The sequence below is a fragment of the Amia ocellicauda genome, chromosome 18 (assembly GCF_036373705.1).
Source record: "Amia ocellicauda isolate fAmiCal2 chromosome 18, fAmiCal2.hap1, whole genome shotgun sequence".
NCBI classification, from domain to species: domain Eukaryota; kingdom Metazoa; phylum Chordata; class Actinopteri; order Amiiformes; family Amiidae; genus Amia; species Amia ocellicauda.
This window is the reverse complement of record NC_089867.1, coordinates 15,388,310-15,510,205: the sequence shown is the minus strand read 5'-3', so window position 1 is coordinate 15,510,205 and position 121,896 is coordinate 15,388,310. Positions and strand designations below refer to the sequence as shown.

The window sequence follows — 121,896 nt, the reverse complement described above, 5'->3', positions numbered from 1 at the left end:
CTCTCCCCTCCTGCTGCCCCCCCACCGTCCACTACCCCCTCCACCCCCACCTCTCGCTTCAGCGGCTTAGCGGTACTTGCCGTTGAACACAGCGTTCAGAGATTTTCACACTTTGACCCCATGTGCAGATGGAGAGAGGGAATGAAAGCGAGATATATTGTCTTCCTCTGAGGTTAACCCATGTGACAAAGGGCTAGTGGTCCTTCTATGTGTTCAGTGCTTGTCTGTCTCTGTATCTCTCTTGCATTCAAATTCTGCCTTAGTCAGCACACAGCTCGGCCCTGTGAACTCTTGTCCTGTGATCCGATAGATTTGGTCGACCTGAGCTGCAGAGCTGAGCGTTTGGATGCATCTAGTGTTGAATTTGTCCAGCTCAGTAATTTAGTGAACACAGAAGGCATAAAAAGCAAGATCTGTGTGCCACTAAAGGACTGAAGCTGTACAATCCTTGGCAGAATGGACTGCATCATTCTCTCCTACTTGGACTATTATCATACAAAATGGTATCAGACACAATGCACGTATACTGAGTGTCTTATTTCATGGACATATAATTGTTTGAGTTGACAGAGTGGATGATAATTGGCACTTACCTTGACTAAAATACCCAGCTACTGCTTGTGTTAGCCATGGTGCGGTCTTATAGGAGGAGTTTACAATAACAACTCCTGTTACTGTGACCAATTAATTCATTTACTTCAGTGTTTCAAAATACCTTGTTGATTAAAGATAATAATGCTGCATGGATGAAAATCTCAAACAAATTGGTTTTGGAATGCCTTAAGCCAAACAGCAGTAAGACATTGCAAAGCAGACTTTTATTTTTGTGTTGAAACTTTTCTTTTTCTGTTTATTTGTTTTATAACATGGATCTTTTACATGCCTATGTATTAATATTGTTTCTGTTGAATTGTTTAACACTGCATGATTGAAAAGTGAATGTATTTTTCAGTAACGCACTGGAAAAATATTCCAATTTCTTGTGACTGAAGTTTCTGATTGTGGATTGTATGCATGTTGTAAAAAGCTTTAGTGACTCAGTCTGGTAACAGGAGAAAGGATCTTAATGGTAGCCTATGTTGTGTACCAAGTCCCCGGTAGTGAAATGTGAAATAATAATGACTGCAATTTGGTGAGTAACATAAGTTACTTGAATAAGGCACTCTGACTAATCTGGACTAAAATGGACAACTCTGATATTGGTAAAGATGCGCCAAGCACTGGAACACTTGACCTTTAATCAGATCCTGATTTAATGGATCTTCATGCAAGCAAACAGACATGTAAAGAGCTCTCTACACAGGGCCTGGCCAGAGAGGGGCCCAGTTGGGGTCAGACTCCCTAAAAAGGCAAAACAACTAATCAGCCTGAAACTTTGGGAAAGTGCTGCCTTTGTTTTTCTTGTATTTACAGTAGATATGAATCTCATGATGCTGTACTGTTGTGCGGTGTGTAGGGTGCACTATGAGTCTTTCTCCTCTATAAATCACACCCCAGCCGCTCTGATTGCAGTGCACGGTGCCTGGGACGAGTGGTCACCATGGAGCCTCTGCTCGTCGACGTGCGGCCGCGGACAACGGGAGCGAATGCGGACCTGCAAACCCCCCCAGTTCGGCGGCAACCCCTGCGACGGCCCCGAGAAACAGACCAAGTTCTGCAACATCGCCCTGTGTCCAGGTACGCCCTCCACACCCACACTCTGGCTCTGTCCTCTATCACTTCAACGATGACTTTTTTAGAGTGTATTTGTTTTTGCTCATTTTCATGAAACAAACAAATAAAGTCTGAGTACAGTCTTTTTACCTAGGCTGTATTTTACCCTTGAGCAATAAAACTGTCTAAATGATGCAAGATGCCTGTCTGCTCCCCCTATATGTAGGACATCTCTTCATTCGTGTTTCTCCCTCACTCACTCTCTGTATGTTTCTCCATCTGCTGTTGATTCTGTCCTTTATCTGTAGCTTTTCTTGTTAAATCAAAGTCTTTAACGGCCTGATTACAGGAGTGATTTCGTGGCAATGCAAGAAATGAATAAAAGACTGTTAATTGAAGCATTAGAAGTTAAGGTGACTACCCATGCCTTCAAGTTCTACACCCCCCCCCCATTTGTCAGTGGACCAAAAAACATGCATACAGATTCTCTCCCCTCTCATATGATTTCAAGCACTTTTTAATGAGGAATTAAATTGCATGTACTCAAGGGCCTTCCAATTAGTCTGGCAGTGTTTTTGTTTTCTTTCCACTTTGGCAACGCATACAAGCACCTTACTGTTCCCTCATGATTAAACTGGCTAAGATCTTCACAGCGCCTTAGCAATTTCAAAAGAAAAAAGTAAAGAAAGAAAAATGGGAAAGAGAAAGAAATATGATGTAAAAGGTTGATTCTAGCATCAGGTGGCCGGTCTGCAGGGACAGTCAGTAGCCCTAAAATGAGAAAGGGAAAATGTTGATGAAAGCAGTCTCAGACTGGGAATAGGAGGATGAACACAATTAAAGCATTCAAGCTAACCCTATGGGACCAATGGTGGCTGCAGTTAGATCATTAGGGTGGAAACAAATTAAATAAGGGAATTTGGCCCATCATACAGCTATTTCCAAACTAGAAGCAGCTTGCTTCTATAAAGTAGCTGGGAAGTTTGCTCCAGCCCTCGGCGACTTTCTGTGTGTTGAAGTGTCTCTGTGTGTTGAAGTGGCTTTTGTCCAAGTTGCATTGCTTCTCTAACCTGTTCCTCTGTCCTTCTGCAGTGGATGGAAACTGGAACGAGTGGTCCAGCTGGAGTTCTTGTTCATCATCTTGCTCCAATGGCACCATGCAACGTACACGTGAATGCAACGGCCCATCATATGGTGGCTCTGAGTGCAGGGGAGACTGGCTGGAGACACGCCACTGCTTCCTCAGGGAGTGCCCAGGTAGGTCCTGCTGCCTCCCCCATTGGTTGGACATCTAGCCAGAACTTGGTGTCTGTATGCCTGTCCAGTTGTCTTGTGTTTTGCTTCATTACATTTGGCAATGTCTCCTGTTTGAGTTAAGAATCAGCAAAGGAGATTTTAATATATATCAGATTTTCATAGAAAGATTGACACTAATTATGTATGATACTTTGATTTTATGAAAATAGTGTTCTTTGAACCTACCAGGTTCACCATTCTGTACAGGGAAAGCTAAAGAGAGGGCAAGCTCCTAGTGTGTCAGTGTGCCAGTGTGTCAGTCTCAGACCCCTGCTGTTTGTTGATACCCTGCAGTGGATGGAAAATGGCAACCATGGAGCCAGTGGGGCAGCTGTTCAAAGACATGCAGTGGAGGCAGCCAGCAAAGACAGAGGATCTGCTATGGGCCATTCTTTGGGGGTGATCAGTGCCCAGGAGACCAGGAGGAGGTGCGCCGCTGCAATGAGAAGAGATGCCCAGGTCAGTAAGAGCAAGGAGACAACTCCCAAATACTGCCAGCTGCAGTCAGTAACAGCCTCTTGATGTACTGCCTGAGCCTTCACAGAAAATGACAGACAGCTATTGAAGTGAAAAGTGAAGACTGTATTTCAGATCTGAGGATTGAGGAGTTCTGTCTGTCAGGGTTGTTGGGATAAAGGGAAGTGCCTGTTGTGGGGTGTGTGGGTGGTGTGGGGCATCATTCTGCCCAGGGATGGTTGATGTGCGGTGCATGGTGTGTATGAGGCAGCCCTTGGACATTAATTTCTTCCTGGGAGAGAGCTGTGATGGACTGTCTATGTGGATCTGATACCATGTGAATTACAAATACAAGGCTCCAGTATGGCCATGTTTTTGCAGTGTGTTGCATTATTCTTCTTGGATTTGACTACACTAACTGTCCTATCCTGTCCTATGCTGTCGTACGCTGCCACAGAGCCCCATGAGATCTGTGAAGAGGAGAACTATGACAAAGTGGTTTGGAAGAAGACCCCTGCAGGCGAGACAGCCGCAGTCCGCTGCCCGGCCACTGCCACAGGTAAGAGTTCGCAGACACTCAGAATGGTGCCCATATTGCCGCTATCCATTACAACTCCCAGTCTCCTCATGGTAGCATACACTCATCACAACAAGTCCAATCATGGCCCGTGCCCGAACCTCCCTTTGACCCCTTTCCCAACCATGCTGTTCAACAAACTATGTGAAGTGGTTTATAACCTTTACAATGATATATACCAGCTATAATACGTATGGTTTGTTGACAAGCACGCTCAAACCATGAAATAAATTGTCCCTGTCCTTCATCAGTGAAGCTGACCTCTTTGCTCTATAATGTGTTGAATGCACTGGTAATAATGTGGGCCCCTGTGCTGCTCCAGGGCTGATCCTGCGCCGCTGCACGCTGGACGAGGAAGGTATTGCCTACTGGGAGTCTCCCACCTACATGAAGTGTGTCTCCAATGATTATCGGCACATCCAGATGATGGTGAGCTGTGCTTTTGTGTTTGCCAGGGTTCAGGAGAGAAAGGGGTTTCTTACAAACATAGTATAGTCATAAAACCACTACAGGGGAAAAAAGGAGGGTCTCACTCCGTGCTCCCATGCTGCAGTAGGAACACAAATAACAATACACAGAGTATTTACACACCTTATCTATTGTTCAAAGGCAGTTTCACCCTTGCTTTACATTGCTTTCTAGTGCCTATCACATTTTACCCACTTAAGTTTCACTTGCAAACCACCTAAGGACTGTTTATGTCATATATTATATTTGCTTATCATCTGGAGCGCAGTAAATATTCAAACATGCAAACTGAAACCCATTGCTTGATTTAATCACAATAGCTAATTACACTGTTTTGCAAAATAAATAATAATTTTAATGTTTTCATTGGCCATTCAAAATATATTATAGTATATTAGTATATATATATATTTAATCGATGATGTTTAATAATAACAATGTTGATAATAATACCTCCCTCACACACAGACACGAGACCATCTTGCAAAAGCGCAGCGGGGAATGGTGGGAGACGGGGTATCGGAGGTCATCACCAAGCTGATGAAGACGTCTCAGGATGGGACAAGCTACAGTGGGGATGTCCTGGCAATCCTGGACGTGCTGAAGAACATGACAGAGATCTTCAGGAGAGCCTACTATAGCCCCAACACCGTGGACATGCAGGTCAGTGTCTTGTCTTTTTGTCTCTGCGGGTCCATCTCTCTGTGCCTTCCTGCCTATGTCTACATCTCTCTCTTTCACTCTTCATCTCTGTTACACCCTGCAAACACATCTATGCACTTCAATAGTTTATCTGTCAGCATTCCCTGTCCACCTGCAGCTGAAGCTGAGGTTTTGATTATCACCCAGTGATCCAAAATTAATTACTTTTCATAACTGGTAACTTGTATCATGTTAGGATGAACAGCAAAGTGAGCAGAACATGGAATAACTTAAAACTGTCCTGTATTAGTTTACTGGTCATTAACCAGAACTCTTTTTAATGGTGGACTTCTGGAAACTCATTACCCAGCTACAGATGAAATACTTCAAAAAGTATTACGGCTGACAACAGCAGTAACACAGGCATCAATTTACAAAGCACTGTAATTAGACTTTCATCTAAAAACAAAATCTCTGTTCTGAACTGCATGATCAACCTCGCTTTATTGATTTGCAGAACTTTGTCCAGACTGTGAGCAACTTGCTGTCGGAGGAGAACAGGGAGAGGTGGGAGGAGGCCCAGCTGGTGAGTGCTTTACTGTGTCTTCCTGTGCATCCAAGTGTCTGTCTGCATGTGCGTCAGAATAATTTGCGCTGGTAAAAATGGCATTTCGACTTGCTAGTGAGAACTGGGCGGCTGTGAAGCAGAAGGAGATTTGTAAACGTTCAGGGTTCCCTATCTTGGCACTGACAATCATTTAGTGACGGACAAATCATGATTCCTGGTTCAAAACCATCGAGAGACCACACCGCCCCAGATATCAGGATTCTTAAGGGTGCAGAAGTGTGATGAGAGTCATTAGTAGTGTGTTGCTGCCCCCAACATTTTCTAAAGACCTTTCCTTACTTGGTCTTCTTCTTCCACCCTAATCCTGAAACAGACCACTACGTGCTATGTGGCCACATGGCAGTGGGCTGCTTACAAACATGCAGAAGCTTGGTCAGAGGTGTGAGTGCAAAGCAGAAAGGCAACGGCAGCATTGGAGTGTGAAGGTTCACGCAGACCGCCTTTGTAGTCTCACATTGCAACGCAGTGCAGCTTCCAGGAACCAAACAAACAGCCCCCATCTCAGCACCCTAATGACTCAGCCGCCTCATTAGAGTGATGGACACAAAGGGAAAATGATAAAACAACGCCCAAGTTACTGGGTTATGAAGCTGGTCCAGAACTCAAAGCACTCGCGGGACCCTTCTAGAAGTTTACTTTCAGAGCCAAATCATTCCTCCTTATTACAACATCCTAGGAATTAAACCGAAAAGGTATCATACACTCTCAACCAGTTTGTGGCTCCTTGCCTCTGGGCCACCAGCAGGTCCTAGGCTGGGAAGAGCTTTACTTCTGAGGTTTCATGGTTGTCTGTTTTTTTCCAGATGGGCCCCAATGTCAAGGAGCTGTTCCGCTTGGTAGAAGATTTTATTGATGTCATTGGCTTCCGCATGAAGGACTTTCGAGATTCGTACCAGGTCACGGAGAATCTTGGTAAGTGTCAGCCTCTGCGCCCGTGACTGATCCAGCACACTACACATCAAGGCACCACCATGTCAAGGACTGTCCTCCAGAGAGTGCCTACTAACTGTCATCTGGTCTCTAGTGGTCCTGCCGCCGATCACAGCTTATAAGAATACAACATGGCAGTGCTTGTATTGTAAAGAATACAACAATCCAAATGCACGTGCTGGCAGATTATCCATTTCTTGACCTCACATGCCAGATGCATTATGTTCTTTAGCAGCACAGCACATTCAGATGGTCTGAACCTGCCAGAGCTCATTACGGGACCGCTTCCTCTTGTTTGTCCTAATTAATTTCTACAGTGAAATTAGTTCCTGGAGGCCAAAGCATTAACAAGATGATAGTGGAGGATGTTTGTGTTTGGCTGGGAGTGTGAGCAGTGTTCGATAGGGTATAGATCGTCTCCAGCACGTCGTGTCTTAGGGTTTGTGTGAGATAAGCAGGTTGAGGAAGGGGAGGCAGATGCCACCTAGTCGCACAATTGCGTGATTTCCAGGTGTGCTGTGTAGCTGTGTGTTATTTTCTTCTTGTGATTAGTGCAGCTCATTTAGAGATTTATACGTCTGTTTTGAAATCAGAGCTCAGACATCATCTTTGTGTCTCACTTAAGGCCCTGTTCTGACAGTGTTCATGTGTGTGCAGAAGGAGTCTCTGTGATTGGCTGTTTCTGACCAGACTTTCCTAGTCCCGGTCTTCTCAGGACAGCTGGGATCAGGCCAGGGTTGCTCAACACAGACCATGCCACACACACCAGGAAACTGGGTTCCACATGGCTTGTTAGGAAAGAAACCTCCTCCAGCACAGATGCCCCAAATACCAACTTTTTTTTGGGGGGGTGAGGGGGGAGAAGAGTGAAAGAGCAGTTAGGATATTTTTCTGTGAGATGCTTGCTGCACTTTACTTAATGTGTGTTTTACTCTAGGTCTGTATAGTTATATTATACTGTTCAAAATGCTGTGAGTTTACACTTACCCTGAATAAGGTGATAGCGAGGAAAGCATGATTGATTGATTCAGTGATTTTTTTTTATTGCAGACAGCAAGATTACAGTTGTAATGGCATTAGACATGAAGTGGTTGTTTTTATGTGGGGGATGTTTAATTCTCTGAGAGTAAGGAACATTCAATATATAATAGTATTATAGAACAGAGTAAGAGAGACAAAACCTTTAAGGCAAGACTTACATGGAAACAAATAGGCTATTAATTTATTATTTCTAGAAACAGTGCCATTCTTTCTTGAACCATATTGGATTTGTATTTGTTTTACATGTTTGGTTCTTCTAACTGCACCATTTCATTAACAATGTTTAATACACAATTGTTCCACTGTTCTGCTGCTTGGTGAGGATTTAATTTAAATGTGTCATTGTCTAAATCCTGGCTGCAGCAATACTGTGATGGGGAATTTGATTTTAATGCAATTCACATTGAGGATTCAGAGTTCTTGTTCATCCACACGGGTACTACAGGGAAATGTCATTTCTGAGGTTTATCATGGGAAACATTTCACCTTAATCGGTTCCTGAAGCAAAATCATTTTCTCTGTGACAAATTGCATTGTCTTCTTTTCTTATTCCTAACAAAATATGTTTTTCAACTCTGGCCACTGTTAAAGAAGTGAAGTCATTGTAGTGTAGGGGATGTTTTAGTAGTTGGCATTCATTGAATTTTACTATTACTGCTACATTTTCATATCACTTGAATGGCCCAATTTTCCTTGTGGGCAAACTAAGGGCAATTTGCCCTGTAATGAAGTTATGAATATGGAGTGGGCAGTTTGCCTGCAGTCTAGCCAAAGGAAAACACGAACCAAAGTGTTTATTTCATCTTTACTCCACATTTCTGTCCAGGATTAAATAGCAGGATCATCTAGACTATCACATAAAATATTCTTTCTGTACAAACAAAGTCAAATATCGACAGCTGAAAGTAGTTTAGTGGCTGTAGCTAGAAGACAATGCATATGATAATTATCACTGGTTAGATCCCTACTGAGTCAGTGTTAATTTTTCACTTTTGTTTTACCTAACATTTAGTTTCAGTAGAATGCTGTACATCTGGGTGTTTCATATCGTAATGAAAGATGCAGACCTGTTGAGGGTAAAGCCTAGACCGAACAATGAAAGGCTATTTCGTCTACTATCTGTAGACAACATCTAGTCAACAGCATGATGCACAAAAGCCCTTATCGCTCCCACAGCTCTTTCACTGTGAAAGCTATAAAGGGCAAATTTGTTAAGCGCAGGGGCTGGAGAATGAAAAGCAGACTTTAAAATGCACACAATAAACAGCACTGTAACCTATTTAGAAATATCTGAAGACAGAAACTAGCTTGTGAATTGGCACCTGTACCATATCAATAGATTAGTTCGATTTGATAATTTCCTACCACTGAGAACATGTGCTCAGTGGAGATGTTGCTGTGTGCTATAGCTTGCATGACGCAGAGAGTAGTGCAACGCTCTCGACTCCGCGGTGTTCTGTCTTCCCCCGAGCACGTGGAGTGAGGGGGAGGCGGACAGGGAGAGTGCTGTGGCGTTTCAGCTAAGGTGGTAAACAGTCGATGCTCCATCTCACCCATGAAGATTACCTTTAGGGTGAAACCACTTTCTGAATGATAACAGTGAAACCCACACAGCAGTCCCCTCCTCTTCAGATCACTGCCCACTCCGTGCCCGCTGCAGGCTGGGGGTGCACTGGAAAAACAGGCGGCTGGGGAGAAGCAGAACCTTCACTACACCGGAGACACTTTCACAGCAGAGAGAAATCAATTATATAAGCTGCATGTCCAATTCTGTTTGAACACTTGTACTCCTTCAACTTGGTCTTGCACTTCAGCTCTGTTGGTTTGAGTTCTCCCGTTTTAGAGAAGTTGCCGGAAGAGGGGTAGGTCTGACTAGAGTGCCTTACCAGCACTGAACAGCTCAGACATCAGAGGCTCATTAAATAAAACAGAACGAGAAAAAGAACCTACCGGGGCAGATGCCAGGCAGGTTGGATGGCCCTGCTGTCGGTGGGACATTGCTATTCTGCGGGTGGCACGCTGAGGGACCTTGGCATCATTGTGCGGCTCTCAATGAATACTGGGGCTGGTTGTTTGAGGTTGCCATGGTGAAAGAGTATATGCAGCCCCATTCACTTCCCCATCCCCCCCCCTCTGTTCCCTCTCAGTGCTCAGCATCCACAAGAGGCCGGTCAGAGGAGCCACAGACATCAACTTTCCCATGAAGGGCTGGCGGGGAATGGTGGAGTGGGCGCGCAGTGCCGAGGACAAGGTCACCATCTCCAGGAATGCTCTGTCCATGGGCAAGCCAGGTAAGAGGAGACATCAGACACCAAGGATGTAGAATAAATCAATGCATCTGTAGTGCTTCTAAGGGCACAAATAGCGAAACAAAGAGACATAACAAGTGAATAAACAATGTCCTCCCCCGCAATCATTAAAAACTCGATTGTAGATTTGTAATCCCCTGAATTCCTTAAACACAATTAAATCTGAGAGAGAGAACAAGAGGGAGGGAGAGAGGGCAATGGAGAAAGTTAGTGTGCTGGGAGAGTCGTGCGTTTGAAAGTCACTGTAAGTCACCTCTGCCGTTATCAGTCAAACTCCCCTCCAGTCCTCAGCCCGCTTCCTCTGACGCCCCACTGCGTCACACACGCCTCTAGTCTGTGGCAAACACGCCTGGCCTGTTTCTGCGCCCGATGCTCCCTCCTTCTCTCCGGCTGGCTGTGAGTTTCTCAGTCAGACCTCTCACCAGTAATGAAAGCCTCCGTTCAGAGCAGTGTGAAGGACTGTGGGAGAGGCTGGCTTCATCAACACCTGGCAGACGGCTGGCCCTTGTTAGGAGGATTTTGGACATCACTGCTCCCAGAATAAACCTTGCACTCTCAGGGGAAATTATTTCCAAGCTTTTCCAACCCAAAAACAACATCAACTAAACTCTAAAAGGTTATTTTGTTCTCCCAGACTCTAAGGGCAAAAAATAAAATAGTATTAATCTTCTTTTTGTGGGACTGATAAACTATATATTATATCACTAACCCCATTCTCACTTCCACTCTTTGTGCCAGGCTATCTCTTCCACCTTTCCCCACCCAGCCTTTGTATTTATCTGTTGTCTGGATGCATGTACACCATGAAGGAGCATATTCTACAGAGACGCGCTTTCTTTCCAGAGCCTAGACCCATATGGAAAATTATTCTTCATGGTGTATTTCAGATTACGATACAATAAAATAACGCCCTTCCACTGAAGCGAAATCCATTGTGAATTTACCGTATAGACAAAAAAGCAGACATTGGGGCAAGATGCAATCTATCTATATATACATACATACATACATACATATATAAATAGATGTTTGTGTGTGTTTCAATACTCCTTGGAGATACGATAAAACCATGTTCTGCAGAGAAGCTGTGTTGGATGCTATTGTGTGGGTTGGAGAGATGCCCTACACGAGGTGGAGAGAAACTGTAAATAATAAGAATATGAATAATAATATGAATACTAATGAATAGTTTCATCACACTGCATTATTCTGCAGACTGGATGATATGTATGCTGGACTCTATCTGGTTTTCTCATACCATCCATACAGCAACACTCCCCCCCTCTCCTCTTTTCCTCCCCTGCCGTAGCCCGATTCCTGGGAGAGCTTAGCTGTATGCCTGAGGGCACGGCTGCGGTCTACTCCTTTCACACACATCATGTTTTAGATCTCTGTTTTGAATGCTACACATAATCGCAGTCAAGCTCATGTATCTATTTTAATCTAGTTTCATATTTATTCTGCTCTCCTGGAAGAGTGCAAGCAGCTCTACCTGTATTCACCGCCCGAGCTCCAGACTCCGTGTTATCATCAGTAGCTCCATATCCTCTCTGATCCCCTGGGTTCAGACCCCCTGGCTGCGGCTGGAGATTCTGTGAAATGTTGATATTGTGGATCTCATGGGTAACTGGAGTCAGAAGTGCATTTCACTGGCCTGTCAGCAAAGAGTAATAAACTCATAGATCATTTCTAAAGGAATTCTAAAGCTGGGCGACCAACAACTTTATTGCATTTTGGCTCAACAACGTGTGGGGCAGATCACCCACAGCAGCACATTATTGTGATGATGATGATGATGATTGTATTCATTATTATTAATGTGGTCACTCTTTGCAGATGTGGATGACTCCTCCATGTTTGTGACGGGGATTGTGCTGTACAGAAACCTGGGCAATATCCTCTCTCTCCAGCGGTAAGACAATCCTGACTCACTCATCCTCTACACTAGCTCCAGAGCAGAGAGGTTAAGTTAAAATGACACATTTCAGCTTCTACAAAGCTGCCATATCTTCTAGGAACAGCTCGTCAAGTGAATGAGTATGCTTGTTGCTTGCAGGCTATATTTAGCTGTTTTTCCAAAGGACCGTTTCGTTTTTTGCTTTTCAAATCCCCACTAACCAAAAGAAGTTGGTGAAGCAATCAAGGGGTTTGTTCTACATCATTGTAGGATCATTGCACTTGAATGTGTTATGTAGCACATTGTTTCAGTTCTCGTCTCTGCGCTGCTATGAGCTGTAGCTCACTGAGGCGCTACTCCAATGACTCACAAACCCAGTTAGAATAATGATTTTTTTACTTTCATTTTTTAGAGGAAATACAAAAAAGCACGGGTTTCATTTGTCCATGTGTGTGTTTTAGTCATTATTTTAAGGGTGAGATACACCTCTAACCCTCACAGAACTGTATGTAAATGTTATACCTGAAAATAAATCATATTCATCTTTGTGTTTGTTGTTTCCATTCTGTTCCTGGAAATGAGTCTTTGACAATGAGCTTTCTGGGGTCCTAGGGCACGACACTGCAATTTAACTTGACTGAAAACATGCAAAAATGTAATAGAGATATCTTAGCTCAGACAGACGTCCTGTGTGCGTGTGTCCACAGCCACGGGTGCTGTTTGTGTGACCTCTTCTTTATTACTCTTTATTTTCAGGAATAACACTGTGCTCAACTCCAAGGTGATTTCGGTCACAATCAAGCCCACCCCGAACTCTCTCTCTGCCCCGGTGGAAATTGAATTCTCCCACCTCTACAACGTGAGTACCCCCCACACTCCTGTCACCCCCACAGGAGAGACACAGTGATAATGCGAAGACCTTCAATATATATATACCATATTCAATGGTAGAAATCCGAAATACTCACAACAATGAGTCTGTTTTTGTCTGCTGGATTGTGGATCTGTAATAATTCATAAACGTCTTGGTGCCTCTGAGCTTTTGAGGCAGAGATTCACATGTGAAGTTCCTGAGTCCTTGCACGTGATTTAATAATCTCAGTGACACAGGTAGCTGGTGTTTCTCTGTCTGTGAATCTCATTCTGACCCTGTTCTCTCTCTTCACAGGGCACCATCAATCAAACCTGCATCTCCTGGGATGAGAGTGACAGGTAAGCAGGCATTTTCCCTCAGTTTACCCCAGCTTGATCTTCGCAGGTTACGGTGAAAGCTTATCAGCGTTTCTGTTTACATCCAACTCTGCAGACAGGTGCTCCAGGAGGAAATGGGTTAAGCTTGGGGAGGGGATCCTTATTGTTCTTGTCAGAGATTGTAGCGGTTGTGTATCTTGTTCTGGATGAGGTCTTGTTTTAAAATATGACCGAGGCATTTGCAGTGCATCTCTTGACGAGAGCCTTGTTGCGCCCACCTGTATGGTGAGGTGTGCTGGGCAGTGAGACCTGCTGCTGGCTGCGGTGGGATGCTGAAAGTCTGTGGCTGTGGGTGCTGGCAGGCTTACAAGCTGGGACTGGCAGAGCAGTGAGCAGTGAGTGGGTCATCCAGGGAGATAGACAGGCAGGTTGCTGCTGATGTCGATATGCCCTAGATTGCCTTCAAATTGCAAGTCTTGGGCTGGAAAGGCTTGTGTGTATGGTGTGGCATATGGAAGTCAGATTGCTGCATGCTGTGTCACTTATGCACCACTTCAGACTCACAGTGGTCCTGTCTGTGGAAACTGAGAGTGTCACACGCATCCCTTAGAGGGGCTTCAACAGCAAACCCAGTGTGACAGGGAAGAAAAGGAGAGCGGGACTGATTTGACCAAACTAAATCCAGATGCATGTTGCATTGGCTCCGTTTTTTTTACAGTACAAGCATAATTATTTATTATGGATATCAGAGGATTTTAAAGGACTTTCATAAAATGTTAATTCTTATATGTCTCTCTCTTGTCGGAAAAAAATGAAAAGACAGATCGCTTATAGGGTTATTGCGTTCTCTCAACACAGTGCAGATGGGACATTTGCATTTAGATAGATACGTACACTTTTGTTGTAGGGATGGAATGTGAAATGCACTCTGTTCCATCTCTTGGATTAAAAATTGTGATGGGGAAAAAAAGAAAAATAGGGAAAAAAGGCAATCTAATTTAGCTGTACACTTTGAAAAACGCGTTCAAAGTGAAATTAAAATTTATTTTGGACAGCGTGTATGATTAATGAGTTAATATCGTGCGGATAAATTGGAAACTAAGGACCTCGCTTTATCGGGTCTTGCCACCATGTTTTTCGTCAAGGGTGCCGTTCTAGACTGTAGTAGCCTTCTAGGGAGTCTGGCACTGTGGGGGTTATTCCTGTGGGGGACAGTGGGGAGTTTTGAGACAATCCCACGCTTCTAAAGAAGGTTATGGTGACTTCTAAAGATGGTACGGTTGACCTCTTAATTTCTCTGCTCTTATGCAAGTTTGCCCTGGTAGTAGTTTCCCTGTGGGTTCAAAATACCTACATTTCTACACAGGTCCATGCCTAACAAATTCTCTGCAGCTCCTCTTGTTCAGTCTTGACCTCATAACACACATTTAGGACAAACTGAAGCAGGGAGACAATGCTTTTCAAACATATCTAACAATTGTAGGTTTTATATTATATTAATACTATGATGGTCATTGTTATTAATCTATATTACTTTAGAATATTATTATTATTATTATTATTATTATTATTATTATTATTATTATTATTTTATTCTCTGATGGAAATGTAGGGAACAAAATACATGCACACCCACACTGAAAGTAAATTGTTACATTCACTCTGGTTAACGTAGTGATGCATGAATATCTGTGTTTCTTAGAAGTCCAATTTCCTGGGCCGTTGCTAAAACCACCGGGGCCCTGGGGTAAAGTCAGGCATGTACTCTTATCCCTGCCAAATGATTATTTCGAGGGTTTACTTGTTTGCCCCACAGTCCGTGAGGCAGTGGCGAATTAGGGCGAACTGTGAGTGAACTGTGTGTAACCAGAGGAGTGCGTGCGTTCTGCCTCAGCCAGAGAGACCGAGCCCAGGCACACAACCCGAGTCACTCGTACAGCTGCAGCTCACATGCAGCTGCAGAGCGAGAGATATTATGCATATAGTTCATTTTAAATTGATATTTCTCTTGATTTAGGTTTTAAAATCCACAATAACCTAAACTGTAGCTACTGGGATGCATCCAATATAGTTTAGAATACAGTGTACCAGCAACAAGTGAAGACCAATCTCTCTGCTTAATGAAAGTTTGAAAACTATGTCTTTATAACACCAGATAAAGAGAGAGAGACAGGCTAGTGTGTCCCTTAGGTCAGGGCTCAGTTCGATGTTTCCATGCTGAGCTCTGCTCTGTGGAAAGGAAGGTCTGAGTGGGGGTTCAGGAAGGGCACCTGTCCACAGGGCTCCCGATCACAGCTGGTGGAAATCTATCGCAGGAGTTCCTCTTAAGTAGTGCACAATTGATTTGTTATTGCCACTGTTCAACTACAATGTATTACCTTTCCCTGTCTCTAGAGTGCTGCCCTTACTGCATTTGGGAGAAAATATCAATCTGTTGAAAGGAATACATTTAAAGCAGAACAAAGCTCACCCCCTGCCTCCTGGCAAATTGATTCGTCTGGGTCTATCCCGCTATAATATCACATAATGACTCCGCCGATGAATGCTTTAGGGTTCCTGAAACGTCCAGCAAACTAAAGATATTGGAATTTCAATAACATGTAAAGTTCATATCCACTTAGGAAGCTGTTTTTTGACACATAAAAGTGAATGTTCTTTCTGACTAGTTTCATTTTATTCTAACACTACATACTGCAGGAATGCGTCGATGGGGATCAGGCCTGACAGTCACTGAGCCCGTGTGCCATTCAGCTCAAACACACTGTGCTCTTGACAGTGGACAGTGAGGACAGAATTGGGGGGCTCCCCAGCTGTGTTGCTGAAGCTCTGAACTTCTGCACCGACCGAACAAGCTCGAGGGGTTGATTTCAGGTCTCCTCCCTTTGTAAACTTCAGTGTGTTCCTGTGTTCTTCCAGGCTGTGTTTAACAGACTGAGATGTGTACAGAGATCATAAACACTGAGGTCTACCTGCACACATGTGGAGAGGAGAGAAATGTGCACCAAAATATAAATAATTGCAGCTTTAAGCAGTGAAGGGTGGTTACTGTTGTTAATGTTGCACTGATCACCAGGCAGCTTCAGTCTGTGCTAATGGCTCTCCACACTGTAGCTCTGTGCAGCAAATACACAGACAACATGATTAAGAGACAGCTGCCCCACGTTGATGATGATGATGATGATGATGATGAAACCACTAGTACCAATAATAATAATATTAGTATTATTCCGTGTCAGCAGTAATTCTTCTCTGTGTTACCTGGGCGAATGTTCCAGCTATAACAGACATCTAGACAGCAGACACCCACCCTTATACAAGTCTCCTGCCAGGGTCTTTGTCCAGGTGTTTCCTTTCCCTCTCTGCATCTGCAGTTGGGACACGGAGAATTAATCTGCTGCCTGCTGGCGAAAAAGGATTTCAGTTTCAAGGTCAAATCTGTCTTTTTCTGATAAAAACAACACCAACCAAAAGAGACCAATATTAATAGGTCCCTGTGTCAAGATATGCAGCCTATGATGATAATACCACCGAGCTCAGGTCAGCTGGGTGTGTGACTGAGTATATATTACAAGCTATCTGTCTGCATGATCCGTGATGTGTGAGGTTGGGGGGCGCGCAGCGTGGGGCCCCTGTGCCTGTGTGCATGCCTGACAGCGAGTGCTGCATTAGTGTGGGACTGCCAGCGCATAATTGGATGCCTGCCTGTGTGTGTTTCACCACGCTTGAAACAGACGCAGAATGAGTTCTTGTGCAAATGAGGAGGCAAGACAGAAAGGTGATGCTGAGACAATAGGGAGAGTCTGAAATGAGGGACAGAGCGCCTTAGACGAGGAATCGGGTAGCAGATCACACAGCACAGAACCATCACAACATCAGAGCGGCTGTTATTGGGCGATGTTAAAAATACACTCTGATTCACTGGTGGCACAACTTCTCCCTTTTAATTCTAACAGCTTCTAGAACGCAGGTCCATTTTTTGTTGCTAAGCAACCGGAGGTTAACTCCATCCTTATTTAAAATCCTTAAGGTTTTGCTCTGTGCAACAGTCTCACAGTATAGGCATTACCTTAGGCCAATTGAACAGGATTTCAGTTAAGACCTTTCAATGCAACCAGATCAAGCAGTCAGCACAAGCTATTTGGCTTTGGGTTCCTGCAGAATTTGGAATTTGTGCTTCCAGAATTCTGCACAGACTCTCAAAAAGAACTGCATCTCTGAAGATCACAAATGTAGAATGCATATTATGATTGATTACATCTTTAGAAATCCAGACTTGGCTTGCTGGATGGGTCTGCGTTATGTTGCTCTGGGTCAGTGTTCAGGTGTTCGTCTGTGTGAGTGTTAGCTGAGGCAGGTGTGATGGCTGTAGGGCTGCTCTTAACATTTAATTGTATTATACAAAATGGCCTTGTTACTGAGGCCAGGCTAAATCGAAGTAAATCAAAAATAAATAGTACACATTATATAATACAAGGCTTGTCACATTGCACTAGATATAGAAGAGAAACCGTTGAGTGCAAACGTTGTGCTCAGTTCAAACATCGTACTTGTATGCTTCTACAGTAACCATGCTCATTATAACTCCAAAGGGAATTATTTGGAAGGAATATTGATGTGTCTTAGCCTTCATTAACATGTAAACTGTTTGTTTATTCCATCCCCACTCACAGACTCCTACACTTCATACCTTCCAATAAGATCTGAATGTCACGGCCTTCGTAATGCTCAGCTGGTGTGAATTCTTCATAACTGAAACATAGCACGATGACGTCGGTAGTGCTGTGGAATTTGTCGGACTTTAGAAATGAGTCATGTTATGAGAAATATATCATAATAATAATATTGCTACTTCTAATAATAATACAAGAATCGGAAAGTCAATGTATGAACTGGCCAAGTAGTCAAGAATGACCGCTCATTAAAACCTGTGTCCCTACGGGCATTTTGGTGCTCCACACTGTTCTGCAAATTATAATGAATATGAGAAATCTGGTGCGAATGATAACAATGCCAATTTAAATCAAGCAAACAGGTGGAGTGATTGGATGCCTCTCAATACAATGATGTTAATGATGTTCATGGTTTCCTGTTTAATTGGATTCTTCTCCTGCCGCACACATTAACTCTACATCACCGAGGAGAGACAAATTCCCATCTTCCATATCTGCCCCAGGGGGTGGCTGCCTCTAGCTGGCTAGTGCATCCCCCACTGCCCCCAGCAGCCCCTCAGTACTGCCCACCCTGAGTGCCAGAATACTGCCCTTCGGAGGAAAGCTGGTCCTCACACTGCAGCGTTTCTGAGGCGGCAAGCCAAACTCTGTGCGGTGTGGTGTGGCGCTGAGCAGACTGGAGTCATGCATTTCCCATGTGAGCACTTCAGCTCAGCACTTAGCTCGGAGAACGTGGAAAAACAAGTGGAGTGAAGGGGGAGAGAGGGCGAGAAAAAAAAAAAAAAACACACTCGCTTAGCTAAATTGCCCGTTTAAATCCTGCCCAGCTGAGATCCCATATCAGTGCCTGGATTCAGGTCTGATTGCCCAGGGGTAGCTCTTTCTGTCACTTTGCCTTCATTGCCTTTTCTCCAGCCAGGCTGCAAACTTGCTTCCAGAGTCCCTTGCTTCAGCCACTCAGTCGGGCAGGGAGCTCCACAGCAGATCCCCTGGACAGAGCAAAGGCTATCCCATATGGGCCTCACCTGCGCAGACTGCCCCGTGTCAGTGTAGATGGGCCAGAGAGATAACCTGCCACTGCAGATCAACTGAACTCACTACAAACAGGGGTGACAGCCGGACATTGTGTGTGTGTTTGTAGGAGCACATTGTTATTGAAGTGGGATCCTTAATCAAGGTTTTTCACACTAATGTCAGCCACCATTGATCAGACACCCAAAGGCTGCTATAGAGTAAAGGCATTGTACCACAAGCATGTCAATAGGGTTAATGGATGAGCAATAAAGCCATTCTTTTGTATAAATCTCTGAATCACATTTTATTAAATATGACTCTCACAATTGGAATCCTAACAATCAGAAAATCGTCTTTAGAAAATCCCTGTATTTCAGAAGCCCCTGCCAATCTGCATGCTTTAGCTGATGCTGCATGTGTAGGAGTCATTGTCTGTTTGTTTCTCTATCCGATAAGCATTTACCTTGAGCTGAGGTTTTGTATTTTCTACATTCGAATTGTCAAGTGTGGATACTGTGCGGTCTTGCTCACACTGCTGGGCACTTATGTGGGGGGCTGCAGACTGCGCATGTTATTGTAGTGGATCTCACCAACTCAGAGGGTATGGTCTAACTACAACTGCCATGCTTGATTGTGGTGTTTTGCCCCAGGGCACTGAGCTCAGCTCCTCGGTCCTGTCTGTATCCAGTGCTTCCCCTTTGTACATTTGTCACGTAGCATAGTTTTGAGTCTACCGCTCTCTGCATCTGTAATAGAGTTACTGTAAGAGCCGTTGAGTCCATAGTTTGCGATAGCGGTTGTAGCAGAGGTTGCGTGTGGTGCAGTTGCCCAGATGTGTAGGGACTTGCCGGCCAGTGTTTCCGACCCCCCACCCCCTGCTCTGTGAACTCAGTGAACAAGCACACTGAGACCATAAACATGCTTAGGGTCAAGCCACACCGCTCAGTAACCTGTTGCTACTTTTAACCTTCATGTTTTCAATTTATGTGTTGTTTTTCTGTGGGAATCTGGATAAATAGCTTAGGACGGCACTTTTTATTGTATAAATTCCTTTACTTGACATCCCCAAGTTGGCCGAGTTTGCTGGGGAGGCTAGCAGGGAGAGGACGACCTTGGTTTCTGTGTGTCACACAAAAAGGTTCAGTTATGTGGCTTGCTCAGCTGCAGATATGTGGGGATGTGTATCTGTGATTTGTGCATTTGTAATAAAGGACCTAGTTCATGTATCTATCTATATATATATATATATATATATATATATATATATATATATAGAGAGAGAGAGAGAGAGAGAGAGAGAGAGAGAGAGAGAGAGAGAAATGAATTCAGTTGACTTATAAATATTTAAAAACGAATGCAATAATAATAAAAATAATCATCATCATCATCATAATAATATGATTAACGTGACATCCCCCTTTGCACAGATGTTTTAAGTTCTACTGGAAAGTAGGACAGTTGCACCGATGTTCCCCTGTATTGCAATAACCTGTCCATGTAGAGACCTGTGGTGTGTGCAGCTCGTCCTCTCCCCCCTGTATCCAGCCTGCCTTTTGCAGCTGTGGTTGGGTGATGCAGTGGAGAGGAGAGGATTAGGAGGGAGCTGGCTGATTTCAGGGATTTCACGCGTTTTCTCTGCTGCTCTCTCTCTCCTCTCTGGCCGTGTAGCTCCTCGCTGCTGGGGTCCTGGTCCGGTAGAGGCTGTCGGGCTGTCCCGGTCGATTCGTTCAGGACCAAATGTGTCTGTGACCGGCTGTCTACCTTCGCCATCTTAGCAAAGCTGAACCCCGACTTGGTAAGTGGCACCGTTTGTAATTCATTTGTGTGTGTTTGTATTTCGTATTTGCGAAACCAAAAAAAGACAAAACCCCCGAAAGGTTGGTTTTTATGTCATATAAAGCGAAATGGAGCATCTGTGCCATTGCGCATCAACAGATCATTCTTGCTCTCCCCCCCCCTCTCTCTCTCTCTCTCTCTCTCTCTCCCTCTCTCTCCCTGTCTCTCTCTTCTCCATCCTCTCTGCGCTTTTCAGAAATGTCTTAATTTCATGGCTGGGGATGCGCTGTCTTCCTAATGGGTAAATAACACTGCACTACAATCTTTCATAGCCGATATCATGCGGGGTGTTATTTGTTTTCCTTTCTTTTCTTTGTGCTTTTTCCCTATGAATGATGTGTGTAACCACCAAGGGGAGAGACGAGGCAAAAAAAGGTTAATGTGCTCTATTTCAAAACAAAGCAAGCTTGATTATCGCGCCGCTGTTGATGAATCTGATTTGATTTGCATATATTATCCGAAGAATGGCATGAACACACGTTATTGCAGCAGAATACGGTTGGCATCGGTGGTCATGATAATAATCACAGAAATGGACTGCTGTACACACTGCCATTACTGTATGCAACGGCATTTATGGACTTCATTTAAGAGAGAGAGAGAGAGAGAGAGAGAGAGAGAGAGAGAGAGAGAGAGAGATATTGATATTGAAACACAATTGGCTTTATTAAGATATGTGTAGGATTTCTTAATTAATAAATAAATGCATACACATACATGCATAACACAGGTTGCCACTACACTACAGTAATTTCAATGTGTCCAACACAGGGAGTCACACCACTATATAGGTTTTAAATGATGGGAGAGGTAATAGCCCTACATTTCCCCAAATTCCTGTGGAAAAAGGGCAGTGTCTTTGTGCAGTTTTCACTGAGGAAGATTGGTTATTATTAGAATGGAAACTGCCTCTAAAGCATTTTGTTCACCAGTTGCCCTGGTAACAACATCCGCACTGGAGGCTCTTAAAGCTATAGAAGAGGCTGTAACAGGGCCTTTTGTGTGGGTTGGCCCAGATAGTGGGAAAAAAAGGAGAAAAATAACCTCACACCCCTCCTGACGGACTGCCGAGGGACCAGGAGCCTTTTAAACTGTCTGGGTCCTGCATTTGTCTTATGGCTGTGTTTGCTGCATCAAAACTAATGTTTTACACACACACACACACACACACACACACACACACACACACACACACACACACCGAAATTGCACAAGACAGAGAGAGAGGAGACAAATCTGCATGCAATGGGCAGATATCACAATATTATCCATTTTAGACAATTTAATTAATAAATTAATATGTTAATATTTCAATTTGTGTCCTTCAGAGTGTAGTATTGTATATTTGGGGCTGTGAGACTTTGCTTTGTACATATATGCACATTCTGGTGAAAATAATATGTCTGTAGTTTTTAATGGTATACAGCAAGGAATCCTCTATAATTATTCTCCCGATTAATCTGATACGCAGTTATCGGTGACGGATTAGGTTCTGTTTGGTGCTGAATTTGAATTCAGCTTGAGGATGCGGTGAGCATTGTGTGGTGGTGGTATTGCAGCCGCTCTTGCCATTTTGTCTTCTTGTTTAAGAAGCTCTGATCAATTGCTATTCCACTGAACGCACTGTCTCTTAGAATCCATTAAAACCAGAATCCCTGGCCTGCCCACTCGGGGGACGGGACGGCTGTGTTTTGCAGTTTTCTGTCAGTTGTGGGGTTATTGTTTGGTGATTGGCTTGTTTCCCCACCTGAATGTCAGATAAGAGGGGCAGATGAGATGTCTGGGCACAGTGATCATTTCTATAGCATGATGCCAATATCTCAGAGTTTTCTGTCCACCGGCCCTGTCTGCAGCTTGTCTCGTACTGCCTGTGAATAACAAAGTGGCTAACCAATGAGAGACAGACATCTGGTTGCCAAGCAGAAGATGTTCCCCTTCTCTCCCTCTCTCTCTCTCTCCCTCTCTCTCTCTCCCTCTTTCTCTTTCTCTCGCTCTCGCTTTTTCTCTCTCTGTGTGAACAGTACACCATATATATACTCCTTCAATACTCCTAGATCTCTGCAGAAAACAGTAAAAATGGACACTGCAGCCATTTTCTGTCTGTTATCAAGACCCCCCCACCCAACACACACACATACACCCGAGCTGCCATCTTAAATGTTAATGATCTAGCGTTCTACAAAATCACATCTCACTGGAGAGACCGACAGAAATCCACACGTGTCAGTGTGCTCTAATCAAGGTTCAGATGGCAAGGAAAGCCTCTCTTGGCATCTTCCTTTTCTGTAAAAAATATGCATTTATTTTTTGGGTCGATGCTGCGTTCTGTGCCACCTTCTGATGCAATTGGAAGGATTTAGATGCAGGGCTATGGTGCCGATTTCCTAGACTACTTCTGGCTGTGCTGCATAGCAGTCTGGCCAGCTGGGCCTGTGACTGGGAAAGGCGTCTCGAATACAGGGAGGTTTGGGCTAGCAGAATACAGGAACATCGAGGCAGGATCCAAGATGGTGTGTTACCTCAGATAGTGGTTGAAAATTACAATAAAGTTAATCTGGGAACAGCGATTCAAGCTGTATCTTCTGTTAGCACCCAATGAAGACCACACATGTATAAATAAATGAATAAAATAAACAGAATGAAATCAAATTTGTTTTAGTGCATCAGAAGAATTTTTACTTTCTCAGATTTTCCGATTCTAAAGGAACTGATTTACAGCAAAGGTGGCTTAATACATACACAGTCAGTTCAACATAGGGATTGAGTTAACATGAGTTCAATGCTGATATCTCCAAAGTGCTGAATTTATTAGTATATTTTCCTCTTCTGAGTAAACTAGACACTTATTTTAAACTGCTAAGTTTGGTTGGCAGAAACGTGCGTTCCCCGTCTTCATTTTCCATTTGACAGAAATCACAGCTGCTCTCGCACTAGCAAATACAGTTTAATATGCTGACCCTGTGCTTAGACTGACACCCAGCCCAGAGGTTATAACACTCTGTAAGCCAAGATTAAAACAACAGCCTGTTTGCAAAACCTCACAGTAGCAGGGTGCATCATTAACTGGGAACACTTCAGGAGTAAATTAATGCTCCAGGCCGCAGTTACTGTGCTGCCCAGTTTTGCAGTTGCGTTTTTTTATGTATCCTGCAGATCTGCTTTCTAATACATCAAGTCTCGCTGTGTGTCCCAAGTCACAACTACACTAAAACTACACTTTGTGGAAGGAATTAATCAAACTTCCCTATACCTCCACAGAGCCAATCATTTCCCTCCGATTAATCTAATGCGATCAGCGCTGTCGACTTAATATAATCCCCCATGTTGTATGGATGGTGTCCACTTACAGCAGTGTGGATAAAACCCTAACTCTTAATGAGCTTTGAACCACGCAGATGTGCAGAATTTGTGTATAGGGCGCAATGCAAATGCATACACTCCAAATACGAGTTTGCTTCACTATCGCTGACCCGCCTGGGTTGAATACGTTCTTAAAATCTGGAAAGACACTATGAGCACCTCAAGCTGTATCACCATATAACACAGAGCTGGTAACCTCAGGATTAACTGCTCATATTCCCCTTTTCAGATGCAGTAAAACTTAGTCAATTTCCACTGTGTTCCATCCCAGTGCACTTTTAATCACAGTCTTCTTTCTTTTCATGGGACTGCTGCTGCAGCGCAGGTTAATCAAATGAATTTAATTAACTTGGCCCAGGATAGGAATCAAACCTGGAGACAAGACAGGCTATAAACTGAACCAATTATCTCCCGAGCGAGGCCGGGACAGGGAGCCTTTCAGTCGCAGGCCCGGGGCGAGCTCCCTGTAAAGCTGCATATACAGAGCTGGCTCCGCAGGAATGCCGAGCTCTGTGCGGCCGTCAACACGCCACAGCCCGTGTCTGTGTGGCTGAGCCAGCAGGTGTGATACAGGCATGATGTCGCCCGTTGAGTGAGAAAGACATTACCTGCATGAGCCCAGAGTTAATAAACCCGCACGCTTTGTCGAGAGCCGTGTGCCAGGACGTGTAAACGCAGTGAGTTCTCCCGGAGGCGTGTCGTCCTTTTCACTAGAGCTCTGCGTCAGATTTTAAGCAGTAGGCTTCTGTCATTTATTTCAAAGTCGGATAAAGAGTTGAAGGATGGGGAAATGAAAGGAAAAAGTGGCGAATGATCCTTTTGGAGAGTTGCGTATGGCGTTGGTTGCTTGACGTTTCTGGACATCATTGCTGCTGGAATGTCTCACATGGCTGAGCTGAAGCGCCGGTGTACTAACCCGAGTTGATTGCTGTCTGGGTGCAGGGCATGAGCGGCTGATTATTGCCCACCCGTCTACCTCAGCAGGGGGGCCCCACAACTCTGAGCATCTCACACACACTTGACTGCCTCACTGAGAAACACACATCTGTCAGACCTGCACACCAACACACTGCTCACCACCAACACCTGTTTTTTGGGGGTGGGGAAATGTATTTCTTGATTTTCTGATCATTTCAGCACCTTTTCCCAGGTCACCTTGATCTCACCTTGATTCCCAGACAGCCTGTTGTCTGTTTTCTGCCAGGCTGTGTCTGGATTAGTACCGGGGCGGAAAGCCTGGCTGGGATTTAGAGACTGAAGGGGTTTTCACGTGTTCTGTCTGCTCACCTGTCCCGTGTCTGCTTCCTTCCTCAGAACATGGACAAAGTACTGCTGCCATCAGTGACTCTGATTGTGGGCTGCGGGGTGTCGTCCCTCACTCTCCTCCTCCTCATCATCATCTATGTGTCTGTGTGGAGGTAAGGACACTCGCCCAGTCTTGTTTTTTTTCTATTTGTTAAAAAAAAAATCTCATTATTACTTTGACTAGTATGTTACTGCATATCCCAGAAACCTCTCGCTCTGCAACAGCTGCCAGTGCTGCACGAATAAATGAGATCTGATTTGGGAAAAAATGATGTAAGTACTGTAAAATATGTTTAGTTGGAAAGCTGGAGCCAAATGTACCACAGTGTGTGAGAATGAAGGCTAAACAGCCCCCGATCATGCCTGCAAGCCCAGACGAGTCCCTGCCCAATCTGCTGGAGAACAGCGACGGGGGATTAGTGTACCCTCAGGCTGCCAGGCTGCCACAGTGAGGTCTGTGCCACCTTACGGTCCTGGTGTGTTTCAGTGAGGTTGTGCCAGGGCTTGTGAAGCCTACCCCCCTCTGGGTGTGTGCTGAGATTGTGAGACTCTTTAATTGAAACACAATATTTATTCTCCTACTAGTGTCTCCGACTTTTTGCTTGTTTTCCTTACGCCTCTGCTCCATTTTAATTGTGAGCATGGGACAATACAAACAGACTGAAGCAGTATCTGCGGCGCGGAGTGCTTTGTATTCTAAAAAAGACAGCTTGTCATTTAGAAATCAAACACTAATCTGGAAGATTTAAATTGCCATTTATTTGACAAACAGCCCGGAGCCCAGCCTGCCCGCCAGCTTGTAAACAGAATTCGCCGCTGTGTTTGCCCACCTTAATTGAGGGATAATGGAGAATAACCCAGCCCCAGTGCCCAGGGTGCTGTGTGCCAGGAGTCTGGCTCTGCTGTCCGTCTGTTGCTGGTCTGTCCAGCTGGCAGGTCTGAGCAGAGGCACAGAGAGTCATGTGACCTCTCTCCAGGGCGGGCACACACCGGGCCCTGGCTGAGTGTCACCCACTGCACTGGAGGCAGCGTGAGGGGCACAAGGATTTGTAGTTTTATTTAAAAAATAAACTTGTTCATGACAGGTAGAAGCAATCAATATATTCATAAACCTGTATGAAAGAAAACTGGATGAATTTCTATTGGAATGTGAGACCTCCTCCCATTCCTTATGATCTCCATCCTGTTTGATTTCGCTGGGCCTCTAGGATGCGTCCAAATTAAGATTAGAAGTGGATAATTAATTAAGATCACACCAAAGCCTGGAAGGGATTATGCAGCTACGCATCAGCGGTCTGATCCGATACTTCCAAGCCGTTCTCAAAGAGCAGCCCGGCTTAAAAGATTACACGTTCACTGGCAAACATTCCTGTAAAAATACAAAAATAAATAAATAAGAAATAAAAAGGGACAGTTCTGTCATTATCACCCATGACACAATGTGGGAAAAATAAAAACTCCCGGCTGCAGGTCTGGTAAAGGTATTCTCATTGTGGTTTAAACCTGCGATTGTTTTGGACAGAACGATGCTCCCACTGCACCCTCTGCTCACCACCGCCTCTCTCTCCACTGGTGTGTTTCAGGTACATCCGATCGGAGCGCTCGGTCATCCTCATCAACTTCTGCCTGTCCATTATATCATCCAATGCCCTGATCCTGATCGGACAAACCCAGACCCGAAACAAGGTATGCCGAGCCCGTCCAGACCTCCCTGGTGCTGTGTAGGAACCTGTGCAGTACAGCGGTGGTGTATATTGTGTGTATCCAACGCTCTCTCTCCCTGTGTCTCTCAGAATGATCAGCTCAGTCGCGTGCCATGTGTGTTAACCTCTCTGCCCTCCCCCCCAGGTGGCATGCACACTGGTGGCTGCGTTCCTGCACTTCTTCTTCCTGTCGTCCTTCTGCTGGGTGCTGACCGAGGCATGGCAATCTTACATGGCCGTCACTGGCCGTCTGAGGAACCGGATCATCCGCAAGCGCTTCCTCTGTCTGGGCTGGGGTGAGTGTGTGTCTATCTCTCTCTCTGCTGTCTGTCTGTCTCTCTTCGTTTCCATGCTACACCTTCCCCCGGCGTCACTAGTCTGCTGACGAGAGCCGGGGTGAGACATCCAGCCACATGCCTCCCTTGTGTTCTGTCCTCCTTTCGGTCCTTTAAAAAGACATTCTGCAGTCCTTAACACAGCCCTCGCTCTCCCTCACTCCTCCCGTTGACCTTCCATTGCTTTCATCTCTTCTGTCCCTCACGTCTCCTCTCAGTCCTCTCTGACCATTCCTGCCCTGTTTTCCAGGTCTGCCCGCTCTGGTTGTTGCCGTCTCAGTGGGGTTCACCAAAGCCAAGGGTTACGGCACTGTCAACTAGTGAGTATGCACAAGTATAATAGAGAGTACAGCTTTTAAAGTTGTCTAGTATGAGTGCTGGCATTATGCTTTCATATCAGACATTTGAATTAAACCACACTTTACAGGAAATATATTTCATACACGTGGGAAAAGCTGATCAGTGATTATTTAAAGCAGCAGTGTGACTCTTCCATAGGGTCATGTCTTATTGAGGCATTACTTCGCTGGAGGTCTTTAAGTGAACAAGTGCAATAATCAATTCTAGACTGATGCTTCCTTGGACTGAACAATGAGCCAAACCTGGTCCATTAGCCAGGCTGCTCTCTGTGATCTCCCACTCACAACCTTACTCTTAAAACACCCTTACAGAACTATTAACATGTGCCAAAGCAACCTGTTTAGTAAGGAGGTCCAAATTAAGTCTGAGTGTTACAAGGAAGCTGAAGGATGAATTTGACATTACTGCCAGCATGCATAAATATGTGTAAGTTGTACCCAGCAGTTCGAACATGATTTATTTTTAACACTGCAGTGGAATTGATGTTTTACTGTTATTATGTGTGTGTGGAAGGTTTTTCCGCTTTCATTCATCTCTGTCTGTCTGTCTTTCCATCTGTGTCAGTGCTAGTCTGTCGTTTTTGAATGTGCCGTGTCTGCATCAGGTGTTGTGGTCTGTGTGTCCCTGTGTTTGCAGGAGTGTAGCCTCTTACCCTCTCCATTTGTCCGTCTGTCTGTTCTTCTGTCCCACAGTTGCTGGCTGTCTCTGGAGGGAGGTCTCCTCTATGCCTTCGTGGGACCGGCTGCTGCTGTTGTTCTGGTATTTCATTACAATTCAGCCCTGCTATCTTTTTCACCTGCACAACAACACCGTCTCTTATTTGGACACATTCGGGACAGATACATAGGCAGTTGCAACAGCTGGCAGATGTTAGCTTTTTCATATGTTTCAAAGCAAGCATCAGGTTAATGCACACGCAAGAACATTCCCTGCTTACAGATTACTACGTATGTTAAAATAATCATTTCTGTAGTGAATCAATACATACGTTAATTAATATATTCCTTCTATGCAGTTTAGGGAATGATATAACAGTTATATATGTGTTATTCTCCCTGATGCAGATACACTGATACTGTTCTTTTTGTGTCTGTTGTTTTTTAATGCCATTAATGGCGAATGCAGGTGTTTCACTGTGTCTGTTTCTGTCTTTTAACAGGTCAACATGGTTATTGGGATTCTGGTTTTTAACAAACTTGTATCCAAAGATGGGATTACGGATAAGAAACTCAAGGAGCGAGCAGGGTACGCCTTATACCAATACATACCATTCATTGGTGGACCCATAACCAGCCTGTCTACAGGGGGAGCCAGCTCCAGAGAGACCACCAGGATTAGACCTTAGAGTCGGGGGGGGGGGTCATGAGACCATGCTGAGGCAGAGCTGAGCGTGAGGGAGAGACTGAGACAAGGTTATAGCAGATATATACTGGGAGACAGTGAGGCAAGTTCAGAGAGAGCAATAGTTGGGTAACTGCAAAAAGCAGAGCTGTCTAGGGCTGGAGGGGAGTAGTTCGAGTGGGAGATGCGGGTGGGGCAGTGGAAGGGGTTTGTGTGGTGAAAAACCAGCCCTCAGGGCAAAACAAGTGGCATCTTCGAGTTAGTGGCGAAGATGAGGGACTGGCAGGTGGGCAGTGTAGGTACAGACAGGAGAGGATGGATGGGGATGGTTATATAGACAGGACAGATGCTACAACACAGGGATGGGGATTAAACTGGCACTGCAGGCTGTCAGAAGGCAAAGTGTCTAGAGCTCCTCATTTATTTATGGAGACATAGGATTCATTGCTGTTTTCATTATTATTATTGTATACACAACTTTAGAATATAATAATTATTTATGTCTGTTTAGTTGAAATAATCCAGTGTGGTGGCACTGAGTTCTATAGGAGGTGCCCTCAGGGAAGCTGTGTGGGGATTAATGTTACAGGAAGTAAGGGCAGGCCCCGAGGACGAGGGAAGACAGCTGGTTATTGATCCCGAACAGCCATGTCTGTGCTCACCCCATTGCATCTCTACTACATGGTTTTGTATTGCTATCATATGTGCTTCTCTACATTGCTGCAGCTTTCCTTTTGTAGATGTAGCTATTGCCTATTTATATTTATATATATATATTGATATATCCATTTCTATTATTATTTTAGTTTATGTTTATTTTATTGAAAGGGATTGTGGAAAGCCATGCCGGGAGACGGACAGTTATGTAAAGTCCAGAGCGTGACCTGGCTTACACCGGTGCATCCGATCAGTAGTGTCACCTCAGGAGATGCACTTGAGAGACATTAAATGTTCCTAACCATGTTCCACAGTGGAACTCTTATTAGGAATTTTAGTGCATTCCTAAGAGTATGTCAATTATATAAAGAATATGTCAGTAGTCATGTATTTCATGAGCCCCATCTTGATGTAATTGGGCTGCTAGGCAGTGTGACTCCCGGTCTCAGCCTGTAGCAGGGAGTCCCTGTGTGCCAGTCAGCCGTGGCAAGTTGAGGGCAGGGCCGTCATGGCATTGGAGGACTCTCCTGCAAACTGCAGAGACAGAGCACATCTCTTCGACCGCAGCAATTCCTGAGCCCGGACGGCACCGTCTCCCATCATGGGTTCCGTATCCCTTTGCAACCAGACTGGTCTCCACATTGGCATTTTTACTGCATCCAACTGCTCTTTAACCTAAAATATGTGATGCCTCTATGATTACCTTTCTGATCAATTCTATCTGTTGTCTGAAACATTGTGTTTGGATTCTGCAGCATCCCCTTACCACGTTCAGGACACTCACTCAGAACCGAACCCCTCAATTGGACCGATTCCCTGATTAAATCACTTTGCCCACAAAGTTACATTGACTTGGCCCTTCTGTCATCCCAGCCCCCTAAACAACAATAATAATCATAATAATAATACGTAAAATACAGTTTGGAGCAGGCTTGCATAGAGGGACAGTATAAAATATTGTTTTTAATCCAAAATATGCCAAGAACTGTCAATGTGAAGGGAGGACATTCATGGCTTGTAAATATACACTCCTCTAAAGTCTAAAGAGAGGAAAGAATAAAATAACTATATTTAAACACAACAGGAGCTAACTTACCTAAAAATATTCAGTTGATTCAAATGAATTCAGGCGTCCCCAAACCCCTTGAATTGTGGGACAGTGTTTTGTAAAGAAAACAGTAGCTGTGAATTACTTAGATATGCGTTTGAAATAACCGGCACTCTCAATACTGTCCATGCGCTTTTCAAAACCCACACGACTGACATCCACAGAGAGAAGCAATTCCAGTCTCTCGTCGTGGTCAGCTGCGCTGTGCCAGTTTCTGTGGCATGTCCTCAGTCGGGACCCCTGCCTAGTGCGTCCATGAAATCCAAGCGTCCTGCTGTCTGTGGTGCTTTCACATGCTTCTCCTTACCCCTGTGGGCCTGTGTGTGTGTTTTAATTGTGTGTGTGTGTTTGTACATATCACTGTAAATACTACAGAAGCACAGATGGAGTCAGCTTGGGAGCAAATAGACCTAGTTCATCGGGGACAGGAGGGGAGAGAAGCCAGGGCAGACAGGCAGTAGTCTGGTGAAACACTCCAGTTTCAGTCAGACAGACAGATCCACAGACCAAAGCTGTGCCATGCAGACGGTGCTGTAGGTCTGTAACACTGCAGATAACTGAAGATGGGATTTGCGTGGCAGAAGGTGACAGACTTGTCATCAGCATTGCCCTACATCACTGCGGTGCCACTGCAGTGATTTTGTGTTTGGTTCCAACAGTCTGCGTTCGATTTCCTGTGCAGAGTGACATTAAGTGCATCTGCAAGGGGAATAAAATGGTACATTCGTCAGTAGAGCAGCTGTACAGCTTGTCCCCTCTCCCTCGCTATGCCAGGGCCGAGGTCTAATGCAGCTCTTTGTTCTCCATTCTGGGTAATAGACTCAATAGACACAAAGTATTTAATTAAACTACTTAAACTGGGCTATTTCTAGACTGGTCCTTCTGGACAATCTAGACTTCAGTATTTAAAATTCAAGAAGCCCTTTTCTCCCCACTTGTTTATTTCCTCTGTACTCATATTCAGAGCTCTGTTAAGCACCAATACACCATTTCTGATTCAAAAATAAATCGCAGAATCCTGCCAACAGAGAAACTACCTCAAAATTGTATGTATACATTATATATACACATTAAAGTTTTAAAGGAATATGTTACTATTGACACTGTGAGGATAATATAGTCACTATTATTTAGAGCGATGTACAAGTAAAACATTATTGGCTTTGTAACATTTGCTGAAGTGAGACGAATTTGAAGTCAATTTATTGATTTGCTTTTGCTTTTAAAATTGAAAGGCCAGGTCATGTGTGTTGGAGTAAAAGTTGACAATGGACATATCTTATTTATTACCCAGAGCAGAGATGACATGGATAAATGTCTCTGCAAATTTGATTCTAGAGGTGTAGAAATACATATAGGCCTTCATTCATAGATATAGGCCTTCGACATTTGTTGCACTTCGTTGGATGATGGTATCTGTATAACAATCTCACACATACATTCAACTGGAGACCAGCTGCAGTGGTTTTGAAAGAGCTGGGGTTAGCAGCAAATGGTGACAAAGTCTATTTGGGTACTAAGCTGAATGGAAATCCTTCACATATTTCATAACTGCTGTATCTCTCTCTAGAAGCACACATGTACAATTTCAGAAACCACTTAGTGCAGAAAGAGATTGAGAATGGACGCAATTCTTCAACAGTTAATTGATTACTTTTTTTTTCTTCAAACTGTTGCTGCCTCCAGCAGTTGGTTTATTGGCCCAGTTGCCCCTCCATTGAAAAGAAAAGTGTGTAGCCTACATACATAAAAACAATGTTCTCTGTGACAATTTCCTAGCTGCAGGACTGTTCTGACTGGACTATTTGTTAATGGCGGTGGGAATGCAGTGGGGATCTCTCAGTGCTAGTCCGAGTGTAATAGGCTGTTAGTATTGCAGTAGTACAGCCCGGGGGCCACGGCACTGAGAAACCACAAGGACACGAGGCAGCTGTTCAGCAAAGACATTAAAAAAACAGAATTATGAAATCAAGCCTGGAAATAATGATCCCGGGTGCTTAAACTCTTAATTGAGAGAAGAAAATTAAGCAGTACTTACAATTTAAAGGGGCACTGCAATTAATGCTCCAAGACAGAAGAGGACTTCTGAAAGGGTGCTTCATTAAAGATAAAACAGTGGGTTCTCCTCACTGTAGATACAAACAAGCAAGATTTCCACTTTGCATTGTATATTTGACATTTTAATATATATTAGATAAGGGCCCAGCAGCATTACAATATCTATTTTTAAGATTATTAGATAATGAATCAGCCTTTTGCAGCATTGGTAAGCAACCCAGGAACTGTTTTCTGTCAGGTTTTGTAGGTCTCCTTGCATCCTTAGTTGCTGAATGATTTTAATTGGTTCAGATTTGCCAATCGCGGCTTTGGCAAACTAGATAAGAGCTTGTGCAGAATACCAGCCAGAGCCTAGTCCTTCAGGACCAGGTTGATCAACAGCAGAAAGAGGAGTACTCTTTCCAGACAGATGACCTGCCCAGACACTTGACATTATCTAGAAACAGACTAAATTAATCTTAACAGTTGTCATGGATTGTGTTCACTGCTGTGCTTGTTGTAGTGCTACTGTAGGAGTCACTTTTTACAGTGACTTTACAACTTACAATTTGCACAACCAAAGTAATAATTTGCCTTTCCGTGCTGTTGAATAGACATACAATGTGCATAATGTGATTATACACCGTGATACAAAGTATTGCCAAATGTAACAGCTGTGTATCATATTTTACACATTAATGCATTATGTATGTGTGTAATAACATGTAATTACATATGTAATAGCATAGTAGGTACAATTTAAATGCATTATGGAGAGTCATACTACTGCGTTCCATCACTGTGTAGAATAGGTTGGTTACATGACTTTGCTGCCATTCTGTTGGCAGAAGTTGGACATTTGTTCTTCATGCCAACGCTTTAGTAAATATATTACCCATTTCAATTACAGAAGCTGACTGACGCACCGCAGCATTCAGCAGTCCTTGAGTAAACACTCTTAGCTTTCAATGTAATGCCTCTGATACAGATTAGGTGTTGATTAAGTAATAAGGACATTATCAGGGACATTTGTATGTTTAAAAATAGACCGAGACAACATAATTTACTATTTTAATTTAGTGTGGCCTCTTGTACGTGACGTTAATACCAGACCACAGACAATGTTAGGAGACACCCTGCTTGGGCAGTGCAGCAATGTCAACACCCCTTGGGATGACTGGCACATTCAGTCTGAATCGTATCACTGACATGGTGTGAGCACCACCATCTGAGAAATAACCACTATGAGAAAAGGATCAAAGATGATTTTTTGAATCTGGAATGGCAGGACAGTCCAGGACAGCCTTATCCAAGAATGGATCCAGTTCCCACAACAACCAGCACTCCTCAGGGGCAAGTCCTCGGGAAGGGAATCGTGTTTGTGGCTTGGTCACTTCCCGTTATTTTGTGAATGTCTTATAGATGAGTTTATCTACTTTATGTATGCTACCAATGACACCTATACAGCAAATCGTACAGTACACTTTTAGTAGATAATAAGTAGATAATATTTACAGGAAAGTAAACACAAACTTTTAAATTATATCATTAAGACAACAATAAAACATACAAAGTCCTAAAGAATTGTCAAGACATTTTGGCGAATCACATTATGAATCAAACAATGCTTGGAAAACATCTGAATTACACAAAATATTTCTCATTATATCTGCAGTGTAGGTGTTTACATTACAGATTAATTACTCCAAGATTGTTCCTCTTTTTAGATCTCTAACACATTTATTAAATGCATTGAATTAATGTACTTTGAGAAAAAACGTTATAATTGAAATTATTTTGGTGTTAAATGTTCAGAGAAGACGCTGAGGAAACGAACAGAGACATTGAACAGTATCACGAGTGTTGGGTCTTCATTGTATTTAATGAGGCAGGCTAGAAAAACTAATGGAGGTAACTAATTTAGTACAATAGGGTTTATTGGAACGAGTGCAGACCTCTTTGTTATGCTTGGAACATATTAGAGTATTTTATCAAAAAGACCTCAACTACAAAAGAGTCATTTAAACAATGTACCAAAATAGTGAAAACAATGAGCTTATAATTAAAAATTGAAAAATAAAAATAAATCAATAAAATCAGCTAACTTTATTTTAATTTTTTGTTTTGTTTTTCATTTTTAACGCAGCTGACATTTTAAATTCTCCCTCTGAATTGACCCCTGCTAATTGAACTTGAGTATTCAAACAAACAAAATCAAACAGAAATATATATAGCAAACAAAATCCAGGATAAATACAATTATCTGTCCAGCGATCCCTTCTGTAGATAACTCAGCTCCCCAGGGCAGTTCTGCAGCCTGACCCGGTTTCAGTCCGACCGGTCTCTGACCAGAGCAATAGCTTGTCCACCAGTTCCTGTGCTGGCAGCCCACCCTCCCGTGGTTCTCCACATGGGCGTGCGATTAAATATGAGCTCAGATCGATACACCACTGCTCCCCAAAGCAATGCAATGCCTGCCTCCTGCTAGTCCACCTTACCTCCAACCCCCCGCCTCCCTCGCACTGCCACACCCTGCCCCCACTCCGCCAGCTCCCCTCCGTGTCCCGCCCCCCACCCTGAATGAGGACCCTCTGTAGGAAAGGGGATACTGCAGCCGCTGTGTTTCGTGGCTGGCTCTGTGTGTTTCAGTGTGTTGATTTGAATTGCAGTCAGATGACAGTGCCTCTGTACAGTATGACGCTCAAATGTGCCAAGTGCGGAGTTATCTCGTCGGCTGACGTTTCCACCACAGCCACCAGTAATGCCATGTTAGTCCCGCTAATTATTTCAAAACTGTTTTTCTGATTATTTTAACTTTTTTTTTTTTTTTTTTTTTGAATAACTTTCTTTGTCTTTTTTTCTTCTTCACTTTTTTGGTAATTTTTTAATAATATTATTATTACTTTTCCCCTTTCATTTTTAATCTCTGTTTGATTTGATTTGATTCCCCCCCCCCCCCACACACTCCCGTTGTGCTTCTCTGCAAGGCTTTAAGTACCAGTAGGAAGTATCAACATTGCAAAAGTGGATACTGTTCAAGCTGTCCCTGTATGACACTACAGCTAAATGGCTGTGAAATAAATAAATAATGAAGGGGCTTCATCATCTGCTGAAGACCTTTTTGAATGTTATAGCCCTTTCTGTGGCAGCCTACCTGCAGGGCTGGTCATACAGGGCCTACAGGGTTGAACATATCCTTTTGGTTTGTTTTGGATTGAGGATGTTTGTACAGGAAAGCTGATTGAGTTTGCATGCTTCTTGCATTCCTGTGTGAGTCCCCTGGTAGGGAGCAGTGCTGCGCTGGGGTCCACGGGGGGTCCAGGACTGTGCAGAGGGGTCATAGCATATCATAGCAAAGCAGAGAGGGCAGTCTTTCCCTCAGCTGTGCCATTATGGGCAGGGCACTGGTCTTGTCTGTAGGCAAGGAGTGAAACAAATCACTGTGGGGACACATCCATGTTTGAGAGCTAGTGTCAATGCAAATGTATACCCTGTAGAGGCCGGTCCATGGTGTTAAGATGAGGCACAGGTGGCAGTGCATAGCTGTAGAGGAGAAGGGTCCCTTGGGCTCTCATGGCTATTCAAGGACAGACTAGAAGAGTGACAGATGGGCATTCAGTCTCTGGATGCCATACACATCCTGTATACTGTTATCGTTTCCATGAGAATTCAGAAGAGGACATTCTGAAATTACAGATTTCAGTTATTCAACTAGCCAAATGTCACCTGATCAAAAAACACCTACCTCTTCCCTTCCGCTGCAAAGTACAATTAACGTACACTTAAAAATCAATACCTCAGTATTATAAAGCACATTTCAATCCTCACTCCTCTCAGAAACCAAGACTAGAAGGAGATTTTTGTTTTACTCCAACTCTTGTGGGTCTAAACTTAGCTCTGAGGGTCAAGAGCTCACCGCTGATAGAGCTGTGTATGAACTATACATAGAGATTTCTCCATCATGTTCCTTTTTGTTGTTGTTTTCCAGTATTCGTCTTATGCCCCCACTTTAAATTGCGTATCCAAATGGAAAACCTATACCTGTTCCTATATGTGTTAGAGTGGATTCATACAGTGCCCAAAATAGCGGATTTATATTTTCTCTGGCCTCAGTGTTGTATCAACATTGTATCAAACTGGCTATTGTATTGGCCAAACAAGTTCTACATACTCACCGTAGGTTTTAGACGGGCAGCGCTGATGGTACGCTCTGAGGTGCCCCTTTACTGTGGTACATGCAGAGGTACTTCATCTGCAGAGCAGTGTGTGCCAAGGCCACCCATGCCTTTCTGGACAGTGCGGTCGGGAGCAGGCTGTACCCACTGAGGGACACAGCTTGAACATGTGCACTCCTGATAATCAGATTTGCCTTTGGCTCCTGCTTTCTCACTGTCCCTGCCTGTCCTGGGCTGGAGAAGACTCTCAGACCTACTGTGTAACACACACAATCTGGCCGCGGGTACATTGTGGTTGTCTAAACTCCGCTGTGCAAGAGCCTCTGCTTCTCCTCAAATCAATGGGACCAGTTTCCCATTGGTGCTCTGACCTGGGAATGCTGGCGAGCTCCTTTGCTGCAGCTTCCACATTTCTGCTGCCATTATAAAAACCCAGAAGAACAATGGCCAGACACATTCTGTTTTATTAGATCCATAAATTCTTTGATTTAGTAACGGAAACGACGCGTGGTCTCTGATAGTGAATAGAGGACCTTTAAGAGGAAATATTTAACTATCATTCACCTGTCACCGCCACGGTTTACTACTCGGGGCCAAAGACAGTGTGAAATTAAACGCTGGAGACTGCAGCGGATAACGAGGGCCAGCCATGCGGGAGCGGTAATTGTTGAAATGTCTCCGGTATTAGGAAGCTAATGCCCTATATAAGAGTTCAGTCTGGATGTGGATGAGAATGGATATCTGTTCTCTTCAAACACTGTCGCCACCCTCGTCCTCAGGTCTCTCTCTGCTCATATTGTGCAGCGATGAGAGGAGACTATGTGGCCAAGAGGAGACCCAGTAAATTACTTTTATAGTCTAATTTTCCAGGTTTTTATGGTCTAATGATTCATAAAAACTGATATCAAGATAATTAAACAATGCAGTTACCAGTGCAGGAGCCGTTAACTCCCTGCCGGTGATGTCACAATTGCACTGCACTGCAGCCGCCACAAAAAATATATCAAAATAAATCAATTAGAGGGGTTTTAATTCACTTTGAGTCAGATTTGTTTTCTGTTTATTAAAAAGTGAAATTCACATTGTGTGCATCAATAAAAAGAAAAGGCTCTTCTATCAAAGCCCACTAAATAGCATATGCACGATTTATTCCAGTCATAAAGCTGTCCATCAGTCCTTAGAAGATTTGCAGGCCACAGTGCACGGGAAGGGGAGGCCATTCATTAGTGATCAGAGAGCAGTTGTCCAGCGTGGATAGGTAGGCGATAGAAAAAATGCTGTACATCTCCAGTTTATACACAAACATAGTTTCGATTCTAGACTGATAGACGAGTTTGGGAGTTTACAGAACAACCAGTAATTAACAAATCTGTATATTTGGAAAATAAATAAATAGCTCGGAATCCAGCACTGATTAAATGTTTTCATTTGGTGAACATCATTTTCTTCAAAGTAGTTTCCCCACATGATAGTGCCCACTTGATGTAAATACAAACACATGGTGGTGACCAAATCCCAGCCCACATGCACTGAACATTTTTTGGAAAGATTATATGCTTATACTCAACAATTTTATGCTTAGTAATGCAGTGTTTGGCATGCATTTTAGTAATAATGCCTTCCCCGAACAATTTGTTTATTAATTTATTCTTCATAATTGCTGGAATGGAAAGTAACCTAAAATACCCCCCTGCCCCTCCCTTGTTAATATATAATTAATGGAATAATTCAGATTAATGACATTACTGATTGGGCTATTGCCAACACTCTGCTGGTAAATTATTATAATAAATCCGACAAGGTCTGTGATCGTTGCCCGTCCCGTTTACAAGTGTAGCTGTTTTTCGTATCCAGTGATATTAAGCTCAGATTGATTATGCTCTCTGCTGTTAAAAGGACAGCTTCCTATCTGATTCCTGTCAGCAGCAAAATTATGTGTATTCGTCTATACAGCTCATAAAGAAGTCATCTGTCCTTTTTTTAACATCAAAATGGCGTGACACGCCTAAAGTTCAGACGAAGGCAGAGGTCTTTGCTGTTACACTGTGAGGTCCAAGCCAGTGGAAAAACACTAAATTCAATTGAAACCAGTTACTCTCGTTTTATTGTCATGTTGGCTTCGGTTGGTGAAACAGCACAGGCCATTATGTGCATTTGATTTTTTTTTGGGGGGGGGGGGTTTGTTTTAATAATTTTACCTCTCGTGTTATTGGTTCAGATCGGTCTCAAATTAGATCAGGTTTAGTGCTGTCCGGTCATCTCCCAGTGGGCACCAGTCAACATTACAAAACTACAATCCAATTTGTTCAAATCTAATACAGGGTCAAAGGGCACTGAGAGAGCAGAGTCTTTCGAGTCGGAGTTGCACTTAGCAGCCACATTGAAGATCCGTCCAATTTCAAAGTGCCGCACATGATACACTCAAAACAGTGCAAAAGAACAATCAAAAAATAATACTTACATTTACAAACAACTGATTGTGCTCTTGTTGTGTAAAGCACAGATCAGTTTAACCTTCACAACCCTCTCTTTAACGCAGTGCTTTTTGATAGCTGTGCGGTTTGAGTGGAGGCTATTAAACGCTTGTTAAAATAATACCTCATAGTTCACCATCGTAAAAAATCTGTCCTTTCGGGATTAGTAAACCGTGCCTCGCCGTTTGCAGTAATTTATTGTCGCTGTAAATGTAATAGATTTCATTTTGTCCAACCACCCTCTGTGCCTGGTCTCCCTTGTAAAACAGATTTTAATCTCAACCTGACTGACTGGATAATTAGCTTCTAAATAAACCATATTTCCTTCAGCATTTATAATGCAGAATCTGCAATTAATTTTTAAATTTGAGGAATTGTCAGCTTTGGGGTAGTTGAGTAAATATTCAGGCAGGAGGCTTGCAATTCATCGCAGTTCATGCTTATAGGACTTTGATCGGATTCAAGCTGAAGTCAGGTATCCCCAGCAGAATGACATCACAGATTGCACAATTTTCATAAACCCAAAGTTGACTGGAAAAAAAAGGAAAACCTGCAAAAATATATCTTCTTGTTTTGTTTTTGTTTTCTACTATAGAGGAAATCACGAGTGGGGTTACAAATTCTTAAGATTCATTCTGTATTGTTTAATGGGTACTAAATTAAGTGTGTCTGAGAGCTAGGAGAGAACTGAATAGAAAACTCAACAATAGGGGGAGGATTTAGTTTGAATTTAAAATGTCAGTATGGAAGTAGGTTGGCATTAAATGAGAAGTGAACTAGGAAGGATGAATTAAATTAAAGAAGAGCTTGTGTTCTTAAAGCAGTTTCAAAGTATACTAAGGAAGAGGTTTTGATCAGAAATACAAGAGTGCAAAGTGATTAGGATCTGGTGGAGCATAATCGCGGGCTGAGGACTAACAGAATAGAGAGGTCAGCCAGAAAGAAAAGTCTGTTGTCGGGCTTTTGCACACGATCAGTGCTGAGCATCCCCACTGTCCCGAGAGAGAGAGAGAGAGAGAGAGAGAGAGAGAGAGAGAGAGAGGCTGCATCTGAGGGCTGTCCTGTAGAATTATCCTGTCTCACAGAAGAAACCCCCAACAATCATTGCTCTGTCTTCACCTTTCTGTTGGCTTTTTGTTTTCTCACACCTCTGCTGCATCTCTGAGCTCTTCTTTTGATGTCGCTGTTGTTATTATTTGTTTTTGTTTGATTTTGTTTCTGTGTGTTTAAAAGTTGAAGCAAAAAGGGCAATCCTACACAATGTGGCATTAGTAGTAGTCTTAGTTGGCTTTTGGCCTGTTTATTGTTATAATAAGCACCTTCTTATAAATAGTACCATATCAATTTAGCTTCAGATTAGCCGTATAAGTGTCAATTTCTTAATTAACTTCTGAGACTTAATGTGTTATGTATATATCAAAATTACATTGATTAAATTAATATCCACGTATTTTATTCCCATATCAGTGTAATATTGAACAATGTATTCAATTATTGATTAATTTGGACTGTGACTGAATTTTCCTTAAGAGGAGAGAGAAACATTATTTGCCTTCTAACTTGTCCTGTTTCTCACAGAGGCAATTGTTTTTTTAGTGCCCCGCCCTCCCCCTGCTGTAATTGCAGATGTATGCCAGCTTGCATTACAAAGCTGGAAGACTGCCACACTAAAGTGCTCCCCCCGAGCCCCTGCGCATGTGTCCTGGGTAGAGAGGAGTGTAGCCTTGCCCTGCTTGAGTTGTTGCCCTGGCGCTGTGTTGCCCAGCCTGACCGAGCTGCACTTCCCTGTCTGTCCTGCAGGGCATCGCTGTGGAGCTCCTGTGTGGTTCTGCCCCTGCTGGCTCTGACCTGGATGTCAGCAGTCCTTGCCATCACCGACCGCCGCTCCGCCCTCTTCCAGATCCTCTTCGCCGTGTTCGACTCCCTGGAGGGCTTTGTCATCGTAATGGTGCACTGCATTCTGCGGAGAGAGGTACGCTCCCTGAACAGAGATCTACTGCACAGATACAGAGAGAGAGATACGGTATGTGTTCTGTGGCTGTACGGCGTGTAATGCCATCATTTGTGGTATAGGTGCAGGATGCTGTGAAATGCCGAGCGGTGGACCGTCAGGAGGAGGGCAACGGAGACTCCGGGGGATCTTTCCAGAATGGACATGCTCAGCTCATGGTAGGACAGGACTTCAGCTGGATTAGAGGATAAGCAGGGAGTGGGGTGGCAGCAGAGCCACAATCCTGGGTGGGTGACAACTATTATAGGGTCGATGTCTGCTGGTTTTACTGGAAGGAGTGAAAGTGAAGTATCATAAATTGAAATAAATGTATAGGATGGCTATTTAGGCAACAGTACTAAGAAATCTTCATTGTTTTATCTTCACAGACGGATTTTGAAAAAGACGTAGACATGGCTTGCAGATCAGGTGAGTTTCTCATCATTTCCATATGGCCTCTGTTTTATCGTTTTTTATCCCATACACGTCTCAGCCCTTTGCATTTCTGCACTTTGACCTCGTTCTACAGTTACCCCAGACAAAGCACACGTCTCAGACATTTCATCCTTCAGAATCAGCTTCCATTGAAAGTATCTATCTACTTTTTCACTGGTACAAAGATTGGAAGCCAAAACTCTATATAGGGTATAAATAGATTATGTTACAATGTGCTCTATTAATATTACAAGGACTGAAGGGTGAGAGTTACCCAGGAACTATGATATATGCTCTACATATGACATTGAGAGATTACTGGGACACAGGTTTATTTCATTAAATTGCTCACATCCTCTAATAAGTGATTTGGTATCTTTCAAAATTAGATATTAGATTAGTATCTTAGTCTTGATAACAGAAACATATTGAAAACAAACACAGCCATGTCTGTTGGCCACTGTGAAAATGTGTCTATGGTTTTAACAAGAACAAAGTAGAACAGCACATTATCCCAGAAAAAATGTATTTTTCCCTGACTCATTGATAACCCCCCACCCTCCCCCAAAGTACCTTCTTGAAAACTATTCAGTTCATCATTGATTTAAATTCAGTGATAGTATCTGAAGCAGTGGAAAGACAAACAGATCTATAATTGGGCTCACAGAACTAAACTTCTACTGTGGTCAGTTACCTAAGTGGCTCTTCCCACTGTTTCAAGAAGTTAACAGACCCTTTGAGAATCTCAGCCAGAAGTCCACTGCTGAGAGCTACAATGCTGTTGTCCTGCAGTGTTGTGGCCCTCAGCGGTCAGTATGGCTGAGTGGTCCTGACCCCTGACCCCTGACCCCTTACTGGGTGTCTCACTCTTACCAGTTCTAAACAAGGACATCCTCTCATGCCGGTCGAACTCCATCCTAGGCACCCTCAAGCGCTCGTCACTGCAGGGAGACGAGAAGATGGCGCCCCAACAGCTCACCCTGCAGAAGGGCTCCAACTTCAACACGCTGCCAGCCAGCATGACCAAACTTCACCTGCAGAACGTGGCGGACTATGCCAGCCACACCCTGACGCTGAAGAGGGACAAGAGTGGTGGTGGGGAGCTGCCCAGCAGTAAATCCATCTACATCTGTGATGGAGAGCTGTTCAAGCAGCTGGACGCTGATCTGACCCGCACACAGAGCGAAAGCAGCGCCCCCGATGGCAGCAGCTACGTGTTGCTGCCCAACAACACCTCCACCCTGCGTGCCAAGCCCAAGGACGACCAGGCCAAGTACAACATCAGCATCGAGCAGCTGCCCCAGACCCGACTCATCCACCTCACCACCCCAGCAGGAGAGCCAGTTCCTGGATTCAGTCTGAAGACCCTGCCTGCGGACCGGGTCAGCGTGTCCTGCTCCGAGAGGGACTCCCCTGTCCAGAACCTGCAAAACGTCTCTAGTGAATCACAGATGACCAACAGCCTGTGCGATGCCGGGGATTCAGGGAACTCAGGCATGATGTCCAAGAGCGAGACTGTCTCTACACTGTCCATGAGCTCTCTAGAGGTAAGGCCTCATCCTCATCTCCATCCTCACTAGTGTTACTTCTTTGAAAACTAACTGAATGTTGGTGACATGTTTGAGATGTGTTTTCTCTCCACCAATAAGGTGTTAAGAACGACTCTGGAGAGCTCTGGAGAGGAAATCTCTTGTATGTGGGCTTTTGTCACATGTAGTGCAGCAGCTACTTTTCAACAGATGCCACAGTGATGCTGTAGCACCCCCCGCAAAATGCATTTCTTACAGTATTGACATGAAGAGGCGGTGAGGCCTATATGGATACTTCAAACGCAAACAAAATGATCTAGTGGGTGGTGGGAGCTATTACAAAGTTCTGCCTCTCTTATGTGAGAACTTTCTGTGAGCATGTTGCACAAGATCTTGTTAAGAGAAGCAGCACAGGCAGCTCGATGACTCATGACAAGACAACATCCTCGTTCCCATTAAGAAAACTGACGCAGATGTGAAAACATTACAGTAAAAGCATTGGATGAGAGAACACTGTGTGCAGCATAGAATTACATTTACTTAACATGTACAAGTAAATATTAAGTTTGATTGCAAACAATTAGTGAAGTCTAGTCTTATATCAGTGCATAGGAGAGACAGCCACAGGAATGGGTTCTGTAGGATTTTCTTTGTGTTCCTGTAGCAGAAAATTCAAGTTGTAATAAGCCCTGTCTCCCAGGTAATATTAATATTGGCGTTCACTTGTGGATGCCAGCATCATTACCCATTAAAAGCCTATAGAAAGAGTGACAGCATTGGTTAAAGAGTAGAGTTGGAATCTGTCAGCATGCCACAGTTACTTCCAGTTTATTACCAAACATTTATTACATATTCATACCCATAGCCACTCCATAACATGTGCTTAAGGTTCAGACACTGGTTAAAAAGCAAATTAAAAACACATCACTTGAAACCTAAAAATACCCTGCCTCCTCACACACCCCTTTCCCCATTTCAGGTTTCAGTGGGCTTCTGTTGTGCATTGTGTTCTGAGACAGGTTCACACAGCACACACAAGGTAGATATATTAATTCAAGCAGATGGCAGTGGGGATTATGGAAGAGGGGCAGGTTTTCAGACCATAAGAGCGTGTTTAATTACTCCCAATTACAGGCATTAAAATTAGGCTCGAGACGCGTTTCCTTGTGCTCGCAATGATTTGCACGTCAGAGTGATTCACGTAAGTCAAAGCCCTAGTGGAGGATGACACCAGACTCGTGATAATTAAGAACATCCATCTGATTTATTATTTATTGTTCATTATTCGCTGCATTTCTGAACCGCCACTCCCGTTTCGAGAGTGGCCCATTTGTATGAGCGCAGGACAGAGATTATAGCTACAAGATTCAATCTGAAAACAAATGAAGGCTGTCTAGCTCTCCCTTTGCCTTTGTTTTCATGGTGACCAGAGTGCCTGGAACCATTTTCCAGGAAGACTTTGTGTAGTCAAGGCCAGCTGATTTGGTTTAATGTTCTATAATTTAGTATCTCCACTTTGGGATTTAAAATCCTTATGTTTATTCATTATATATCTCCTGACATTCCTGGAAGAAATAAAAGAGATAGCCGAGTGCATTTCCATTCAAGTGAAATCTCCTCAAGCATGACAGCGACAGAGTGATGGACCGAAGCACATCACTGATATGATGCAAACTGTTTCTCTCTGGCTTTTATAGATTCACTGATTGCAGACTTCAATTTTTGAAGGATTTTAGAATAATATTATTTTAGGCCCCACACGATTAATATTTAAAGCGACTCTTTTTCTTGAGAAGTCACCACACTCTTTGACAAGGGATGTATAATCCCCTTATTCTGAAGTGGGATGTCAATGTCGGTATTGGTTAAATTAACTCTCCAGCCCCTTCTGCCGTCCTCATTTGTTCATGATGTGACTGAGCTGTGATGCAGGCCTAGGCATCGCTGAAGGATGTGTCTGTAGAAACCCCTGGCGACGGTTATCTATATCAATGCTACGCCGACTATACTGCCAGCGATTGCCACAAAGAGCAATGTCTGTCATCCGCAGACAGACCGCTCTCAGAGCACAGCACCGTCTCATTAGGAATATTGATCGATTGATAGCTGGAGTCTGGAGGCAGCACACCAGCGATTCTAATTTTAGGTGTGAAATATGACGAGGAGATTGTGCACTGCATTGGTAACAAAAAATAAAAAATCGAATTAAGCAGTTTTAATCTTTTATGTTCATTACAGCCATGCATTTTTCATGAGATAATGATCATTCTAGGTGGCGAGGGAGTCCGGCTACAGCCTGCAATGAGACTAAATGAATTGGCAGGCGGGGAGGGACCGGGAGGCAGCAGGGCAGTGAGGGATGGAGGATAGGGCTGGGACACTGGGAGGCAGGGCGGTGAGCGATGGAGGATGGGTCTGAGAGAGACAAGGGCATTGTGGGAGAGATAGTTAAAGCTTAGGGACTGGGATGGATGTGGCATACGACAGGGATGAGAGCCGAGGGACGTGAAATAAAGGAGGCTAACAAACAAGGCAGGTTTGCTGTGATGTAAGTCAGATGCAGTGTTAGATTTAATGGAACACATTTGTGTCCATGCTGAAAATCCCACATGGTAGTCCCTAAGGAATGTGGGAGTCTCCTTCTTTCTTCTCCCGCTGCAGTTCTGCCTTGAAAAAATTAAGTTCGACTAACTTTCATCTCCCAGCCTGTAGTTCACAAACCCTGACAACTGTGGAAGCTGCTGTCTCCCAGTTAAAGTCTATAGGGAGGGTCTGACTGGTTTCCAGTAAAGGTCACAGCCCAGAGATAACACTACCAGTAAACACAGTAGAGTAACAGAAATTCACTGTTGTTTTTCGGATCAATGTTACTCTGCTACTCCACCATCCTTGGAAATTACTTTTAATTAAGAAATGATTAACAGTATAGTGTACTTATAGAAATGTATATATATTCACACAGATTTGTACTGTTGTTATTATACTTGCTGAAATATTGAATTCTCTAGACCCTTAAACCTGTAGATTACAGGTGGAACATCTGGCATGATTTTAATTGTATAAGAGCAAAGACAGCCAGGCACTTTAAGGGCAATTGAGGTAAGCTTCCCATTAGATAATCTGAGCAGTTCAATCAAGTCTCTTCATCAAACAATCCATCTGAGATCTCCTTCCTGACCCTGGAGATTCGCTTTCATGAGCTTTATTAAGTGTTCATCTTATCAGGGCTTATTTTGTTAATGAGAAAGCCCTGCCACCAAGTTCAATTAGTGTACATGGGGATGGCACGCAGAGCTGGGATGATGGAAGGAGGCCTGCTGGCATCCAGCTTTATTATTTCAATCTGCTACGCATGCTCTGGACGCGTAGGGTTGGTGCAGTCAGCCGGAGCATCGCGTTGTTCAGCCTGCTCTGTAGTGCGCTGGGTTTGTCTCTCGCTGAGGGCGGCATCGGTCTGAATCCGAATATAAAAATGTATATCCAAAAGTGTGAACAGTGGCACTCACTCAGATAGATAAATAAAACCAACAATATCGTATCGTACCGGCTCTACAAGTTCCTGATCAGAAATCCCGGTCTGTTTACTAGTACAGCATCTGCGTAGCTCCCAGCGGCTCCATCTGCAGCTTTAAAAACCTCCTTCTCGGGAAGCGAGGTGTGGGCCGGGGTAATGAGACGCACAAGAGAGAACCTTGTGCTTGTTTTAAAGCCTGTCGATTTACGAGTTTTATGGCGTGTTAGTGATAGGAGACAGTAAAGGTTCTCCCTGGCTCTGTTTTATTCATCTTTAATGAGTCTCAGGGCTGCTGAGTTGGCGTATTCCCAAGGAGAGATGCAACAAAACAGCTCTGTGTTGCTCTACCTCCGCATGGAATTTACTGCCCCCTACTGGCAGAGGCACAGCTCCACATCCAACTCCTCTGCCATACTGTGTTGTTCTGCATGCAAAATATCACTGTTATTACACTTTCCCAACCAGTGTACTGTGGCTAATTGGTGTGACTTCTCATGAATGGATGTGCAGCTTCTCACAATTAGTTCAATGAAATCTGTTCCTGACAAAGTAAGCAATGATTGGTGTAAATATTTTAAGTTAATCTGGTGCACCTTATTGTAGGTTGTATTAAATTAAAGATTTGGCAACTAAATTAGCCTTACAAACCTTAATGAAAGTCTAGAAAATAAAAATATAAAACCCTAATTTGATTGTTTAATTAAAGTTTAGTGAAATAATGTAGGTAAATTACTCAAAATCTTATCCCATAATAAACTGCAATGTTAAGATTTCATTCAGATTTGTAGTTTGGATTTACATGTTTTTTTTATTATGATCTTTTTCTTAAACATTCAAGTCTTCAATTATTACTGCATGACAAATCATTATCCTTACACTATAATAATAATCACAATCTTTAGTCTGAACTTGCCTAATGCATTGCAGTGTCAGCCTTATACTATACACCACAGTTTATTTAAAATTAAAACAATTCTGGTGTATTTTACAGAATTGTGGATTAGACCCATATGAGAACAGTAATATATTAATCAAATAAATAATTAATAATAATCGAGTAAATAATAGTTACGTTTCTTTTTACAGTTTACAGTAACTCATATTCCTAGTGTCTGCAGAACAAAAAGAGCAAGGGCCTTGAGAGAGACCGTGTGTCGTATCAGCCAGGCAGGCGGGCGCGGCAGAGCGAAGGCAGGGTATTGCGTGAAATGTGTTACGGTCACAGCGAGCCGTGTCACTTCCCGTGCGTTATTATGACCCACTCAGCTTCCACACTCAGACGTCAGCACAGAGATGCACTTCTCCTCTCCACTGGGTGGCGCTGGTGAGACTAGGTAGCTAACTGGCAAATTGTGAGATGCAATACCTTTAGTACATATTGCCTCAAAACATGACTGATAGGGATAGTGTTTTTATTCATTGTCTAAATAATGATAAATTGTCACTTACCTCACTCTATAAGGCAATTATTGAGATTGGGTGTGAATTGCAGGTATAAATCAATAACTTGTGCTGCAGAGATTGGTTTAATATCTCACTCAAGGAGGGTGAATGTCACAGTTCCATATTCTGGGATTCACCATCAGCCACAAACCCTTTATCTTCACCTGTGGCCACACCTGGGCACCTCCCTTACATGCTAAACCATCAATCACATCTCAGGATGACAGCTCACAAAAATAACCTTGGCTTCCTCTTTCTGTTTGTTTCTTCCAGAGGCGAAAATCCCGCTACGCAGAATTAGACTTCGAGGTAATTTGACCTTTTTGTTCTTTTCCTCCTTGTTTGTTCTTTCTTTTTCTCTGTATTTCTAAGTAATGTTAGAGCTTAATGTACTGCATTATATAAAGTACGGTGCAAAGAGGCTTGATTTCTGCACTCCTCCATCTCTTAGTGAAGCCATCAGCAGCCTGCTGTGGGCTATGACTAACAACTCGATTGTGTCCCCTCATTTGTTATGACAGGGGAAGGTTTTTCAATTTCCCTGCTAGAATAACTGAATATCACAGCCTGAATCAGACCAGGCCTCCTCTGCAAATCTATCTCTCGTGTTTAGCTGTACTATAGTTAGTTTTGGCCAGTGTAATTTAACATTTGAATGTGTGTGTGTGTTTGTGAATGAGTGTTAATCGCGTGGCCGTGCTCAGTGTGTGCTCCTGTCCCCGTGTTTTCTGTGTAGAAGATCATGCACACGCGGAAGCGACACCAGGACATGTTCCAGGACCTCAACAGGAAGCTGCAGCACGCTGAGAAGGACAGGGAGTCTCCACCAGTGGACGGCAAAGTACGCAACAATCTCAGACCCTCTGACACACACACAGACAAACCTGTCACGCATCGGGGCACAAACACCCAGATCAAATACAGTGACATACAAGACACACTCACAAAACCACAGTCACACACACAATCAGCACTGGCACATACACACATGTCATACTCATCTCTTATAGTGCAAAGAATCCTGCCTATTCCCAATATAGTGTATGATCGCCAATTAGCTAACATATCCTACTTGAGGATTGGGAAATCACCAGTAAAAGTAACTCTCGGTCTCTCTCTCTCTTTCTTCCTCACAGTCTGTAAAGCGATGGAGTGTCTCATCGGGTGGCAGCGATAAAACAAACCTCAGTGTGAGTATCTCTCCCCGCCTGCCTCCTCTGTCCCGTAGAAAAGATGCCAGGGCTCACTCCAGTACAGGACTTGTTTACAGTGTGTTGTCATGTCCCTCATTTAAATTCCCATCTCCCCTTTTCAGCTGGTCGGAAAGGCATTTGCACAGCCACCAGCTCAGCCCATATTAATGACAACATTTGTCTTCTCCCGACATTAACAAAAGAGGGTGATTTTGTTCCGCCCCTTTATTTAAAAGTGATTGTTCATGTTTAAAGGCACCACTTTAGCAAGAGACACCATATTTCTGGAGAAAAGAAGGAGTAAAATTGACAAACAAATGCTTGTTTTGTTAGCGATGCAAAATAATAGGAACTAATTGTGCAGCAGAGCAAAACTCTTGGGAAAGGTTTCCCGTAATATTGATGGATGACATCATATTGGAGGACATTAAACTATTTTGTGAGCTGTGCTGCACATTAACCCATTTTACTGTGAAAAAACCACAATACTGCATTATTTCTAATCAGACTTATTTTTGACACAATTTTCCTGCTGGATGAACAAAGCAATCGCAGCTGAAATCAACCTTGTGTTCTGAAGACCCCACTGCAGTTATCTGTCAGATTTCAGAAGCTATGGCTAAACAGATTAAGGTTTCCAATCCGTCAGTGAAGCTCATGATTTGCCGCCTGGAAAATGAGTTTTTGAAACAGTTTTGATCTGTCGATGTCTTTTTCACCACATGCCAAATTCAGGGTCACCCACTAACTCAGTTCTCTTCTCCTCAGCAGGACAAACAACAGACACCCAGCAAAAGAGCATGGGAGGGAATCCGCAAAACGCACTCGCCCCCGTCCTGGGTACGCAAAGACCTGGAGCCCCTGCAGGCCTCGCCCCTGGAGCTGAAGTCTGTGGAGTGGGAGAAGACTGTCGCCACCATTCCCCTGGTGGGCCAGGAAATTATTGACCTGCAGACCGAGGTCTGAGGGGGACCAGAGACCCGCAAAGCCACAACTCTACTCTCCTCTCCATTTCACCTTGGTTTGAAGAAAAAAAATTGAGAGAAAGACAGGAACACGGGACAGAGCGTTAAGTTCTGAACGTTTGGAGAAAGATGGAGGAAGTGTTGTGATTGTTTCCTTTTCTTTAAATGCCAGAGCAGGTGTTTCTTTACAGAAAATACAAAATAAAATACATATAATAATGACGACCACAACATTATGGAGAAGATTAAATGAAAATGCATCTCCGGCACTGTGTGCTCCAGAGAAGGCGCGATGGCGCAGGTGTGGGACATTCCTCGCTCTTCTGTTCAGGGCTCGAGAGAGGCTGGTTTCCCTGCCAAGTCTTTTCTGATGCATACGGAAACCCTGTTTTATCGCAGAAGACGCCGGCTGCAGATGACAGCTGGAGCGCATTTGCGACTGAAAACGCATTTCCAGGCGTGAGACAGAATCTGAAAGGCCCCTTCGCTCCATGGTTCGTGAAGGGGGAATCCTTGAACTGCGGCTGTTTCACTTTGTTTTCATGTTAAGGTAGACGGATGCATTTAAAAAGTGGCAAAAAACTAAAAAAACGTTCTAAAGCGCAGCCACAGAACTATCCATTCTACCATGCCTTTAAAAACTTTTCACAGGAGGCAAGGCTTATCTATGAGGACCATGTTCTAACTTGAACCTGTGGAGGTGTGTCAGTATTTTGAAGCAATCTGATTTTAGAAGCAATCCGAAAACTCCCTCCTGGTATGACTGATCTCCAAGACACAGAATTATTTCCCCACCATGTACAAAGCTCTGCCTTGTCCCCACTGATAAGAGAGACAAGGGCCGGAACCTTCGTTAAGGTGAAACGGTATTAATGGGTAATTAATCAATGATTGAATTACTTACAGAGATGATCATATGAAAAGGGGATGGACATGGCATTGGAGGAGCTGAATGTGTGGAAGCAAGGAGATCATGGTAGAGGTAGCGAAGGGTAAACTCTTCATGAGCGTCACAGCTCAGTCAGTCTCTGGCTGCCTGTGTTGCTTTCTGGAGAGCGATCGTTACCATTAGGAGAGGAGGAGCCTCCATGTGTCACCCTCCTGCGATCAGAGTGTGAAGAGGGTGGGGCTGCAGGGAGATCCAAAATGTCAGTGAAGATGTAGAAGACAGACAATAGGATAAGCCGACTGTTAAACAAAGTTCCCCGTCCATGAGAAGCCCTGGGCAGACTTTGCCTTGCAGTGTTCCTGGAGCTGATGACAGGACCTCGTGCGGCAGGACGGCCTCCTCGGTGCCGGCTCGGTCATCAGCCCAGGACACTGTCCTTTCTGCCTCAGGCCCAGGTATTCACAATGTATTACTCAAATATGTGATGTATAATCAGCAAGACTAGAAAACACCCATATACGTACAGAATTGTGTGTATGTATATGAAGTTTCTAAAGGACTCAAGTAAACAGAGTGTAATTTGTTGGTTGCTTGATATACAAGCAGAATGGCATAATGCATTGGTAATGTTCAGACAAATTGCATATTTTTGTTATGTTTATATATATATATATATATATATATATATATATATATATATATATATATATATATATATATGTATGTATAATTATATTATATTACATTATATGAATTTAAAAGTTTTACAAAGCTCCAAATAGTACACAGAATATATAAAAACTTTTACATAAAAACACAAAAAATAAAAAAAATATACAAAAAAAATAAAATTAAAATAAAATAAAAACTGTGATCCAATAGTCAGAGTTATGATTGCACAAGTGAAAGCACAAGGCTCCGGGGAGCCCTGTTGTACAGTATTGTAATTATAAAGTTACACAGAATGAATTTTAGCCTATAAATATCTTTCTACTGTGCTTCAGGATTTGTTTTCTGAATCCTCCTGTTGGGTTACTGGACTATAACAGTGTTCTGTAACTAATGTAATGATGTGTGTTTTAATATCATTGTCAGTATTCAATCCTCTCCCCACCTCCCTTCCCTTCTCCCTCCCCAGCCAGCTGACAAGATCTGTCTCAACCTTATTATCCCCTTTTGTAATTTTATTTTATTTTCTTCTTTGTTTATGTACAGTTTTCAGAGCACAAGATGAATGTGTCTTATTTCTAATAAAAAATAATATAAACTATACATGGTTTTCCTGTGGTGATGTGTGGATGATGACAGGAATGGCAAATTAACTCCTTCCTTTCAGCTGTTAAACAGAACGCACTGCCTGCACATTGTGACCCTCTCACAAAAAAACCCTCTGCTTTTAAAAACAGTGCATGCAAGCAGATTTTCTGAAGCGTCACTCATTTCTTTAAATAGACATAGGTATAACCAACACTTAATCTACATTAACCCGGATCTCTAAAAAAGATGAATACCTGACTATAGTTTCAGTACAACAGGTTTTTGATTTTCCTAATCCTAGCTGATTTACACGGTTTATGTAGAAACCATAGTGAGGATTATGAAAGGAATAAAAATAAAGCACGGATTTTGCTTACACGTTTGGTTTACAATAGTTGCAGTGAGGGCACTATACATTCAGACACAAGCATACATAAATAATTACACACATTACTAACATTCCCATTGCTTTTGAGAATTAAACACCCACTTTGTGCAATACTGCTTAAGCATGTCATTACTGAAGGTTTATTAAGCAGATCTGTGAGGCAGAGCAGCAGAGTGCAGGGTTAAGTGCTATTGCGGCCCATTTAAAACAGACACTGCAGAAATAAGGCGGATTCAAATATGTTAACAGTATCTGCAACGCAATGTTAAGTGAAGAATAATAGCCAGTATCAACTACATTCTGGAAGTGCGAATCTACTGTTTGCTGCACTGGACATATATTCCAGAATAATATGAAAATGACTTCAATTCCCCCTGGTGCAAAAACTCGTATGATCCACAGCGCAATTAGAACCAAATTAATTTCCGAATTCCGTACAGTGGACCCTCACAGCTGGGAAGACCTCCAAATTCAATAATTGGTATTTGCTAATTTGATACAATTTAAATGATTTGGTATTTTGTAATGAAATACATTTACACAGTTTTGTCCAGCCCTAAACATAGTGAATCAACTACCCGAGGTGATTGTTTTCTTCTTCTGTTAAAAAGTTTTGTGTGTTTTTGCACTGGAACACTTTACGAGAAAACCTCATCACGCTAAGCGCTAAGATATATTCATTGTGACTCTGTTTCCAGCTCTTGCAGCTCTGCTTCCGTGGCCTCAGTTAAAGTCTGTTTTGATGAACAATGCACAATGCTCATGCTCTGTCCCGGTAGAAAGTTATATTATTTATTATGTATTATTTCAAAGAAAGCACAAATCCTCTTTATTTATAATTAAGAGATTTTACTCTGAAACTAAGATTTCTATTCAGGTGGTGGAAGGAATCATAGAAGCATCATAGTACTTCATATATCTCATTTGGAGTTCAAACACAAATCCGACTGAGCTGACACTGTAACATTTCACAACAATTGCCTGGAAGAGAGAACGGATGATTAGAGACTTTTTTCGGGTTATGGTGCGGCTGCTATTGTTTCTAAACAAGTGATTTGATATCTCTCCCATACTGAGAGAGGCAGATGTGTAGAGCCTTGCAGGGAAAGAGGAGGATAATATAAAGCAAAAAGGTTCAGCAGGGACCCTAGTAATTTATTTTCAAAATCTGCATGACTTTACATTGTGTATAAAACACTCAAACATCCCCTTTGAGTGCTTAATCTCAGACATATGACATTTAAGTGGATAGTAAAACACTGGAAGGCCACTCCTGCTGCATTGGAGCTGTAACAACAGATTTACAAGAAAATAATCATTAAACATTTAGGACATCATCTATGCTTGGGTTAGAAGTTAAATGTAATCTTTTGTGTCATTTTGATGGCGTAGCAAACTCTAATCCTTGGCCCCAGGGAGGAATAGCAAGTTCTTAACCCTCGAGTTACCAGAGATTTCCTCCTCCATTGGTTTTTTATGTTTTCTCTTCTGTACAACAGCCTGATTAAAGTGGACTTGGCACTAACATGCATGTTCTGTGAGGTGGAGCCCCTTTCAAGGCATTGGTATCGTCTCCTTTGGCTCCCCGTTGACCTCTTCACAAATATGTCAGATGTTTCAAGACACAAGATCAGAGGTAGGTAAACTCTGCAAATGGGCTGCATCAAAAGTGTTTCTTGTCTTAAATATAAATTAAATATGTCTTAAATATAACTGAGTTCTGGTACCTGAACTGAAACTGCTCTACACCGATCAGCCATAACATTATGATCACCTGCCTAATATTGTGTAGGTCCCCCTTTAGCCGCCAAAACAGCCCTGACCCATCGAGGCATGGACTCCACTAGACCTCTGAAGGTGTGCTGTGGTGTCTGGCACCAAGATGTTAGCAGCAGATCCTTTAAGTCCTGTAAGTTGCGAGGTGGGGCCTCCATGGATCGGACTTGTTTGTCCAGCACATCCCACAGATGCTCGATTGGATAGAGATCTGGGGAATCTGGAGGCCAAGTCAACACCTTGAACTCGTGATTCATCAGACCAGGCCACCTTCTTCCATTGCTCCGTGGTCCAGTTCTGATGCTCATGTGCCCATTGTAGGCGCTTTCGGCAGTGGACAGGGGTCAGCATGGGCACCCTGACTGGTCTGCGGCTACGCAGCCCCATACGCAACAAACTGCAATGCACTGTGTGTACTGACACCTTTCTATCAGAACCAGCATTAACTTTTTCAGCAATTTGAGCTACGGTAGCTCATCTGTTGGATCGGACCACACGGGCCAGCCTTCGCTCCCCACATGCATCAATGAGCCTTGTCCGTCCATGACCCTGTCACCGGTTCAGCGCTTTTCCTTCCTTGGACAACTTTTGATAGGTACTGACCACTGCAGACACCCAAAACACCCCACAAGAACTGCAGTTTTGGAGATGCTCTGACCCAGTCGTCTAGCCATCACAATTTGGCCCTTGTCAAAGTCGCTCAGATTCTTACGCTTGCCCATTTTTCCTGCTTCTAACACATCAACTTTGAGGACAAAATGTTCACTTGCTGCCTAATATATCCCACCCACTGACAGGTGCCATGATAACGAGATTATCAGTGTTATTCACTTCACCTGTCAGTGGTCATAATGTAATGGCTGATCGGTGTATAAGCACTGTATACCTCTCTTACATATATATATCATGCAATCTTCTTAAGAGCGAGCATTAGATCACCAAGAGTTTGACCTTACTGGAAACCAGAAGGTACAAACACTCTCCGCCAGACTGACCTGCTTTTCAATCCTGTTGTGCTCATAAACCATCCCATCCAGTTGTCTTGTAAAACAGTCCAGTTCCTCAGTATCTCCCTCTAGGGCACGTGAAGATCCTTTTATGAAATGTCATGATTTATTCAATGAATAAAGGAAAGGCTGTCGTGTTTGTTTTTATTGTTTGTGCAGGTTTTAATGTGCTTGTTATCTTCCACATGGGCCATAATTATGCTTTGTTCTCCTTGTCGTTAGATTATCTGCAATGAAGGGTGTTATAGTATAATTTTGAATTATAATAAAAATGTGTGACAAAACTAGAGTAGTCTATGATCTTTTGTCCTAATATCTATCCATATTTTCAGCAAGACACAGGAGACGCAGTAGTTTATAATGTGGTCTCACCGAGCAATCCTGTCTGAACTCACAGATACAGCCTGTCTTCAGGATCTTATGGCACCAACAGACTGATAGTCTGGCACGGTCAGACAGAATAAAGTAAGTTTGACATCAAATTGCACCGATAATACTCTTGATTATCAGTCCTACCTTTTGGGCTTCAGATCTCTGTATGGTGATTCAGCAGCGGGGAAATCAAACCAGCAGGAAGGGCTCTTGGAATATCCCTAGGTTCATTTTTTTGGAATCTGCTGAGTGGGATAGCAGCTTTGATGACAAGTGTGTTTTGTGTGTGAAATGCACACAAGTAGCTCGAGTGCAAATATAATATATGCATTTCGCGCATATACCTTCAAGGAATTCTGGTCCTTGCCTCACTCACGCTCTTCCCATTTCAGATGATCAATTAGCTAAACTGTTACCCCATGACCTTTGACCTGATGATCGCTGTCATAAGCAATCCCTGTAGGATACTTTCACTGCTAACTAATAAGATCTTAACAGTTGCTGAATATGGGAAATGATAAACACAAGGATATAATGATCATGGATTTCTAAATATTATAATTCCTCATATTAAATCGATTGCTAATCTGACGATTGATGTTCTACGCCTCTTTGGTCTCCACAGGTCTTTGCATTGCAGCATTTCCTGATCGCTTCATATTGATTAAATAAATATTGATTGGCGAAATAAAAAGCAAGCAAAGCGCAAAAATAAATGTGTTATATCCTAATGAATGTATTCACCTAAGAATATGAAACATTGTCTGTATAAAGTAGACTCATAGACTGTAGTTTACTAAATAAACATATTGCTGCTTGAACAGATATGATCAATCCTGAATCAATCTCAGCAGCTGTTTACAGTGTGCCTGTTAAAATGGAAATTGGGCTCATCTTTAGAATGATTTCCCCTTTCATGGGGCACATTATCATTGAAAAAACACTTAGTTCAATCCCCCACCTGACACTGCTCACAATCTCCTCAAGACAGTTACACTGAACATCCGTGGTTCAATACGCACATTTACAAATAACAAAAGAAAAGCGCTTCATAGATTGTGCTTCTCTCGAGTGAGGTATATAGAAAAAAAGGCTAAATGGATGGAAGCACAATACGCTTGACTCAAAGGTGTCCTGGTCCTCATAAATAAATACAGATGGAATCACAGCCCAGGCAGTTCATTATCCTGCTAAGTGGCTTGATGATGTATGTCAGAACTGAGTCTCTGTGCAAGTCCCATGCCACAGAAAGGCAGTTGTCTGTGCGAGTAATAAAGTGTGTTTTTTGCACATGGCAATGAATAAATAATTCATCGCAATTCAAGGGCCGCCAAATTAGTTTCTTTTTAAGGGTGCGCTGTGTGCCATACTCAATCAAGCCACATCTGAGACACTGCATCAGGCTTTACTCAGGGGTAATTGACATCAGTGATGTTCTTCATGGATCTGCGGTCAAATCAATATTAGCTAATGTGTAAGTTACTTACAGGAAACCAATGTGCAATATGCTGCTGACTGATCCATTCTGAAATGTAAATGGGATTCGTAAGGTTCAGGCAACAAGAAATCAAGACTATTACTGGGCAACAATGCTATTGCAGCTCAAATAGCAAAGCATCACTTATCTCAGTGGACTTGAATGGACGATGCCTACAGACTCCCTGACCTGCATGACTGGCAAAGTATTGACAGCGAGACAAGAGGTGAGCCTTCTCTCTAAAAGATTAGATCTGTGTGAAAGACAAAGGAAATCTTGCTTAGCACAAGTGGTTTTTCAGGTTTGACTTTTCAGAGCCAAATGTCACACAATAAAAAGCCATGGCTCCTGTTTTAATCTGTCTTTATAAACAGCAGATGAAGAATATCGTGTTCATCTAGATTCATGGCACATTTCACACTGCGCCCATGTCATGCTTTTCATCAAAACAATTTTCCATTTTCTCTTTCCTCCAACAAGAGAGTCCTTGCAAAAAACACTTCATAACTCTCAGAAGTGCAATAATTGTAACACTAATGCCACTGATTTGTTTTATTTTGTGCAGGTTTGAATCTCTGACATCTCATTTGTGTTGAATTTGTACTATCAATATCCTTAATAAAATGTTACAACCTCCCAGAATGGGAGAGCGCTGATTGATGTTTTGGAGCTAAACTCCCGGCTGCCAAATCATTGTTATTATGCTGGATTTATGTAACAGAAGGCGGCTGTAGGTGGCTGAAGAGTGCTTACTTTAGAGGCCTAGTTCTGTCACTTAAGACAAGCACTGTATTTCTGAGCTTTTCAGAACCTGTCCCACAAGGAGGCTTTAAGTGTAGCAAAATGATATGCAGTGGACTTAGAAGGATATGCTGCCTTCAGCACAAAGGCTGCGAACCCAATCACAGATCTCATTATTTAGTTTTTCGGAGTGAGAAGGAAACCACTGCATGAATTCAGTGGTGTCTGTCCCAAGACAGTCTGCCTTCCGTAAAGTCTAGAAGGAGCTCAGCCAATGGAATAACTTTTTCATTACCATATAAATTGGGAAGAGAGGTGACTGACACAGGTTTACATTAGGCAGTGCCATATGTATTGAAATTGCTTACTTAATGTTAGAGACAGATGACTTAATGCTGGTTCTTGTCTAAAAGGAGGAAGGTAGGTACTTTTTTTTCTTTCCCCATTTAGTCTGTTCATCAATGATAGAAGTATTGCAGAGATTTTTAGAAAATAATACATATATGGATACATGGATTTCGATTTGTTTAGTAGCCTGATGTACAGAGAGGGATCTGTGTCATGTTTAAGGTAGGCTCAACAAGGAGGACAATCACAAACATAAACGAACAATAGATTTGGATACACTAATGAATGTATAACCTAGGACATATCAATATTATAGTATTTATAGCATGTATATAACATGGTAGTAACTGTTTACTAACAACTGTCTGCATGTTATTAACATAATTGTTGTCCCATAGTGCTGTGCTATTGCTTAGCCTTCACACATTAATACATTGTGTTTTTAATGTATGTACTAGGGGGAATCATGTGACATGCACCATGAAATGGTTGCTTCTTGCTGAACCCTCTTTGCATCCCCTGAATTTGCATCTAAATACAGATTTAATTTGTTTTATAGTTATTGCCATATGTCCTCCAGAAGAAAGAAACAACTTCTCATGCTGCTCTAGACTGAAAGCATTTCAAACAAGTGCTAAAAGGATACCATTTGCGGCATGATCTCCGGGTCGGCACAATTCGACAAGCTTTCCAATAAGATTTCAGCAACCAAGTCCAAAATAAGCTGAACGACCTTGAGGATCACTTGCACAGCTGCAGAGTTTCAGGGGTCAATTTGCCAAGACTGGAAGGCAAGGACTCACCTCATTGTCGTTTCCTCTACGACAACACCGATTAAAATAGACAGAGCCCATCATGTCTATGGTGACACTTCATCTGGGTCTGGCAGTCCCCACACATCTGCTCATCAAGTCATTGATGGTCATTGTCTGTTTTTATTGTGGATTACTCTTCACAAACTGCCTCAATGCACAGAACCTTCTCTGAGAACAGACCCCGGGAAAGTATCAACAGGTCCCTTATATGTAGTACTGTGTTGCAGCTCACTCACAAGATTGAGAAGTTGTCCTTCAAATTCCCACTGGAGAGAGACATTTTTGGCCCATCTCCCCAACGTGGGACCTGGGTTATGGGGTGGATTGAAATGTAGGGAATCCTGTGGTTTATGTTGCATTGGCTTGTTGTTATTTCCCAACAAAATAGATCACAAAAAAGAATAATGCATGTACTGGATATGACAATTCAAGTCTCTGCTAAATAAGATATGGTATATACTGTAGTGCTCAAATCTGCTATGTAAACAAATGGTTAGATGATGACTATCAGAGTAGTATTATATGTACACAAACTATATTATTTATTAGATTTATTTATTTAAATCAGGAAGAAAATGCTCTTGAAGGTCAAATCTATGTCAAAACCCTGTATGTCAACAATGTGCAGAGTGATGATTTTAATTTTCCATAATGACAACTGTTACCACAACCACTGGTGAATTACAAAGTAATGGCTTGGCCATTTAGCTGGGGAGGCCTGCAGCATTGCTTATTATCTTCAGTGCTGTCATTACTATTATCCCTTGTGAGTGCAGCTCTAATGAGCGCAGAAGCATTAGACCACGTGGGTGAGGCTGGGGTGAGACACAGCCAAGGGAAACACACAGGCCCAGGTAAACACTGGGGTCTGACACTTCTACCTACCAATTAAACCTTGGCTTCACTTTGTTTTTCACAATAACAACAGGGAAAATCAAAGTTTTGTTGCTAAATGAAACATTTTACATTATAAATATATATGACAGGTGACAAATGAATGGAATAATCTGAATAAATGAGTGGAGGAACATAACTAATGCAGATGCCTCCAAACAGGTGTACTGCATGATACAATTAAGCAATTAACATCCTATAATGCTCTGTGGCATGAATAAAATGCTGAGCAGGCCCAGTTGACCTCGATTTTGGATCAAGGTGGCAAGAGAAAAGGATCTAAGTGACTTTGAAAGAGGGGGCCATTACTGGGGCACCATAGGCACTGGTCTACAGCGGCTCGTGGTGCCCAACACCTTATTTGGACATATGTCAGTTTGTCCTTTAATTTGTCACCTGTTTGTACGTAAACACACATTTTAAATACATATTGCATAATTTAACTTGCAACATGACCAAAAGAATAATAGTATTAATATGAATGATATTACAAGTAAGTGAAATGAAAATGACTAAGTGTTGAAGAAGAATGAAGAAAAAATAAGAAGAATGAAGTGGATATTGGCTATTAATTATGATTATTATTAATCATCAGTGTCTATTGGCTATTGATTATGAAAGTACCACCATGGTTTTGGAGAATATCAGTCTTCTGGGGGTCATGAATCTTCCATATTACAGTCAGAAAATGCTGTACAAGTGAATCAGATTTAATTTATTCCGTTACCCAGACTGCAGTGTTAATACTGGAATTTGCCAGCAGGAATCCCTGGAGGAAGTATTGTGCTTCTTTCTCTCTGTTGTTTTCCGAGACGCTGGTGGCTGTTACCCTCTGCACAGCAGACAGACTTACCGAGGATAAGTCCAGGTGCAGAATGAAGATATCGCCGGCTGTATCAGTGGGAGAGTGCTTTCCTTTCAAAATTAGACTGTCATTATTTGACGGATTTACAGTTCAGATTCACACAGTGAGGAAAATTAGGGGATTTTCAGTTGCCGTTCCAGTCAATTTAGATTCTTGCAGCCGGCCCTAATGGAGAATTAGTCCACATCACTGCATTATCAATGATGGCAGGTTGATGGTAGAAAAACTGCACCTGCTGAAGCTAACTTGTAAATATTATCCAGAAAGTTAGAAACTCGTCTCTGTTTGTAGGACTATCACCTTCCACATACAGATTCCTTCCCTTGGAACATGCATTGTTACTTATGTGCAATTAACCTTGATTAATGGCTGCAAAAGATGCTGCTGAATACATGAAACTGAAATAATAGGGAAAGGTAATATCAAAGACATAATTAAATGAACATTGTCCCCTAGCTTTGTCTTCTTGGGATTCTTGTATTTCAATATTTCATAGCCAGATAATTTATTCATGAAGATATCTGTTTTAAAGTTCTTACCAGTTCTTTCAGCAAGTGCCACTGTATGAGCATGGTCACTTTGCATTGTGTGACACTAAACTCTGTGTCCATGCAATCCTGGGCTGTGCATCCATGCATTAGTCAGCTATTGTTCCAGTCAGGCTAATAGACAAGTCCCTCCTTGCCTGAGAGCATTGTAACCATCATTTCCTGCTACTGTGTGTTGTGTGTCTCTCAGGGTAAAACATCAAATAGTCAACCATATTCCCTTATGTATTTATTTTGAATGATGTCTGTTTGTATATGTATGTTTGTGTGTTTGACACATCATTTAAGATGATCTTTTACAGCACAGGTAGTGAACGTAGCATCCAGGTTGTCTTTGAAGTAATCTTTTAATCCCTTCCTCTGGAGACCGTTTTCTGTGTTTATGACATGGTGTGTGCGTGAGCAAAACATGCTTTTCCTTGATGTTATTCTCGCCTCTGTCACCCACACACGCTAACACACAGCCTCCAACACCCCGCTGAGACAACACAATCCAGCGGGAGCAGAGTTATTACTACACTTCAGATCAAATGATCAGACATCGACAGGGAAACCTGCTGATTCAGACAGTTTCCCTTATCTTTTAATTTCCACCCACTGGCCACTAAAAGCCTCTGTTAAATGGACAGGGATACAGTCCATTGCCTTTGTTTATTTATTAATTAATTTCTATTGAAACAACTCCATTCATACAATCGTAATGTGTTGAGAATACATGCCCCACAGATCTTAATTAAAAAACAAAACGATCTTTAAAGATAATAGTAATTAATGTAATTAGATAATGACTGGGGGTCGGGGAATGCTTAGCCAGGTGACCAAATATCTTTTGGACATCCCTGAACACACAACTGTCTGTCACAGAAATGTGCCAAATGCTTTAATGAGAGTCCCTTCTCCTGAGTTTAATCTCAGAGCAACATGCTAGGCCAAAACTGTGTGTAACCCATGCTAGCAAAACGTCCTAATAGAAGAGCATTTCATTTCATAAATAAGGAAAAGCTTTGAATCATCAACCTAGTCGCATCCAATCAAATAAAGTATGCCTGTAACACTTTATATTACGGTGTCATAAATAAGTGATTGGTAAATAGTTTATAAAACAGTTAGGAACCATTCATAATTCAATTTATGTATGATCCATGACCTTTATAAGATATGATTTATCATGTATTTAAAACATAATAATGAAACAAAATTGTGTTTGGGGAGATTTATTATAAATGATAAATCATATCTTATCAAGGTTATTGATTATTTATAAATTGAATTATGCATGGTTTCTAACTGTTTTATAAACTATTTACCCATCATTTATTAATGACACCATGATTACCAGTATATCAAATGTAAAACAGTCCAGTCAGAGAACTTTTTTATTTGAATGTGGATGTGATACACATTGAGCAACAGGGGTCTCTGGTTATATAAGCTATTACGGAGATCAGGATCTTCAACAAATTCAGTTAAAATCCTGCTGTGTCCTAAGAGGTGTAAAAAAAAAAACACAAAGAAGAAAATAATAGGGTTCAAATGTGCAGTGGAATATATTTACCACTGTACGAACATGAACACAGCTGCCTGAATAACGGGGGGGGGAAACAAGTACATTCACTAGACGGATGAAATGTTAGTAATATCAGGAAACAGAATATACTGCTACAGTGAGCATAGCTACTGGAAACGCACGCATTGTACGAACTCAGACAGTCATGTTCAGGGGTTCAGGAAAGGGGAGATCACCCACCGCCTTCAGACAACACAGGTCAGATTTCCCTGCGGTCAAAAGCATACTGACCGGAGGAGAGTGTATTTAAATACACAACATACTGACAGCATGAACTGGCAAGGGCATTGGGGCAGTAACAACAGAGGAATACTAAACTGTTAACCTCTGTTTATTTAATATTACTAGGAGCTTTGGTATGAAAGGTTGCTTTATTAAAATAAAGAGGAAATCTTATACACACACACACACACACACACTCACACACACGCATTTAGTGGAGGAAATATTAAACAGACCAGATCTCCACAATGTTCTCAGTGAGGTCTTACCTTCAGTGAGGACAGAGAGCGGGGCAGAGGCACAAAGCAGCAGGCCTGTCAATCGCACCGTCAGGGAGGACATGAGCCGGCTGTTTAACTGTGCAACTTTACAAGCTGCCCCTATGAACACACTAGGAGACGTCATGGCGTGTCCTCAACCAGCTCCTCGTTATGCACTTAGAAATTATGGCCAAGGTGTGAGGAAACACAAAAGGTGTATTACATTTTGCAGAGTAAAATACGGTAAATGTAAACATTTGTTTGATTGTTGTTGAAAGCCTCCTTGTGCGTTGGTCTTTGCTGTGATATACCAGTGTTTATTTAATTTTGTGAAGTGCATCGCATATATTGCAAAGAAAAAAAAAAAACGAATTTGGATATTTACCTTAAAGTAAGTAGGCCAATATGCTAAGAAAAGAACCGGATTTTGGATTTTGCAATACTCAAGGTTTTGGACAAGAATAAAAAAGAAAAAAAAACTGGTAACGCTTAGTGTTGTTTGCTTCCTTTTGTTTGTGAAGAGTATATTATTATCTTCAAAATGAAAGTAAAAGTGGCCATTGCAATTGACTTCAATTGTATTGTTGGCCATTTGCTAACAAGACATTGAATGCACTCATATCTGCATTAAATACATGTTCAGGACCTGAAAATCTCTTTGATGCTGATGTGTGCATTCTTTTACATATGAGTATACTTTTTTGACTGGGTGTAGGAGATCAAGTTGAAATAATTTCCTTTGTTAAAGAACACCAATTTATTTACATAATACACATATGTCTAGATGTTATCAAACTCCAGCCTACCCACAGGTTACAAAATATAAATGTAGTATTTAATGGTGAATGAGAATAAGAAGCCCCTGGCACAAAGAAAACGGACAAGTACTGGGTTTGTATATTTTGATTTATCAGTGGCTTACATTCTTAATTTGTTTCAAGACCTTTATAAAATACATTTATCAACACAACGGTTTATGAAAAAACATGTATCCTGGATAACTCCAGCACATTGTTTCAAACTGGTAGACGACCATTACATTTTGCTGTTTGATCATAGTACAGCTTTCAATTAAACACATTGTTGTCCATAAAAATGTTAGACATGGTTAATTTGAATCAGATAGATATTTGCTTATACTATATTTGAATTTCATATAAGAAAGACAATTTGGTTTGCATTATGTCACGTTGGAACTAGTTTATATAGTTTAAGCAAACCAATACATTTTAAACATGCAATTATTTTCCAAAGGTTCAAACACAGTATAAGAGAAAAATTTTGAATACATGTTTATATATGTTTACAGGTCTATATTTATTTTACTTTATGTTATTTATGTATTTTATTTTGCTGTACATTTGTTGTATGTTTATCACTCTGTAAAGCGCTCTGTGGCTACCCTGTGAAGGGCGCTATACAAATAAAAATTGATTGATTGATTGATTGAATATAAATGCTCAGTATTGGTGTTTTCTGCAAAATATTTTAAACTAGTTTTAAGCAAAAATGTTGTAATGTACTGTGGTTGTAAATGTGTTTTTCAAATAATATTTGGAGTGAGAAGGTTCTTCTTTTCCCAGGAAGATTTTAAACATGTCTTAAAACAATGCTGCAAACAGTAATATAAATATTAATGCCATCATTTCCATCGTTTTTAAGTGGGTCAACAGTATGATTTAATTATGCTTGTAGTTCTTCATCTGCAATGTTTTCTGGAACTACTATATTGTTCTTAGTTTGAAGTTGTAGGGGGACCAGAATCATCAATACCAAACTGTTGGAGTACATTGTTAAATATATCATTGATACTGGACTAGGAATTCGATTAATAATTCATAAATGCCAAAGCTGCAGAGGAGAATAGCCATTTTGAGTTGAGAGCCCATGGTGGTTCCACTGACTAACACACTCTGTAACTGATCGCTGAATCCGTGGGAGATAGACAAATGCCCCTCATTATTTGCATCCAGAAGGTTCTGTTGCTCCATGAACCGGAAGAGATTTCGGAAGTGTGCAGAAACGACTCTATTGAGTTCTGCCCATGAACGTTCAATTCTTTGGTTGTGAACGCTTCTTCCAGTAATAAAGCTACCTCGATTAAGGCCCCTTCTTTCAAGCATAAACCTGGCAACTTCAACGTTTTCCACACCATGGTCACCCCGTACTCTTGATGGCAGACCATATCTTCTAACACCTTCTTCAAATACAGTGTTAACACTTGATGCTCTGTTATTGTCGAGGCAATGCAAATATATTATTGTACGACTATATCCCTCAACACAGCCATGAAAAACCATTCTCCAGGCCATCAGTTTGTGATTGCTGTCTATATGCCTGCAATAAAATTGAAAATGTAGATGTTAGGTATTATAATCAGAGGAGGAGAAAAGAAGATAAGCCTTATTTTGTCACAGGATCAGGGATGAAAAACACTTGAAAGAAGGAATTCCTTCATACCTTAATAGAGGTAGCTTTATTACTGGAAGAAGTGTTCACAATCAAAAATGTTAAGTTTATGGGCTGAACTTAATAGAGTAGTTATAGCACACTACTGCAATCTCTTCCAGTTCATGGATCAACTGAACAGTGTTAATCAGTGGAACCACCATGGGCTCTCAACACAAAATTGCTATTCTACAGCGTTTGCATTTAGTAATTATTATGTATATTATCTCAATGCAGTGTAGTATTGACCAGTTTTTTTATAACCCTGGTTCTATATTACCCCTTTGCTGGTTTTTGTTCCAAATGAGCTCTCAGTTACTTAATTGAACCCTACTTTGAACACAATTAGTCAACTCAGAGCTTTTGAATTATTTTTACCCCCTAAAGAGTTGGATATTTCTCAAATTATGTCTAAAATGATAATAATTAGTCAATTAATTAATAAGTAAATTGAAATATTCAATGTTTTATCAGCAAAACATTTAAAATATCTAAGAAAACTGTTAGTAATTAATGAATTAATTGAGCAGCTCAGTTGGAACGAAAGCCAACAAGCACAGGGATACTGCAGTTAACTACTAGTTCAACCGCCTCATTATTAATGTGTGTTAGTGCTCCATTGTGGGTTGAATGTGTAAGTAGGAGGAGGTCATATAACGTTGTTTAAGTTGTATACAGTGGTCTGTGAGTGATTTACTTTTAGCAATATGTCAATGTATTACTATTTATTTATTCGGAGACGCCCTTATGAAGAGAGAATTACAGCATATAATAGCAATTCAAAAATGCAATACATTATAAAATTACAGATCAAAACATACAATTACAGGTTCAAAATTACACAAGTTAATACAGTTAATATATATAATACTAAAGTTAATATCTTAGATTGTAATAGCTAACTTGCATGTAAATAAAGATTCAGAACAATACTCGCCACAGCTGGTGTGGGTATAACACATTGTAAATGGGCCTTCTGATTGCTCGCCTCCTGCGGAAAGCCCTGCCACCTGGATCGAGCAGTTGAAGACACGGACACGGAGGCCACCAGATCTCAGACTGCCTGTTACACGAGTTGCCCCTGCATTAGGTGTTTGAGACAGCATCTCTGAGACAACACTAACTGATAATCCCAAACCATGGACAATGCATGTTGTTCAATACCAGTTCTTAGTCTATGACGATACACTGTTCTCCTGTTAATTCCAAAATATCTGGCAATGTTTTGCCAACTCAGTCTTAAAGACACAATAGTTTATTTGTTCTGCTGATATTTGAAATCGTGGTCTTCAACGTCTTCCAGATTGATGTGTTATCAGGACAGAAGAACTATGGCAGGAAACTCTTTGAGTTGTCAAAGACAAGTAGTTACTATACAATTGCAATATTGAACTGTACATATTTCCAGAATTGTGAGCAGCTCTTGTGTGCCAGAGCCATCATGTTCACAGCACACATACAGTACTGCACTGGTAAATGTATGTGTGCTGGTGGAGGATGAAGTTATTGGTCAATCTGGACCGCCGTATAGCTGCCAGGTACATTCTCACTTCTATAAATATTCAATAATATCCTCGTTGTTGGATTGAACTAAAGGTACAGCAGAACTTAGTATTAAAATACAAATAAATTCAAGGCACTTCTTATTTGAAATAAACACACCCGTGCTTCTGCCTCTAATCTTCAAAATGGCAGATGTATAGCAAACAGCTTTCAAAAATAAGGGTGATTAATAATATGTCTGAGTATAGCATATCTCAGTGTGTAGTGTATGCATCTCAGTATAGTTTGAGCGAAAATCTCACTGTATGCGGACGTATCTCACTGTATACATTTCAGTATATACTGTATATGTAACGGTACTCTTCTTGCGTTGTGTATTTTCTTAATAAACAGCAACAGGAATCCAGCATGTATCACCAGTCATTGCTTTATTGGACGATCTGGTCAGAAACAAAGGGAATGCAGAAGACACGATGCAGCCACAGATCATCACCTCTGCATGCAATACACTACAAAATACATGAGACTCCATTACTAATATGCATGCACAAACACCACATCTCATGCAACTTAAATACACAAATCTGATCTTAGGAGTATACTATTACATGTTTATGTACAGTGCCTTGCAAAAGTGAACGCAACGCTGCTTTGGCGCTTGCAGACTGGGACGATTCTAACTTAAACACCGCCCCTCATCAGCAACCACACAAACCAGCCAATAATGCACAGAACAGAAAATCCCATTGGTGCAAAATACAGTGACAAGGGGAATCACCAATACAACCCTGTTACATATGCGTCTCAGTATATAGTGTATGTATTTCAGTATAGTGTATGTACCACAGGGTGAATTATGTCCCTAACGGCGCTTCATAGTCATGCAAATGTGCATGTAGGGATCGTGTGGATGTTTGCAGGGTGAATTGCAGCCTCTTTCTTCTGTGATTGTTGTCACCACCCTGTTGTACATTGCAGATGGACTCGACTAGGCTGGGAGGACAGTTTAGACTGATATTGCCATGCAAGTGGATTTACTTTTCATTTGGGCGTAAAGGCAGTCATTGTTTGTTACGGCGTCTCTATGTAAACCGGCACATAAGGGTGCCAGAGTCTGTGAACCACGGCTGCAGCACGCATGCGTCTCCGTTACACGAGTATCGGCAATATCCGCTAGGCTGCCATCGGCGCAGTTTGCGTGTGTGTTGGACATCCCTCGAGTCCATGCTCATGTATTGCACTCGTGTCTGCGCGTTAAGGACAAAGCAGCGAATTCATAGTAAAATGTGTCAGATACACATCTGCGCCGCATGGGGTCTGTAATGGACCAGCCTCGGGAGGGCGAGTGAAATGACTGACGTGGGCAGTTGGGGGGTTTCCCGCGTCACCCGGGACCCCCGTCAGATCCCCGAGTGGTTTTCACGTCACTGATGGAGCAGCAGCCGTGAATGTAATCTGTGCGTTTAATGAATTAGGATCAGCACCGGCACTACAGACCCACAGCAACATAGAGAGCACAGTGATAATAATAATCAGATGGTTATAGTCATTTTTAGGACTGGACATCATTTAAATCTCATTATACTTTGGGCAGCTAGGAGACTCAAATGTTATAAAAACAAACAATGTAAACACGCGCATGCGCTCTCGCTCAGTCCCCCGGTTTGGAACGCTGCGGCTCAGCAAGCCTTCGTTATGACGTAGACAATCATCGTCATCGTATCCTGTATTACATGTGAACAGTAAACAAGAAGACACACTTCATTAGCTCTGTTGAGTTGAAGACAGCAACTGCTCTTCAGTCGGTAAGGTTGTATTGTATTTGTGTTGTGTTTGTATATTCATATTCATGTGCAGTGAAGACATTCTTTCAATAAAGCAACTCGGCGGTCATTGGTGATACTATTGACAGGTTTACTCTGGAGCTTAACATTTGCAATGCAGTTTACAAAGCCAACTGTATTTGGGAAATAAATAAAATGTATACAATGGAGTGCAAAGCATTTGTAAAACCAGATAGGAATAAAGGTTTAATAGTTTAATTTGTACCAGCTAGGGCACAACCCGTTATTATTAGCAGGGGGCATTTAAAATGTGTTTTTACACACTTTATGAAATTCCAAATATAAAATCAATTTGAATGAAGAAAACATGTACACATTTATTTACATTTCATTTAACATATGTATCATTTGTTATTCATTGTGTTAATGGGTATATCACTTTGATTTAACCATTAGTCAGCTGGTTTAATTGGTAACATAACCTGTTTGTGTTTGCTTTGCTAACCTGTCTTTTTCTATTGTATTCTGCAGAAGAATTGTAAAGGGGGCAGTGGCTGAAATAATGCATGATCCTGCAGTGAGACGGCCTACATACATACAGACAATCATGGGTATTGGGTAACATTTATAACTACGTCCATATATATATGTCTGTAATCGTACTGCTTCCATAGTGATAGCAGTCTGTGTCCTGCGATGATCTTTGTGGGCTGAATGTCTTCTGACGGCCTGATGTGTGTCTCTCTTCCAGTCGGCACTCCCACCGCTAATCACGGCCGAGCAGACCAGGCATCGGACCCCCGTGATGCACGTGTGTTGGCCGACCTGGAGGACTGTCTCCGGAAAACTCTTCGGTTCTTTCGGGACAAGATCGAGAACCCTGAGGTGAAATCTATAATTGCATAGTACACAGTCTGAAAGAACCTTTTTGATGTATTTATATTTGTTTTTTAAATGAGTATATTATACACATGCAGATATAGTTTCACTTGACTGTTTTAAAGAATGGGGCTCAAATGAAGTCATCTACAGTTAGTATGAGTCTGTTCGCTCCCAGCTCAGTTCCCCTCGGCTCTTTCCACCCACTGAACACCAGCACAGGAGGTATCAGTTCTTTCTTATCCTGCTCTCGCCACAGGTGCCTTTCGAGCATTGGCAAGTCATACGCAAGGCAGTGGAGACTGTGGACAGGAAAAAGCCGCTGTCTTGCCCGCTGAGAGTGATGGCTTCAAATTGTCACTGTGGGGATCTTTGAGAGCGTCCGCGGTGTGCGGAAGCTGAGTGTCCGCTGCGCCAATCAGGTACGTCATCCACAGCCCGGTCACACTGTCCACACCCGCCCACAGGACACAGACTGTGTTTGTTTGCTGATGCACAACACGGCTGCCACTGTCGAAGACCAAGCGAGTCCTGAGGGATAGAGCCTGTGGGTCAGACCTTTCCCCTAAAGAGCGAAGGATGCTCACATACAAAACACGGACACCATCTTGCATAACCTGCTGTGTTTTCTCCTGCAGACCCAGCTCTACAGGAGAGTGATTCTCTTCTATGGGTTCATAACCCGGCGGATCCCTGAAGAACAACTGCGGGTATACCTGAGGCGCCACATCCTGCCCAAACTGCGCCCCTTCTTCACCTCCAAGGTAGGCAAGATACGCCTTAAACAAGAAAGAGTGTGATTGTCCACACCTGCCTGTTCATTGCCGGTGACGGCCATCAGAGAATGAGATGCTGTGTCTTCTCCTGCAGGACCTCACAATCAGGGCCAGTGTGTGTTTAAGCGTGAGCATCATGGCCCAGGCAGTCAGGAAAGCTGAGGTGTTCTTTCCACGCAAAGCGGAGGTGCTCAACGTGTTGATGGTCAGTGGGGTTTCCTTGAGTTCTGGATTTGTATAGATGCTTGTCTGAACAAGTGTGTTGTGTCTTCAGTGTCAGAAACCCATTTTCTTCCCCTGCACACAGAAATACATCAAGGATCGTCCCACGGTGGCTGCCAGTCCGTTCTACTGCCAGCAGGTCCTGCACGCCTGCATCCGTCTCAGGTAACTCTCCCTTAGAGACGCACCTTCACTGCAGCCGTCCAGCTTTCAGCGCCGCACACGGCTGTGATGTGTTTCGACTCTTGATCGGTCATTGTGGGTCAGGGTCTGATTCAGCTGAACCCACTGGAAACACCTCTGACTGTAAAAACACTCGATATGTGCTGTTGACAGATCAGCCCCACAGTAGCTGTGCATAGAGAGACATGACCTGAATCACAGCTGCTCTTCAATGATGAGTGTCTGATGGGTTGCATCAGATCAGTAATCAATTTAAAGCAGCGTGGATATGATGTTTATGCTCTTGTTTCCCCAGCCAAGTGGGACCCTTCTTTGGAGAGAAACTGGCCCGTCTTGTGTGGCTGTGTGTCAGGGCAGTCTTGAGTTGCCCCAGCGAGGCCGTCGACGAGGCTTACTTCGAGGTAGGATCTGTGGAGGCTGTGGCCCACTGTCTTGACATGATGACTGGGGACCTGCAGGACAGTCCTCATGCACACTTCATCCTGTTCCACTCATTCTATTCATCCTTTAATACTGAAACACGTCCAGAGCTGAAAATGACTTTTGTGAGTCGTCAATAATAAGTGTGATGTTGGTGAATGAACAATACTATTCAATCATCTGTCCTAAATCTCCGGTGAGAAACATGGTGCAGAAATGGGAGTCCAGGGAAGAGAGATCAGCCTCAGAGTCGTAACAGAAACGGTGAGATCAATATAACGGCATTAGATATGATCACAAGTGTTCAATTTAAAGACCTTCCTTAAATGTGTGTCACACGAATACTGTGCCGTCATTGTATCTAACAGCTTGTGTCTGTGTTGTGTAGGAGGTTTTCTCAGGCGACACATCCGGCCTCTTTGCCCTGCTCACAGCCACGCTGGCTCAGGAAGTCTGCCTCGTAACACTGGAGGAGCTGCTGGAGGTCAGCCATTTCACCTCGCCTCACAGCAGAGTGACCGCTGCGCTGTCGGCTGTCCGAGAGACTGGACTCTTGTGTTCTGTACACATTACAATAGGACAACACTTGATGCTGAGCAAGCACCTGTGTCTAGAGATGCCATTGCTTAGTGGGGGACAGTGATGTTTAAAGACTCCTTCAGTGGTGCTGCGGTGTTCCTACTTTCCAGCACCGTTTTGGATCAATGTCACATCTCTGTGGAAGTCATCGTTTGTGTCCCTCCGTCCCATAAAGAGCCCTGGCATGAAAAGAACGTGAGACGAATTTGGTGAGATTTAAAAAGTGTGTTTATTCAGGTCTAGTTCTGCTTGTGTTCACTCCCTCTCTATTGCATCACTCCCTCCTCAGCCCCTGCAGTCCGCCTGTTCCTCTCCATGCGACGTGACGAAAGTGATTGCCATGACACTGGTGAGCGCCGTCCTGGGCATCCACAGGATGGAGAGAGTCTCCCGGGTGAGTCAGCTTTTGTCAGTAAGTGGCGCAGTGTGCTCATGTTCACATGTTGATACTGGGACACCAAACTGGTTTTGTCATTAATCTCCGGGTGGCTGTTCTTTCCTGCAGGGGTCAGGGATCATCCCGGTCGCCAGTCTGCTGGCCTCACTCGTCCCGAAATGCTGGGACCCAGAGCCGTTGGTCGCTCAACAGGCTGTGAACAGCATCAAGATGACTCTGGACATGTGGCTGTATTATGAAGGTAACGGTTGCTATGAAGTGAGCAGCTCAGTGTGTGGGTGTGTGTGTGTGCGCACCTGACAGTGTACCAAGCCTTGTCTCTCGGCTAAACCTTTTTCTTCATTAAAGGTGGTCACATTGACAAGGAGAAGAAGCACTGCATAATCATGTGGATTAAGGACGAATCCTCGGGCTCGGACTCCTGCATTGCTCTTGTCCAGGTGAGGCCTACGTCCAGCCCTGCCGCCTCCACAGCGGGACCACGGTCTTCCTCCCACAGAGCCCGGAGTCACACGCTGTGGGGCGTCGGTGTCATACTCATATTGTTGCCCAAACCCAGGTGATATTGAGTCCTTCAGTCTTGCTTTCCCTCTCCCACACCTGGCCCACAGAGAGGGAGAGTAGAGGAGCCGTGTCACCTCAGGGGTTTAAGAGCGTCTACCGTGTTGATGACCGAGAGCTGAGTGTGTCTCTGTGTTTCAGATCGTCAGCGAGTGTCTCTGTCCCCGTCAGAAGCAGACTCTGGTTCAGGGTCTGCTTATTGGACTCCAGGACCCCCAGCCCAGCTCTGCCCAGGCCTGCTGTGCTCTCCTGTGCCAGCTCTTGAGCTCTCACCCCGATGAGCTCACTGAACTGGTGAGTTAGAGCGTCTGTTGCGGCTCTGAGCGTCTCTATAGCAAGTGTTTCTGGACAGGAAGCTCAGCTCCTGCCTCCCTGTTAGGGAAGAAGAGAGCTGTATGATTCATAATGTAAACCAATGGATGCACAGTGTTAGATGTCAGTCTGTTACCCAGAGAGAAGCGTGTGTGAAGTATAAAGTGTCCTGTGTTCGTGTCTCCAGGTCCCTCAGGTGCTCCAGGCGTTTCTGGGCCTGTCCGGTGCGGAGGATAGCAGTGAGCAGTGAGCATTTAAAACATCATCCTAACCATCCTGTGAAGAGCAGGGATATGATTCTCTAAAGGAGCAGACATGTTTGGAGTCCCACAGCTTGTCAAATGTTTTAAAATGCTTGTGTCTGATGTCCTCACGTGTGTCCACACAATGTCCATGTGCTGTTCGGATCATGAGCTCAATTCTATAGAGTGTCGGCATCTCTGTGCTATTGAGAGTGAGAGCCAGTTGGTCATGGTGCGGGTCGGCACACACTGAGTGTCTGCTTGTGTTTTCCAGCACCATTCGGTACCAGCAGTGGCGCCGGGAGCTGTGGGGGGCCATCGGGAGCAGCAGTCTGGGCCCCTGGACGTTCAGGGCGCTGGTGGATAAGCTCCAGTCGGCGACAAGAAGTCAGGCCTTTGTGGTAAGTGTCCAGAAAGCCCCACATGACTAGGACACGTACAGAGCTCTCCCTCCAGACTCTGACTCAATCTGCTTGTCTTTGCCATTGTCAGGCCTGTGCTGTACAGGATGTGGTGGCTGAACTCAGCCTGGAGGCGGTGACGTTTGTCGAGGTATTTGCTGCCCTGCTGCCTCTCCTGGGTGCTGAGGATTCAGATGGAGGCTTCTCTGTCCAGGGGTAAGAGCGTGTGTGGGGAGCCAGGGCTCACCCTGAGCATCGCACCAGAACAGAACCGCTCCCCGTGTCACGTGTCTGTGTTTATCTCCGCTGACGCTGTCCCTCCCTCTCTCCAGCTTTGTTGTGGAGTGTCTGAAGGTCCTGCTGTCCAGAGCACAGCTGAGCGAGGTGGCTCTACAACAGGACTGGGGCCTGATCCGGGAACCAGGCCGGCAGCCCGAGGGGATGTTCCAGCTGACCAGGTACAACGAGCCGGGGCCCAGAGCAGATCCAAAAACCTTCTTCACGGGTGTTCATTATGCAAGATTAATACGGCCGATAACTGTGCATAGACACCCTTATAATCAACCCCCAGCAGGGAGACATTGATCTTTAGAGAGAAAACTTGCAAAATCAGTGAGTTGGCAGCAAAGCAGGTGTGTAAAGAACGGACCCTGATCCTCGTGTTGTTGATCCACAGGGCTCTGAAGACGCACGCCGCCCCCGTCCTGCCGGAGGTGGTGCGGCTTCTCTGGCAGCAATACGGCAGTGCAGACCGAGGCCAGAAGATCTGCATCGCTGCCTTCTTCGCCGCAGTGAGTATCACCGCCCGGGACCATCATGTGATCCTATCATGCGTGTGGTCCAGTGAAAGTCCTGTCGTCTCCAGAGTGTCTCCAGACTCACCCGTCTCTCTTCTCACGCCTTCACGGCTTCTGCGGCCGCCGCACCTGTCCGACCACTGTGTGGTGGCCACGCAACTCTCACCAGGATGAGCAGTTTTGAAGATGAATGGATATATATGTTTTATTGTGTTTTCATAAAAAAAAATGTTTCTCTCATTCAATTGTGTTTATCTAGCACATATATTTGACAAAAGCTTTGTAAAACAGAATGGAATATCTCCAGGATTGAACACTGCAGTCCTGTCCCATGTGGAAGATGTGCCTATTTATAATATATACTCATGCGGCTTCCTCAATTAAAGAAGAGGATGTTATACAGCATTTCCATCACTGGAGCGGATCGAATCCTGATCTTTCTGCCGTTGAGATTGACAGGTCTATGCTTGTGTTGCAGCCGGACTCGGAAATCCATGGGGCCACCGTGCTGCTGCTGGGGCAGCTGGTGAAGGTGGCTTCTGTGAACAGATCTCTCCAGAAGCAGTGCCACGGCTCGCTGGCCATGCTGCTGCTGCACCTGCAGGACCCGCGCCCGGCCGTCTCCCAGGTAAGTACACCGGGCCGCGGAGACCCACCGTGTGTCTTTACCTCGGTGGAAGTTTTGGTAGCCAGTAGTTGTTCAAAATCGTGCTCCAGGGCAAACCGTGGGGTCGTCAGCTTGACAGGTTTACAAACATAACTGTGTGGAGTGAAAGGAAGCGAAAGGAAAGGGTCTCTTTCTCTGCTGCGTAAACTATGAAAAAGAGGTCACCTTGATCTCAGGAAGGGGACGAGTGGTTTCTCTGTGGACGGCACCGTGTGGAGATTGAGTATGAAGACGGAACATGCCGGCTGACGAGCTCAGAGCAAAGGAAACCCAACAGCGACTCAAAGTGGTCTTCCTCAAAGTGTTAACCCTTTCCCTGCGGTCTGGCCGGTGCCTGAATGAACGGTGTGGTGTTGTGGTGTCCCCCCCAGGTGTGCCAGCGGGCCCTGCGGCAGTGTGCTCCGGCGCTGGGTTGCCCAACTCTAACCGAGCTGATCGAGGTGCACCTGAGCCAGGAGACCTTGGACTTCCCGTCCTTCGTTAGGGACATGGCCGCTGCGCTGGTGAGTCACCGTGGGTTCCTGATGAGGTTTCGCTCCTTGTGCGTGCCGAAGCATTCCAGCCTCCCTGTCTGTACACCGCCTCTAGTATCTCCTGCTGAACCCTGTTATTGTCCCCGCATTGAGCATGAATCTCCGGCGCGACGGCCGTGTATCGACGCTGTGCCCTGCGTCTCTCTGAGAGCAGCTTCCCCCAGCTTCGCGCCGCCGCCGCCGCCATGTTCATCAGTAAGAGAGCCAGATAGCTCTGTCCGCAGTGCTGCTGTTTTTATTGGCGAGATTAAGCGTGTCCTGTGCCGCTGTCCCGCTGCGTCTCGCACGGCTTCTCACGTGTTGTTTTTCCATGTCAGGGGCCCTTCTGGAGAACATGGACAAGACCATCTGGAGCTTCTGTGCCTCGAGGAAACTCAAAACAGGTACCAAAGGGCCGTGCTCTCGGTTGCTGTGATACCAGAAGTTTCAACACTTACATAACATGAGAGAATGACAATGAGGAACTTCATTTACAACAGAAACAATCATCTGTGTCTCCTGCTGTCAGCCCAGTTGTGTGATGAAACGAAAGCTTCGATGGACCAATAAAATAATGAAATAGTCCCCAATGAAACCAGATACGCCCTGGTGACCCTGATGTGAGAAGCTTCTGATTTGAGACCCTCTCATTTATCCGTGTTTCTCTCCTCCCAGCTCTCTCCGCCCTCCTGAAGGACTCCGACCCAGCTTTGGAGCTGCAGAAGGGATCTACAGTGGGTCAGTCCAAACAAGACCAAGATAAAACAAAGCATCAACCCCTCCTGAGACACATGGAAGTTACTGATGAATCTAAGGGCATTTATCTCGGAGTCGATCCGGCCCCTCTGCATTCTTCAGGATGTCTCGCGTGCAGGGAGCAGTGGGATGTCGAGAAGATGTCAGTGAGGAAGACACAGAGGCGCTGATAATATCCACTGCAGAGAGTGATCGACGTTCTGACAGATATCAGAAACTTGCTGTCGCTGGAAAAAACATCAAAGTTTTTAGAAACTGTTGGTCCCCCACTCGAGCATTTCACACGGGACAGCGATCTTGATCTCGGCTGGGAAAATTGTCGTCGCCTTGAGACTGAGAAACAAATGGACTGTCAAGGCAGGCCAGAAACCCGTCTGGGACCCGCTGGGATGATTTAAGCTGAGAGCAATGATGAGAACACAATATTGTGTGCTGTTTTACAATTAAAACGAAGTCCAAATATGAAATGACGAGCGCTCTTCATTCTCAGAGGTGAAGCGGTTAACCTGGGCTGCAGGACTCCAGCAATAAGGCTCACAGTGGCACTTTTAAACCTCCATTCCACCAGTGTGTGTAGATATCATGTGTTTAAAGTGACTGGTGGTACAATGTGTATATAAACACCGAGACTGAGCCGAGACACAGCCGGAGCACCGGGGCGCAGACAGCACAGCACGGCCCAGTGAAGTACAGTAACAACAGATACACACAGAGTTACCAATGAACTGGAGCGACTCGGGGGGGAGACGCTCTTGCTATGAGCAGCCAGCCGAAAACACAGACTGTGCAACACGAGTCCAAGAGCAAAACGGCAAAGTGCCTGTGCACTGCCCTGTTACCCCGCTGGGTAGACTCCTGTACAGTGGGTCTGTGGCCCCGCTCTTAGCTGTGCTAAGGCCGAGGGAAGGCCGCAGCAACTGAGTGACACAGAGGACACAAGAGTCCCCCTGCTGCCCCGCTGTCTGTTTCTGTACCTGCAGACCTGTGGCCCCGGCCCTCGCTGTGCTGTTGTTGAATCACTGTTCCCAGTAGAGCGTGACTGCGGTCTTCGCTCCTGGGCAGCCCAGATGTGTCCCCAAGGGGCCCCTGTGGCCTCTATCCAGAGCTGGATCAGCGAGGCCCCCCTAGCGGGTATGCCTCGTGGCAGACTCCCTCACCAGCTCGCTGCCCCCTCCCGTGTGATGCTCTGGTCCCACAGTGACCCCTCCCCAGGGCAGCGCTTCCCACTGGAAACATAGCGACGGGTTGCGGATGCAGCCCCGGTCACCTGACAGAGGAAGCTCTGCCCAGGGGTCACAAGGTCACACGGGGCTCCGGTCTCCCAGCAAACAGGAAGGGGCCTATAGGCAGCTTGGACAGAAAGAGGTTTCCATGAGGCTCCTATGATAGTGAGCTAAACCCCCTCTTACACAGAGCCTCCTCTCTCAGACCCATCGTTTCAAGCCAATGAAGATCAGAGTTCGTAAGTACAGCTGATTTCTTTTGTTTGTACAGATTTGTCTGCGTATATCCAAGATTGGGGTGTGAATTGTTAACAGATTGTCACACATTTTTATTGTTCCATAATTGGTTCAGCTTTGTGATAAAAGTCAGTAGTGCTCAGTGGGTCAGATATAAGGGGGCACGGGCTGGGGGCTGGCATTCATGTATCAAAGTCACTTGTCCGCTTCACACTGATTGCTCAGAGTGAGTTCCTGTATTAATGAATGAAACGCAGTGCAGTATACAGTGCGCATGATTCATTCACAGCGGACCCGTATTATTTCAACTCCAGGGAGAAAAAGCACAATGGCCTCCATTCTGTCAGGTCAAAGGGAAAATATTACACAGAGATATTCATAAACGTATATACTGTGCTTTTACATGGCAACATTGTGTGTTTCACAGAATCAACTCTCTTCTCAGCAGTTCCTCCGAAGTGAAAGCAGGAGATGTCAACACAGAATGGCTTCGGTGTCCGTGGACAGGAGAAAGATCAAGCCGGCCAAGCAGAGTTTACTTATTATTATTATTATTATTATTATTATTATTATTATTATTATTATTATTATTATTATTATTATTAATAATAATAATATTATTATTATTGTATATTTTGTAAGTCACCCTAGACAAGGGATGGCGTCTTCTAAGAAATAAATAACAATAAATAAATAATAATAAGTAACAATAAATAAATAACAATAAATACAGTGCAATAATACAGTGCAGTTCAAGGTTTAATACATTTTACAAATTCCAATTTACACAAGTGTATAAGAGATACACAGTAAACAATATGTCTTACATCCTAGACTGTAAAAGCTGAGTGCAGAGAAGATGTTAAATCAAAGTTAAGAGCTAAGGGAAAGGGAGCGTAGGGGAAATCAAAATAACAACACGAGTACTCGTAATGCAAAGGCAAGAGTATGACAAAACATTGTATAAGTGCAATCTTAGAATAAATGACTAAATTACAAGTACAGTCTGAAAAGAAGAAGGTCAGGCACTCTGCTGTTTTGACTTCGGTGGGAAGGTCATTCCACCACTTATGCTGGGGTCACACTACACGATTTTAAGGCCGATTTGAGCCCGATTTGGCCCTCACGACAGATCAGCGCTGATCGACAAGCAGCCTGATTGAGGCGTGTCCCGCCGCCGATGGTCGTGTAGTAAGAGACGGGCTGCGATGCGATCGTTTGCCCTCCGATCCGATCGTAAGCTGGTCGGAGCCGCTACGATTTTATTAAACATGTTTAATATTTAGGACTCGATCGGCACCGATCGTGGAGAGTGACGTGATCAGCAGCCAATGAGAGCCGAGCCGACTGAAGAAGAGAAAAGAAACAAGAATAAACATGACAGGAGAATAAGATTTTCATACGTACTTATTATAATACTTCAACTACCAATGGTTGTTTCGGGGCAGGTTATTTTAAAATACTATACGCTTTTTGTGTTTTTCCGCACAGATGAACACAAACAGCAGCAGCGGCTTGTGGTCGCGTTCTTTCCGCAGTTTTGCACAGATCTTCAGAAATCCACGGATCCCATTGGTGGAGCAGCGCAGATCTGCGCTACACAAACGTGACCTGTACATGTGCACGTCCATGTTTGTTGACCTTTTCTCTGTGCGGATGTTTCTGCGAGATTTGGAGGCTGTGACGCAGATCCATGACAAGGATGTCAGATCAGTCGTGTAGTGTGTGTCTCCTGTACTTAAGCGATCGTGTAGTGTGCGCTCCTTCACGACGCAAAAGACACAAATTCGGTGCAAAATAGTCGTGTAGTGTGAGCTGCCCACTGTTCACAAAATCAGGTCGGATTGTAGAAATCGTGTAGTGTGACCCCAGCATTAGAGTCGGTATTGGGAGCCAATACTTTAATAATAATAAACAAATATCAGTCAGATGTTGCATTCTGTTTTCATTGATGGTGTTTTGTAATATATAATTAGTTACAAAAATGATAAGGTTCTCCCAAAAACCGTAGATCCCTTTATTCCCCGGTACAGCAGAAAGCAATTAGGGGTGAAAGTGTATAAAAACAAGGGCATCCACAAAAATGCATCCATGACCTTTAGCCCGTGTGCTGGACACAGATCTGGAGTCGGCAGCTCTAATCACAGCAGATTGCGTGTGCACGGGAAACACAGTAAAACACCACAAGGAAGTGTTAAGCATGTTTCTCTCTGTTTTTCCAACTTGTCAAGGAAATACAAGGCTTATATTTCCCTTCTGGGACACGCCCTCAAGGGCCTGACATTTTACTAACAGTGCCTGAATTTTTATCCTAGTCCCTACAGCAGCGATTTCATTGGCATTCTATAATAAGCCTTTCCATCTCATCAATATTACCAGCTTCATTACTCATGAATAATAATCATTAACCTCTAAATTGCCAGCTGCATTGGATGGTCATTTGCTGAAAGCAAAGAGGATGGAAGTCATTCAAGTTGAATAAGTAGCAAGAGAGGAATGTAGGCTGCTGACTGTAGTGACTATAAGTCCTTTTGTATTACCGTTGCAACTGCAGCTGTAGATCATGTGAAAGCATATGTTATGATATACTTAGATTTTCAAAAAGCTTTTGATAAGGTTCCACACCAAAGACTGATCCTGAAATTGGAAGCTGTAGACATTCAGGGTAATGTAAGTAGATGGATAATGAACTGGTTGATGTATAGGAAACAGAGGGTGTCGATTAGAGGAGTTGCTTCTAACTGGAGTGAGGTTGTTAGTGGAGTTCCACAGGGATCAGTACTAGGGCCTTTGCTTTTTCTAATCTATATTAATGATCTGGACTCTGGGATAGTTAGCAAACTTGTCAAATTTACAGATGATACTAAAATATGTGGCTCAGCAGATACAATCTCGGCAGCACAGGCTTTTCAAAGGTACTTAGATAATATTCAGTTGTGGGCCGACACCTGGCAGATGAAATTCAATGTGGAAATGCAAGGTAATACATGCAGGTAACAAACATGACCACTATAATTACACTATGGGAGGAATAGAACTAGATGAAGTAACGCATGAGAAAGACCTAGGAGTCTACGTGGACTCCTCACTTTCTCCATCCAAACAATGTGGGGAAGCAATAAAAAAGGCAAACAGAATGTTAGGGTATATTGTCAAAACAAGGGCATTGATGTTCAGACTGTACAATGCACTAGTTAGAGCTCATCTGGATACTGTGGACAGTTCTGGGCTCCACACTTCAAGAAAGATATCGCTGCTCTAGAGGCAGTTCAGAGGAGAGCAACCAGACTTATTCCAGGTCTGAAGGGAATGTCCTACTGAGAGACTGAGGAACTGAACCTTTTCACCCTGGAATAGAGGAGACTACGTGGGGACTTGATTCAAGTCTTCAAAATCATGAAAGGCATCGACCACATCAAACCAGAGGAGCTTTTCCAGATCAGCAGGGACACACGCACCCGGGGACACAAATGGAAATTGGGCTTCAAGGCATTCAAGACAGAAAACAGGAGACACTTCATCACACAGAGAGGCGTCACAATCTGAACAAACTCCCCAGCGATGTGGTTGAAGCTGAAAATTTGGGAACATTTAAAAATAGACTGGATAGGATCCTTGGATCACTTAGTTATTAATGGACACTAAACGAGCATGATGGGGCGAATGGCCTCTCATTTGTAAACTTTCTTATATTCTTCTTATGTTCTTATGTGTTCTTTTTGTGTAGTCACTCCTGGGCTGCTGGGGGTTTCTGACGCTTGTTTGGTCAAATGTTTCAGAACCAAATGTCCAGATGAAACTCTGTATAGCAAGAATGTTGATGTATTGACAGTAAAGTCTTTGCATACACATGTATAAACAAAAACTTTTCCCTCACGAAAACAACAAACGGATACTTGGAGCACAAATAAACACAACAAAACAACACTGTGTGCTCCCAGTCTCCCACGCCCACGAACCCAGGTCTCCCTGCTTTATAGGGTCCTCTCTGACCTGGAGAGGTATAGAGGTGGAACAAAAAACACACATATACAGACACACACTCAATATACATGCAAACAAGACGAATGGCTCCTATACTGATAACAAAGAAGAAAGTCATTGAAAAGGAACACAAGTTGCATAGAAAGAATGCAGGCCATTAATATTGTGTTTGTGATCTCTTACACTCGATTAGGACCGCAGCTCACTACGAATATATATTTTTCTACTGTACTGATGTGTAGACCACATATACCAACACTTCCATATTGTGTACAATATGGTGGTACTGACGGTATATTCTCCGCAGTGACCCTGGGGGGGTGGGTCTTTTGCATGTATTTTATAATTAATTGGGCAAGCCCCTCAGAGATGTCCCGCGAGCTACTGGTCGCTGGGAATCGAGCTATTGGAGACCCCTGGTTTAAATCAACCAAATATTAGTATTTTTCTGATTGATCTACTGTTATTTTGTCCCCCACCCCCAATCAGTCTAATAGAATTTGTGTGAAAATCGTCATCATTGAATAGAGAACAGCTGTGTGTGTAATAGCTGGTAACACAAATATCCTGCGCAGTGTTGTCTCTCTGTGCGTTCAGAGCAGGCTGTTCTGTACAGCAGCTCTCACCATTAGACTGTGACTCATGTTTATCATCTCTTCTATTAAATATTCATCATAGAGTCCCCACTTGGGGGGTGCAGAATGACACGGGTCCCCACTTATATAGTGCAGGACGACATTCACACTCCTGTGTCCCCAGTTGGATAGTAACCAATGACACGAGTCCCCTCTTGGATAGCACAGACCGACGCTCACACACCTGACAACATTTAACACATCAGAAGCAGAAATAATAGAAATGTATTTTTAAATATATTATGGAAGTATTCCCATCCGCGATTGTGTTTATATTTCTCAGAGGAATTTAATAAAATGAAGTCCCCACTTAGATAGCAGAGAGCGACACAAGTCCCCACTTAAATAGGCCAGGGTGTGTGTTTAACTATATTGTTAGAAAATAAATAATATATAAATATTTAAAACAAACAAAGTAAAACATGTTAAAGATCATCTTATTGTATCGTCCACATCCTCACAGGCCTCATAACAGCTCTTACAGTGGAGTCCCCACTGCGATAGCACAGAGCGACACAAGGCCCCACTTGAATAGGACACAATGACATCACACACCTCTGTGTGTAGGCCTTTTCAAAATGAGCCCAGGAAAAAAGGAACACTTTAAATATGAGAAAGATTAACACGCAATAGTAGAATGAGATCTGAACCCTGTTTGTGTGGCAGTTCTCCAGGGAGTCGGATGAAGTCCCCACTAAGATAGCAGAGAGCGGCACGAGTCCCCACTTATATATCCCAGGACGATACACACACACACTAATTACATATTAAACAGATAATATATATATATATATATTTTTTTTTTTAACAAGTCACTTTGGGAAATACTATACTAGTTGATCGATTCAGATGTATTTTCTTATTAAGATTTTTGAAATTAAGATATTTGATTATTATATACATATTTTTCATAAATACCATGTCATCTGAAATATTGCTGTAACTATAGTATTTTTAAATGGGCTCTGGATGAATGGGGTTAGGATCCAAATGCAATTTAAAGGTTTTTTTAACTCCTTTTTCCTAATGTTGTTGTTAATTATATTATTATTATTATTATTATTATTATTATTATTATTATTAATGGTATGCATGTACTTACTAATAATAATAAAGATTAAAGTACCTACTGTCAATATAAATGTTAGTGCAATGTTCTGAATGACAGTCAGTTTCAGCCCTACATGGTTTCAAGGCCATCAGTGACAGATCCCCAGCTGCCTCAAAGGCAAAGTGTGTTAGGTTTGCGTGTGTTAGTGACCGAAATACCAGCTCCTGCCTAGAGGGGCAGCACTGAGCAAAAAAGTCACACACCTGGGGCACCATTCTAACATGAAGAGGTCCCCACTTGGTTTTCAAGTCCCCGAGTGCGACGAGTGCACACACACACACACACACACACACACACACACACATACTCTTGCATGTGTTATTTTACTTTACATTTTATGCTGAATTCAGAAAGTTATTTGTCTTTTTCGGTGAACTGCAACTGAATCTTTACCTGTTCTCACACGGGGTCAGCTGAAGTTTGAATTTGGCCTTGATCTACACAATCAGAGTGGGGGAGTAATTATGCCTAAATTACCCTGTTCTGTGGTGTTGCCATGTCATTACAACCAATAATTAATTGTTCATGAGGCTACATCTATGAGATTACACAGTAAATACCTGCTTATTACTTTCTGATTACATGGCTACTAATGCACTCAAGCCTGGAGAATAATTGTATCAATTGTCCAGCCAGGGAAAGTCACAATAAGTGTGTAATAATGGCCTTTATTGAAACTGAGAACAAGTAATTGATGCAGTAGAACTCTAAAGTAGTATCTGTAAAATTAATAACATACAAAGAAAAAATAAATGAATGTGAGATTATTAGCAGGATTTAAAAAAATTATTTATATTAACCATTTCATTCCTCTCTGTTCTTCAAGGCTGTGGACCATTTTTGGTGTTGGTTATCAAATTGTAGTATCAGCAGATTTTTGATCATTTTAATACCATGAGTGACAGACAAACAAAGGGAAAACAAAGAGGGGGGACGACGACACGAATATCACAACAAAAGGAAAGTTTGCAAATGAGAGGAGACCAATTGACTATGTGTGTTCATTGGTAGCTTACTAACTTATTGATCCAGGAAGAATCAGATCAGACTCTGGAAGATCTGCTTTCTGTTCTGAACCCGAGAGTCTCTGATGTAGGAAGAGACGGGGAAGTTATGGATCTCGTGAAGAAAGCAAGTGTCTGAAAAGCTCGGTGCTCCTGATCCCAATTTAAGCACAGTCACTACAGAGTTTATAATTCGTTTTTCAAAGAGACCACAAACTACACATGAGATCTTGTTTGCAGGCTATTTGGTACAACCTGTGGGAGGAGACTTCTTTTGTACCTGTGACTGCAGCCACCGTGGCATAAGCACTAATGAGACGTCTGGGATTTTCATATTAACTACACCATTGAGCAGTAGATCTTTTCCCTTCTCTTACGGCATGTTTTTCTTTAGCCTCAGTTCACACAGTCATTGAGAGGGTCTTGCTGTTGCTTCAGCCCAGCTCAGGTCATGGCAAAGATGTCCACCCACAAACCGGAATACACAAGTCTATCAGGTCATGTAATTACATATCTATTATGATGCCAGAATTGTAATAATTCCACTGTAAGTTTCTGGTCTGTCCAGCTGAGGGAAGGCTGCAGTCGATTCATTCTGCTCTGCAATGTGTCCTTGTGCGTATTGTCTATATTAAGAGATGATGCAGTCATTGTTGATGAACAATCTCCCTACGTTGCGCAGAGGTTATTTTGCATCGTAATTAAAATAGCTCAAAGATAATGAAGCAGAATCTTATGGGAAGTTAAAAAAGAAAAAAGAAAATCTGTTTTTGAAGAACATTGTTAATGATGAGCGAGTGTCCAGAAGTCAAATAATATGAATGTAACGTAGACATTACAAGAGTGTGGTGTGCAGTGAGTGGTCTGGCAATCAACACTATATGGTTAAATATTTCATCTACAAGAAGAGGGTAATTACTACTTTCAAAACATGTCAAAGCCTTAATTATCACCACTGTGCCACCAGTGCTGTAATGCGTTTGTTGCAATCTGGCCACCTTAACAGAAAAATGACTGGATATATGCAATCTGCCATGGGAACTCCTTTTAGGAAGCCAAATATGGCAGGGGAATGGGACGTTATTCCTTGGAAATCTATCAGCAAGTGTGATGGGAGACAAGTGGACACAGGGAGGACAGGAATTGCCAAGAGCCGGATAACTTATCTCAGGGAGAAAGAACTTCTAGCTGGCATTACATTTCTCATTTATAATTATAATATCATTTGTTGTTGTTGTTGTTGTGGCATTATATGACACACATTGTACTCTATTTCACTTGAACAAAAGACGTGCAAGCCATCCAGCGTCCACAGTGCTGGATTTTTGATTTGAGAATTATTTAGTGAAACACAAATGATCGTAAAGCACATTTTAAACTCTTCAATTAATCAATCCTCAGGCGGCTCACCGAATATGCTTCAATTATCAGGTTAATTGTGTGTGAAAGGCCATGTGTGGAGAGGAACTGAGTCTCCCCACTGAGTTGCTCTACAGTATTTACTTCTCAGTGTATTCGGGGAATACATTATTGACAGAGCTTTATTACAGCTTTGTGCTGTTCATAGTTCACTAAGTGCAGCAAAGTGGATTTAGTGCACAGAACACATTCATATAACAAAAGGGTGTTTACATAAGAGTTTCCGGTGGCACAAATGTGTTTTCTGTATCCTGTTTTCCCCAGGATACGCTATAAAACAAGATCTGTATTTATTATTGATATTTTTTAATTGTTTAAATAAAATGCAATGTTTACAGTAGAGACACCAGTGTTTGGTAACAGGCATGAAACTAACTGCATTAAAAACACACAGATCATAGCGCTCACAGGTTGGGCCAGGTTGATTTATATGCCTGCTACGATTGAATTATTCTGGGACTTTTTATTAAATATGCTGCTGGAGAGCATGTGGTGTAATTAAATGTCTAACGTCCGTAAGGAAATAAAAATGATACCCTAACTATACTTCGAGTTACAGTGGATATTTAACTGGTCGTTTATAGATTCAGACACTGTTGTCAATTAACTTCATTTTATTAGGGCAGGAGAGGAATTTCAGCAGCAGGGTAAAGCCTAGACTAGACCCTGCATTCTGCACTCCACTTGGTTCACTGGATTTATTATCAATTTGTATTATTAATAACATTATTTAGAAGATGTCTTAATCCAGCTTGATTTTGATTTGATTTTGGTAAGGTGATGGTGTTTTTTCCCCACATTGGATTGCTATGCTTTCCACAGTTCTTAACTAACTGACACAATTAAGTGTCACTAAGGCTGGCAGCTTTAGTACATCTCATTTTGAAAACTTGACCCCCATTTTTGCCTTTTTGGAAAAATAACTGAAACAAAAAAACAGAATGAAACGTTCTTCAGCTTAACTGCAAAGATAAATTATGTCTGCAGAAACGCAAAAGTCATTGTTCTTGTTTACTACATCACCCAACATTTTTGGCTAATTTGCAACAGGTTTACATCTCTTAAATCATGCTCAAACCTTTAGTACATCTAGCCCATACTAAACTATAGGCCTATATGCACAACATCACAACATCAGTTCGTATATAGTAGCTTTATATGACTCAGTGCACAAAGGTAAGCAAACCTAATTACAAAGCTTACAGTCTCAAAAATACACTCGAGAGGCAGAGAGAGAAATATGCCTGCAGGTATCGTGACTAAGAAAGGTACATAAAGAGAGCATAAAGACATACATGTAGGCGAGTAGTGACTGAGTTTTATTTGTCAACACATTGCAGATTTGAACTGAAAGAGTCCAGGCAAGTGGGGAGGACTCCAACCATAGGACAAATGCTTTTAAAACGCTCTGTACCTCGTGTAATTTGAGTGAATGCAATACAAACCAAAACCCATGATTCTTAGGTTGTCTGGAAATACAAAACCCTTACTCTAGCAAAATTCTTAAAAAAATAAATACACATAGTTTTAAAATAAAATAAAAAGCGGCGATACTTTGAATATTTCAGGTGAAGAATTGTAACCCACATTGAGCATTTTAGCGTCAGCTCTAGCCTGCGTTCTCCCGTCACCCTGAAAAAACAGGTCTTGAAGTCGCAGTAATTCTAACTCTACTAACAATACGGAAAGGATCAGATCTGTTTACAACCACTGACTGTCACACCACACTGCCTTTACAACAACACACAGCCCAGGCCGGGCCAGGGTTGTCAGGGCTGCTGGCAGTGATAAATGTCCCTGTGATTCCTCCCTCGGGAGAGAATCTCAACTGTCCCTCCAGCTCTGAGATCAGCAGGATGAAACACGGGCCTCTTTCTTCTCAGAGAGCGTTTGTCGATTAGCCCGTCCCGTGAGTACCACATCGTTACGGATCAAAGACTCCAAAGTGTAACAATCTACACAATATTAGGCAGTACTTAAAGACACAGCGGAGAAACTGAGTTGCAAGGGAATGTGCCTTTTCTTTTAGTTTCCTTTCAAGAGAACAAATAGTTTCTGTCAGGGCATACCTTGTTCTTCTTTTTCATAGCATAGTGATTTAATATACATTTATACATGGATTTGTATAGAAAAATTGTTGCATATATGTGATTGGCTTACTTATGAGTCTTTTCTTCCCTTGTTTTCTCCACAGTCCTTTGCCCTCTGTTGCAGAGAGATGGATCCACTTCAGGCTGTATGATTGTTAGATGTCATATGAATAAAACAAAATATGCCTAGAATAGATTTTCAGCACAAAAGGAAAATGGTATAATTTGATTTACATGTCTGATAGCGAAGGGAGAAAGAGAGGCGCTCATCTGTGAAGGAAGCACACACATACATCCTTCAAACATTTCAACAGTATCCATGTCTTCTGCTGCAGTGCACAGATTGAAAAACAATTCCTTCAATAACATGCATCTTCAGCGTTTGTGCTGTCAAGAAACACAATCAAGGCTTCTGTTCCGGTTGGGCCAGATCAGGTTAACCTGCCGGACAGTTTGGCATCTAAGGAGAAGCCAGTGGAGCGGACAGAAACTGCACCCTTCATTAAACCTGTTCCACGTGACTGGAAAAGAGCTACCGTCTCCATAATGCACAGATCAGAACAATGAAAAGGTCCCCAGGAAACTTAGCAGAAGACGTGATAACTAGGTGTACGCCATTGGAAAGTTCAAAGATTTCATCTGTGCCAAGTACACTTAATATACTGAGTAACACACACTGCTGCGAGGCGCTGGGGAATTGAGAAATGTCACGCTGAGGAAATTAAGTCTGACCTGAAAACTTCAGCGCCCAGACAAAACCGTGCGGTACACAGATACTGGACAAGTCAGAATGAACATGCTCGTCCGTTTCTGTGAAGTGCACAGTAATCAGTATGATGGATGGATGAACGAATGAATGGAGGGTTGCTCAAGGATCTCTGGTGCGTGAAGTTGGAGTTAGACGAAGCCTGACCCAGAGACACTGTGTGCTTCTTCCACAGAACAGAGACATTCACCACCGCTCCTCTATGGCCAAGCACAACAGCAGCATCGTGGTACAAGGACGTTACAATGACACACAACCATCAAACAGCCGCTATTGGAAACTCGTGAGAGACATGGATAGTTCAGGCTGAAGCGAGATATTGTGGATACTGTGCTTCACTCCTGCTAGGTTTGGGTTTCATTTCTGTGGGCCGGAAAGTAATTGTCCTCTTTTTCTCAATAGTAAGGGAATTTAAATTTTTTTTTTAACATTAAATGATCATCATCAACTAGGAGCTTCACATTCAATTAAGAAGGCACTACAATAGCTTCCTCTATGGCTTATCTATTCCCACTGTTTCAAAGCGCAGAGGAGGACTGAATTTTATTTTAATTTGACTTCAGTGTTCTGCGTTTGCCTGCTCATGTTTGCAGTTTATCATATATTGATCTCCTCATGCATTGTGGGGTGTATTGGTAAAGCAGGGTCCACTCCATTATCTGACACTTTGAAAAACAGCATCATAAGAGTAGAACAAATCAAAAGGAAACAAATTGCTGAATAGGATGCGTTTAATTAGCACCCAGCAAGGTTTAAATCGCCAGATGCAGAAGACTTGTCATTTTAACCTGATGGTGAATGCTTTAAGGTTGGAAGACTAAGTTTTAACAAAAAAATACAATAGAAAATACTGCATACTCTTGATCCTTAAAGTAACATTCTGGAGAACCACAAGGTGTTTGGATTAGTTGCAGGTGGGTGTTGATATAATTAATTACACCAATATGTTGTTTAACTAGGACTAATTAATGAGTCTATTAAATAAAAATACATGCCCATAAACCTGAAGGACCAGAACTGTCCAGAGCCTGGGGTACAGACTCCTACCGTTCCTTCATACAAGCACTAAAGTCTGGCTGTGCGAGGAAACAGTAGCATCAATTAGGCGACCACCAACATCCCTGAACAATGATCCAGATAAAAACAGCCCACTGCACAGATGCCTCGGTCTCTTTAGAAGAATGAATGTAGAAGTTACATATTAGAAGAAAAAGGCAATAATAATTCTGTCTACACATTTACTAACAGGAACGTTCACTTTTATTTGGCAAAGCCTTCGGTCCCACCAACAAACACAATATTGTACTGTCATTAATTTGCTCTTCAAAATTAAATCAAGGCTTTGTGCTGGTTTTATCACCATCCCCCTCATCAGTTCTCCAAGGACTGCCTCAGAACAGGACACTGCCTCACCAGCTGCTTTTAAAGACCACTAATTGGGCTAATTGTTTTCAGGTGCCTTTCTGTGTGAGACTGGGAAGTAGCCACCCAGTCTCTGTTGTAGAGCCTAAATGGTTTCCTAGCACAGTAGCATCTTGCCTTGTTTGTGCAAGTCCTATTTAAATTAAAGCCTCCAGTTAATCAAAGCATCAGAGCTAAAGTAATTATAGGGGATACATGAAAATTAAACAGCACTAATTTCAATTCTTTTGTTTATCTATGTTTTAGAAAGGTATTTATGTATTATTTAATTTTTTGTTTGTTTGTTTGTGTCCTTGTAAATTATTTGCCAATGTGGTTAAACCCGTGTAGAGCATATGGAAGGCAAACAAAATCAAATATTCTCAATATAATTGAAGAGCACTGATTTGTTATGAATTCAAGGACAGAAGACACTGTTGTGTACCATAAGGCAGGGGCTGCAGAAGCACAGTGTTATCGTTACTGACCCATGAAGGTCACAAAAACATAGTATATTTAAAAGTCCATTAAGGGTTCTTCAGGTCATGTAAGCTTAATCTTTTTTCCCCATGCAATCACTGCATGCCATTTTGTCTTGACATTACAGCTAGGATTGTGTGTAATGAATCAGAGCAGTGTTTGTTCGAAGCATGTGTTTCAAAACCCTCGGAAATAGACCAGCTCAGAAGCACAATCTGGCCAGTTTATAATAGATCAAAGTCTGCCAGTTAGGTTTCATTCCTTCAGGGGCAGTGGAGATTACTGTCTTTATCTTGGGCAGCATATTGATTGTCCTCAATAGCTGCTCTGGAGCACAACGTTCAGATTCCCATTATCGGCATACCATGTAACCATATATATTTTAAGGGTTTGTCTGCCTGTGATATCTGAACGACTTGCAGCCAGAAAAAACAACATGTCTTTAAACTGTTGTTGTTTATTTTGATTTGATATATTTTGAAATTACTGTATTGCATAAAAGATGGTTCTCATCACCTGCTATTGGGTTGTTTTCTTGCTTTTAAGAGGAGAACTTCAATGTTTGATTGGCATACGAATGTAAGAGAAAGCACTTCCTGAGCGGTCACTCAGGCAAGCAGTGATATTCCTGCGGCCACAGAATAAAACGCTTGTCTTGTGCAGATCTTAGATTCATGGAGAATTAATTTATCCGATGCTTCAACAGCCTCCAGGTTTTTGGCACAAATATTTTATTATTATTATTATTATTATTATTATTATTATTATTATTAATATTATTATTTTGCTTTCTTCCATTAGATTATATTCATGAATGTGCAAAGGTGTGAAGAGATATACAGTCCATTAAACTGATATCTCAAGAGAGGGTAAAGACAGAGTATGCATGCTATGATTTAAATTTGTAGGCTACTTGGAAGATTCAACATTCCAGCTTAAAACGTTTTTCTAAGCAAAAACATCTGAATTCCTGCAGCTTCAATTTCAAGAAGTCTCTGATGCAAATCAAAATAATAGTAAGACAATTAGAGTAGATCAAAAGATACTTGAAGAATTCAAAAGTATTGGACAACAAAGCAACGCAGATGGAGATCTTATGGAAGAAATCATACAGAGAGAGAGAGAGAGAGATTATGGAATAACTCAAAATAAGAGTGAAATTAGTATGGAGTGCATTTTGAGAAATGCATTTCAGTAATTTCACAACTATAACAGCTTTTCTTTTGTTCTTTAACTACTTACATTGAATCAGTTACACCAGTGGTTTTCAAACCGGTCCTGGAGTACCTCCTGCCCTGCTGGTTTTTGTTCCAACCGAGGTCTTAATTGCTGAGCAGTGTGTACTCCAGCACTGGTTTGAAAACCACTGAGTTACACTAAACAAATAAATATGTAAACCTAACCAAACACGGTTCTCTCTCTCTCATATATGTATATGGCTTTAACTGCTGTGTATTATATACACCACATTCAAATATCAGTATTCACCTTTATGAATTAATAACAGAGCTTATAACTTAATGTAAGGCACCGTTTGTTTTCTTCACTCTCAATTCAATCAAAAAATAACACTACAACTCAAGTTTCATAAGGTACATAAAAACATCTCGACTGGTTTTAACATATGATTTCACTCACAGTACATCAAATAGTCTACATTGAACAATAACCATATAATGGTGGAGCGCAAAACGTACAGAGATTCTTAAGTGTATAACTTATTTTTGGTAGAAAAACAATGGGAAAAGATATATAATACTAACGAAATTAAAATACCACTTTTCCACTGTGGAAACTTTAGTAGCTAGTTACAATTACAATCTATTAATAATCTTTTCTTCTCAGTCAATCAGTGACAGTCATGTATTCACCACTCAAGTAGAGAAAAAACTAAAATGGCTGATCAAAGAAAACTGACGCTGCGCCCTCAAGGGGTTGCCAAACTCCCCTCGAAATGTGTTAAGTGATTATTAATAAGGGAATGTCTAAGTATAAAAATAAACTGGGCTACACTCTCCCTCTCTAGATCGCATGAGTCTCTTCATGCCCTATGACCCTTTTATGTAGCCATTGTTTCTTTTTAGGATTTAGAGAAGACACATTAAAAAAAAGAGGTAAGTGCTAGTAACAAGTTCCTCGTAACACAGTCTGTCTGGCTGTTGTCTTTCTCTGCGTGACCTTCTGATTTCTGGGGTCTGACTCTCAAGAACCTCCTTTTCAGGCTCAATCTGACGTAGGGGTGAGGTAGCAGTACTGACCTCCTGCTCTGGAATTTCATTATGACATGGTCTTGAGAAAAACGATGTGCAGATAAAAGCACAATTTCAGGAACACTGGGATTCAAAACATCTGGATCACATCTGGGGTGACATCCTCCGGCTTACGCACCGGCATAAAAGCTCACCGATGACAACACTCACCACCAAGTACCTGAGGGGAAATGCACGGAGGGTGAATAGGAGAGCAAGGAATGAATGAACAAGTCAGAGGACACAAAAGGAAGCAACAGTCTGACTACAAGGAATACGACCCATTTCCGGCTGACAATCCCCCATGGAAAACAAACACAGGGGGGAACTCTTATGACAACACTGCCTAATCCTCTTAAATGACCCCGTATTACAGCAAGCCAGAGCCATGATCCGAAACATGCTGTGCCACTGTATACAGTGAGGGAAAAAAGTATTTGATCCCCTGCTGATTTTGTACGTTTGCCCACTGACAAAGAAATGATCAGTCTATAATTTTAATGGTAGGTGTATTTTAACAGTGAGAGACATAATAACAACAAAAAAATCCAGAAAAACGCATTTCAAAAAAGTTATAAATTGATTTGCATGTTAATGAGGGAAATAAGTATTTGATCCCCTATCAATCAACAAGATTTCTGGCTCCCAGGTGTCTTTTATACAGGTAACGAGCTGAGATTAGGTACACTCTCTTAAAGGGAGTGCTCCTAATCTCAGCTCGTTACCTGTATAAAAGACACCTGTCCACAGAAGCAATCAATCAATCAGATTCCAAACTCTCCACCATGGCCAAGACCAAAGAGCTGTCCAAGGATGTCAGGGACAAGATTGTAGACCTACACAAGGCTGGAATGGGCTACAAGACCATCGCCAAGCAGCTTGGTGAGAAGGTGACAACAGTTGGTGCGATTATTCGCAAATGGAAGAAACACAAAATAACTGTCAGTCTCCCTCGTTCTGGGACTCCATGCAAGATCTCACCTCGTGGAGTTTCAATGATCATGAGAACGGTGAGGAATAAGCCCAGAACTACATGGGAGGATCTTGTTAATGATCTCAAGGCAGCTGGGACCATAGTCACCAAGAAAACAATTGGTAACACACTACGCCGTGAAGGACTGAAATCCTGCAGCGCCCGCAAGGTCCCCCTGCTCAAGAAAGCACATGTACAGGCCCGTCTAAAGTTTGCCAATGAACATCTGAATGATTCAGAGGAGAACTGGGTGAAAGTGTTGTGGTCAGATGAGACCAAAATCGAGCTCTTTGGCATCAACTCAACTCGCCATGTTTGGAGGAGGAGGAATGACCCCAAGAACACCATCCCCACCGTCAAACATGGAGGAGGAAACATTATGCTTTGGGGGCGTTTTTCTGCTAAGGGGACAGGACAACTGCACCGCATCAAAGGGATGATGGACGGGGCCATGTACCGTCAAATCTTGGGTGAGAACCTCCTTCCCTCACCCAGGGCATTGAAAATGGGTCGTGGATGGGTATTCCAGCATGACAATGACCCAAAACACACAGCCAAGGCAACAAAGGAGTGGCTCAAGAAGAAGCACATTAAGGTCATGGAGTGGCCTAGCCAGTCTCCAGACCTCAATCTCATAGAAAATCTGTGGAGGGAGCTGAAGGTTCGAGTTGCCAAACGTCAGCCTCGAAACCTTAATGACTTGGAGAGGATCTGCAAAGAGGAGAGGGACAAAATCCCTCCTGGGTTGTGTGCAAACCTGGTGGCCAACTACAAGAAATGTCTGACCTCTGTGATTGCCAACGAGGGTTTTGCCACCAAGTACTAAGTCGAAGGGGTCAAATACTTATTTCCCTCATTAACATGCAAATCAATGTATAACTTTTTTGAAATGTGTTTTTCTGGATTTTATTAAAATACACCTACCATTAACATTATAGACTGATCATTTCTTTGTCAGTGGGCAAACGTAAAAAGTCAGCAGGGGATCACATACTTTTTTCCCTCACTGTATGTATATAGTGACACTCCACAGGGTGTAATGATGGGAGGTATTTACGGTAGATACACTTTTTTGTGTCCGCTCTAGACTTAATTGGGAAATGGAGTAGGGCCCAAGACTAGTCAAGGAACCTAAGAATAGTGTAAAAAGCACCTTTACTTTGGCTAGGTTTTCTCTATGCAGCCTTTGTCAAGACTTTTGTTTGCTCTCTGATCCTGGGCTGACATGTCCAACACCTATGCTATGTTATGTTAGAAAGCTTTGTATGTCTCTACCAGCACACCCAAGAAAAAACACGGCCTAGTGCATGGAATATGTCACCATGCTGCCGGTCCACTCTAAACAAAGGAACACACCTGCCAATCATTAAGCAGGAAACCTCACAGCATAAAGGACAGCCCCTCATTCCATCATAGCATTGTACCTGAGGCAGAGTGACTTTACTTGACTCAGACCCAAGTCACATTTTTTGATGACTCAACTCGAGTCTTTGATACCAAATGACTTGATTCAAATCCCTGCAAGAAAGGACTCGACTCCAGTCAGTGCCCAAAATACGTGACTTGGCTCAAGTCAAAACACAAACACATTTGACTTGAGTCTTTGTCTTTATGATCAAAATAAATTAAAACAGCAAATGAAATAACCCTTCTCTACACGCAGTCATCGCATAAACAGAACAGGTTTCTGCAGTGATTGGCAAGACCGTTGGTAAGGAAATGCTTTTCCAGCCTATAGCACAGCTCTATGATCATAACGTCAGCAAGCGTATTGTGCAGAATCTACACAGATACTGTGAATTAATTGGTTAAATGGTCAGATTCTGCGCATATTTCACACTTCCCTTCGCAATCAACTCAACTATGCATGAAAACACAGGAACTGGGGTGCAGAAAAATGGCAGCAGGTGCTCTGGACTGATGAGTTAAAATTTGAAATATTTGGCTGTAGCAGAAGGCAGTTTGTTCGCCGAAGGGCTGGAGAGCGGTACACGAATGAGTGTCTGCAGGCAACAGTGAAGCATGGTGGAGGTTCCTTGCAAGTTTGGGGCTGCATTTCTGTAAATGGAGTTGGGGATTTGGTCAGAATAAATGGTTTCCTCAATGCTGAGAAGTACAGGCAGATACTTATCCATCATGCAATACCATCAGGGAGGCATCTGATTGGCCCCAAATTTATTCTGCAGCATAACAACGACCCCAAACACACAGCGACAGTCATTGAGAACTATCTGTGGTGGAAAAAAAGTTTTGGAGTTGGGAGTTCTAATCACAGTTGATTAGATACATGGGAGGAACAGCGCACACAGAACTCAAAGGATTTTAGGCTTGCATGACACTGTTCCCCAAAAGTTTTAAGACAGAACAAATCTTTTATACCCCCTCTGGGACATACCCCCAAGGGGCCATAACATATTATAATCAGTGTCTGAATGGTCATTTCTAATAACTATAGCAGTGATTTAACTGGCATTCTAAACTAAGTCTTCCCATATCATCAATATTATAATCAATACTCATGAATAATAATCATTAACCTCTACATTACCAGTTGCATTGGAAGATACTTTGCAGATAATAAGTTGCAAGAAAGGCATGTGAGTTGCTGATAACAGAAGAAAGGAGTGATAGAAAAGTTAAGACAAGAATGAAGGCCATTAAAGTTACTAACACGAACTCCAGAGTCATGACACACAAAATAGAAAGAAAGACTAGAATATGTATATTTTCCCCCACAAGAAGAACAAGACGTCCTGGAAGTGATGGTATGGCCCCACAGAGGCCTGATCTCAATATCATCGAGTCTGTCTGGGATTACATGAAGAGAGAGAAGCAACTGAGGATTCCTAAATCCACAGAAGAACTGTGGTTAGTTCTCCAAGATGTTTGGGTCAACCTACCTGCCGAGTTCCTTCAAAAACTGTGTGCAAGTGAACCTCAAAGAATTGATGCTGTTTTGAAGGCAAAGGGTGGTCTCACCACATATGGATTTGATTTCGATTTTTCTTCTGTTCACTCACTTTGCATTTAGTTAATTGATAAATATAATCTATTAACATCTATTTTTGAAAGCATTCTTACTTTACAGCATTTTTTCACACCTGCCTAAAATGTTTGCACAGTACTGTACATGTAATGTTAAGCTATATTAACACAGAGAGCAATAGGATAATAATACGGATAATAAGGATTAATAGTGTAACAGTTTCATTACCTTAGTAGGTTCACAAAGGCACGTAGACTTGGGCTCTACTTTTAAACAGGATGCGCTCACATGAACATTGATAATTGGTACTAAAGTCCCGTATATATGAATTTAATGTATGAATGTAATGTATTATTAGTAACTTAAGTGGAATACGAATTATTATATAAAGCAATATTAAACTAATGTAATTTAGTAAATAAGTAGTAGCAGTGGAATAAATATTAGTATATAAAACAGTATTAAATGAATATATTGTAATATATGATACAGTATTGTATGGGGATATCATTCAGTAAAAACTTATTAAAAGCAAGGTAAAATCATAGAAAACATGCTATATTATAGGAAATAAACTGAGATATGTAGGGCTATTTCTAACCAAGTCTCATAGCGCAAAGTTGTGACAAGACTGAATAATATGGAATAATAAATTTACAAATAATCCGTATACACACATTGAATGTAGTATAATTATTATTAGTAGTATCAGTGGTATAAGTATTATATTTATACAGTATTTGATACAGAAATCAATAATACAGCTGTGACCGCAGTGGAAGTCACAGTGCAGCGCAAGCGCGGAGTATAGCAGAGACAGAGGAGGAATCAAACCATGGGAATCGTGACCGCTGATTGGCTACTGACTGTGCCGTAATTTGCATAAACTGCGCTGATTGTTACCGACCTGGAGTGGAAGGTCCTTGCTCGAGACTATATTGTACCATTGAAGTCAAAGGGATTTTGGGGTTTAAATCGGTCATAACCAGGCCCATACGAAATCTGCGGGAAATCAGTCTAAATGCTGAATTTTTCTGTAAATTCTCTGGAAAATCTGCATTAATTAATTTTATATTGTTTTATGCATCAACAGCACAATATAAATACTTGAATTATTATTTTTACTTTAGTACACCTCAGTAACATAACTAATATGTACATCCATTAGATTGAAGCCTTAAATTACAATACAAGTCAAATACATGAACAATTAAAAAGTGAGGTAACACTCAAATATTTACATTTTGCTCATGAGAATAAGAAACAGAGCTATTTGATCTAAACAGATGTACACAAAAACTCAGCCAGTATCCCATTTACAGCAGGGATGCTAAATCCAATCCATTAGTGTAGTTTTGTTCCTATCATGGTCATCTTATTTTCATCATGATAGGCTATTTTAGGTTTGTAAAAATAATTAGTATTTTCATGAGCTGACAGGAAGCTTTTTTGGGTTCCAATGTTTTGCTAATATTCGGGCATTAGGCTACCATTTAAGTTTTAAATGACCAGCATCAAACTGTTTTAGAATTATAATAGTTGCATTGACAAAGTCCATACGCACAATTGGTGGAATTCTGCAGATCTGCGCAGATCTGCGTAAATCTGTGCTACAAGAACCTGACCAATGGCTCCCTCACAGATAAGTTCTACATGGAAATACTTTGACAAAGTACATGAAAACACTGTTAAGTGTATAATATGTGCACTGCAATTAAACTCCCACACATCTACAGCTGGTGTGTTAACCCACCTAAAAACGGCACCTAAAAACGCAGACCAGTGTCTGTGTGTTGAGTGTGGTTTGTAAACGTGGGAAAGTAAAATGTTTAGTTAATTAGATTGTATAAATTAGCTGATAGATATACATTTTGTATTTCACTGTTGTGACCGGAATACATTGCTACAAGCACGCTAATGTTAAGGCATTTTCATTGCAGCTCACATTGCTAAACTATTAGGCAATTGATTGAAAATTGTATTAATACAATTTGAAAAATAAAAACATATTGGTTGGTCAGTTACAGCTATAATTGCTAAATATTAATTTGGAAACAAATAGTCAAAATCTTTATAGTTAATTTGAAATCGTGACAATAAAAAGTTTTGATAAAATCGGTAAACAATAATATGAGAAATTTGACACAAAATACGTGAGAGTTGACAGGCCTGCTTTTAGTGCTGCTGTCATTAGTTCCACAAGTCCTCCAATAGGAAAATATTTTTACATAGACTAATATTTGTTTAACAAAGTTGTTGTGTTGGATACATATTAATCAATTACAAAGTATTAATTTATGGGGAAAATATTTGTTATAGAGAAATGCATTTTTAGCTGCATAGCTGATTCCACGTGTCCCCAGATTTTGTCTGGCCCTGGTCATGACTCAATAAATATCGATCCTAGACATACAAAAAGCACAAGTAACCTGAATGCAATCAGGATGAATAAGTGTGTGAAGTTTGGTATGTGTAGATTAAGAACTGTAGGAGGAGTAGCAGTCTGGATGAATGACAGAAGAATAAAAATAATAAAGATTTTGTAAGAGAACAGTACTCTGCATGTTTTCACATGCAGACTAATAACAGAAACACACAAACTGATACACAGTACAGACATATGCACATACATGCTGACAATCTTGTACATGAAGACATTTAATAATGGGAAAGTTTGAGAGAAAAATGAAAACATGCATTCTATGTTAATTACAGTACATCTACATGTACAGTACAACCTTGTTATTTTATTTTGCTCTTGGCCTCAGTTTTTTATCACTATATAAAGTTTTAGTCAGTGCCCTACAGCGGGGCTAGGTTTCATTTTGGTTGTACAGCCTTTTTCAGGTATCTTTGTTTTGCTTCAGTAAAGCACTGGCATGTTCTCTGCAACCCACTCCCAAAACAAACCCCAGCTGTGTCATAATATACAATACACAATGAATGGCTTAGTTTGTTTAAACAGCTAAACTATATGATCTCTTTCCTGTCCTGATGTGCACCTGTGGCTATATGTATATAAACAAATACACTAAATAGACTCTTCCCTCAAAGACACAGAAGCAGTACTTCTTGTGAACACAGCCCTTGACTTAACATCCTGCATAAACAAGCACTCTGGCTGGTTCAGCAAGAGAAAACAGAAGTGAGAAATTGTATACCAGCTATTTAGCTGCTGTTAGGTGCATTTAGCAGGAAACGGGGTCATAGCAGATTGTTGTAAACTAAAAAACAAAGAGCGTGACTGTATCAGAACATTGATTCAAGACAATATACCTTTCCTACACCATAGCTTTATATTTTATTAACCTCAGACCCCTGTCAACACTCTCCAGAAGTATTTCATGAAATTGCTTGTTACACATCTCTGCAGTGTTCGCAAAAATCAAACACAAACAAGTGACCTGTAAGGAAAGAGCCTAGTTCTGGTTTGTTAAAGTCGATTTGTCCTACTTCCCTGGTCCCATTTATTCGATCCAAAGCTAACAGGGAAGATTTACCTGACTGTGATCAAATATCTTACAGAGAGATAAAGAAAATAAATAAGAAATGTATATCTCCATAAGTAGTGAAATATATATTTTGAATAATTCACCTGACATTTCATGCCTTAATACTCCCCTGCAGTCATTATGTTGTTAAGGAGTAAAAGCAGTAGAATTTAATTTTATTACTAAAACCGACTAGTGAAAAATATACAATCTAAAATACGGTGTAACATAAGAAATTCCAATGTGTTTGGCTTTTAGCAGATCGCAGAAACAAGCGTCAAATAATTACTACTAAACACTCAGAAATGGAGTTGGATAAGGAATCAGGCAGGATTATAAATGATGCCACATAACTGGACAGCAACAATCTTGCTCAGGAAGGGGGTCCTGCCAGAAAAGCTTTCATATTAATACAAGAGAGAGAAAAAAACAGTCAACAATAACTATGATTCACTGGCTTTAAGTAACAGTACCAGAACGAAATAATAAAAATGAAGATGAGTAGAAAGCCTAGACCTAATGCATTACTGTCATCTGGAAATGAAATATTTTGAATGCAAGGGAACCTTAAAAAGGATTTCATAAAGTGCTTCCAAACATTTTATTACTGTCTCAGTCTCCCTGACAAGACTCTGGTAGATTATTGTAATCATTGCAACCTTTGTTCCAGAGCATTTTCCATCATTATATCTGTTGGTGTGAGGAGCAAAATACACAGGGAACAATGGATATGGACAATGCAACAGCTACTGGTGTCAAACTCCAAAACACAGTCACATAAGCCAAAAGTGTGACTCGATGCTACTGTTTTTAATTAAACTGTTTGCCATTGCAGAAAAACTTTCATTTAATAACTAGAAACGTGTCTACAAAAGGCACTTTTTAAACTATCTTTTCAGTAGTAAAAGGGACAGATCCCTCAATTTCATACTAGATTTACAGATTTGCGAGGGACACACTGATCACGTAGGTCAGAATTGCAGAAATACGCCCCCTGGTGTCAACATGTATCCTTTTATTGGATTTGCCCTGCTTCCTTGTAAGAGTGCATCACAACTAACAAGTCTACTGTGAAGAGATATCAAAACTGCATGTGATCACTGCAATGCTCACATAATCTTATAATGATTTGCAAATGGCTGGTTAATGTATAGAGCATAGAGTGTAACTGTAAAGCTTCAATGTGGGTTAATTAGCTGAACACCTGGAAGGGACTGCTGCTTACTTTCATTTGCATCAATAACCTAAACTCTGGGGCAATTAGTAAACAAGTCAAGTATGACAATGTTGGGAGCGGTAAAATAACAAGAACACATAAACAAACAAACAGACAAAGAACATTAACAGTTGAACATTAACTAAAAAGGTAAGCTGCTGAGGCACTACAAAAGAGCGTTGAGAAAGTGAAGCAATGCAAGATAGCACAGTAATGTAAATGTAAAATGCAGGTAGTATTAAATTGGAACCAGCAACATATGAGAATGACCCAGGTGTTCAGGTTGACTGAATAATGTTTACACCTCCTTCTTATGTCTGAACAATGACAAATGACTCAAAGAGCAAGTGCTGAGAAGAGTGAATCCAAACCAGTGGGGATTAAGTGTTGAAAACAGAATCAGCAGGATCACTCAGGTGGTACTTTTGTTTTTAGTCCTGATGATCTGAAGGTGGTGTTTATTTGTTTGCAAGTTTCTTTCTGAATTCAAAATATTAAGAAAGCAATGCAACACACACATTTCTGTATTTGTTAATGTAATATATTGATTTCCATCTGAGAAAAGACTCAGCCAGCATGATGATTGTTGTTGATTTTAAGTGACATGGTTAGTCTTCTGCCTTCTGCTCAAGGAGCTGCACGCCGCCTCTCTGTTGTAACGAAATGATCACTGCCAGTGGATTCCTCTCCTCCCTCCCGCTGTCTATCTATAAACATTTTCCAGCTGCTATTTTTATTCGCATTGAATTTTTAAATATGTTTTATATGCATGTTAAGGTACAACTTGACTGCCAGTCAAAACCCTTCAGGTACATGTGGATCGCTTCCCAAGTGTATCACAGCAACAGTAGGAACCCTTCAGTGCATTACGAGCCCGGGAAGTAAAGTCTCCGACACAATGCCAGATCGTTTGTCTTCAGTTTATTTTTGCAACAACACACACTTTTATACATGTCTGATTGCCAAGAGTTCCGGGGCAGCTACATACAGATATTACAAACATATTACAGATCTCAGTGTTCGATCTCATAAGTCATAACATTCATAACACACTCAAGAGTTTCAGTTGACACAGCTGCACGGTTTGCCTAGTAGTAGATGACGTGGGACTCTATCTTATTTTCTGGTCTGAGCAGCATGTATATTGTTTATGTTATTAGCTCTGATCTGTTCCTCAAAATATAATCTAAATATAGGGAGTTTGCGGTTTGACATTTCCAAGATAGAGTCAAGAAGGCCATGAGTTCAATTGTCTAGACCTTCACAGAAATAGTTATGCGCAAGTATGTTATTTATGATATTATTTCTGCAACAATGACAAATTTCAGCCCCCCTTGCCACGGCAACATTTCCAGTGAGATATTTTAACAATGTTAACTCTGCAACTTCTGTTAAAGGCTAATCCTACAATAAGAATACAATACAATGAGTTACATGGTTACAGTAGGTTAAATAATCAGTATGCCCACCAAACTTAATTATCCCCAACAGTTAGTATATGAATATGTTGTATAAAAATCCTTACAGTACAGTAAATATTTTAAACAATGCCAGCATGTATGTACCCATCAAGTATCAACATAGGAGCATACAGAGTCTCCACATTAGTACAGGCATATCTGTACATGAAGTTTATTGCATATTTTAATCATTGGAAGAAAATATATTGTGCAAAGATTTTTTCCAATCCCTGCACTAAAAAAATAAAAATACAAATTTGAAACCTGGGGTGATGGAAGCTGTATAAATGAGAACCTTTCATTCTTTCTCATCCGTTCTCTGTGTCCATTTCCCAGCCGTGCGTGAAAAAAAAAAATCGAAGGTTCACACAGCTGCAATTAAACCTTACAAGAAAAAACAAATGTTATATAATCAGTAAAGATGTGCTTGAAATATCCAGATTGGGTGAAATTAGCATGAAAAAGAATTGTATCTTCCCTGTACAGAATTACACACACAAATTATCTAGCCCTGAATTATAACACAGACGACACTTAATGCATTTTTATTTTTTCTTTAGGAAATGAAATTTCTATATGCTTGAATTACTTCTCATCAGCTTTGCACTCCCACGGCTACCCATCGCAAGTAGAATGCTGTTCTGCATTTATTTTGTATTAGTTCTAAGTTCTGCCTTATTCAGAGCTTTAGTTTATCATTTATTATGAATATTTTAAACATGTACATTCTCTTTGCCTGCATTAGACACCATTAGTGTCACTTTTTATATCCCGTGAATCTTAAAGAATGCTTTACATTTTGCCTGCTACACAGTCTCAATGTATAATGTACAGCAAAAAATAATGCTACTTTACAAAACAGACAGGACTTTACATTGTGAAGCTCCTCAACGGGAATTCCAACTTACAACCTTGACATAGATATTTTTCGGTACACTGCTTTTAGTAATTACAATGAGTATCGATTATGTTTTCCTCGGGGAAATGTAATATACAGCTCTACCCTGATGTAACAAATTTGTATATTAAGAAAAATGGTTTCCAAAGCTGAAATACAAAAACACAAAACAGAGCGCATTTACGGCACTTTTAAACTTTCACTTTCACTTCATTTAGCACTGTACCTGTGTTTTTAATACACTGTATAGTAATGTGCACTGAATAAGGACTCTGACACATCTTGGCAAGTGGGGGTTTATTTACAGGCCGCAGCATATGATGGGTCTCTACTCACTGGGGCACCGACTCCTCAAAACTCCCGCAGAACCTCTATATATACTCTACACTGTAGTACCCTCCTACGCTACACCATGATCCATGTCCTCTTCATCAACTTTAATATGATGCTCTAATTGTTTTTGTTGTTGTTTTTCCTACACCTAATTGCATTTTTTTTTATTAGTGTCTTTTTCCTACAGTTCCAGACCTTATCTGCACCAAATCAAGCTCTTTCTCATTCCTGCTTCACGATTCTGATGGCTGGTTCTGATATCTAACTGAATAATTGCTTTTACAATTAGGATCCATGCTCCAGGCACTACACATCCTGGGTATCAGTCTACACAGTTTCCTTTTGATATTGATGTCATTCTGCACATGCAGCCCACAAAAGTGTGTGTTGTTGATCTTTATGTGCTTGATTTTTGTGTAAACGTATCATTCTTTACTAATGCTCATGGACACAAAAAACTGGCAGACACTTCAAAACCAGCTCTGTGAAAACTTAATTATCAACACTTCTCTGTTCATGCTTGTCTTGAGATTTGCTTTTCTAAAACTCAGATTTGAACGCTTTATAAATATACACATGGATCTGTCTCTGTGGCTACACATCAAGGTGCTGCAGAGAAGTCGTAAATGCCAAGCATCACTTATTGTGTCATACTAATGGTGCAGAATGGTCCTGCAACTAACTATAGCTGTGTGCTCCATCGAACATGCTAACAGGGGCCTCACAATATGGGCCATTCATATTCCTGATGCAAATCCACCCTTCCAGGAATACAGTTACACTGTAAAATGAGTCTGTATTACATTATGGCATGGACATTTCAATTGGCTGTTTCTCATTATCTCATTGTGTGCATGAGTTTGGTTCATTGGAACATTGGAAAATGTAAGTAAAGACAATCAATATCTGTATGAGGGGTAGCCACAAGAGCTTTAAGAGCTAAACTGGTTGTGTGTAAATTCCTCCTATCTCTGTATGTCAAACAAAGTATCCCTTTGTAAATTCATACACAGACCCTTTTACATATTAACCCACAATCTCTTCTAGCAAGGCTCAAGAGAGACAGTGGGAGGAAAAAAACAATAGTGTGAATAGGCTGATAAGGCTTTCATTAGCTATGCAAGGTATTAATAACTTTCTGCTCTCATTGTGGATATCAATGAAAGAACTGTATAATCACCATATGATCTGCACAAAAGTGCAATTTCCTAAAGCAGCGGGTATGACACTTATATGAAGCTAAACGTAGGAAACAAAATTTGATCTTGTTATTCAGGGTCAATTCCCTACCTTGGTATATCCACAACAAAATAAATAAATAATGTTATGTTTAAATAAATGTATGTCTTTTTTTTTTAATTGTAAGTCATATAAGTGATGCAAAGTAATGCAAAGTTGATATGCAAATTCATAAATATGTAGATCTGGAAATGATTGTGTGGACTGAATGACTTTTCACATTCTTCATTTTTCCCAGCTGTCTGGTATTGACCTTTATAAGCTATTGCCAACACAGATGTGAGCTCAATTTGAACTCAGTTGCAAATACTTGCTTCTATAGGTATGCCATCTACACTCACCTAAAGGATTATTAGGAACACCATACTAATACTGTGTTTGACCCCCTTTCGCCTTCAGAACTGCCTTAATTCTACGTGGCATTGATTCAACAAGGCGCTGAAAGCATTCTTTAGAAATGTTGGCCCATATTGATAGGATAGCATCTTGCAGTTGATGGAGATTTGTGGGATGCACATCCAGGGCACGAAGCTCCCGTTCCACCACATCCCAAAGATGCTCTATTGGGTTGAGATCTGGTGACTGTGGGGGCCAGTTTAGTACAGTGAACTCATTGTCATGTTCAAGAAACCAATTTGATATGATTCGACCTTTGTGACATGGTGCATTATCCTGCTGGAAGTAGCCATCAGAGGATGGGTACATGGTGGTCATAAAGGGATGGACATGGTCAGAAACAATGCTCAGGTAGGCCGTGGCATTTAAACGATGCCCAATTGGCACTAAGGGGCCAAGAAAACATCCCCCACACCATTACACCACCACCACCAGCCTGCACAGTGGTAACAAGGCTTGATGGATCCATGTTCTCATTCTGTTTATGCCAAATTCTGACTCTATCAGAATTTCTCAACAGAAATCGAGACTCATCAGACCAGGCAACATTTTTCCAGTCTTCAACTGTCCAATTTTGGTGAGCTTGTGCAAATTGTAGCCTCTTTTTCCTATTTGTAGTGGAGATGAGTGGTACCCGGTGGGGTCTTCTGCTGTTGTAGCCCATCCGCCTCAAGGTTGTACGTGTTGTGGCTTCACAAATGCTTTGCTGCATACCTCGGTTGTAACGAGTGGTTATTTCAGTCAAAGTTGCTCTTCTATCAGCTTGAATCAGTCGGCCCATTCTCCTCTGACCTCTAGCATCAACAAGGCATTTTCGCCCACAGGACTGCCGCATACTGGATGTTTTTCACTTTTCACACCATTCTTTGTAAACCCTAGAAATGGTTGTGCATGAAAATCCCAGTAACTGAGCAGATTGTGAAATACTCAGACCGGCCCGTCTGGCACCAACAACCATGCCACGGTCAAAATTGCTTAAATCACCTTTCTTTCCCATTCAGACATTCAGTTTGGAGTTCAGGAGATTGTCTTGACCAGGACCACACCCCTAAATGCATTGAAGCAACTGCCATGTGATTGGTTGGTTAGATAATTGCATTAATGAGAAATTGAACAGGTGTGCCTAATAATCCTTTAGGTGAGTGTATAAGGTGGATGGGTAGTACATCCTTCTGTTGCAGGAAAAACTGTAGAAGCATTAGATAAATTCAATTAGATAAACACATTTAAGAGAGAAAATCAACCACATTTTTGCCAGGTATCCAATGAGCAAAATCCCATAAAACTAGACCAACTTGACTTTTGCATTTACTGACCCAAACACAAATTAAATACAACATAGGAGGACTTGAAATATCCATGTAAAAGTATGTTTTATGTAATAATACTTTGATAAGAGTATAATTAGACAGCAATATTTGTTTGTTACCATGATTACAAATGTTTCTAAATTGAAACAATGTGTCTTATATACAAATGATCATGAATAATATTGATAATCGATCAGGGGGAGACCAAGGAGAAAGGAAACGGGATGAATTTGATTTTGATTTTCTTAGGGTCACAACAAATGAAAACATTATCCTACCCATGAATTACAAAGTACGTATCTGTATGCTATCATGGTTAAATCTATTTTTAGAAGCCACTTTATACTACTTATAAATCAACATGTGATAGGGTATAACCTTTTATTTTGTGATTTGTGTGTGCGTCTTATTTGGTCTAGCCGTTATATTTGCATGGCCCAATGGCGTTTATGTAAAGAACAGGAAAGCAGCTACCTCACAACTTAAGTTGAACACTAGTGTAGTTTAAAAATAACTTGAACTGGACTGGGGTGTCCAATATTCCAGCTTCTTTCAGTACACAACTGTATGGAAATGCCCCTGCAGGGGCGGAAATGAGCCCTGCTTTACTCGCAGTAAAGACTGCAGTGGGTGCCATTGTTTGACATGGATAGTGATTCACAGATGTTAAGTGTTTAGATGTGTGATTAATTAAAGCTCTGGTTCTGGATGGTTAACCTTACAAGGTAATTAGAAAGCCCTAAAGAGTCATAATAATACCAGCACACATATTTTTATATACAGCTACACATTCCAGATGGTCTTAATTTTTTCGGTATTCATTTTCAGTAAGTTTTAGCAGGTGGGAGTGTTGACTTGAAAATATCTCCTCTGGAAAGGTGTAGACTACACACATTGAGTTCATATCACTCCCCAGCTTCTTACTCAGCAAAGCACACGTTTAAATTCATTATAATGTTACATCTAAATTACTGAAATAAAACTAATGTTTCCACCAGTGTGAGGACGAGAGATGTTTATCAGAATGAAAAATGTGTTTTTAAATGTGTTTTCTGGAGACTTTAATAACTTGTTTGGAATATGCAATAACACAAGACAAATTCAAAAGGTCATGAACAACAGAGAGTGATGGGTGAAACCCATTTGAAGCTGGCGGGATTGATTACAGCGCATTGATTCCAAAGCATCATCGACATCACAAACAAAAGACAAACCCAGAATGTTCCCATTGGAAGAGTGTTTTTAAACATTTGCAACAGTCAGTCATTCAAATATAGATTATTTATGGGACTTAAAATAATTGTAATGTTCTTCAGCTGTGATGCTCCTCAAATCAATTTAGACTAGAAGGATTTTTTAATTAGTGGGTTTGCACACAGACTTACTCTTACTGGGGTATATCCTTGTCCAATAGCTTTAACACTGGAAGCGAAACAGGAAATGGATACGTAATTAAAAAGCCCCAGTGACAGGGAAAGACATCAGCATTTTTCTTGTAAATGAGAAATAATGATGACAAATGAAACACGTCCAGCAAAGTAATTTTGTTTAAAATTTATCTGAAATGGTGCAATGCTGGTGATTTAATGATGTGCACAAAGAAAGCAGACTTGAAATTGACAGGCATAAAATTAAATTGATCACAGGCACCACACAACAAGCAAAGGAGAAATGACAAGGTAGATAATAGGAGGAGATGGAGAGAGGTTCGATTGCTGGCCACTCGGTATGGGCTTGAAAATTAAGGTGATATTGATCAAGAAATCATTAAAAACATTAGCAGGTTTCATCAAATCTAAAATCAATTTAGTTCCCTTAAACACTCTTTGATAATGAGGTTAAGTCATGAAGGATATTTTTCATACGTATCTCAAAAGAGTGAAACTGGATTCTGAGCTATCTGCAGGTCCTGTGAGAGTAGCAGTTTCATAATTTGGAGTGGGACATGAGTTTCAGAATAATGACACACCCTTGAGGTATCATTAACAGGTACCCAGACATCCTATCTTATATATATATATATATATATATATATATATATATATATATATATACACCGATCAGCAATAACATGTGAATAACACTGATAATCTCGTTATCATGGCACCTGTCAGTGGGTGGGATATATTAGACAGCAAGTGAACATTTTGTCCTCAAAGTTAATGTGTTAGAAGCAGGAAAAATGGGCAGCGTAAGGATCTGAGCGACTTTGACAAGGGCCAGATTGTGATGGCTAGACGACTGGGTCAGAGCATCTCCAAAGCTGCAGCTCTTGTGGGGTGTTCCCGGTCTGCAGTGGTCAGTACCTATCAAAAGTGGTTCAAGGAAGGAAAAGCGGTGAACCGGCGACAGGGTCATGGGCGGCCAAGACTCATTGATGCACGTGGGGAGCGAAGGCTGGCCCGTGTGGTCCGATCCAACAGAGAGCTAGTGTAGCTCAAATTGCTGAAAAAGTTAATGCTGGTTCTGATAGAAAGGTGTCAAAACACACAGTGCATCGCAGTTTGTTGCGTATGGGGTTGCGTAGCTGCAGACCAGTCAGGGTGCCCATGCTGACCCCTGTCCACTGCCGAAAGCACCTACAATGGGCACGTGAGCATCAGAACTGGACCACGGAGTAATGGAAGAAGGTCTGATGAATCACATTTCCTTTTACATCACGTGGATGGCCGGGTGTGTGTGCATCGCTTACCTGGAGAACACATGGCACCAGGATGCACTATGGGAAGAAGGCAGGCCAGCGGAGGCAGTGTGATGCTTAGGGCAATGTTCTGCTGGGAAACCTTGGGTCCTGTCATTCATGTGGATGTTACTTTGACACGTACCACCTACCTAAGAATTGTTGCAGACCATGTACACCCTTTCATGGAAATGGTATTCCCTGATGACATTGGCCTCTTTCAGCATGATAATTCGCCCTGCCACAAAACAAAAATGTTTCAGGAATGGTTTGAGGAACACAACAACGAGTTCAAGGTGTTGACTCTCCAAATTCCACAGATCTCAGTCCAATTGAGCATCTGTGGGATGTGCTGGACAAACAAGTCCGATCCATGGAGGCCCCACCTTGCAACTTACAGGACTTAAAGGATCCGCTGCTAACGTCTTGGTGCCAGATACCACAGCACACCTTCAGAGGTCTAGTGGAGTCCATGCCTTGATGGGTCAGGGCTGTTTTGGTGGCAAAAGGGGGACCTACACAATATTAGGCAGGTGGTCATAATGGTATGGCTGATTGGTGTATATATGACCACAAATGCATGGCATACACATATATGTTCAATATTTGACAACAGGTGGTCCTATGTTTGTATTCTTCACTATACTTTTCAGTTGCGCATTTCCTTTAAGTATGGATTAGAGTAGTACGTTTATTAGAAAAGTAGTTGAGGGGGACTTTGATGGACTACATCTTTGTTCAGATAGTGATGAACAAATCACCTTCATCACACCATGAGCAAGTACAAAGTGCGTAAACTAAGCAGCTATAACCTAGTCATTCATCCTGACAGTAAAATTGTGCAGGACCATGGACAGTGCTGGCATAACAATTTCATACTTATCAGATCATTTCGGCGAGGAAATCAAAACCGCTAAATACTAAATTCTCAAACAAGTGTGTTTATGACCATGTCTAACTTATTTTGTTCTGTGAGTGACTTTTGCATTATGCTGCCAGTAGTATTAAATAGATGCTTACGATGTGCCATAATCACCAGTTTTGCTCTACCTGTAGTCTTTTCTGCTTAATGACTTAATAACCAAAATGGAATCTGCACCTTTAAAGTCTCTCACACTGTCAACTAATTAGGTTGAATTTTCATTTGCATCCGTTGTTTAATTTGTAAATAATTTTCCTGATCACAGTAGCGGATGTAATTTTACATCTCAGATTCAACTAATTACACTTCACTCTCAGAAATATTAATGTTCAAATGCTGCTCTCCTCCATCACCCAGAAACCTCAGGCCTGCTACCCAATACTATCCAGAATCTTGTCACATAAACAACACTTTCCTGACAGTGTTCATTAGGAAGTTCGCTAGAAAGCATTCAAGAGGACTATTAACTCAATAGCCTTCATCCATTACACATGCTTGATGGCCCTGTGTTCAATACATTGTTTGCTACACTGCTCTGAATACATCTGCTGTGTTTACATTAATTATATTGTGATTCTGGAAAGTATGTTTCATTGCTCATTGTTCAAACAAGCACTTATTTATTTGTTCTATACAAGCAAGGTAATGTTGCCAAAAAATATTGGGCAAGATACACACAATCACAATACCACAGAATGTGCACCCTGTATCATTAGCATTACCTTTGAAGACACTTGTACCATGAATGTAATCTAGCCTACTCATCATTGATTGATCCATTTATTTATCTTGCATCCACAAAGATTTGGATAATAATAGATTGTTAACCAAGCGCTGCTTTGATGTGGTTTCAGCTTGTCTTTTGCCTGCCATTTCATCCACTCTTGGTTCAAGTGATCATAAGTATCTCAAGTTGAACATGAATGGGATGAGCTCCAAAGGAAAGGAGAGATGTTTCGCCTGAATAAACGTCTGAATTGATAGTGTCCTATTTGAAAACATTGTTTGCGTAGAAAATTGAGAAAAAGTTTATGAGGGAGATTTGTGTTACTTTTATCATTATTTATATCTTTGGACAGACCCCCAACCTTTTCAGAAACAGAGGTTTTGCATTTCCATGTTTATAGCATTGAATAATTGTATATCTGCAATGGATTAAGTAGTGCAGTGCAATATAAATAAAAAAATCAATTCAAAACAATAGTAGAAAAAAAAAACTAAATATGACCTTTAGACTATTTCTACCTTTATCTGTAACTATAAACAAATATATATATATATATATATATATATATACATTTGTGGGTTTTAATATATATATATATATATATATATACACTCACCTGAAGGATTATTAGGAACACCATACTAATACTGTGTTTGACTTTCGCCTTCAGAACTGCCTTAAGTCTACGCGGCATTGATTCAACAGGTGCTGAAAGCATTCTTTAGAAATGTTGGCCCATATTGATAGGATAGCATCTTGCAGTTGATGGAGATTTGTGGGATGCACATCCAGGGCACGAAGCTCCCGTTCCACCACATCCCAAAGATGCTCTATTGGGTTGAGATCTGGTGACTGTGGGGGCCAGTTTAGTACAGTGAACTCATTGTCAAGTTCAAGAAACCAATTTGAAATGATTCGACCGTTGTGACATGGTGCATTATCCTGCTGGAAGTAGCCATCAGAGGATGGGTACATGGTGGTCATAAAGGGATGGACATGGTCAGAAACAATGCTCAGGTAGGCCGTGGCATTTAAACGATGCCCAATTGGCACTAAGGGGCCTAAAGTGTGCCAAGAAAACATCCCCCAGACCATTACACCACCACCACCAGCCTGCACAGTGGTAACAAGGCATGATGGATCCATGTTCTCATTCTGTTTACGCCAAATTCTGACTCTACCATCTGAATGTCTCAACAGAAATCGAGACTCATCAGACCAGGCAACATTTTTCCAGTCTTCAACTGTCCAATTTTGGTGAGCTTGTGCAAATTGTAGCCTCTTTTTCCTATTTGTAGTGGAGATGAGTGGTACCCGGTGGGGTCTTCTGCTGTTGTAGCCCATCCGCCTCAAGGTTGTACGTGTTGTGGCTTCACAAATGCTTTGCTGCATACCTCGGTTGTAACGAGTGGTTATTTCAGTCAAAGTTGCTCTTCTATCAGCTTGAATCAGTCGGCCCATTCTCCTCTGACCTCTAGCATCAACAAGGCATTTTCGCCCACAGGACTGCCGCATACTGGATGTTTTTCCCTTTTCACACCATTCTTTGTAAACCATAGAAATGGTTGTGCGTGAAAATCCCAGTAACTGAGCAGATTGTGAAATACTCAGACCGGCCCGTCTGGCACCAACAACCATGCCACGGTCAAAATTGCTTAAATCACCTTTCTTTCCCATTCAGACATTCAGTTTGGAGTTCAGGAGATTGTCTTGACCAGGACCACACCCCTAAATGCATTGAAGCAACTGCCATGTGATTGGTTGGTTAGATAATTGCATTAATGAGAAATTGAACAGGTGTTCCTAATAATCCTTTAGGTGAGTGTATATATATATATATATATATATATATATATATATATATATATAATTTGAAACATCCAATTATTCACTTAATATAGCTATGGCAATTATATTAACGCTAAATAATACTTAGCTCCGTCAAACTTTCTAAATTTGGATTTTAAATTGTTTTATTGTGATTTTTTCTCTTAAACATCCTAATCTCCGGTTATTACAGATATGACAATTAATTAGCCAAATCCCTGAATAATGCATGACATTGTTATGCTGAGCTGCATTGCACTGCACTGCAGAAAAGTGAGACTTTTTACTGTAATCCATTATATTTCATCAGTAGGATACCTGACCCAATTTAAGTGAAACACCCATACAATAGGGTAGGCCCATACCAATCTACACCAAATATATCCTCAGTTATCTCCATACAAACACAACCCTAATTGTAAAGAAGGTACAAAAATGCTGGAGAGAAATATATTAAATAAATTATAACCAGAAGTATGCAACTCTGCGTATACTATAAAGCTTATACTGAGCTCAGCAAGCAGGAGGGGTTGTGCGCCACACATTGTTTGGTAGAAGTAGTCTTAAGGCTGATAACTTTTAACTTGTTCAAAAAAATTACTTAAGGCAGCCGTGATCTGTGACCACTGGGGCGTATCATTAAATCGTCCTCAAGCATGATTTGAAAGCGGAGGACCCATGCACTCCGCAAAACTGTACACATAATAATAATCCGTCAGAGAGGGAAAATGCCTGCCTTCTTATCCACAGGACCACCAGGCCGACTGTGTAATTGCCCTGTTATTGTGTTCTTGTTTAAAGAAATACATTGTGTTCTTTTTTCCCGCTCCATGCACTGATGCCTGGTGTTTCAGAGTGGTTTAAACAACCTGCACAAATGCGCCCTGGCTAATGCCACAGCTAATCAACACTAAATGTCAGCATTATTTCAGCTAATTGTGTATTCCACCTTGTATTATTGTTTTGCAATTCCCTTGTAATTATAACTGATTTATTTATATATTTGATATATTAATTACAACATTTCAAGGCAAATATACTAGGTCTACATGAAATACATATAAAAAACATAGTTAAGATTCAAACTTACTTAAAATACACTACAATAAACCAGCAACTCAATAAGATGTTAACAATGAAAACTCTCAAAACCCTCCCATCCTCCACCCCCCACATCAGATGGATAGATAGATTGATTGATTGATAGATAAATGGAGTGGGATAGCAGTGACTTACAATTTACAACGATACAATTACAATATACACTCACCTAAAGGATTATTAGGAACACCATACTAATACTGTGTTTGACCCCCTTTCGCCTTCAGAACTGCCTTAATTCTACGTGGCATTGATTCAACAGGTGCTGAAAGCATTCTTTAGAAATGTTGGCCCATATTGATAGGATAGCATCTTGCAGTTGATGGAGATTTGTGGGATGCACATCCAGGGCACGAAGCTCCCGTTCCACCACATCCCAAAGATGCTCTATTGGGTTGAGATCTGGTGGTTGTGGGGGCCAGTTTAGTACAGTGAACTCATTGTCATGTTCAAGAAACCAATTTGAAATGATTCGACCTTTGTGATATGGTGCATTATCCTTCTGGAAGTAGCCATCAGAGGATGGGTACATGGTGGTCATAAAGGGATGGACATGGTCAGAAACAATGCTCAGGTAGGCCGTGGCATTTAAACGATGCCCAATTGGCACTAAGGGGCCTAAAGTGTGCCAAGAAAACATCCCCCAGACCATTACACCACCACCACCAGCCTGCACAGTGGTAACAAGGCATGATGGATCCATGTTCTCATTCTGTTTACGCCAAATTCTGACTCTACCATCTGAATGTCTCAACAGAAATCGAGACTCATCAGACCAGGCAACATTTTTCCAGTCTTCAACTGTCCAATTTTGGTGAGCTTGTGCAAATTGTAGCCTCTTTTTCCTATTTGTAGTGGAGATGAGTGGTACCCGGTGGGGTCTTCTGCTGTTGTAACCCATCCGCCTCAAGGTTGTACGTGTTGTGGCTTCACAAATGCTTTGCTGCATACCTCAGTTGTAACGAGTGGTTATTTCTGTCAAAGTTGCTCTTCTATCAGCTTGAATCAGTCGGCCCATTCTCCTCTGACCTCTAGCATCAACAAGGCATTTTCGCCCACAGGACTGCCGCATACTGGATGTTTTTCCCTTTTCACACCATTCTTTGTAAACCCTAGAAATGGTTGTGCGTGAAAATCCCAGTAACTGAGCAGATTGTGAAATACTCAGACCGGCCCGTCTGGCACCAACAACCATGCCACGGTCAAAATTGCTTAAATCACCTTTCTTTCCCATTCAGACATTCAGTTTGGAGTTCAGGAGATTGTCTTGACCAGGACCACACCCCTAAATGCATTGAAGCAACTGCCATGTGATTGGTTGGTTAGATAGTTGCATTAATGAGAAATTGAACAGGTGTTCCTAATAATCCTTTAGGTGAGTGTATGTGTGCAAGAAGCAATAACGGCATGCACATTTGTTTATTTCAGTCACCATTTATATTTATTTAACAAACAACCACAGAATATAATTTTAGTAACTGTGATTCATTTGAGGGAAATCTCTGTTTCCATATCCTACAACAGACCCATGACGTTCCCTCAGTATGAGCAGAGTCACGCAAGAGTTCCTGCTGCTTGGGAACTGATCCACACCTCTTTCTCACAGTGGTCCCCTTTCTGGTCGCAATATTTAAAGCAGAACACAAGAAACAAACACACCTCTGTAGATGAGTCTCAGTCAGCATGTGCGAGAATGAATCACAGGGATGTTTCTGATGCTCTGACCTTCAGCAAGGCGAGCGAGAGGGAGTGTGTCTGCATGGAGCCGCTGTAATGGGAAAATGAGCGTTAGATTAATGCGCCCTAATTTGAGCATTAGTAATAGACACTTTCTTGCAGCCAATTTGGCCTTGCTTATGGAATGTCATATAAATAATTAGTTTTTCAACTGTTCGGTTGCTAATGATTTTGATAAGAATGAGGCTGTCATCGTTCTTAAGGACCAGGCTATGAGGTTCTGTGCCACAGAACGTGCCTCTGTGCTTACACATCTTCAGAGACGAGAGGAAGGTAGCAGGTGGCAACGATTTATTTTCTTTTTATACGTGTATAAACTCAGCATTGTCCCACTGATTTTCCAAATGTACGCATTGTCTTTAGTAAAAAAAAACAGCTCATGTCCTTGTTGTGTCAAGCAATCCTTCAGGTATAATCTTATGTGAACCTAAACCTCAGATATTTGGTGATTTGAACTAACTTACAGATTCCTGTCAGACAGGGAAATAGTATGTGTGTCTGTCCACAGCACCATTCTACTTTTGACACCAAATCTAAGCCCTTCAGGAGCGATTACTGCCCTGCAGACCTGAGAAAGGGAATCCCAGGCCTTGTCATTAATTAAATGCCAGAATGTTCCGGCTGGAATGTTTCTGACATTGTTCCAGAATGACTTCAGATACAGGAACTCTAATGAAGCAGAAAACATTTTCTCCCCTTCTCGGGTCATTATGGTCTAGCGAGATGTGACTATTTTACTGTAGGCAACATGGTTTTCGATCCTGAGATTGCTCAAATCGCTCTTTTCTCTATTAACTCCACAACCATCTTTTTTTTTAAATGCTGAGTAATAATTGAACAGAATAACCTTAATGAAAACTCACAAGCTTAGCTTTTCGCTGTTACTAGACACTCAACTGATTCCCATTTCACATGTTTTGCAGAATCCAGCTGACAGCCCTGTACTAGTGCTTTGGTGCTTTAACGTGTGAGTGTGTGTGAAGGAAAATCAAGAAATAAATATTATGTATTTTGTGTTTCAAATTGTCAAATATTTATCTCGCTGATCTGTGATGACAATGGCTACTACTATGGCTATCTGTAATCTTAAAAACAAAGAAGTATGGTGAGGTGTTGTAGCAATTGATTTGTGAGGGCTAGAGTAAAGATCATAAAAAAGTCTAAAGAAGGAAAACACTAAACAGCCCAGTAGATAAAGACAGGTTTGTGGTGACTGGTGGAAACTAAAGATAAGTTACTTAGATTACAAAGGAAACAATATATAAAATATGTGTTTTCTAACAGTAATTTGTATCTCTGTAGAGGGCTTCCAACACATGTTGCTTTAACTATGAGCTGAAACCTAAGCACTGTATTAAGGGATCTATTCCAGAGATCTATGGAATAGATCTATGGAATATCTTGTGAGTATTGCGTGCCTGTTTCACTTTTGTGTGTGTAGGTGTGTGTAAGAGAGAGACAGAGAGAACAATACTCTGCTGTGAGACTCTGTGGGAAAGAGCATATCAGCCAAGAACCAGGCACTTGCTTTTCCCTTTCTCACTCTGCACCTTGAATCTTGTGAACATAGAGGATAAATTAATCCTCCACTCTCAGCTCTCACAGTAGAACAAGTTAGAACAGAAAGGGAAAAAGACAAATAAATATACAATTTAATCAACGAATGCAGGAACAGGTGGCCAGCACAGTGGGTTTCCTGGTCCAAAGCTGTGCGAGATGTTTAGTAAAGCTTGTGGTCTTTATCCAATAGACTCTGCATCTTTAAAGTGTATTAATCGACTAATACCAGGAATATTGTTTTGAAATAAAGCTTTCTGGTAATTTCAGTAGAATTAAACAAACATTAAACACTTTATTTAATGCAAGTTTTCCACTATTCATGGTAATATTAATATAATGGTGATTTCCTATGGGCTTCCATTATTCACTCCAACCCTCTCTTTCCTTGAATTGTTGTCTCTCTGTGTTCAACTAGACTTCCCACATTTTCCCACTCCTTTCCTCTGACCATCACCGCAGCTGAAAAGGCAGTTGTGTCTTTGCTCCTCAATTGCTTTACAAAATGTTTCACAAGAGCTGTTCAAATTATACCACAGCTCATCTTTAAATATGCTAGATGAATCATGTAAATTTAATTAGCTTCCCATCAGTTCATTCTGCTTGCTAGCATTTAGACATGACAACTTTCTATCCTCTGTAACTGACTTAAAGTGTTAATTAGACTTAGAACTATACCACATCCATTCCTTAATTAAATTATGGTTATCTGATGATGGTTACATTAAATAAAATGCATCTACCTATACATTAATTAAAGAAAACATTGTTTTATCATTCCTATATGACACTGACACTGTATACCACACTTGTTTATTTATTTCAACAAAATTATTTTATTTGACAAGAAATGGTGCTTTTGTTGTTTAAGAGAACACAAATGTGGAAATTGTATTCAAGTATTCAAAGTGCACAAAACCCATCAGATGTTAAGAGGATACATAGGCAGGTAACTGTTCTGACAAGAATGAATCTGCTGGCAGCTGCACTTATATCCCATTTCATTTTACACAGACAGCTACCTCTCCCAGTTTAAGTTTCAAAGATTCAAAACATTACATTCAGATGCATCCTTCCTTCGAAAAAAAATATCATGGTTATTATTTATTTCTTAGGAGACAACATTACCCAGGGCAGCTTACAGTTGTCACAAAAAATATGGATTTCACAAAACATATTAACGCTGGAGCCAGAATATACAATACGAGTCATCACTGGAGAACATGAACTGAGATTCTGTTAAGGGGTAGTTCAAGTAACAGGAGCATATGGTTACAGTAATAATCAAAATAGGCCAACGGATTGCTGTCCCTCCCTGTCCAGCTGCCCAGAATGTGGACCACCATGCCAAGTGGATTAAGACGACACCTCTACACCTCACCTGACCTACACCACGCTCTGTCCTCACTGGATAGAGCAAAGATCTACTTTACAGTCCAAGGCTTCAACTGTGAATTATGAAAAGGTGATTCAGCTCTCAACTAGTCTACCTTGCAACACTGCTGGACTGGTCTTATTCCTGGAGAATGTCCCTGGATGTGCTGCAAGTAATTAACAAACTATAAATTAAGAAAAATAAATAAATAAACAGTAGGCAATTATTGCTTCACACTCTACCTCCCATTTGCATTAAAGATTAATAATTTATTCTTCCCAGATTTGGACTAGGAGTTAAAATAGCTCGAGGTAACACAACTCCAAGAAGACATGTTTAAATACACTGGCAGTGTATCTTAATCACGTTCAGTGCCGTGCTCCAGAGGCCCTGGGACACCGTTCCGGATGCTACGCTGGCTTCTGAACACAACGCAGAGCACACAGAGCTGAGATTGCACAGTCCTGTGCATCCGATTATTGACAAGTTTCAAAATCCCTGAACATCTTGAATTGCTTTGTCTAGAAATGCATTTTGTTGGTGGATATGTGAAAACTGGTTCTCCACAAAAACACTTAATAAAAATGTGCAAAATCCCCAGTTTATTCCATCTTAACATTTTAATTATTACAAGCTAATGAGTATGTTAGCTTAATCAGTTAATTAAGTAGTACTTTTAGCATGAGTTACATTAATTCAGTTTAAGCTCAGCAAAGGGACTAGAGGGGCTACCTGGGCCAAGAGATGAGCACTAAGGTTAAAGTTAGAGAGACAAAATAAGAAATTGGAAAAGACATTGCGTTCTGTTGTAGAAACAATTACTGCTTAACTATTTGTATTCTGCATGTTACATGCCAGTTCTACATCAACTCACAGAGCACTGAAGTGTGATGCATCTTCCACAAAATAGCTTGTATTCAATGCCACTAATCATTTCTAATAGCAGGAAAGAGTATTGGATTGGAAGTATGTTGGTATTGCAAATACTGCCTTGATTGGTTTACTCCGCAGTTGTTTCCCATGTTTGACTAGAAACAAACAATGAAAGCAAATGCTGTGACATGAATCTGCAGAGTGCAGTGCAGGTGGATAAAGGCAAAGCAAAACTTTTACTTTTTCATCTGAACTTATATTGAGACAAGAATGTGCCATTTCCTCTCTTAGTTTCTTTCATATTTTGTGAAAACACTTAAAAAATGAATTGTCTGCAGGGCAATGCATTTCAAACACATGCTTCTGATTCTTTGTTCTCAATCCGCCTCTTATCAGCCTTCTGTCCTTTGAAAGTAATAAATGAAGGAGCTTTTCTCTGTGAAGGTTTAACCCTCGGGTAACCTGTTTTCAACTGCTTCACATTATTTTGAAATTTAAATATATTTATGGAATTGCAAAAACTCCTGAAATGTTAGGAAATGTACATTCTTTCAGATCCTGGATAAACACAAACCAACGCTTCCACACTCATTGGAGATGAGAAGCCCACTCTGAAATGCATTTACGTATCCTTCAACACAAGTATCGAATAACCCTGCAAATTATCTGATGACACCTGGAGTATGGAGAGCTCTCTTTATAAATTGGAGCGGGCAACGAGCTTGAGGTTGTTGTTTTTTTAAGATTGCATCCATATATGAATGCTTTACTCAATTATTTTTCTCTTTATAGTTTTCTA

General features: G+C 41.8%; 2 protein-coding genes and 1 long non-coding RNA gene across 4 annotated transcripts; all 3 read left to right on the top strand.

Annotated features, from left to right (window-relative positions):
• Positions 1-5,617: 5,617 nt before the first annotated feature.
• Positions 5,618-52,051, top strand: adgrb1a (adhesion G protein-coupled receptor B1a). 2 transcript variants are annotated; one of them, XM_066691028.1, is made up of 22 exons: positions 5,618-5,678; positions 6,524-6,632; positions 9,839-9,982; positions 11,837-11,912; positions 12,654-12,756; positions 13,066-13,109; positions 20,441-20,567; positions 25,283-25,386; positions 26,857-26,959; positions 27,122-27,272; positions 27,562-27,631; positions 28,364-28,430; positions 28,831-28,916; positions 35,484-35,582; positions 41,264-41,435; positions 41,537-41,632; positions 41,843-41,882; positions 42,810-43,435; positions 48,648-48,683; positions 49,111-49,215; positions 49,511-49,564; positions 50,339-52,051. In XM_066691028.1, exons 2-22 carry the CDS (start codon positions 6,524-6,526, stop codon positions 50,531-50,533), a joined length of 2,607 nt encoding a protein of 868 aa, XP_066547125.1. In that variant the 5' UTR covers positions 5,618-5,678; the 3' UTR covers positions 50,534-52,051. The 2 variants fall into 2 exon arrangements, with proteins under 2 accessions (XP_066547125.1, XP_066547126.1); XM_066691029.1 differs by lacking the exon at positions 35,484-35,582.
• Positions 52,052-71,063: 19,012 nt separating this feature from the next.
• On the top strand, positions 71,064-76,437 carry LOC136714111 (maestro heat-like repeat-containing protein family member 1). Its single transcript, XM_066691417.1, has 17 exons — positions 71,064-71,096; positions 71,211-71,336; positions 71,443-71,553; positions 71,656-71,735; positions 72,049-72,154; positions 72,562-72,657; positions 73,042-73,146; positions 73,258-73,390; positions 73,498-73,589; positions 73,852-74,004; positions 74,210-74,268; positions 74,539-74,665; positions 74,757-74,881; positions 74,998-75,123; positions 75,342-75,456; positions 75,941-76,090; positions 76,306-76,437. Exons 1-17 carry the CDS (start codon positions 71,064-71,066, stop codon positions 76,435-76,437), a joined length of 1,869 nt encoding a protein of 622 aa, XP_066547514.1.
• Positions 76,438-76,501: 64 nt separating this feature from the next.
• On the top strand, positions 76,502-77,859 carry LOC136713739 (uncharacterized). The gene is made up of 3 exons (XR_010804974.1): positions 76,502-76,632; positions 76,980-77,045; positions 77,317-77,859. It is a non-coding gene; the product is annotated as an uncharacterized LOC136713739 (long non-coding RNA).
• Positions 77,860-121,896: the final 44,037 nt, after the last annotated feature.

Coding starts and splice junctions, on each gene's coding strand:
- LOC136714111 (XM_066691417.1), top strand. CDS start 71,064: ATGCACAACACGGCTGCCACTGTCGAAGACCAA. Junction 72,155..72,561: donor TCGACGAGGCTTACTTCGAG/GTAGGATCTGTG, acceptor TGTGTTGTGTAG/GAGGTTTTCTCAGGCGACAC. Junction 75,124..75,341: donor GGGATGTTCCAGCTGACCAG/GTACAACGAGCC, acceptor GTTGATCCACAG/GGCTCTGAAGACGCACGCCG.
- adgrb1a (XM_066691028.1), top strand. CDS start 6,524: ATGGGCCCCAATGTCAAGGAGCTGTTCCGCTTGGTAGAAGATTTTATT. Junction 28,917..35,483: donor AAACTCAAGGAGCGAGCAGG/GTACGCCTTATA, acceptor TTTGAATTGCAG/TCAGATGACAGTGCCTCTGT. Junction 48,684..49,110: donor ACGCAGAATTAGACTTCGAG/GTAATTTGACCT, acceptor TTTTCTGTGTAG/AAGATCATGCACACGCGGAA.